This window comes from Salvelinus fontinalis, chromosome 26 (genome assembly GCF_029448725.1).
Source record: "Salvelinus fontinalis isolate EN_2023a chromosome 26, ASM2944872v1, whole genome shotgun sequence".
Classification (NCBI taxonomy): Eukaryota; Metazoa; Chordata; class Actinopteri; order Salmoniformes; family Salmonidae; genus Salvelinus; species Salvelinus fontinalis.
In genome coordinates, this window is record NC_074690.1 from 17,114,078 (window position 1) to 17,258,256 (window position 144,179).

The 144,179-nt window shown below is 42.4% G+C and overlaps 5 protein-coding genes across 8 annotated transcripts; 2 read left to right on the forward strand and 3 right to left on the reverse strand.

Moving 5' to 3' along the window:
• Positions 1-2,699: 2,699 nt before the first annotated feature.
• On the reverse strand, positions 2,700-10,499 carry pfn2a (profilin 2a). 2 transcript variants are annotated; one of them, XM_055882725.1, is made up of 3 exons: positions 10,169-10,499; positions 8,010-8,202; positions 2,700-4,646 (listed from the first exon to the last, which is right to left on the reverse strand). In XM_055882725.1, exons 1-3 carry the CDS (start codon positions 10,295-10,297, stop codon positions 4,549-4,551), a joined length of 420 nt encoding a protein of 139 aa, XP_055738700.1. In that variant the 5' UTR covers positions 10,298-10,499; the 3' UTR covers positions 2,700-4,548. The 2 variants fall into 2 exon arrangements, with proteins under 2 accessions (XP_055738700.1, XP_055738699.1); XM_055882724.1 differs by having other exon boundaries at positions 4,555-4,972; positions 10,169-10,498.
• Positions 10,500-24,055: 13,556 nt separating this feature from the next.
• On the forward strand, positions 24,056-48,076 carry LOC129823764 (TSC22 domain family protein 2-like). 2 transcript variants are annotated; one of them, XM_055882726.1, is made up of 4 exons: positions 24,056-26,515; positions 35,568-35,642; positions 46,684-46,735; positions 47,270-48,076. In XM_055882726.1, the coding sequence occupies exons 1-4, from the start codon at positions 24,741-24,743 to the stop codon at positions 47,789-47,791; spliced, it is 2,424 nt and encodes an 807-aa protein (XP_055738701.1). In that variant the 5' UTR covers positions 24,056-24,740; the 3' UTR covers positions 47,792-48,076. The 2 variants fall into 2 exon arrangements, with proteins under 2 accessions (XP_055738701.1, XP_055738702.1); XM_055882727.1 differs by lacking the exon at positions 35,568-35,642.
• Positions 48,077-52,716: 4,640 nt separating this feature from the next.
• LOC129823766 (UAP56-interacting factor) lies at positions 52,717-61,360 on the reverse strand. 2 transcript variants are annotated; one of them, XM_055882730.1, is made up of 9 exons: positions 60,999-61,360; positions 60,366-60,503; positions 59,605-59,777; positions 59,198-59,361; positions 58,365-58,434; positions 58,183-58,247; positions 57,919-57,993; positions 55,418-55,556; positions 52,717-53,824 (listed from the first exon to the last, which is right to left on the reverse strand). In XM_055882730.1, the coding sequence occupies exons 1-9, from the start codon at positions 61,069-61,071 to the stop codon at positions 53,720-53,722; spliced, it is 1,002 nt and encodes a 333-aa protein (XP_055738705.1). In that variant the 5' UTR covers positions 61,072-61,360; the 3' UTR covers positions 52,717-53,719. The 2 variants fall into 2 exon arrangements, with proteins under 2 accessions (XP_055738705.1, XP_055738704.1); XM_055882729.1 differs by lacking the exon at positions 52,717-53,824 and adding an exon at positions 54,358-54,944.
• Positions 61,361-61,445: 85 nt separating this feature from the next.
• Positions 61,446-79,433, forward strand: cpdp (CPD photolyase). Its single transcript, XM_055882728.1, has 10 exons — positions 61,446-61,602; positions 61,794-62,158; positions 62,650-62,801; positions 64,311-64,493; positions 64,952-65,110; positions 65,542-65,740; positions 66,271-66,423; positions 71,871-71,992; positions 76,273-76,432; positions 77,442-79,433. Exons 1-10 carry the CDS (start codon positions 61,592-61,594, stop codon positions 77,588-77,590), a joined length of 1,653 nt encoding a protein of 550 aa, XP_055738703.1. The 5' UTR covers positions 61,446-61,591; the 3' UTR covers positions 77,591-79,433.
• Positions 79,434-90,292: 10,859 nt separating this feature from the next.
• On the reverse strand, positions 90,293-92,906 carry nmur1b (neuromedin U receptor 1b). Its single transcript, XM_055884220.1, has 2 exons — positions 92,013-92,906; positions 90,293-91,659 (listed from the first exon to the last, which is right to left on the reverse strand). The coding sequence occupies exons 1-2, from the start codon at positions 92,887-92,889 to the stop codon at positions 91,250-91,252; spliced, it is 1,287 nt and encodes a 428-aa protein (XP_055740195.1). The 5' UTR covers positions 92,890-92,906; the 3' UTR covers positions 90,293-91,249.
• Positions 92,907-144,179: the final 51,273 nt, after the last annotated feature.

Below are 144,179 nucleotides of genomic sequence, written 5' to 3' on the forward strand. Positions count from 1 at the left end.
TTGATCAGTTTGGCCGGTTGGCCAGCTCTAAAAAGAGTCTTGGTTGTTCCAAACTTCTTCCATTTAAGAATGATGGAGGCCACTGTGTTCTTGGGGACCTTCAATTGCTGCAGAAAATATTTTGGTACCCTTCCCCAGATCTGTGCCTCGATACAATCCTGTCTCGGAGGTTTACAGACAATACCTTTGACATTCACTGTCAACTGTTGGACCTTATATAGACAGGTTTGTGCCTTTCCAAATCATGTCCAATCCATTGAATTTACCACAGGTGGACTCCAATAAAGTTGTAGAAACAGCTCAAGGATGATCAATGGACACAGGATGCACCTGAGCTCAATTTTGAGTCTCATAGCAAAGGGTCTGAATATTTATGTAAATAAGGTATTTCTTTTTAATATTTTTTTTAAACAAATTTGCCACAATTAAAAAAATCTAAATAAAAGTTTTTGCTTTGTCATTATGAGGCATTGTGTGCAGATTGATAAGGGAAGTGTTTTATTTAATCAATTTTAGAATAAGGCTGCAACTTAACAAAATGTGAAAAGTCAATGGGTCTGAATATTTTCTGAAGGCACTGTAAAAAACACTAAACAGAAAATGTATTTTCATTTGTTAAATGAATTAGACCAAGCTTATTTCTACAAAATAAAAAGTGAACAGAATATTTAGACAAGTTAGCTGGCTAACTCCATAATCCTGCCTTGTAGTATACCTCTGGCATTCATCAGCAATGTCTGGACAGAGAAACGCGCCCACTATATGCACTGAGATTGACAGGTGTAAGCAGCGGTCATGATCCCCTGCTCAAACGTTGCATGCATAAACCAATGGTTGCTGCCACGTTATCGACTGTGCCATCGGGCACCAGATTGCCCATATGGTGTATATTGTGCTTTCAAGACAACTGGGAACTCTGGGGGGGGAAAATCTCTCTCGGTTGATTCCACAGTTTTCTGAATTCCAAGTTGGATGACCGTTCAAAAGGATTTTTCCCAGTCGGAGATAGTTTGTTTCCAAGTTCCCAGTTGTCTTGAATGCGTCATTAGGTCAGGGGAGAACGACTGGCCCCTCTCATTGAGGACTTCAAGTTAAAGGCAAACCGAGGTACTGCAGGCAATGTTTTCAGAAAGCAGGATCTCCCATTATAGTCAATAGGTTGCTTTTTATATATATTTTGTTGTTACAATTAACTGCCGAAAATGCTGTTATCAAGGTAATTTCCTTAGGTGACGTTAGAGATCAGCATGTGGGAGAAGTCAGCGCTCAGGGATGAAAGACGAGTTTCCCACTAGTAATTACAAGTTGGAGGGGCATTCAAGTGGATTCTTCCCAGTCGTATGTGGTAAATACAACCTACCCACTTTTTAATGAACGCAGCATTATATGATAAAAACCTCCCACGCAGTGTTTACACAGGCAGCCCAATTATTGTCAAAAGAGCTGATCGGATTGGTCAAAACGACCAATAAGTGGTAAAATATCAGAATTTGACTGCCAATGTAAACGCAGCACCTAGTTTGGGAAACTGTGGTCTAGTGCACAGAAGGCTGAGGGGAGAACGCCTCATAATAATGGCCGGAACAGAGCTAATTTCCACAGCGCCAGAGTCCACTGGCGGTGAGCTTCACACCACTCCAGCAGACGCATGGCATTGCGCATGGTGGTCTTACGCTTGTGTGCGGCAGCTCGGCCACGGAAACCCATTTCAAGAAGCTCCCGACTAACAACTCTTGTGCTGAAGTTGCTTCCAGAGGCAGTTTGGAACTCGGTAGTGAGTGTTGCAACCGAGGATGATCCCGTTCTGTGAGCTTGTGTGGCCTACAACTTCGCAGCTGTTGCTCTTAGACGTTTCCACTTCATAATAACAGCACTTACAGTTGAGCGGGGCAGCTCTAGCAGAGCGGAAATTTAATGAACTGACTTGTTGGAAAGGTGCGTTACGGAGTCTAGTTGATAGGTAATCGACTAGCTGGACTGTTCCCCAGACTCCACGTGTAGGGATTTGTACAATGCTTAACAAGGCTGTTGAACTTGACATTGGTGTCTGTCTTTATTCCCTTATCCAACCTATCATACAGAAACAAGGTGGTGCCCTAGGACGGTGCCATGTTAAATCACTGAGTTTTTCAGGAAGGCCATTCTATTACCAATGTTGGTCTATGGAGATTGCATGGCTGTGTGATCAATTCTATACACCTGTCAGCAAAGGGTGTGGCTGAAATAGCTGAATAAACTACCTTGAAGGGCTGTCCACAAACTTTTGTATATAGTGTATGTGATTAGTTGTACGTAAAATACCTATCCAGGCATTGTAAGATCGGTAAGGCGTCAGCAAAGCCTGGGCAGAGGAACGCTCACATTATGTTCTAGCAATGTGGTGCTCGACCGCAGTCGATGACAAGGAACGCAACTATTGGTTGACGCATGCAACGTCTGAGCAGGAAAACACTAACTATGGCTGCATTTACACAGGCAGCCTAAATCTGATCTTTTGCCCAATTATTGGTAAATACCAATTAGTGGAGAAAGATCAGAATTGAGCTGTCTAAATATGGCATATATTGTAGGGTGTCTTGCACGTTTTTTCACATTTCCTACTCTAATGCTGCAGCATTTTTATCATAAAGATCAGTTTAATCAAATAACTCAACTACAGAATTGAAATCAGTTAATAAATCAAGAACACAGGGTTACAGTTCTGGTTGGAATAACTTTTATTTGATCCGTCTGTAAACAAAAGGTGATTTATCAATTTATACCATTTTCCCCAAATTTTGAAAATGCACATTTCATAATTTTGAATCCAAATGCATAAGAGGAAAATTTATTTTTTGGTCTGTACATAGTCCACAAAGCCTGGAGTGTATCGGTTGATGCCAAAATATCCCGGAGGAAATCGCCATTGAAGTTAGTCCTTGCTGGGGCAGCAGTTTAAAAAAAGAATAATCTAACTCAAAGTAGCAACAGACCAGATCTGTGTTATGGCACAGGATACACAGTTTTTCTTAGAAAGTTTTCACAAGACAACTTAGCGTTCTTATTCCAACCAACACCATTTTTCATAAATTTAGTGTACACACTATCACTATTTTCATATTTTTATTTATTTTGTAATTTACTGTTAAGTACCGTGCTATGACAGTTGCTGATACACATGATGATAAGTAGAGCACTAGGCAATAAATTCAAAGAGTTTGTTGCCCAGCAGAGCTTGGGTTTACAGTCAAACGCATTCAGTGAGAATACCACAGGTGTCAAATGAGACTGCAATTATCTGTTAACAAATTATCAGCAAATCAATTCGTGTTTTAAAGTCATCATAAGAAGCAGTGTTTTACAGTCATCTGAAGTATAGTCTAATGATTACAGACAACAACAATCATCCTTCACAATGATTTGAAGCAATTCTGAAAAGTCCCCTAACTGTGACATAACAATTGGTCCTATGGAAAATATAACTTGCCAACTTGACAAAACGTGGTTATGTAGGGAGTCGGGACGATACGCTGCACAATACATCGGCAACGTGAAATACAGGAGCTGGCAGATGGAATGTCCATGGAGACTTCAAGATGTAGTGATGGTTCATGGGAGGAATTTCTATCAACAAAAAACCTCAGCAATACTGATTTGATCTGCCATTACAATATTCCAACACCACAATGACGTTTAAGACCACATTCAAGTTACAACAGCAAAAGCATTTGATGGAAGACGATGCAAAATAACAAAAAGTGGTCTGACTCAGGGGTTTTAAGGTGTATGTATCGAGGATTATTCTGGATTTATGTAGTATCCAATGACAAAGCAAGAAATTCAGGGCTGACTGAAAATAACATTTTGCGGGAATATAAAAGTTTTGGGAAGGGCAAGGAGAGTTTAGCTCTGTATGGTTAAAGACAGGGTTAGGGTCAATTCCATTTCAATTCAGGAATTACACTGAAATTCCAATTCTCTTCCATTAGGAAAATGTGGAATTGGGTTAACTTTCTGAATTGTCTGGAAGTAAAATGGAATTAACCCCAAACCTGCTAAAAGATATGCATGCAACTTTCAAATCCTGACGTGGAAGCCACCCGGAGAAAAGGAAAACAATACCAGCCGGTTATCTCTTCAGTACGCTCATAAGGCATTGGCCCATCCAAAACTATCTGCACCATTGAATGACATTCACAGTGTGATTCCTCATCGTTTTCCAATTGCTAAGTATTTGTTTTTACAAGCCGAGTCCAAATTTGGTATACACTTTATTACATTATTCATTTCTTTGCACATGTGTTTTGGTAAATATATAAACTTCAACAATTTGTTATTGTAGTGTCAGAAATAGAGGGGAGTACATCCTGTAGTGTTAATACTATGAGAAAGAACAGGGAGATAGGAAAAAAAAACAAAAAAAAAAACATGAATTAACATGAAAATTAAATAAGGGAGTACATAAAAATGGAACTGGGAGAGAAATGCATCTGTTAACTAATCCTGGAAGTACTGTCAACACAATGAGGGGGAGCCAGAGGGAACTGCTAGGTGGGTAGACTGGCTGCCTTAAAATCCAGACTTCCTCAGGTACTCAGTCATAGTAAATGCTTTCTTGTTGAGTTGTCCGCCATGGACCCCTTCTTTTCCCATGACTAAAACCAATGCTGGAGCACAAAAGGAAACAAAAGGAAAAATGACAAATTGACAAGAAAGTATTTTTCCCCCGCTAAAAGTGGGGATAAAGGTGACATAGGACCTTACCGCCACCATTACTCTCCATTGCTATTAAAGTTTCCACGACATTTGACTGCTTGCAGGAGAAATCTTAACAGCAATATTTTATTTTCTCTTCTTTATGTCCCTCAATTTTAACTAAGCAAGCTTGGTGACAACTAGAACCCTGAATCCCTCAAGTATTTTGCCATTGAGTATGCCTTCTTATTCAATCCACCTCCATGGACCCCTTCTTTGCCCATTACAAGAACCAAGACTGAAAGAGAAGAAAGGAAAGGGGAAAGTTTAGAGCGATCAAAGGGAAAGACAGTCAAGTAAGGAAAAGAAGGTTAGTGAGCCTATGGAAGTGTTTCCCCTATATTCATTTAGCAGAGGTGGCCCAACGCTGAATTGTTGATACCTCTGCAAAAAATAAAAATTAATAAAAATATATATACATTTCTGCCAACACACTTTTAAATGGATAGTTGTTGGCTCAATGACTGGAAGTTATTGGGAACAGCTACCATTGCTGAAAAAAATAATAGGGGAAACACTGTACAGTTGGCATAACAGAAGTTAAAGTTATGGCTTGTGTGTGTTATAGATTTTATTTTTATCGATAGGTCCATATCGGGATATTTTTTTTATCGTATCGTTTTGACAACTTCACAATATTATTTTTGCACAAATTGGCTGTACCTGCATGAAAAAAACTATTTTTCCATCAGTTTGTTCTTCATCTTCTTTTGAAATATTTTTACGAGGATAACACTTTGCATATTGCTACGCTATCAATCATCAATGTCATTGCCTGGATTCAAGCATATGGACAATGTACAGAATTGTATACAGACCTGACCGTAACTTCAACAACACGGCTTGAGAATTTATTTTCTTTCTATAAACTGAAGCCTGACATTAAACCAAGTAGGGCCCTTTCTTCACAAGTCACCGGACTACTTGCAAACAAGTTCAATGCACAAATGTTTTGGATAAATGTTTCAAACAGATAAATAATGTAACTGAACAGAAGCTGTTCCAACTGTACAGAAACCAGGAATAAGCCAAATGACCTGTAAAAAAAAAGTACAGCAAAAAAATTAAAGAAGCTATCTATCCTTTAGGAGTGTATGCAATATGATGCTCAGGCACCTGCACGCATCTCTGGTTTAGTCCACCTTTTGCAGTGTAATAACCACTCTACAGAGCACTTCAATCGCTACATGCATATAGGACCTTCCCTCTGAGGTGTGGGGGTCCCGTGTGGCTCAGTTGGTAGCGCATGCCACTTGCAATGCCAGGGTTTTGGTTTCGATTCCCATGGGGGGGGGGGGGGGGGGGGCAGCACAAAAAAGTATGCACTGACTACTTACTGTAAGTCGCTCTGGATAAGCGCGTCTGTTAAATGACTAGAACGTCAAAAGAGTTGAATGTGGCCAACATAAGGTAATGTGGGTGGGGGATGTGTGTGGTATGTTTTTAAAGCCACTTCTACACTCAGGGTTATTACAGGGCTCTACAGTGCCGACCACTTTTCTTGCATATGCACCTACATACTTTGCTGTGCGACCTGGAATTGTAATTTAGGAGCACCAGTGTGCCAATACAAATGAAGAATTCTACCTTTATCACCTCCTTTTTCATTGTGCTCCTACATTTTCAAAATAGGCACATACGTGCTCATTGTAAAAATATGTCAGTGTAGAGCTCTGTATTAGTGATGGTAGGGGTAAAGTGGCACATGGAGACTGGACAGCCACCTACCATTTCTCTTCATAATACTTGGCGGTGTCTTGCCCAAAAACATTTGTGGCAGAATAACAAATGCAAGCAGCATATTAAAAATTTGACAATGCCTTGAAAATGGAAGTCCATGGACTGCTAGTTAATCAAAATGTAGGCTACAAGACCCGTTTTGCCTGCGCCAAAATGTAGAGAGACATTGTAGGCTACTTGTCCAGGGAGACGATATAGAGGGCTAGAAATGTTAAACAGACTACCTTAACAGCATGCATCTAAAATGTTAGTGAGGTTGACAACCACCCAATAGTTAAGAGGCAAGAAGAAGCCGAAAAAAGGTAAAGACCCTCAAAGTTGTTGATTAGACTCAAATGACAGATGTCAGTAAGGACCACAAAGGCAGATGGACTTAAGAGTAGGCAAACCTTGACTTCTTGTTTCTTTACTTCTGCCATTTCAATACACTAACTTGAATGAGACTGCTTGTGAATTAGGCTTAATTTTTCTCATACAAAGGATGGATCTTCATAAGTAACATCTATGTACTTTGCCTCAATGGACACATCTGGCCGACCGGTGATGAAATTCAACAAGTTCTCTTCGATTTCTATTTTATTTTTTAACCCCCCCCTCCCCCAATTTCCTGGTATCCAAATTGGTAGTTACAGTCTTGTCTCATCGCTGCAACTCTTGTACGGACTCGGGAGAGGCGAAGGTCGTGAGCCGTGCGTCCTCCAAAACACAACCCAACGAAGTCGCACTGATTCTTTACACAATGCACGCTTAACCCGGAAGCCACCCGCACCAATGTGTCAGAGGAAACACCGTATACCTGGCGACCTTGTCAGCGTGCACTGCGTCCGGCCCGCCACAGGAGTCGCTAGTGGGACAAGGACATCCCTGCCGGCCAAACCCTCCCCTAACCAGGACAATGCTGGGCCAATTGTGCGCCACCCCATGTGTCTCCCGGTCACGGCCGGCTGTGACAGAGCCTGGACTCAAAACCAGAATCTTTAGTGGCACAGCTAGTACTGCGTTGCAGCGCCTTAGACCACTGCACCACTCGGGAGGACAAAGTTCTCTTCGTTTTCTATCCCAAAGTCACAGCCATGTCCTAGCTTAAATTGTACCATTGACTATATTGATAAATCAAATTGCACATGTTCATATTTCCCTTTGTGTTCTGAGCATGTCAACTGCAGATATGTTGTGCTGTATTCTGTTTCATAGTAAAAAAGCTGCATGATGTACTAATATGAGAACAGAGCACTAGAACGAATCATCACCACCAATCCACAAGACGCTTGCATTGACTAGAAGGCAACACTTGAATATTTTAGGCTGCGTTAGAAAGGCAGCCCAATTCTGATCTTTTTCATTAATTGGTCTTTTGACCAATTAGATCAGCTCATCTGAAAAGATCCGATGTGATTGGTCAAAAGACCAAATAGTGGGAAAAATATCAGAATTCCGCTGCCTGTTCCAAAACGCAAACTTGTAGGATGGATCTGGGGCTATAACGTTGCAATCACTGAAATGTTTGTTTACCACTAAAAGTAGTCACCCGTTACCTTTTCCGGCTTTGCCTACAGTAACGTTGTATGTTGGCTCTCCTCCTTGACTCTTTGTCCTGATGTCCATTGTCCAGTCCCCTTCATTATGGAGGCTGTCTCTGATGACCGAGCACTTCTTCGAACCCAAGGTCATGCCGTTGGTGAAGAAGCTAGCTCTGTCCTTTCCAATGAGGACATCAATTTCTTGAGGCTGAAACACAGTTAAAGTGCACTCAAAGTTAATGCTGATTAAAGTGGACATGTAACATTTATAAATGGCAGCACTACTAAAAGCATCTAGAATGGGGTGCACATCTGGATTTAAGTCATATTTTGTAAAGAGGGTATGGCAAGAGGGATGGTATCTACCAAAAAGACGTCAACGAAAGTTCTTCGTAATGCATAGGTGCTATTTTATGATTTTTTTTAAAGCTGACATGTTTTAACGTCAATTTTTGTCGAAGATAGTTTTTTTTTTTTGGTGGGTGCGACTACCCTGACCTACTACCCTGACCTAATTTTTTTTTTTTTTTTTTTTTTTAAATACACTGAGAATAATGATTAAGTAGTACAGCACCTTGTGCTGGGACAATGAGGCCACTAAAATGTGCCATTTTTTCAAAACAGAATTCCACAGATTGAGGGGGCGTGCAATTGGCATTTTGACTGCAGGAATGTCCACCAGAGCTTTTGCTCAAGAATTGAACGTGACCAGATCCTGAGGCCCATTCATCCACCTCATGTTCAGCATGATAATGCATGGGCCCACGTCACGAGGATCTGTACAAAATTCCTGGAAGATGAAAATGTCCAAATTTATCCATGGTCTGCATACTCAGACATTGAGCATGTTTGGGATGCTCTTGATCGCGGTGTACGACAACGTGTTCCAGTTTCCGCCATATCCAGCAACTTTGTACAGCCATTGAAGAGCGGGAAAACATTCCACCGGCCACAATCAACAGCCTGATAAACTCTATACAAAGGAGATGTGTTGCGCTGCATGAGGCAAATGGTGGCCACACCAAATTCTGACTTGCCTTTTTTTTTTGCCACGCCCTTGCCTTCTTTTTTTTTTAAGGTGTCTGTGACCAACATACATACAGCATATGTATTCCCAGTCATGTGAAATTCATAGATTAGGGACTAATGGATTTATTTCAATTGACTGATGTCCTTATATGAACTGTAACTCAGTAAAATCTTAGAAATGGTTTAGTTTACATTTCTGCTCAGTATAGTTAGTAAGCTCACCCATTGTGGATGGCATGGGAGAGCCGCCATCTTGGGAAGCAACAAGGCAAGTTAGGTCCTGAGTTGCGCAAAACGCTTAAGAACTCTTTCTGCAACTAGTTAATATTAACTACTACCTTGCATATTTACTTCGTTAACTAGCTATAACATAACATGTCGAAATGTATCTATTGTCTCGGTTCTCCAAATGGAGACATTGGGTAACACGCCGTAATAACTAGCTAGCACACCCGTATAGAATAAACAGATTAGGCAGGCCGTTAGCTGACGCTTTGGCAAGTGTAGGTAGCTAGCTAGCCACATTAGCATGTTGGCTAACTTAACTATGGTATCTGACGTTAACTTTAGACCACGACACTCATTCATTGGATCTAACCTTACCGTACTCCCGAGTGGCGCAGCGGTCTAAGGCACGCGTCACTACAGACACCCTGGTTCGAATCCAGGCTGTATCACAACCGGCCGTGATTGGGAGTCCTATTGGGCGGCGCACAATTGGCCCAGTGTCGTCTGGGTTTGGCCGGTGTAGGCCGTCATTGTAAATAAGAATGTTCTTAACTGACTTGCCTAGTTAAATAAAAGGTGATATTATAAAAATAGGTTGTCTAGCAAGCATGCCAGCTAAGTAGGCTAATTCTGGACATCTAGCTAACATTGTTAGCAGCCAGGATAAATCCACAACAGTTTTAGCCTAATATTATTGGCCAAGTCTAATTGTACATATGACGTTAGGAATAGCAAACTAGCATGCTAACGTATCTAGTTTTAGCTAACGTTACTCGCTTGCTGGCCAAACGGAATAGACGGTGGAGCTAGCTAGCAAGCGAACTCGTTAGCTAAATTAGGTTCGGCGAGGTTGTGATCATCCCTGCCAGCATTCATTCTGATTCACATTTGTTATTGGTTTCCATTTCATTTCTTACCGTTATGTTGTTAAAAGTACCACCGGCATGTGCTGCCCAAACGTATTTGGCGTCCGTATACCCAACAATGGCGGAATCCTGACAGCTGCCATCCGCCATCAGGTTATCCACGTAGCTTTGCCAAGACATGTTGAAATATACAGCTCCCTATGAACTCCGAAGTGTAGTTTATGGGATAAGACAGTGACAGCCGATTTTGCGCTGCTTACGGATCAATTTAGTGTCTCTAATTGTACCCCCACTTCGACGTTCACACACGTCTTGGCTCGGGCAGTAAAGAAAGCCAATGTAATCAGGCAGCGCATGGGTGTAGTCTGCGTCAGATCACTCCGCACAATGGACTCACTGGCGCTTTAGCATAAGGGGCGGAAGAATAAAAAAGGACATGTCCTGCACTTCAGAGTTCTCTGGAGTGTCTTCAAGTTTTTGTACTGCATAATCAATTTTTCTCGAAACTTTATTGTTGTCAATTAAATTGAGAAATTCATAGACAGGGTGAGTGTCTATAGCATGTTGCTGTAGTAATGTAACAACACCCTTCCTGATTTGTGGACCTCTGTATATTATTTCAGACAATATTGTAATAGAGTACCACACTTTGACTCATAATACCCATAAAACCTAGCGGTCAAACAGGTAAATGGGTCCAATCAATTTTCCACCATTCATTTTTCCCATAGAGGATTTTAAAGCATGTGTTTCGTGTAGGCTAACCTTAGCTTACATGTCAAACTTGTCAATAATCAACTGACTGGCTTTCTTGATGTCTATACTATTCTCTCTGGTATGCAATCTGGTTTCTGCTCAGATTCTGGACGGGTCACTGCAACCTTAAAAGTCCTCAATGATGTCACCATTGCCCTTGATTCTAAGCAATGTTGTTTTGCTATTTTTATTGACTTTGCCAAAGCTTTTGATACAGTAGAGCATTCCATTCTTGTGGGCTGGCTAAGGGTATTGGTGTCTCTGAGGGGTCTTTGGCCTGGTTTGCTAACTACCTCTCAAAGAGTGTAGTGTTTAAAGTCAGAAAATCTGCTGTCTCAGCCACTGCCTGTCACCTAGGGAGTACCCCAAGGCTCGATCCTAGGCCCCACACTCTTCTCAATTTACATCAACAACATAGCTCAGGCTGTAGGAAGCTCTCTCGCCCATTTATATGCAGATGATAGTCTTATATCAGCTGGCCCCTCCCTGGACGTTGTGTTAAATACTCTACAACAAAGCTTTCTTAGTGTCCAACAAGCTTTCTTTACCCTTAACCTTGCTCTGAACATCTCCAAAACAAAGGTCATGTGGTTTGGTAAGAAGAATGACCCTTTCCCCACAGGTGTGATTACTACCTCTGAGGGTTTAGTAGTCACCTCATACAAGTACTTGGGAGTATGGCTAGAAGGTACATTGTCATTCTCTCAGCACATTTCATTTTATTTATTGATTTATCCGTTATTTTACCAGGTAAGTTGACTGAGAACACGTTCTCATTTACTGCAACAACCTGGGGAATAGTTACAGGGGAGAGGAGGGGGATGAAAGAGCCAATTGTAAACTGGGGATTATTAGGTGACCGTGATGGTTTGAGGGCCAGATTGGGAATTTAGCCAGGACACCGGGGTTAACACCCCTACTCTTACGATAAGTGCCATGGGATCTTTAATGATGTCAGAGAATCAGGACACCCGTTTAACGTCCCATCCGAAAGACGGCACCCTACACAGGGCAACGTCCCTAATCACTGCCATGGAGCATTGGGGTATATATTTTTTTGGACCAGAGGAAAGAGTGCCTCCTACTGGCCCTCCAACATCACTTCCAGCAGCATCTGGCATCTGGTCTCCCATCCAGGGACTGACCAGGACCAACATATCAAAGCTGCAGTCTAAAGTTAAATCTAGACTTGGTTTCCTCTATCGTAATCGCTCCTCTTTCACCCCAGCTGCCAAACTAACCCTGATTCAAATGACCATCCTACCCATGCTAGATTACGGAGACATAATTTATAGACCGGCAGGTAAGGGTGTTCTCGAGCGGCAAGATGTTCTTTACCATTCGGCCATCAGATTTGTCACCAATGCTCCTTATAGGACACATCACTGCACTCTATACTCCTCTGTAAACTGGTCATCTCTGTATACCTGTCGCAAGAGCCACTCGTTGATGCTTATTTATAAAAACCCTTTTAGGCCTCACTCCCCCCTATCTGAAATATCTACTGCAGCCTTCATCCTCCACACACAGTACAACACCTGTTCTGCCAGTCACATTCTGTTAAAGGTCCCCAAAGCACACACATCCCTGGGTCGCTTCTCTTTTCAGTTCGCTGCAGCTAGCAAACACTCAAATTGGACATTTTTTTCTCAATCTCTTCATTCAAAGACTCAATCATGGACACGCTTACTGAAAGTTGTGGCTGCTTTGCATGATGTATTGTTGTCTCTACCTTCTTGCCTTTGTGCTGTTGTCTGTGCCCAATAACATTTGTAGCATGTTTTGGGCTGCTACTATGTTGTGTTGCTATCAGGCTGTGTTATCATGTGTTGCTGCCTTGCTATGTTGTTGTCTTAGGTCTCTCTTTATGTAGTGTTGTGTTGTCTCTCTTGCCTTTTGCCTTTTGGTAGGCCGTCATTGTAAATAAGAATTGGTTCTTAACTGACTTGCCTAGTTAAATAAAGGTTAAATAAAAATAAAAACCTTGGCTTGAAGTTTTGATAAATGTAAATCTCTCTAGGACAAGGTATATTATATATTAATATATTTGCCTATATCATTCCCCCCATAAATGAAATGCAGCTAATATGGCTATCATAAAGAACTACAAATGCCATGATAATCTGGACAAGACTGCCAAGTCGCTGCAAAGGTTAGAATCTCTGGATTAACTATCTAATGTTAGCTAAATGTAGTAATGAATAAATTGGCTACATTTCTTTAAATTTACAATTCTGTGAACTGTCTTGTGTAAGTTTTAAATAGACACAATGCCTGTTAGCAAAAGTGTTCGCTAGAGATGACGTGCAGGAGCTTGCAGGGATTTGTAGTTTTGCATGATGTCTAGTTTGACGCTAATTAGCATTTTCGAATCTGAGAGTAAATAGAACAGAATATATTGATAAAAGTCACCTTGTCCGAGAGAGATTTACATGGTTATCAAAACTTAACGCCAGTGTAAGGATCCACGAAACACAGACCTTATTTTAATTGTTTCTAAAATTACCTATTGGGAAAAGGAATGGTGGAAAAACTATTAGGAACCATTTCCCTGTTTGACCGCTAGGTTTTATGGGTATTATGACACCTCCACTGTGGGGCTCAATGACCCTTAAATACCTATACAATAGGCTCATTATGATCTCCCTAACTGGAGCAGTGGGTAGCAAGTTGCCCAAAGGTTGGAAAGCCCAAGTTTGAAATCCTTATGGTGCATTGCACTGTCGCTGTTTGCTACACTGGTGTCACAAGTGGGAAGGCCTATGGAGAGGCGTTTACACGTCATGAGTGGTGTTAGCAGCAGGGTTTCCTATGGATTGGGGAGACTTGTATTCGAGACCCGTGACTGTGGTTTTATTTTAATTCCACCCATGTCATAGGCCTAAGCCTGATGGGCAATCGATGAAGGCTGAAGCTTCAATTGAGCAAGTATGCCAGATGTTCACTTTCAACTAAAATGTTTGAGCCGGTCAATTTCCATCTCTATTCCTCTACCAGTCTATTCCAATTTTGAGACTATTACTTGTATTTTAATACAACTCAGTGGACATAAGATGCCATTGCAGTGGATAGAGCAAGGATAGATCAGTTGATCTCATTTGTGGTCAACATATAGCAAAGTGTAATCATGTCTCTTGTTTTGGAGAGCATTAGAGGATTTAGTCATTTTAAATCATTTCTGACAATTGTATTTTTGTCTAGGTTGTGTATTATAATTATCGAGAGATATGTTTTTTTTTAAATTTTCCAGATTCTTCAAGAACTCTTCAAGAAAGAGTCATTTATATTTCCTGTTTCCATTTATTAATTTTATTATTTCTTATTAAATTAAAATGGTATTGGTCGCATACACATACTTTGCAGATGTTATCGGTGTTGCGAAATGCTTATGTTTCTAGCTCCAACAGTGCAATAATACCTAACAATACATGCAAATCCCAAAAATACAAATAAAGGAATTAAGAAATATTAAAGTCCGGAATATAAATATATATGTATATGATGGTGTGTTATTGTTGTTGCAATTTCAAGTAGGAACCTGTAATTAAGCATTTCGTTGGATAGTGTACAGTGCCTTCAGAAACTATTCATAACCCTTGATGATTTTTTCCACATCTTGTTGTTACAGCCTTAGTTTAAAATTGATTGAATTTAGATTTTCGGTCGCTGGCCTACACACAATAACCCATAATGTCAAAGTGGAATAATGTTTTTACGAATTTTTGCATTTTAATAAAAGATGGAAAGCTGAAATGTCTTGAGTCAATATACAGTTGAAGTCAGAAGTTTACATACACCTTAGCCAAATAGTTTAAACTGAGTTTTTCCCAATTCCTGACATTTAATCCTAGTAAAAATTCCCTGTTTTACGTCAGTTAGGATCACCACTTTATTTTAAGAATGTGAAATTTCAGAATAATAGTAGAGAGAATTATTTATTTCAGCTTTTATTGCTTTCATCACATTCCCAGTGGGCCAAAAGTTTACATACACTCAATTAGTATTTGGTAGCATTGCCTTTAAATTGTTTAACTTGGGTCAAACGTTTTGGGTAGCCTTCCACAAGCTTCCCACAATAAGTTGGGTGAATTTTGGCCCATTCCCCCTGACAGAGCTGGTGTAACTGAGTCAGGTTTGTAGGCCTCCTTGTTTGCACACAACTTTTCAGTTCTGCCCACAAAAGGTTTTATAGGATTGAGGTCAGGGCTTTGTGATGGCCATTCCAATACCTTGACTTTGTTGTCCTTAAGCCATTTTTCCACAACTTTGGAAGTATGCTTGGGGTCACTGTCCATTTGGAAGACCCATTTGCGACCAAGCTTTAACTTCCTGACTGATGTCTTGAGATGTTGCTTCAATATATCCACATAATTTTCCTACCTCATGATGCCATCTATTTTGTGAAGTGCACCAGTCCCTCCTGCAGCAAAGCACCCCCACAACATGATGCTGCCACCCCCGTGCTTCACGGTTGGGATGGTATTCTTCGGCTTGCAAGCCTCCCCCTTTTCCTCCAAACATAACGATGGTCATTATGGCCAAACAGTTCTATTTTTGTTACATTTCTCCAAAAAGTACGATCTTTGTCCCATTGTGCAGTTGCAAACCGTAGTCAGCCTTTTTTTATGCCGGTTTGGGAGCAGTGGCTTCTTCCTTGCTGAGCGGCCTTTCAGGTTATGTCAATATAGGACTCTTTTTACTGTGGATATAGATACTTTTGTACCTGTTTCCTCCAGGATCTTCACAAGGTCTTTTGCTGTTGTTCTGGAATTGATTTGCACTTTTCACACCAAAGTACGTTCATCTCTAGGAGACAGAACATTTCTCCTTCTTGAGCGGTATGACGGATGCGTGGTCCCATAGTGTTTATACTTGCGTACTATTGTTTGTACAGATGAACGTGGTACCTTCAGGCATTTGGTAATTGCTCCCAAGGATGAACCAGACTTGTGGAGGTCTACACATTTTTTTCTGAGGTCTTGGCTGAATTATTTTCATTTTCAAAGAGCAAAGAGGCACTGAGTTTGAAGGTAGGCCTTGAAATACATCCACAGCTACACCTCCAATTGACTCAAATGATGTCAATTAGCCTATCAGAAACTTCTAAAGCATGACATCATTTTCTGGAATTTCCCAAGCTGTTTAAAGGCACAGTCAACTTAGTGTATGTAAACTTCTGACCCACTGGAATTGTGATAGGGTGAATTATAAGTAAAATAATCTGTCTGTAAACAATTGTTGTGCACAAGGTAGATGTCTTAACCGACTTGCCAAAACTATAGTTTGTTAACAAGAAATTTGTGGAGTGGTTGAAACACAAGTTTTAATGACTCCAACCTAAATGTATGTAAACTTCCGACTTCAACTGTATAACTAATAAAACATACAACTTACAAATTGTATGTACAGCATACAATGTACAGCATACAACAAACTTCATGTCATCCACCACCACATCTACTTATTTGCACCCGACAACCATTCTGCACCAGAACGCTCCCCAGTGGCCACCAGAGTATGTGAGCAGAGTTTAGCGGTCGGAAATCGCGCTCATCGCGTGCACCGCTCTGGCCTCCACGTCCTTTCCAACTGTTCCACTAAAATACTCTCCTAGGGAAAAAAACTGCGGCTCCAAATTCGCTCCATTCATTAAAATCACAATTTAATCAACACCCATCAATTTTTGTGACTACCTGGACGTACCATTTGGTTTTGAAGTATTGAAACCAAACTATATGATTTGAATGAAAAGTATTATGATAAACATGAAAAGGTCAATTGAAGAAGCGCTCATCATTTCAAGTAGGCTGCATGTCATATTAAACAGCATATAAACACTCTTAAACGGTCAGGAGCCAGACATGGAGCCGAAGAAGGAACAAAATGAATTATTCAGGCTATATTATTTATATTATTTCAAGGCTATAGCCTACAAAGAAATACATTGTGAAGCATTTGCGAGTGCGACACACTAGGCTGGTAAGGAGTCAGGGACATTAAGCGCTCGGCATTTAAACAACATTTCGTTGTATTAAATCATTATAGTCTATAAATTGTGCACATAGGCTGTCACTTGCTTAGAATTAAATACAAATGAACAAAACATGCCTTATTTGACTCAGTATACAGTGCCTTTGAATTCATTTTTAGAAACACCAGTTTGGCCAATCAAGCTCATGCGGTGGCGCCTGAAGAGCAGACCAGCAGCGGAGAATATCCTGTCCGTGCTGGCAGAGACAATGGGAATGCTGAACACACGTTTGGCCACTCTTGCCAGACTGTTATTTATATAGGTAGTCCTAAAGGTTTTAGGCAAAATAACCCAATCAAAACAGAAAGCTCCTTGAAAGTTGGAATATGCCAGGCCTATTGGCACAAAATCAATTATGGCTTATTATATAGATAAGATAACAAAAATGAAGCAAACTTTTAAGATAACAGATTTTTTGTTCATAAATACTTTGCTACAATGACACACTTAATTAGCTACCCACCTCGTTCCTTTTAGCGTGTGCACATAGTAAGCACACAATCATGCTGTATTTTTTTCTTGGCGGGGCGGCAGGTAGCCGAGAGTTTTCGAGCGTTGGGCCAGTAACCGAAAGATAGCTGGATCGAATCGCCGAGCTGACAAGGTAAAAATCTGTCATTCTGCCCCTGAGCATGGCAGTTAACCCACTGTTCCCCGGTAGGCCGTCATTGTAAATCAAAATTTACTTGCCTAATTAATTAATTTACTGACTTGCCTAATTAAATAAAGGTAAAATAAAAAAAAATATTCCACAATGATTAGTTGTGGACATCACCGCACTCCCTCACTTGGTCTTCATCTTTGTACGTCCTTCTTGATTTTGCACCTGTGTGTTTTATCAGTTTTTATGAAAACATTTAGTGAGCTCTGTGTCAGTAGCTAAAGCAAGGGGCTATAGCCGTAGACTACAAATGCATGCTGGACCAGGCATGGCCTTAGCTGGTCAAGTGAGCGCTACTGGAGTGAAATTGGCGCGGGCGCCAAAGGCTGCCTTTGGGAATCTCGCTCAGTCAAATTGGGCCCGCTCTGCTCACATACTCTGGTCACCACACATCAGAATCATCACAGCTGATGGGTGAAGGCCTGAGGGGTAAATGTGATGTGATGGGTATCATTTAGAAACACCATAAGCATTGAGATGCAGTAGGAAATATTACAATTCATTTAAAAAAATGTTGCAACTGATTAAAAGCAAGACTAAAAACCTAGACACCATTTCGAAGCTAATGCAGATGTAACTTCTAAAACTTATACTTCAATATTATAAGTAAAACTCAAAGACATGGAGTTCATTGACCCTGAAGGACGAAAACCCTCAAAAATGTTTATGTTAGGTTCTCTATGGCTCAGTTTTCTAGAGCATGGCACTTGTAATGTCAGGGTTGTGGGTTCGATTCCTGGGTCCAGTCATATGTAAAGTGGATGCATGCAGGACTTTAAGTCATTTTGGATAAAACCATCTGCTAAATGGCATATAATATTATATATTATTATACATTTCCATTGGTTGCACACAGGCCAATTTGAAGATATTACCAAAGATACTTAAAATAAATATAATACTGTTAGCAGCACAAAGTGAATGTTGTTATAACATTTCCTTGAAATTCGGTTGTCAGGTTTCAGTTCATAGGGGCTTGCCCTTTTAAGGTGAAACTTTGCATATATTTAAACATATTACAGACAAACAGGTTTTCCAGTATATTCGTTTGCAGTCATTTTCACACAGTAATATCACAGACAGAAGGGGTTATCCTCTACAGGATCGGTGGGTCCCCCACGGGACGGTTGAGCTAACGTAGGCTAATGCGATTAGCATGAGGTTGTAAGTAACAAGACAATTTCCCAGGACATAGACATATCTGATATTGGCAGAAAGCTTAAATTCTTGTTAATCTAACTACACTGTCCAATTTACAGTAGCTATCACAGTGAAATAATACCATGCTATTGTTTGAGGAGAGTGCACATGTAACAGTTTTGCTTCCGTCCCTCCCCTCGGCCCTACCTGGGCTCGAACCTCTGCACACATCGACAACAGTCACCCTCGAAGCATCGTTACCTATAGCTCCACAAAAGCCGCGGCCCTTGCAGAGCAAGGGGAACAACTACTTCAAGGTCTCAGAGCGAGTGACGTCACCGATTGAAACGCTATTAGCATACACCCCGCTAACTAGCTAGCCATTTCACACTGGTTACACACAGTTATGAACTTGAAAAGTTATTAATAAACCAATTAGGCACATTTGGGCAGTCTTGATACAACATTTTGAACAGAATTGCAATGGTTCATTGGATCAGTCTAAAACTTTACACATACACTGCTGCCATCTAGTGGCCAAAATCTAAATTGCGCCTGGGCTAGAATAATACATTATGGCCTTTCTCTTGCGTTTCAAAATGATGGTACAAAAAAAGAAAAAAAAGACATGTTTTTTTCTTTGTATTGTCTTTTACCAGATCTAATGTGTTATATTCTCCTAAATTAATTTCACATTTCCACAAACTTCAAAGTGTTTCCTTTCAAATGGTATCAAGAATATGCATATCCTTGATTCAGGTCCTGAGCTACAGGCAGTTAGATTTGGGTATGTCATTTTAGGCGAAAATTGGAAAAAAAGGGGCGGATCCTTAAGAGTTATTTAAATATACATTTTCTAAAATGCATATTCCCATCGAAATGCAATGATTATGTTCTAAATATGTGTCAAAATATATATATACAGTACCAGTCAAAATTTTGAACACACCTACTCATTCCAGGGTTTCTCTTTATTTTTTTTAAATGTCTACATTGTAGAATAATAGTGACAACATCAAAACTATGAAATAACACATCATCACCAAAAGAATGTTAAACAAATCGAAATAGATTTTAGATTCTTCAAAGTAACCACCGTTTGCCTTGATGACAGCTTTGCACACTCTTGGCATTCTCTCAACCAGCTTCATGAGGTAGTCACCTGGAATGCATTTCAATTAACAGGTGTGCCTTGTTAAATGTTCATTTGTGGAATTTCTTTCCTTCTCAATGTGTTTGAGCCAGTCAGTTGTGTTGTGACAAGGTAAGGGTGGTATACAGAAGATAGCCCTATTTGTTAAAATACCAAGTCCATATTATGGCAAGAACAGCTCAAATAAGCAAAGAGAAACGACAGTCCATCATTACTTTAAGACATGAAGGTCAGTCAATCTGGAACATTTCAAGAACTTTGAAAGTTTCTTCAAGTGCAGTCACAAAAATCATCAAGTGCTAGGAGGAAACTAGCTCTCATGAGGACCGCCACAGGAAAGGAAGACCCAGAGTTACCTCTGCTGCAGAGGATAAGTTCATTAGAGTTAACTGCACCTCAGATCGCAGCCTAAATAAATGCTTAACAGAGTTCAAGTAACAGACACATCTCAACATCAACTGTTCAAAGGAGACTGCATGAATCAGGCCTTGATGGTCGAATTGCTACAAAGAAACCACTACTAAAGGACACCAATAAGAAGAGATTTGCTTGGGCCAAGAAACACAAGCAATGTACATTAGACCGGTGGAAATCTGTCCCTTGGTCTGATGAGTCCAAATTTGAGATTTTTGTGTCTTTGTGAGATGCAGAGTAGGTGAACGGATGATCTCCGCATGTGTGGTTCCAACCGTGAAGCATGGAGGAGGAGGTGTGATGGTGTGGGGGTGATTTGCTGGTGACACTGTCTGTGATTTATTTAGAATTCAGAATACAATGTAGAACATAGTAAAAATAAAGAAAAACCCTTGAATGAGTAGGTGTGTCAAAAATTTGGACTGGTACTGTATATATATATTTCCCGAGCTGTCTTAGATTTCCTAGATATAGGACAGACACTTCAAAACCTTATTCCTTATTATACAATTTTTGACTGTCTTATTTTTTCCCATGTATGAATCTTTTATTCAATGCATTTCTATAGGATTTGGTACTAAAGTCCAAATTCAATATTTTATCAAATATTTTTTTAATATATATTTTTTACACTTAAAGGATCCTAAAATTCTAAATCAAATAGCTAAATAATCCATGGTATGATCATCTTAAAACGATTCCATATGTCAGTTTATAACCCCCCTAACGTCTTAGACTATAGAGAATGAATCATGGGTTTTTCAGTGGAGGTTAGCTGTTCATAAAGTGCTTAAAATGCTTTGATACAACACTAAGATCAATTTGTAAAGGATATGAATATGACCAAGTCTGGTGATCAGAGAATCATCAGTCATAAGGCTTTGCATATTGCTGCCATGCCCCAAAGCAAGGCACCATGAGCTAACTCAGTAAATAAGCATCTAAAGAAATAAAATATTACAGTGCTATGCAGACATTGTTGTTGTCCAACATTTTCTCTGTAGGCTACAGTAGATGTGTCTCACGTGGTCCCACCTGGAAAACCAGGTCTCATGGGGACATGACAGCTGAAGTAAATGAAAAGAGACAACATTTTGAAGAAGCTGAGTAATATTATGAGCAATCCAATAATCTCAAACGAATAAAGCAAAAATCATCATGATATGCTTGGAATGTCCCTCTAGTTATACTGTGAACAAGGTCAGATCTAAATATATTTAGGCAGTGGTTCTAACTTGCCCAGTGGTGGAAAAAGTACTACTATTTTAGTAAAAGTCTAACAGTATTTTGTTTACTTAAAGTATCAAAAGTAAAAGGACAAATCATTTGAAATTCCTTATTAAGCAAACCAGATGGCGCCATTTTCTTGTATTTTCTTTTTACAGAAAGCCAGGGGCACACTCCAACACTCAGATATCATTTACAAACAAAGCATGTGTGTTTAGTGAGTCCGCCAGATCAGAGGCAGTAGGGATGACCAGGGTTGTTCTCCTGATAAGGCGTGAATTTGACCCTTTTCCTGTCCTGCTAAGCATTCAAAATGTATTGAGTACTATTGGGTGCCAGGGAAAATGTATGGAGTAAAAAGTAAATTATATTCTTTAGGAATGTAAAAGTTGTCAAAAATATAAATAATAAAGTAAAGTACAGATACCCCGTAAAACTACTTAAGTATTACTTTCAAATATTTTTTATTAAATACTTTATATCACTGAACTTGCCAGATCATAAGGAAAAATATTTAGCTAGGGATTCACACCTATGATCTATAATTCTATTGAACTTACTGAATATTTTAAGATTTGTATACATTGGTATGCAGAATCAGAAGCGTTCAAAACAAAGACCCCCAGGGGTCGATGGAGGGATTTTACTTTGAATTGTTGCTAGTCCCTTCAATAGTGTTAATCACACATCCATTGAGTGGAACAGATAGTAAGCGGTGGAGTTTATTACTAACTTTGCTTTTTTTACCCTTGTTTTACCAGGTAAGTTGACTGAGAACACATTCTCATTTACAGCAACGACCCGGGGAATAGTTACAGGGGAGAGGAGGGGGATGTCAGCCAAGTGAGTAATAAAAATGCCTAATTCAAATGATGCCTCAACAAATAACAATCAGGTTTAAAATACATTGAGAAATCTTGAGATACATACAAAATGTAGTCTGTAAATGCCTTTCAATTAAAACAAGTTGTTTAAAAGCTACTAACCTCAGCAAAAAAAGAAATGTCCCTTTTTCAGGACCCTGTCTTTCAAAGATAATTCATAAAAATGTAAATAACTTCACAGATCTTCATTGTAAAGAGTTTAAAAACTTTCCCATGCATTGAACCATAAACAATTAATGAACATGCACCTGTGGAACGGTCATTAAGACACTAACAGCTTACAGACGGTAGGCAAATAAGGTCACAGTTATGAAAACTTAGGACACTAAAGAGGCCTTTCTACTGACTCTGAAAAACACCAAAAGAAAGATGCTCAGTGTCCCTGCTCATCTGCGTGAACGTGCCTTAGTCATGCTGCAAGGAGGCATGAGGACTGCAGATGTGGCCAGGGCAATAAATTGCAATGTCCGTACTGTGAGACGTCTAAGACAGCGCTACAGGGAGACAGGACGGACAGCTGATTATCCTCGCAGGGGCAGACCACGTGTAACAACACCTGCACAGGATCAGTACATCCGAACATCACACCTGCGGGACCGGATGGCAACAACAACTGCCCGAGTTACACCAGGAACGCACAATCCCTCCATCAGTGCTCAGAATGTCCGCAATAGGCTGAAAGAGGCTGGACTGAGGGCTTGTATGCCTATTGTAAGGCAGGTCCTCACCAGACATCACTGGCAACAACGTCGCCTATGGGCACAAACCCACTGTTGCTGGACCAGACAGGACTGGCAAAAAGTGCTCTTCACTGACGAGTCACGGTTTTGTCTCACCAGGGGTGATGGTTGGATTCGTGTTTATTGTCGAAGGAATGAGCATTACACCGAAGCCTGTACTCTGGAGCGGGGTTGATTTGGAGGTGGAGGGTCTGTCATGGTCTGTGGCGGTGTGTCACGGCATCATCGGACTGCGCTTGTTGTCATTGCAGGCAATCTCAACACTGTGCGTTATAGGGAAGACATCCTCCTCTCTCATGTGGTGCCCTTCCTGCAGGCTCATCCTGATATGACCCTCCAGCATGACAATGCCACCAGCCATACTGCTCGTTCTGTGCGTGATTTTCTGCAAGACAGGAATATCAGTGTTCTGCCATGGCCAGCGAAGAGCCCCTTATCTCAATCCCATTGAGCACGTCTGGGACCTGTTGGATCGGAGGGTGAGGGCTAGGGCCATTCCCATCAGAAAAGTCTGGGAACTTGCAGGTGCCTTGGTGGAAGAGTGGGGTAACATCTCACAGCAAAAACTGGCAAATCTGGTGCAGTCCATGAGGAGGAGATGCACTGCAGTACTTAATGCAGCTGGTGGCCACACCAGATACTGACTGTTACTTTTGATTTTGACCCCCCCCTTTGTTCAGGGACACATTATTCCATTTCTGTTAGTCACATGTCTGTGGAACTTGTTCAGTTTATGTCTCAGTTGTTGAATCTTGTTATGTTCATAAAAATATTTACACATGTTAAGTTTGCTGAAAATAAACGCAGTTGACAGTGAGAGGACGTTTTTTTTTGTTACTGAGTTTATATCGACAGAGAGAGAGAGAGAGACGAGGGAAATGAAATTCTCAATAATCATGTACGTAAATATTGTTGCGTACGGTACCCACGATGCAGTGCGGTTGTACATAACTAGCCTGGGCTAGCTAGCCATCTTGACAAGAATGAGGGAGGTAGCCGCTGTTCGGATTTTCAGTTCCCTGAAGTGTGAAATAGAGACGATTTATTATTGGGAATGTGTTACATATACCTTTGAAACAAGTGTTAGTATTGAATCGTTTTAAGTTCCTAAGTCAAGAGGAGAGAGGAGACTTGTTCCGAGAGATGTCTTACATACTTGTCCCAACGTAAAGGAGTGTTGTTGTAGCCAGCTAGCTAGTTGAGTGGAGGTACGGGCCCGCTTCACAGTCGGACTAAAGTAGCTGCCGCAGCTGGGGAACTCTATCTGCGACAGCCGCCATCTGACAACTACGGGGTCCGGACATTACTTTACTTAACAGGCCGGTACGGACGGATCAAAGCTTTGGATCAGTTATCGAATTACTACTTCTATTGGCAAACGCTGCATTGCTGGACTTGGAAGGGTTGGTCTTCAATGTTATGAACTCGTAAAATGCAACAGGAGACGAGAGGAGGAAGGAACAAGGATGACTCATACTCCTCTTGATAATAGTTAAAAAAAACTTACATCGATGCAAATTCGCTGTTTCAGATAGCCAGTTGTCAGCTGATATTAGCTAACTCACTTGCTTTTAACGCGAGACATTTAGACGGGAGTTGTGAACGCAGGCTCTCAAAATGTCTAAAATGCCGGCTAAAAAGAAAAGCTGTTTTCAGATCACAAGTGTGACACAGGCTCAGGTGGCGGCCAGCAGTGCCACGGACGACACGGAGAGCCTGGACGACCCAGACGAATCACGGACTGAAGACGTGTCGTCTGAAATATTCGATGTGTCCCGGGCCGACTTGGAGCCGGAGGTATGTGATCGAAGTTCATCTGAGGAAACGCTAAACCATGTAGGGGAGCAAGAGGCACCTGGCGTTATGGCCCCACCGCGTAGTGTACCTAAAGTTGGGCAGATACCTGCAATGTCGGGGCCTCCAAATGAAGGTTTTGCTATTCGAAAGGCAGGAGTGGCAGGCTCGCCTCATGTTAGCCAGCAAACACTGGGAAGTGGTTCGTCAAGCGGCCTCCCTATTGCTCAGTCTGGGCCCATGCCACAGCCTGCCCCAGTGGTCAGTTGGGGGGCTACAACAGTGTCAGTGAGCACATCCCAGCCAGTAGTGACTAGTTTAACCCCTACTTCTGCTATGTCATCGACAGCAAGTTGCAGTTCACGTTTCAGGGTCATCAAACTTGACCATGGTACTGGAGAGCCCTTCAGAAAGGGCCGATGGACTTGCACAGAGTTCTATGAGAAAGACTCAGAAGGTAACACTGTGGTTAACAGGACTACGGATAACATTAGGCATGCCAATGCATTTGACCCCAGCGCTGACAGGGACAGCGGGCTGGGGTTGACGGGTGGTGCGGTGGTTGCACCGTCGACTCACTCCGGCCAGGGCCTAGACTCCATAGTGGACGCTGCTGCTCTTAACGCCTTGCACGTTCACCCAATGGACACAATGCAACAGCAGCAGCCCCACCACCAAAACTACAACATGGGGCAGCCTGGAACAGCCACACACCACACTTTCCCCACCAACAACCTCATGGCTGTCCCAGGTCAGCAGCCAACGCTGAGTACTATCCAACCTGCTGCCAACCAGAACCTCTTTCCTGTGGGGCTCAACGGTCTTCCTCAAAGTGGCATTCACATACAGAAATCCCCAAGCATGACCCCTGCAGCCCTGACCCAGACGCTGGCTTACCCTCCCCAGCAGCAGGCCATGCTACAGCAGCTTCCCCCGGGACAGCACATGCCCAACCAGCCCCCAGGCCTGCCCCAGAACCAGGCAGACTACTACCAACAGAACCAGCCTGGCATGCAGGCAGTGGCCTCAGTCGGCCAGACCCTCTATGTGGGACAGACTGTGGGTCAGGGCCCGTCACTGGTCATGACTCCCGCCACCGGGGTTCAGATGCTGGGGCAGGTAGGGGAGATGGCAGCAGTGGGGGGAGGAGGTTCTTTACCTGTCAGTCAGCCAGCTTCAGGCCTGATGAGTGGAGGTGTGGGAGGTGTTGGATCATCCATGGTACTGGGCGGAAGCTCTACTCTGCAACAGCTTGTAGGTCAGTATGGCCCCACGGGTATTCGTCAACCTGTCGGCCTCCACCCTTCGCCACCCTGCACCCAAAACGTGCCCATCATTGTGTCCAGTGCCTCCAGCGCCACCACATTAGCCCCCACCGCCATGCCAAACCTGACTGCCTCCTTGTTGCCCGCGCAACAGGCCCGCGATGGCAGGGGGGCGCAGGGCCTCCCGGCGGCTGGGTTCAGCCATGTGGAGGAGGGCCAGCCTCCCGCCTTCTCCGAGAAAAACCTGATGAAGATCCCTGAGAGCCTGCAGCTGGCCAACAACCCCTCTGTGAACAGCCTGTTTGGAATAGCCATAGACGGGGATGAGGACAGGTAAGCCACCACCTTTCACCCTGTCACAGTTCACCATTTATCATATGGAAGGGAATAAATAACCTGGCTAGAAAGTCAACAAAATGCGGTCGGGCGACATACTGGAGACTCTTAAGGGCAGGGCCATTCAGACACATGACTGAGGCCTAGCTAATAATAGCTTATGTGAAACAATAGCTCAATCTCATATGTTGAGGTTTAAACCATTTTGGCACTGTTTCTCTCTCTTAAGCAGTACAATTAAGGGCTTATAAGTAAGCATTTCTCTGTAAGGTCTACACTTGTTGTATTCGGAGCATTTGACAAATAAGGATTGATTTGAATTGGCAGGATTTTTATAGCATTGTGGAAAAACATTGCAGCTGTGGAGTGGTTTTATGAGGGGGGGGGGGGCATAAGCATGTGTGTGTTCACAAGGGGGAGGGTCTGTGTTTGAACTCATGGCTGCATATAGCATCCAGTCAGCCATCTCCCTGGACATGTAGATGGACTGGAGAAGAAGAGAGAGCAGCGGGTGCGTTCTGGAGATTTCTTTCCCCTTGTCACGATGACGTCTTGTAATCAGTGGTTTGGTTGGCGTGGCTGGACAGACAAACGGGGCTTTCTTCCAGGGCTCTGTTCAAAAGTAGAGCACTATGTAGGGACTAGGGTGTCATTTGGGATGTAGCATAACTATACATGGGAGTGGAGGGAGCAGAGGGGCACACAGGCAGGAAATATGTTTCTCAGTAGGCAGACTCTCGAAAGGGAGCTGGAGTGTAGCTCAAGTAAACCCCCCCCCTCCCAACTTAACACCTGGGTTAGATAGCAATGAGCATACATTATTATTAACTCCTTACTGGTGTACAGAAGTGTATGTACTCGTGTTGCTTTGATGTATTCTGTTGTCAGTTGTTAGTCTAAATACAATGTTGCTGACTTGACCCAGGCTAATCTCCAGCTATCCTAATTCTGTTGCCATCACACGTTAGAGGTTCAATGCAGATGTTTTTATGTCAATCACAGGAAAGTCACGTTTTTGACTGCACTCGGCCTTTAAGGATATTTCTAAGTTGATGGCCTCTGTAACAAACTTGCAAAATAAGCTTATAGCCAGCCACCTTCTACACTGGAGGCTAGATATTCATTTTGTCTTAGTCCTCCTGTGTGCTTGACCTTTATAAAAAAAAAAGTTAGCTCCTGACCTAGAAAAAGGCTTCCTCATTGAAGTATGGTGGAGGCTGGAGCTGGTGTTTTGCCACATTTCATGCTATCAGAATTTCCATTCACTTAGCTAGTAGACCCCACTTAGGAAAAGGTTCTGAGAGGATGGGCCAGGAGTTGGTGCAGTGCTGTCGGGTGTTTTTTGGGGGGGTAAGTCTAGCCACGTGGATTGCTCAAGGACTGTTGTTAGGCTGTATGATGTGTATACATTTGATACAGGAGTCAAGTTTTTTTTAATAGATAAGATAGGCCTACAAACAGATATATTGAAGGATTGACTACAGTCTGACATAGGAGCTTTACAGATGGTGACCTTTGACTGAAAATAGTAATTTTAGTGTATACAGTTTAGGAACTAGACTTCAAAGCAGATAATCACATCCTAAATTATCATACAGATTGGGTTGAGGGGGTTTTAGTTGAGGGGGTTTTAGTTGAGGGGGTTTTAGTTGAGGGGGTTTTAGTTGAGGGGGTTTTAGTTGAGGGGGTTTTAGTTGAGGGGGTTTGAGTTGAGGGGGTTTGAGTTGAGGGGGTAAGGGTTGTTACGGGTGAGAGGTGTCACTCACACTTCCTGTTCATATGCTAAAACTTTCAGTTCCTGAGTTGAGTGCTCGTCAGGGTCGGCAAGCGTTGGAGGAAACAGTAAAGTGCCTCAAATCTCTTGGTGGTTTCCATATACCTGTTTTATAGACTGAAATATAGCCTAGACTAGGCAGCATATATGCAGCAGCACAGGCATTTTTTTTTTTCGGTCACATGTCCTAGATACCTACAATCGTTTGACCTTTTTTGTTGATTTATGAGCCCAACTTGCCTTACTGGCTTTTTCAAAAAATAGTTTTGTGTGTTTTTGCAGCACATGTTTTAATTTATTTTGAAAGTTCTGGTTCTGCTCTTTGTTGATTCATGAGCTTAACTTTCCTTTTTAGCGTTTTGAAAAATAGATTTTAGTTGTGTGTGTGAACATGTAAGTTACCCAGTTTTGCCATTCCCAAGTTGCTGTGTTTAAAACGGCAATGCAGGACAAGAAATCACTACTAGTTGTCACGTTCTTCTGCCATACATACTTTTTTCTCTCTGTCTGAAACTGAATTGAAGCTCGTTGTTGTCAGTCACCCACCGTCCCTTGTCAGGAGCTGAATGGCGTAGGAAACTGCAATGCCTCAACCAAAACCACACTGTGGCCCTGGCTGGCGAGACCTGGCTGTAACTTTGCATCTGTTTTAGTGCTTCCAATGCCGTCATATAGCTGTGGCGCTGTGCCACGGCAAAATCATTTTCACCACGGCCCAAAAATATGTAACATGGAAAAAATATTTCTGCTGGGGCACGCGTTGAAGATGCTGTAACAATTCACATGTACTTTTCCTCTGCAAATGAAACGAGTTATAAAATAAGTAAATCTGACAACCCCATAGTAGAATAGTTGATCCTATTTACCTAGTCGGCTTGTTGTGTGCTCTATGCCAGATAAATATTCAAGTTACCTTGCGGAAACAATTACCTGACTCGAATATAGGCTGCAAAAAAAGGCCCCGTGACCTTTCAGGCTCCGTGCTTCACATTTTTTCAGAGGAAATGCTCTTCTGTGCATTATGTACCACTCCAGTGTCTTTTGTGCCAACGGGGAACATCCTCTGTTGCAGTGTCGTGTGCCAGGCCCCTTGACTGACGGACAGGCATAGAGAGGCAAGGCAAACTGGCAGTTGTTGCGCATCAGTTAAGTGTTGAATGACATTTCTGTTTAGAGGTGACTGAGGTATTCCCAAAACTCTAGGACGCCGGCGCAGAGTGAGTGGTGTTCCATGGAGTCCTATTCTATAATAATGTTTCCAGATTGGTGTGTAGGGTAGGCATGTGGGCTATCTCCCTTGTTTACATCAGGCTATAACATCTAGATCCAACTAACCAGTTGAAAGTTTGTTTCCCCATTCTCACAATAGAAATCAAATGCCATCAAAGATGTTGGTGATATTGGGTTTCTAATTGGTTGCTGTGACTGCAACTGTTACTGTTATTGTAATGAGACTAAGTCATGATCTGATCTGTGTTGCACATTCTGCCCACATGTTTTAGAATTTGTAATGGGACATGGGTCCCCTTCTCTCAGCATTAAACTGTTATTGTAATGGCAAGTTCGTGAATTTTTTTTTTTAAAGTCAACCGTTGCATCATTCCTAAGCCAGTATCCCCCCTGCCAGTTCTTCCTGCAAGTGATTACTGTAGAGCTTAGCTGTGTCTTGACTCCTATCTCACCCCCCCCCCCCCCCCAGCCATAGATAGCCTGAAGATGGATGATTTAAGCTGCTCTCCCCCCATTATCTACTTTTTATTTCAGATTGACAGGCTGACTACACCGCTCGCGTTGCAAAATACATTTAGAAATCTTTTATTCAATTATTGCACCCACACTGCTCACGCGCGTCAACGAGAGTCTGCGTTGCCAAGGGGTAATATAGGATTCAGTTCTATTTCTGATGCAGATTGCGCTGCAAGTCCTGCCTCTCCCATCTCCTCATTGGTTTATAGAAGCAGGTACCCACTTGCCATCTCTTCATTGGTTATACCCACGTGGGTGACAAAGACGAACGAGGTCAGTGGCGGTAATGCACCTAATTTATGAAAGTTGCCAATCGCAATATAAAGTCTAGAAGAAAAAGCCTGGAAGGAGGAGAGATGACTAGAAACGATTCGGTTGACTGTTTTGTGTGTAGATTAATTGGCGGAGTAGAGGACTTGTGCATTTCAGGTAAAATAACAACTCAATGTTTATATCCCAGGACAAACTAGCTAGCAACAGCAAGCTAACTAAAATGGACAAATTAGCTAGCAAGTGCAAGCTAGCTAGCTAAATTGCCATAAATGTTTAATGCTTTTCGACCTGTCCCCAAATTAATATAATTGGTTGAGTTTGGTTTGATATTTTAACCTGTGTGTCGTGAACGCGTTTAGTGTGGGGAGACAAAATACATTTATGCACGATGGCGCACGCGCGCAGCCGGTTTGGGTTCCGTGTTAGAGACGTTTAATGTTTGCCTGATGGTCGAAAAATTTGTTGCAGAACATTTTGCAGCTTTATGCGGTGTTGTCGGAGTAACAGACATTTTAGGGGAAGATGTTTAACGAGATATATTTGTATAATGAACTGGGGCTATTTGCGTACAGCAACAAAGTTTAACAACAATTGTAGCCTAATTGACCTTATGGTGTCAGTCAGTCTCTGTAAATCACCTAGTGGATGGAATGTGTTATAAGTCTATGTTAGCTGAGCTGTGCATCTTGACTCAGCAGCCCACTAGGAGACAAGGAGGGATTGACACTGTGAAATGAGCCAGTGTGGACAAGGAGGGATTGACACTGTGAAATGAATCAGTGTGTGGACAAGGAGGGTTTGACACTGAAATGAGCCAGTGTGGACAAGGAGGGTGTCGGGAGGGGAGGTTGACAAGGAGGTGAGTCTGGATGGAGGGGTGTGTGTGTGGACAAGAAGGTGTGTCTGGGGGAGGGGGGGTGGACAAAAGTGTCTGGAGGGGGGGGGGTGGACAAGGTGAGTCTGGGGGGAGGGGTGTGTGTGGACAAGGAGGTTTGTGGTTTGAGTGTGCATGTGGGTAGAGGATGGGGGGTTGGGATGAACTTTAAAAGTTTTGAGTACAATAGTCTGCTAGGGGAAGTATATGTATTTCATGTCAGGGTGTGTGTGACAACGAGTGGCACTTGGCTTTTAACCCCAGGGTGTCTGGTTGTATCCTGAGGGGCCTGGGCCACCACTGATCACTGTGTCCTGACTCGCCTGCAGCCCCTGCTACTCATTTACAATGTACCTAAAGACATTAGCCTGCATCCAACTCTATGTTCTTCACATTCATACCATTCAGCAGGCCCTTTCTGGCTAAAATGGCTGAACAGAATTAGCCTACCAATGTTAACCTTTGCACTCATCAGCCTCTCAAATCCCGCCTGCTTTTTTTTTTATTGCTATTCTAAAAAAAGGTGCATTGTTCTCTGCGGAGCCACTCTGCCGGTCTCTCCATTGTCCTATTTAGGTTCTCTTCTCAGTCATCACCTCTGCTCCAGGTACAGATTCCCGCCAATGTTTACAGAGAAAGGCACGTCAGCCATGGCTTCAGAAAGAAAGGCGCTTCAGAAAGAAATGCTCCTCAGCCCCCGATTGAATAGATTTACTGTACGTCACAAAGGGCTAAAGCAGAGATGTTATTTATGCACGGTATTTAGGTGAGTTGTGTTTTAAGTGATGTGTGTTTGAATAGTCGAGGCCTTTCCTTTGCTCCACTTTCTTATCTGTGTAACTCTGAAAGCGCTGATAGGTTGTCCAGGTAGGTTAAAGCAATGTCACAAACTTCATATCTGTTACTTTTCTGCCTAGCCTATCCACATCCTTACAAGAGTATGGGAAAACACGACATGGCCTATAGGACATACAGTGAGTCCAAGAAACCACAGTTCCACGAAAGTCAGTTCCCTCGACTCTCTCCATAGTTTTGTTTTCCATCACCCCTGCTTCCTGATTTAGGGGCCAACAGTACAGGGGAACATTCCCAGAAGTGTGGCCATATTTATGAATTTACAGAGTGGGCATTGAGTCCCGTTCTCTTACTCCCCAACACCCCACTGAATTAAACCTGTGCCGCAGGGGGACTCCAACAGAGCACTGGAATCTAAATAGTCTTGACCTAGTTCTGCCCAGGCTCTGATGGATGGGACAGATGGCCTCATGAACACCAGGAGAGATTGCTTCTTTCTAGGGCTGGGAATTGCTAGGGACCTCGCGATACGATTTCGCCATACTTAGGTGCCGATACGATATGTACTGCAATTGTCACAATTCTATATGTTTTAAGATTCAGTGTTCCTAACATATTGCTCACCATGTCTGCTGCAGAGGAGCAAGAGATCTGACTACGTTTTGATCAGTCATGGAAATAAATTGCAAAAAATATCTTGGCTCACCATTTTCAAAATTGGACGGAGAACAAGCTATAGATGGAGAAATACTGGAGTTTTGGTGGCAGTACAGCCGACTAGTGCAAAAATATTGCGATATTGTCAAAATATCCCGATTTATGTAACTGAATTGATTCCCTCCCTCCCCTTCACAAAGTCCCTATGGCTTTTCACATGCTCAGTAAGGTTGCTCCGAGGTCCAACACCCTGCAAGCAAACCAACCAGCCACCAGGCTCACTCAAGGCGGTTCTGTGTGTGCAGGGGTGAACGCAGCCAACGTTTGACCCAGATAGAAATGGTTGACATCAATGGAAAAGAATGGCTGAAAAGGTTACTTCTGTTGAACCGGTTGTTCTGGGTCATTAGTTTTGCTTGAGGGCGGTATTGAGTTAGGTTAGACACCTTTCAACTATCAGTCATGTTGGAGCAAAGTTTTCTAGTAGTTTTTCAACTAATTCAGGCCTAGGAATGAACAGCTTACCTTGGGATATGGCTGCTATCTAGGCTACCTCAGTCATGGGCTGATGGGCGTGTTGCTTCATGGGTTGAGGTCTGTTAGTTTAGGAGAAGGTTACAACCAGTCATAATTGGGCTAGGTGTCCTTCCAGAGTCGGGAGATTTACAACTTGAAAACAGGATAGGATAATCACTTCAGTTCATCTGTTACATTGACGATGGTGTTCTAGAATCATGTGATCTAGGCTTGGGTGGTATACTGGGATAGTTTGAAATACCGACGGTGTGATTTTCAATATTGTCAACAACAACAAAAAAAGCCTTGCAGAGTTGCGTGCTTTTACCAGGTAAGTTGACAACATATTCTCATTTACAGCAACGACCTGGGGAATAGTTACAGGGGAGAGGAGGGGGATGAATGAGCCAATTGTAAACTGGGGATGATTAGGTGATCTTGATGGTATGTTGGCCAGATTGGGAATTTAGCCAGGACACCAGGGTTAACACCCCTACTCTTATGACAAGTGCCATGCGATTTTTAGTGACCACAGAGAGTCAGGACACCCGTTTAACATCCCATCCGAAAGACGGCACCCTACACAGGGCAACGTCCCTGTTAACTTAAGCAGTGGCATAGCATTTGCTAACTATCTAAGATGTGCCAAATAAATTGTCTTCAGCTCAGGACTCCAGCTATGCATTTGGTTTGCAAACTTGCTAGCTATGTGGCTAATGCAAGATCAATCTTCTTGGTTAACGGCAGAGACAATCAATCCCCTCCTGGATCAAGATCCTTGCTGCCTAAATGTGTTTTGTGTGTACAGGAACAATATGAAGGTATGCCAGTCTGGATATTGCCCAACACTAATGTAAGCCCAGCCGAGCCCACAAACTACCTGCAGCAACTCTCTCTCCTAAGCTTGACCGGTGATGTAATGTCCTCTTTTACATGAGTGTGTGTAAACAGCTAATTGACTGGCATCGGTAAATTATTTTAATGACATTTTTCTTTTTTTGTGAGCTCAATGAGACATTGCGCAGTTTTCTCTAGAGATAAATCTGATCAAGCTGAACTGTTGTAGTTTCCAACAGGCCAATATTCTACATAGTTTAGTGCAGAAAACGTGGTAATAAATGACAATGACCATAATCCATTGCTCACCTACTTGTCCGGTCTGGGTGTTTTCTTGTCCGCCTGCTGTTTTAGGTTAATGTGTGGCAGACACGCAGGGGGAAAAGAGACAGAAGAATGCTTTGTGGAAAGGGATAGAGAGCAGTTGCTTCGCGGTATCTCTACCTGAAAATACATGAGACAAGTTTATGAATAGTTGCTATTCAGCAGTCATAAAATAACGACTTATTTACTTTGAAGAACTACTAAAATAGTGTGTTTTTTGTTGTCAGATTGCATAGGCAGCAGCTCTATAGAGATGAGATGACTTGGAATGAAATAAAAGTCATCAAATAAAACTGAAATATTCTATTAAAGTCATGTTAAATGATGAGCAGTAATGGACAGACACTACCAACATGAGATTTGTAATCATTGTTTTATTATGTTACAGCATTGAACCTTCGTAGTGCCTTTTAATGTGTAACACTTTTTTATTTTACCAAAAAATCATTTTACCAAAAAATAAATAAAATTGAACCGAACAGACCTCAAAAAGCACTAATTGCTCAACACTATTAGTACTGCATGAGTTTGTATGTATGTATGTATGTTGGGTTTTGAATGAAGTGAGACAACGTGAAGGTGGAGCTCAAAGTGTTTTGTGACAAAGGGAGTTTGTGCCAAATATTTCTAGGAAAAGAGCCTTGGCTCAATGTTCAGATATTCACTCACATGCTGTACGGCGGGGGGGTGCACATGTGTAGTTCAGTTTATGGACACGGGGCTTTGGGTGGGGGGGGGGGGGGCATTTCTCTGTCCTCATGGAACATGGTGTGCTTGTGGCCTCCAGGGCCCCATAGTCAGGACATGGGAGGGAATGGTAACCATCTGAGCTCGCCCCCTTTCAACACAGTGGTTGGCAAAATAACTCCTTCTCTGCAGAACTCAACACTTAAGCGATTTTACAGTTTTTGCCTCAGTTGCCTGTGCTGCATTATACATATTTTTAAGAGTGCGGGGTTAGATGTACATGTATTGTTTTCTCAACAGGCACTTGAAACCCCCCCCAGCAAATTTTATTTGAATATTTGTGAATTACGTACTGTGTGCTCATTTTGAACATGTGACGGTCAAATTACTGAAACCCCTTCAGGCACAGCCTCTGTCCTCCTATCTAGTTAACCATGCACACAGGGTGTTCTTCTGATTTTAAGACATTTTAATAATACGAGACGGTTTTCTCGTTTTCTCCTGTCTTCTCTGATTCATCCCCTCTCCTTTTCTCTCCTGTTTTCTTTTGACTTTGGTTGACACAGGACCCCCTCCATGGTGTTCTACCGGGCCTTCCAGTCTGGCAGCAGGCTGCAGGACTCTAAGGCCCACAGTGATAGGTACTGGACTGGACTGGATGGGACAGGCCTGCCTGTGTGTGTTTATGGTGCAGTGCATAGCGGCTCAGTAACAGTGAGCTTTCCTTTGTGGATGTGCATGGATGGAAACCGCATGGCAGTGGGAATGTTGGCCAGCCAAACCTCTCACACTCAGCCAATGGGACTGCATCAGTACATTTACATTTTAGTCATTTAGCAGACACTCTTATCCAGAGCGACTTACAGGAGCAATTAGGGTAAAGTGCCTTGCTCAAGGCCAAATCAATAGATATTTCACCTAGTCGGCCCAGGGATTCGAACCAGCGACCTTTTGAGTTACTGGCCCAACGCTCTTAAGCGCCAGGCAACCTGCCTCCTCGGTAACACTAAGGCCTACTAAAGCGCATAAACAAACAGTTGTTCCCTGAACCTCCCCTCAACTGACTTACAGTCGTGGCCAAAAGTTTTGACACATTAATTTTCACAAAGTCTACTGCCTCAGTTTGTATGATTGCAATTTGCATATACTCCAGAATGTTATGAAGAGTGATCAGATGAATTGCAATTAATTGCAAAGTCTCTCTTTGCCATGCAAATGAACTGAATCCCCCAAAAAACATTTCCACTGCATTTCAGCCCTGCCACAAAAGGACCAGCTGGCATAATGTCAGTGATTCTCTCGTTAACACAGGTGTGAGTGTTGACGAGGACAAGGCTGATTGAGTTTGAATAACAGACTGGAAGCTTCAAAAGGAGGGTGGTGCTTGGAATCATTGTTCTTCCTCTGTCAAGCATGGTTACCTGCAAGGAAACACGTGCCGTCATCATTGCTTTGCACAAAAAGGGCTTCACAGGCAAGGATATTGCTGCCAGTAAGATTGCACCTAAATCAACCATTTATCGGATCATCAAGAACTTCAAGGAGAGCGGTTCAATTGTTGTGAAGAAGGCTTCAGGGCACCCAAGAAAGTCCAGCAAGCGCCAGGACCGTCTCCTAAAGTTGATTCAGCTGCGGGATCGGGGCACCACCAGTACAGAGCTTGCTCAGGAATGGCAGCAGACAGGTGTGAGTGCATCTGCACGCACAGTGAGGCGAAGACTTTTGGAGGATGGCCTGGTGTCAAGAAGGGCAGCAAAGAAGCCACTTCTCTCCAGGAAAAACATCAGGGACCGACTGATATTCTGCAAAAGGTAGGATGTGGCCCAGAAGTTAATTGACGGCATGCCAGGGCGGATTGCGGAGGTCTTGAAAAAGAAGGGTCAACACTGCAAATATTGACTCTTTGCATCAACTTTATGTAATTGTCAATAAAAGCCTTTGACACTTATGAAACACTTCAGTATTCCATAGTAACATCTGACAATTATCTAAAGACACTGAAGCAGCAAACTTTGTGGAAATTAATATTTGTGTCATTCTCTCAACTTTTGGCCACGACTGTACACTGGTCAGTATGACACTGAACCGAGTGGTGCTAGAAAGGAAACTACTTTTCAGTCATAATATGAAGTCCTCTATTTAATCATCTGATTATTCCTATTGAACATGACGCATCCAATACCTTTCCCTATCACGCCTACGTACAGAACAGATGATTTGCCAGTATATTATGACCTCCCCTACCTCAGACAGCTAGACGGAGGGTGCATTCAGGGGGGACAGGACGTTCTTGAGGAGTGTCTATGAAAAGGGAACCACACAGTGCCCTCAAAGTATTCACACCCCTTTTTCCACATTTTGTTGTCTTACAAAGTAGGATTAAAATGGATTAAATTGTCTTTTTGTTTGTCTGTCAATGAGCTACACAAAATACTGTCTGTCAAAGTGTTAAAACATTCATATAACAATTATGAAAAAGAACAATCTTGATACGTATTTAACCCCCTGAGTCAATACACATTGAATCCCCTTTGGCAGTGATTACAGCTGTGAGTCTTTCTGGGTAAGTCTCTAAGTTAAATAAAAATAGCTTTCCACACCTGGATTGTGCAACATTTGCCCATTTAATAAAATACATTTAAAAAAAAAATATATATATATGTTTTTATTATTCTTTCCACATCCTTTCTAAACAACCATTTTCAGGTTTTTGCCATAGATTTTCAAGCAGATTTAGGTCAACTGTAACTGTGCCACATCCACTGACTTCTTGGTAAACAGTAGATTTGGCATTGTGTTTTAGGTTATTGTCCTGCTGAAAGATGAATTCATCTCCCAGTGTCTGGTGGGAAGCAGACTGGACCAGGGGTTCCTCTAAGATTTTGCCTGTGCCAAGCTCGCGTCAGTTTATTTTTATCCTAAAAAATTCCCTAGTCCTTAATGATTACATACCCATAACATGCTGCAGCTACCACTATGCTTGAAAATATGGTGAGTGGTACTCAGTAATGTATTGAATTTGCCCCAAATATAACACTTTGTATTCAGGACCAAAATTTAATTGTTTTGCCAACATTTTTCCAGTATTACTTTAGTGCCTTGTTGAAAACAGGATGTGTATTTTTATTCTGTACATGTGTCCCTTTTCACTCTGTCAAGTAGGTTAGTTTTGTGCAGTAACTACAATGTTGATACAGACTTTTCTCATATCACAGTCATTAAACTCTGTTTCCTCTGGCAACTGAGTTGGGAAGGACACCTGTATCTTGGTAGTGACTGGGTGTATTGATACACCATCCAAAGTGTAATGAAGAACTTCATCATGCTCAAAGGGATATCAATGTGATATTCAATGTCTTCTTTTTTTTTACCCATCAACCAATAGGTGCCTTTTGTGAGTCATTGGTAAACCTCCCTGGTCTTTGTGGTTGAATCTGTGTTTGAAATTCACTGCTCGACTGAGGGACATTATAGATATTGTATGTGTGGGGGAAAACACAGTCCATGCAACTTATTATGTGACTTTTTAAGCAAATTATTACTCCTGGTCTTATTTAGGCTTGCCATAACAAAGGGGTTACAAACTTGTTGACTCAAGACATTTCAGGTTTTTGTGGTTTTATTAATTAGTAAAAATGTTGAAAAACATGAATCCCTCTGATATTATGGGGTATTGTGTGTGTGTAGATCAGTGACAAAATATATTTAATCAATTTTTAAATTCAGGCTGAAACGGAACAAAATGTGGAAAAAGTCAAAGGGTGTGAATCGTTTCTGAAGGCTCTGTACATGAAACCATATCTGAGGAGAGAGCAGCACCAGATTGGAAATGAATGCACAAAACAACGCTCAGCTGACACCACTGAGGAGAACTGCACACATACATATGCAGTCATTTCAAACACCCGACCAACCCACAATGCTGTGTGCCTGAGCCACGCTAGTACTAAAGCATTGATTGGCTGAGTGCTTTTTAACCGGGACGCTGCAGTAATATCATGTACTTCTTCCGCCTGGAAGAGTACATGCGGATTTCAGTTGTGCTGTGATTGTTTGGAGACTTTACTGTTACTGCAATCACCTGGAATGTCTATCTCTAGTTGGTTTCCATCACCACCAGCAGCACCACAGAATGGCGAGGGAGGAGGGATGGCATCGGTGCCTTCGGCCCAACTTTCTGGTTTAACTTCCTGTTTCTAGAGGTGCTGTATGTAGGGTGCTCCGTAGGCACACACCCATGAGTGTCGGTTTCCATGGCAGAAGCGCAAACGGGCCAGGCTCAGATCATCTGTAGATCTCAATGGTTCCCTTGGCGCGCTGAGTCGGCATTTAATGTCAAAGTTCCCCCTCAGGAGGCTGAAAAGATTACTCTGGGTAATATTTGGTTAACTATCTGCATTGACCCTTTTTTGCACTAACTCTTCTGACTCTTCACATACGCTGCTGCTACTGTTTATCTGTGACTTTATTCCTAGTTATCTGTTCTGTACATAACTACCTCGTACCTCTGCACATTAACTCTGTACTGGTACTCCTTGTATATAGCCATGTTATCGTTACACTGTACTGGTACTCCTTGTATATAGCCATGTTATCGTTACTCTGTACTGGTACTCCTTGTATATAGCCATGTTATCGTTACACTGTACTGGTACTCCTTGTATATAGCCATGTTATCATTACTCTGTACTGGTACTCCTTGTATATAGCCATGTTATCAATACTCTGTACTGGTACTCCTTGTAAATAGCCATGTTATCATTACTCTGTACTGGTACTCCTTGTATATAGCCATGTTATTGTTACTCATTGTGTATCTATTACTTTTACTACGTGTTTTACTTTTCTATTATTTCATTTATTTTCTTTTCTTTGCATTGTTGGGAAGGGCCCATAAGCGTTTAGCTGTTATTTCACACCTGTTTTACAAAACGTGACAAATATTATTTGAAAGATGTAAGTTATTCAACCTAATTTTGAAACAGATTGTGCCCTGACAACATGATTCCATAGAGATTGTTCCGATGTCTCTCAACATCATGCTTCACCGTTTCCTCCTAATGTTTACTATGGATGGATGCCCCATTGCAAATTCTCCAGACTGGTTCCTGTGTATCTGTTCATTTTTTTTCTAGTTATGAAAGGAATGTGCTTCCAGTCACACATGGTTTTGTAAAGCCTTTCATGCTAGTAGCAGGTATGTACTCTCAAAGGTGTCAAGGTAGTCAAGTCAACCTGCAGGTACTGAACATGTGGACTGGTCTTGCCTTTTGAGCTTCGTGCTGGTTTTATCATAAGCTAAGCTGAGCCAAAGGCCCCAACTGGGCTTCTCTCCCTCACTGAAGCGCCAAAGTTACTGATCCTAGTGACACTGAGGCAACAGTGGCCAGGGGCAAGGTATGACAACTATTCCAGGTTCCCACTCAGTCTTCGTCAATGTCAGAGCTCTTCATCACTGTCCACTCTTCGGTGGGTAATACGTCTTAGATTCACCTTCTCTTGAACCCTTGAGGTTTGAGCCGTCTCGGTCGTTGTGCTTGGAACACCAAACCCCTATTTGAGCTCCATTTAAGCTCTGTCCGGTGCTTGAACAAGGTCAACTTTACAGAGTTGCGTAAGATGGGAGATAAAAATCCCCCCCCCCCCCCCCGCAACGGCTTTTTGTTTGATCACAGCCCAACCCTTGCCCCTATGGGCTCTGACGAACAGAGGTGAATTGACACCTTTACCCACGCAGAGCCGCAGAAGTAGCTTTATGCCACCAACGGTACATGTTCGAAGTCAGTGTCTCGAACAAAGAGGGAGGCCTACGTGGCTTAACTAGAAACTATTGGCTTAAACTATGTCAGAACAGGTTTCGGCGAACTTGTAACATCACCTGGCCACATTTGTTTTTCCTTACAACAAGAATTTCACCACAAGTGTAATTTTGCTTCTTGCTTCTTTTTTTCTTTCCTTTCAGACACTCAAAGCTGCCATGGGCTTTGTTAACTAGTTATGTTATTTTTCTTGGCCTATGTAGCAGTGTGTAACCAACCCTTCATGACTCAACACCAGCTTAATTAAAACCAGCTGACTTTGTTAATGCAGTTGATTGTCCAAATCATTGGACGTACGAGATGCTTTTGAAGGAAGCTGTGACTGTTCCACAGCAACCATAAACGGCTGCTAGCGTCACAAAAATATTGTTGTTAGTTTCACAATAGATACTCTATGTACCTTCTCAGATTATACCAGGGGTGTCAAACTCATTTTGCCGCTGGGGCCAAATTCAACACCTTCAGACCTTCACTGGGTTTCGGGTGGTCGCACTGCAAGAATTATGCCAATGGAAGGAGTTTAGTTTTTTCTATATAGATGCATAGGCCCACCAGAATGTCAAAAACGGTACATGGTAGGTACCGTATTAAAGTAGCTTCATTTGAATGGGCACTGCCCAGACTGATCTATGGTCCGCTAGTTTGTGGCAGCTCTGATCGGTGCTGAATACCACCATGGGCGCTAATCCAGCACTAGCTATCTTTGGCAATCCCTCAGTCCTTTACACTGAATAGCAGTGTCTTCTATTCACTGTGTCTAATGGTCAGAACAGACTGTCCTCGTCGTGGTCACATTGACCTCTGCCACAGTCGCATAGTAAGACTCTACCACCCCCCTAAATATGTTGGGGGGGGGGGTGTCCACCACACCCCACCCCTGCCAGTGTCCACCAGTGGCTGGTTTTATCCAGGCTCATCTTGAGCAAACCTGGAAGAACCACACTACTATACTCTTATTTTATCCTGTAACCCGGGCCTGTGCTATGTCATGTTTGTTTATTCATTTGCTCAGAAAAGACAAACTGCCCTTCAGTCTTTCCCAGCATCTAAATCCGTAATGCTGGTATTTAACCGTTTACGCCCAGTTAGGCAGTGTACATACTGTACACTCGCTAGCTAGAGAGCCCAATGTTTACATTAGTCATTTGGCAGATGCTTTTATCCAGAGCGACTTACAGGAGCAATTAGGGTTAAGTGCTTTGCTCAAGGCCACATCGACAGAACTTTTGTTTTTTTCAACTACTCAACTCGGGGATTCGAACCAGTGAACTTTTGGTTACTGGCCAAAGCGCTCTTAACTGCTAAGCTGACATGTTTGATGTGTAAGATTTTATTAAAGTGCCAAAGGACCAGTGACATCATGGCGACAACAGTGTTTGGTTTAGGCCTACGTCACATGATTAGGCCACATGTTTAGGCCAGTCCATGATAGCATTCATGCATTTGATTTAAGAATTTCAACTGATTTTAGTTTTTGGTCTCTCACTGGCGTGGGACCAGTCTGGAGATATTTGGACTTGGGGCCCACGGCGAGGTCTGTGCTTTTACAGAGCAAGAGATCCGTCTGGTCAGACCTTTTTGAAAACTTATAGAAGGCCTGTGTGCACACCTGGAACTAAACAATTTAAACACACATTAAAGTTTGTGTTTTGCCTGCTTTCTTCCAAGGTTTTTTTGGCCTACGTAACAACCCTGACAGTGGGGACCTGCCTGGCTTCGCATGTGTTTGCTTTAGCTTGCCTGGTGGACCAGGTGGCAGGGACAAATACTTTCAATACGTTTCTATTAGTTCCATTGCAACAGGCAAGCACAGATGGAGTTTTAAGTGTATTATTTTAAAATTGTGTTTTTAGAGGTTTTGGGGGAGTGTGCCCACTGCCTCCACGCATGTGACATGTTTGTCTTATTCTGTCTTCATTACCCATCAACCTCTTGTCGACGAGCTCAAGGAGGAGATTTAGTGGTACAAATGATGTCACTGGACTGGCTGCAGAGCTAGGAGGGCATTCCTCTGTGGAGAAGCCTGCTGATGTTAATCTGCTTGTACTTCCGCCCTTAGACAACTAAATTGGATGGTGAAAGAACAGAATGTCTTGTGTGGTGCTCCAGGGCCATCCAACACTCATTTTGAGGGAAGCTCTAAGTGTGTGTGTGTGTGTGTGTGTGTGTGTGCTCATTAGAGCCTGAGACATCAAAAAAGCAGCAGCTGTCTTACTGGGTTCCAAGCCTTCTAAAGTATGGATCACAACAATGTGATGACCGTTGTAGAATGGCACCGAATATCAACCCATTCAATCAGTCACGTATCTGGTGGTGAATACTGCATACACACACACACACACGCACTGCGGGCAGTTTTAGGTACACCACCCGGTTCACGAAAATGCTTAAATCCTACAGACAGTGAGTCATGTGGCCGTGGCTTGCTATATAAAGCAGGCAGACGGGCATCGAGGCATTCAGTTACTGTTTGTTTGAAAGTTAGAGGGCAAAACGAGTGACCTAAACGACTTTGAGCGTGGTATGATCGTCGGTACCAGGCGCGCCGGTTCCAGTATCTTAGAAACGGCCTCCTGGGGTTAACACGCACAGCGGTGTCTAGGGTTCACAGAGAATGGTGAAACAAACAAAAAACATCCAGTCAGCGGCAGTCCTGTGGGTGAAAACAGCTCGTTGATGAGAGGTGGAAGAATGGCAAGAATCGTGCAAGCTAACAGGCGGGCCACAAACAGGGAAATAACGGCTCAGTACAACAGTGGTGTGCAGAACGACATTTCAAAACGCACAACTCGTCGGTCCTTGCCACGGATGGACTAGTGCAGCATACTACCACACCAGGTGCCACTCCTATCAGCTAGAAACAAGAAGTGGGTCCAGTGAAATCACCCACACTGGACAATTGAGTGGAAAAACAAATCCCGGTTCCTGTTGCGTCATGCTGATGGCAGAGTCAGGATTTAGCGTAAGCAGCGTGAGTCCATGGCCGATCCTGCCTGGTGTCAATGTTACAGGCTGGTGGTGTAATGGTGTGGGGAATGTTTTCCTGTCACATTTTAGGTCCCTCAATACCAATTGAGCAATGGTTCCATTCCCTGACTAATTCAGGCTGTTCTGGAGGCAAAGGGGGGTCCGATCCGGTACTAGATATGGGTGTATCTAGTAAACTGGCCACTGAGTGTATTCTGCGCATTTAATCAGGAAAATATCTTGCATGTCTTTCAGATGATTTAATTGGCTAAGATAATAAAGGAGATGTTATAGTTAGTCTTTCAAAGGCATTCATGTATATATTAAGCATGACTCGTCATGTGAACAGCTTTGAAAGTAATGCTGTTTGTCAAATGTTGGCTGTATGGTTCATATGATATAGTATCAATGTCTTATTTCAAGAAACCACACAAATCCTTTTTTGGGTGTGGCCCTTTTACTAAACTTAATTTGAACCTGCATTCTCGTGCCTAACCTACTCCAAAAATGCATGCGAGCTATAGGCATTTATGTTACGGGTTTTCAAAAGCAAGGTGATAATTGCGGATCCATTCCATTTTACTACTTCCACAGTTTTGTGGAGTCATTCCCACTTGGATACATGCCGTTGGCCTGAGTCGTAAACCGCCATTTGATTTATGATTAGTGGCGTAGTAACACTCTCGTTTTTTAAAACTTGTTTCTATTTCATTGACGTGATTTATAAATAACTGGATACATTTACCATTCTCTCCCTGCATGTGCACCAAGGTGAAGGTGACTGCGGGAGCAGTGAAATGTATCCCCGCCGCATACTTGTCAACCCATGTTTTCTTGTCGTGTGCGGGTTCTTGTTACATTTTTCCCGATGAAGCCTAGTGATATTTACGCCATCCAGTGTTTTTGTAGTGTCCTTTCGCTCAATCACGTTCAATGAAAGCGTACTCTCTCAACCATGCGCTACACACTATCCTACGAACGACCGTGCTATCCCGGTTCTCGTAGTTATTCCGGATCATTGGTCCATTACAGGGAACGAGGCGGGGAACTATTGCTCAATACTTTAGTTTCACCGTCGCCCGTTTTCGATAGTGGAGCGTTGGTTTTAAGTGTCGTTGATGTTTTTGATTTTATATTTTCTAAATTAGGTTGGAAATGTGGTTTCAGTCTGATGTTTGGAATAAGTTTTGTGAACACGTTGGATAAATGTAGACTACATTTCCAAAAAGGTCACGGTGCAGAATTCACACCTGTCGTTGAATTAATGCATGTTAGTGTAGTTTATGTAAAAAAAAATAATGCATATAGATTTGCCTCAGCCATGAGAGTACAACAATACACACACACACACACACACACACACAATTATCGAGGCACAAAAAAACAGTCGAGACTTATTTTCATTCTGGTTCTCATAACTGCTGGACAGGTGTCACAAGATGTGTTGTGTAGTTTTGTCAAACTTTTACGTTGCACGTTCATCTCGTGATATTTTGATCGCACAGTATAGGAATGTGAGTCATGTCTCCATTTTTAAAGATGCACTATTAAGAAATCGCTCCGCCATTTCCTGGTTGTTAAAATTCGAATTGTTAGCCTAATTTCAGTTTGTGACAAAACAAGTGTAGTGTAGACAATTATTGTTTCAAGCTGGTGTACAAAACCAAAAGGAAAAGATGCAAAAACTTAAAAATGGGAAGCGTAGAAATAGCGCATAGGCAACTCTATCGATTCTAAGACTTGCTTTCAATGAGAATATATAACTTGCATTTCTATGCGAATTTTGTCCTGTCGTCTAAAAAGTTACATTGCAGTGTTAATGCGGCCATATGGCTGGCCTTTCTCCTATAGGCTTTGCTGTGACCTACATTGAACTGTTGTCTAGGTCACTGCTAGTAGCTTAGCATGCTACCAGTACTAGTAGCGTTGCATTCATATCTTAATAGGCTACCTTTTAATATCATAATTGTCACTGATGCTTTACTTAATTTACTGCATTTGAAGCACTTATGATGTATGATAGAGTTAGGATATTTGAGGAATAATATGGAAAAAAGTTCATGACTAATCAACCTGGTCTCAGAGCATTTCGTATTATTCTGTACTTAAATGGGCTGCAGGGTAGCCTAGGGCGGCAGGGTAGCCTAGTGGTTAGTGTTGGGCTAGTAACCGAAAGGTTGGAAGTTCGAATCCCCGAGCTGACGAGGTACAAATCTGAATTTGTTCTTAACTGACTTGCCTAGTTAAATAAAGGTAAAATAAAAAATCTGAGACACTACATGTGTTATGTTTCATATGGTATGTATTAATTTGTGGATTTCCATCACCCATATGATATGTTACGAATTTACAATTCATATTGTGTGTTACGAATTCTAGCTAGCCGGCTAACGTTAGCTAGGCTAGGGGTTTGGGTTAAGTTTAGGAGTTAGGTTAAAGGGTTAGGGGAAGGGTTAGTTAACATGCTAAGTAGTTGAATGTAGCTAAAACGTTGAAAAGTTTCTAAAATGCTGAAGTTGTCCGTGATGCGTCGAACTCACAATCTTTGGGTTGCTAGACATTTGCGTTATACATCCTCCCTAATTTTAGTTTCTGCTTTAAGTAACCGTCTGTCTTTATGTAACATATCATACTAATTTCACTGTCCCGGATTTACATTTACTATGTTACGTTTAGTCTATGAGATCAGGCTGGGCTACTAGGCTACTTTTCACTTTACTTTCATGATCAACTGGCCCATGGTATCTCTCAGGGTTAGGGGAAGGGTTTCTTTAATTTTTAACATTTAACAAATGTTCAAAGTTAAAGAAACCTTTTTTAAAGTGTATGAAAAGTAATCAATAATTAGTTCAATAACCCTATGATTGTCTAATATTCTTCTCTATTCCTTTTACAGTGCCTCTGGAGCCGGTGTTGTTGCCATTGATAATAAAATCGAACAGGCGATGGTAAGTGTCTTTTATTTAATCATATTCATTTTATGGTATCATTTTCTCTTGTTGAAATCTCATTGTTGAAATGGAACTACTGTATTGCAAGAAACAAATCTCAACTCATGTCATGTTTTAGGTTCCTGGTTTAGGTCCCTCCTTGGTACTTAACTGAAACTAAAGTAATTAAAATAATTTACCATCTAGAGACTCCCTGGTCTGAGCCAGTTGCTGACAAGGACGAATACAAGCATAAATTGTGGTCTGACTTATGGCTGACTTCATTGCCCTTCCGGGCCATTTTTGTTTGCGAAATCATCATGTGCCTACAGGGTTTGCTTTGTTCAGTTAATGTACATAGAGCAGAAAACAACTAGCCTGTCTTCTCGCATTGGCTGTTAGCGAGCTAAAGACCTCATAGCTTATGTCCTTTTCCTCCCACTGAGGATGTTAGTGAGCTAAATGCTAATAACTTGTTCTGCTCTGTCCTCCCACAGAGGATGTTAGTGAGCTAAATACTAATAGCATGTCCCCTGTTTTCTCTCCCTTTAGGACTTAGTGAAAAGCCATCTGATGTATGCAGTGCGTGAGGAGGTGGAGGTGCTGAAGGAGCAGATCAAGGAGCTGTTTGAGAGGAACTCTATGCTGGAACAGGAGAACGCCGTGCTGAAATCCCTGGCCAACAGTGATCAGCTGTCTGAGCTCTCCGTCTGGCCGGCCGCCACAAACTCCTCCTGCAGCACGCCTCCCCAGCAAGGGGTGGGCCAAGGCCAGCCACAGCTCCAGGCCCAGCCTCAAACGCTGCCACAGCTCCAGGCCCAGCCTCAAACGCTGCCACAGCTCCAGGCCCAGCCTCAAACGCTGCCACAGCTCCAGGCCCAGCCTCAAACGCAGCCTCAGCTCCAGGCCCAGCCTCAAACGCAGCCTCAGCTCCAGGCCCAGCCTCAAACGCAGCCCCAGCTCCAGCCTCAGCTCCAGGCCCAGCAACTCCAGCCTCAGCAACTCCAGCCCCAACTCCAGCTTGACGCCAGCCAGCCTTTGCTGCAACCGCAGCCCAACGGCAGCTCCGCTTGAAGTGCATCCTCCCCAGCAGGAGAAAAAAAAGCAGAAAAGCACCCTCCAATTATTCTAAATTAGCATACGAAACAACAAAACAATTATATTGTCTTGTTCTCCACCAGCTTGGCCACCACAACCAAGAGCAGTGCTTCTGTACCTGTTCGGCTTTCCCAGTGTTAATGCAATCATTGCGCGAGAGAGACGGGGGCTTTTCTTATGGGGCGCCATACTGGAGCCTGGACTGGTTGAGTGCTATGTCAGAGCCTGTGGACCAGATCCCCCCCCCCCCCCCCCCCCCCCCCCCCCCCCTCCCGGCCACAAAGGAGCTGTGCAGCTCACATGAGAGGATGAATCAGAGCGTCCCAGAGATTTTTTTTTTTTGTAAGAGATGTATTTTTAGCCTTGCTGTTTCATGTTGTAAGTAAGAAGTGGGGGAGAGATCTATTTTCGGAGCCGCGCTGCCATTTCTTCTTCGACATGAGTCCAATCCATGCGTCAGTCTAAAGTTCTACGGTTAATGTTTATTTATTACGGGGCTGCTATTTTCATGAAAGGAACAATCTCACAAAAAACTTTTTAAGAAAGAGCCTTTTTTTTGTCATCAGTGTTTAAAATAATAGTCTGTACACACAATGGGCAGTGTTACATTAACCAGTTGAATATGTAGGCAATAATAAAGAAACTCTGACATGCGTCTAACACTAAACAGGCAGTTTTACAATGGAATTGTTTATCCGCACCAGTCAAGATCCAGTTTGAATGTACATTTTTGTATAGTGTAAAGTATTAAGAACATAGCAAAGTTTGTACAGGTGAACACCAAGTCTTCTGACAGGAAATCTGAAAGTGAATCTGCGGTAGACTATTTTTAACAAACTTCCAATCCAATTGCTAGTTTCTTTGTCTCCAAAATGGAACGTTTGTCATACACTCGTGTCTTCTTGAACATGTGTTTTTGGGGTGGGGGGAAAAAAGCTGTGAAATCGTTCATACCTACTTTGTAACCAAAGATGCAAAGCTGTAATTCCATTTATTTTGTTATGTGCACTTATGTATTTTTTTCTTCTCACTTTCACAACAAAATGTTTTTGTTGCTGTTTAGCATGTTCTGCATGATCTGTAATCTTCAAACCACTTTCTTACCTCATATTTTTATTCAGCACTCTTATTGTAAGATAGTAGTCTGTGAACAATGTAAATGGGGGAAAAAGACATGGAGACAAAGAGCTAGGGTTTTGGGTAGAGCGATACAAACAAGTGTTACGTACACTAGCTACAGAAAATGAAGTGAGCCATGTTTTGTTCATTTAAATGGTGTTTGAATTTCATATGCCAATAGTTTTGTTACATTGCAAATTTAATGTATTTAAATAAATGCAATATTCAGATTCCATTTTTTTCTGTGAAATTACTACCCATTAGAAACTACTGAGATGTAATTTAAGTTTTCACAATTGTATGTGTAATTAGTTTCGCTACATATATATATATAAAATGTAGTATTCTATTTGTTAGCTTCTAGCAAGCCTCAACTTGACCATTGAGGAGTAATTTCCTTCCAACAAGACTGGCTTGTTAACCTGGTAGTTTTCATTTTTGAGATTAGTTCCATCAAACATAGTCCCAGGCCGTTGATGAACTATTGTAATAGTAGTGTTTGTCAGAGACTGCCATTAAACAGTGCCACTCTGAAAGTGGCCTGAGTGAGAGGTGGAACATATACATTTTTTTTTTAAACTTGCTGCATGATCTGTACTGAAGAGAGGGAGTTGTACAGTTCTGTGTGGACTCTTTGGTCTTATGAATGGATTTCCTACAGCCACAGTCAATGTTTTAAGCTTTTCTTGTAGGATTCAAGTTGAGCTCCTTACTAAGGGTTTGTTTTATCCTAAAGATGAAGGAATCCTCCTGAGTGTCCACCATTTATTCTGAACAAAAATATCAATGATTTTACTATGTTACAGTTCATATAAGGAAATCAGTCAATTTAATAAATCCATTAGGCCCTAATTTATGGATTTCACATGACTGGGCAGGGGCATAGGCCCACACTTGGGAGCCAAGCCAATCCGAATTAGTTTTTTTTCTCACAAAAGGGCTTTATTAGACAGAAATACTCCTTGGTTTCATCAGCTGTCGGGGTGGCTGGTCTCAGACGATCCTGCAGGTGAAGAAGCTGGATGTGAAGGTCCTGGGCTGACGTGGTTACACGTGGTCTGCCATTGTGAGGCCGGTTGGACATACTGACAAATTCTCCAAAAGACATTGGAGACAGTTTATGGGGGAGAAATTAACATTAAATTATCTGGCAACAGCTCTCGTGGACATTCCTGGATTCAGCATGTCAATTGCACACTCCCTCAACTTGAGACGTGTTGTGTAACAAAACAGCACATTTTAGAGTGTCCTTTTGTCCCCAGCACAAGGTGCACCTGTGTAATGATCATGCTGTTGAATCAGCTTCTTGATATGCCACACCTGTCAAGTGGATTAACTATCTTGGCAAAGGAGGAATGCTGACTAACAAGGATTTAAACAAATTTGTGCCGTTTTTTTGAGCGTATAGAACATCTGGGATTTTTTATTTTAGCTCATGAAACCAACACTTTGCATGTTGCGTCTGGGCGCGGAGTATTGTTGATCCAAACTTTCTGACCTCACAATTGCAGTAGAGCACCCAAGCTAACTGTCTAAAGTTAGCTAGCCAGCTACTTCCAAACATAAATGAGAGAACACCTCACTGACCATTTTACTTGCCCTAGCAGAGCTGGTTAGGCTGTTTTCATGTTATCCAGAGCGTTGATGGCAACAAGTTTTTTTTTGCCGATGTTTACTGACAATAGGAATAATCAGATGATTAAATAGAGGACTTCATATTATGACTGAAAAGTAGTTTCCTTTCTAGCACCACTCGGTTCAGTGTCTTACTGACCAGTGTACAGTCGTGGCCAAAATTTGAGCGAATGACACAAATATTAATTTCCACAAAGTTTGCTGCTTCAGTGTCTTTAGATATTTTTGTCAGATGTTACTATGGAATACTGAAGTATAATTACAAGCATTTCATATGTGTCAAAGGCTTTTATTGACAATTACATGAAGTTGATGCAAAGAGTCAATATTTGCATTGTTGCCCCTTCTTTTTCAAGACTTCTGCAATCCGCCCTGGCATGCTGTCAATTAACTTCTGGGCCATATCCTGACTGATGGCAGCCCATTCTTGCATAATCAATGCTTGGTTTGTCAGAATTTGTGGGTTTTTGTTTGTCCACCCGCCTCTTGAGGATTGACCACAAGTTCTCAATGGGATTAAGGTCTGAGGAGTTTCCTGGCCATGGACCCAACATATCGATGTTTTGTTCCCCGAGCAACTTAGTTATCACTTTTGCCTTATGGCAAGGTGCTCCATCATGCTGGAAAAGGCATTGTTCGTCACAACTGTTCCTGGATGGTTGGGAGAAGTTGCTCTCGGAGGATGTGTTGGTACCATTCTTTATTCATGGCTGTGTTCTTAGGCAAAATTGTGAGTGAGCCCACTCCCTTAGCTGAAAAGCAACCCCACACATGAATGATCTCAGGATGCTTTACTGTTGGCATGACACAGGACTGATGGTAGCGCTCACCTTGTCTTCTCCAGACAAGCTTTTTTCCAGATGCCCCAAACAATCGGAAAGTGGATTCATCAGAGAAAATTGACTTAATCCCAGTCCTCAGCAGTCCAATCCCTGTACCTTTTTCAGAATATCAGTCTGTCCCTGGTGTTTTTCCTGGAGAGAAGTGTCTTCTTTGCTGCCCTTCTTGACACCAGACCATCTTCCAAATGTCTTTGCCTCACTGTGCGTGCAGATGCACTCACACCTGCCTGCTGCCATTCCTGAGCAAGCTCTGTACTGGTGGTGCCCCGATCCCGCAGCTGAATCAACTTTAGGAGACGGTCCTGGCGCTTGCTGGACTTTCTTGGGCGCCCTGAAGCCTTCACAACAATTGAACCGCTCTCCTTGAAGTTGTTGATGATCCGATAAATGGTTGATTTAGGTGCAATATCCTTGCCTGTGAAGCCCTTTTTGTGCAAAGCATTGATGACGGCACGTGTTTCCTTGCAGATAACCAGGGTTCAATTCCCACGGGGGGACCATGATGAATATGTATGAACTGTCCAATTTGTAAGTCGCTCTGGATAAGAGCGTCTGCTAAATGACGTAAATGTAAATGACGTAAATGTTGACAGAGGAAAAACAATGATTCCAAGCACCCTCCTTTTGAAGCTTTCAGTCTGTTATTTGAACTCAATCAGCATGACAAAGTGATCTCCAGCCATGTCCTCGTCAACACTCACACCTGTGTTAACGAGAGAATCACTGACATGATGCCAGCTGGTCCTTTTGTGGCAGGGCTGAAATGCAGTGGAAATGTTTTTTTGGGGGATTCAGTTCATTTGCATGGCAAAGAGGGACTTTGCAATTAATTGCAATTCATCTGATCACTCTTCATAACATTCTGGAGTATATGCAAATTGCCATCATACAAACTGAGGCAGCAGACTTTGTGAAAATTAATATTTGTGTCATTCTCAACTTTTGGCCACGACTGTACATCCCAAATGTCAAAAGTAGTGCACAATGTAGGGGGTAGGGTGCCATTTGGGGCAGTGACAGTCTATTTTTGTCATTTCTGATGCAAGCAAAGTCGAAGAACAATAATATGGCTGGGAGCCTACCAATTCCCCGCTCTCTCTTTGATACCTACCAAACTTTTGCAGGCTTAGGCTACTGCGCTCCTAAAATAATACATTGGGTAGCAAACATCAGGTGACTATCCTAGAGCAACTGCATCTGTGCAGGTACGGACAAGGTAGATCTCTTTTCTATATTTAACACTGGATATGCTCTGCAGGCCTACCGTGATTATGCAGAAATAATTATAAAAAAGCCTTTTCGTATGTTAAATAGGGCTTTATTCAACAAAATTACTTTGTAGTTAGTATAAAAACATTTAAAAGTATAACATTTCCTATAGAACAGTAGCCCATATCTATACATATAAAAAACATTCTACCATATTTCTTTTACATCAAAAAGGCTTGCCTACTGTTTAATAAAAATGAATGCACATAAGCAACAAATATCAGCATACTAGCATCCTACTGAGAATGCGTAATTGCGTTGATTCCCGCAATTTGTTAATTTTGGTACAGCGAGTCCCATCAGCTGTTGTCAAACGGGAAACACTTTTCATGCAACTTCGATGCCGAAGTTGGAGGAGCTATAGGAGGCTGATAGGACGAGCTATGGGAGTACGGGCTCATTGTAATGCTATTAATGTGGTTTCCATATGTTTGATAAGTTCCATTTATTCCATTCCATTCCAGCCATTACCCTGTCCTCCTATAGCTCCTACTACCAGCCTCCTCTGGTGTATAGGTGTAGTGAACTGTGGTTAAGGCTTGTTGGAAACAATGTGCCACATTTCTTTGAAACATTGTAAAAACAAAACAGAATTTTTAAAAAGTACACTAAACAAAACCCTTCGTTACTGGCACAAAGCAACCTCCCTCTTGAAAAACAATCTTCCAAATCAACTCCCGCAGCAGCACTCTTTTGAGAAAACTATTGTACTTTTTGTCCTGACAAATGTTGAAGCTCCTGAACACCAACATCTGAGTACAATATTACAGATAATGCTATAGGGTTCCATCATGGTAAAAAAAACTAAGATTGTTCATCTTCCACGATAATTGCACCCGTATAGTTTTCATATTTACACTTTGTTTCTCTTTCTACCCCAAGTCTGCTCCATAAAAAAAGTCACTCTGGAGGATCAGCTTACGATCAGCTCAGGGTCCTTTTAAAATGGTTCTATATCATCAGATAGGTGGGGATCCGTGCGTGTGTCTGTCTGGGACACAAAGGTTTTGGGGATCCCCCTTCTCTTTTTTCCTTCGTGTCATTGTCTTAACCCAGTGACGAATCGGCTGCCTTTGCTGGTCTGCGCAGTGGCGACGCGCTCGTCTTTCAGGATGCGGAATCGTTCATTCAAAGTCATCGCAGTCTGATGTGACAACAGTTGGGAGAGAAAGCTTGTCAGAAAAACATTAAATTCGCTTCACATCAAATCAAAATGTATTCGTCGTGTACACGGACGTTATTGCAGGTGCAGCGAAATGCTTGGGTTTCTAGCTTCAGCAGGGCAGTAATACCTAGAAATAATAATTAAAAAAAAACAGAATTTTTTAAATATAACTAGCAATGTCAGAGACCAGAATATAAATATATCAAATGTTATTTGTCACATGCGCCGAATAATTTCAGGTGTAGACCTTCCAGTGAAATGCTTACTTCCAAGCCCTTATCCAACAATGCCGTTTTAAGAAAATACCAAAAAAATGCAAATAGTCTGGGTAGCCATTTGATGAGCTTTTCAGGAGTCTTATGGCTTGGGGGTAGAAGCTGTTTAGAAGCCTCTTGGACCTAGACTTGGCGCTCCGGTACCACTTGCCGTGTGGTAGCAGAGAGAGGTTTGACTTGTGTACATATAATACATTTGCATATAATGGTGTGTACATACAGTATAACTGGGTCCAGTTCACTAGAAACTAAATTTTTATTTTATTTATTTATTTCACCTTTATTTAACCAGGTAGGCAAATTGAGAACACGTTCTCATTTACAATTGCGACCTGGCCAAGATAAAGCAAAGCAGTTCGACACATACAACAACACATAGTTACACATGGAGTAGAACAAACATACAGTCAATAATACAGTGAAATGGAGACAAACTGACCGAATCAGGGAGACACTATCTGAACTTCAATAAGTTTGTTAACATTGCACGTTTTTAAACCTTTTTGCTTCAGCGTGCACTAATGAACGACACCATTCACCAATTCTCAGGGGGAAACTTAGATCTTGAACCACTAGGGGGAGTTAGACTATTTACATCAAACAACCATTCATAACATTTAAAACGGAGGAACACCTTCCTAATATTGAGTTGCACCCCCTTTAGTCCTCAGAACAGCCTCAATTTGTCAGGGCATGGACTCCACAAGGTGTCGAAAGCATTCCACAGGGATGCTGGCCCATATTGACTCCAATGCTTCCCACAGTTGTATCAAGTTGGCTAGGTGTCCTTTGGTTGGCGGTTCATTCTTGATACACACGGGAAACTGTTGAGCATGGAAAAACCCAGCAATGTTGCAATTCTTGACACACTCAAACCGGTGTGCCTGGCACCTACTACCATACGGTTCAAAAGGCACTTCAATCTTCCCCATTCACCCTCTTAATGGCACAAATACACAATCCATGTCTCAATCGTCTCAAGGCCTAATCCTTCTTTAACCTGTCTTCTTTCTCCCCTTCATCTATACTGATTGAAGTGGATTCAACAGGTGGGACCATAGCTTTCACCTGGTCAGTCTGTCATGGAAAGAGCAGCTATTCCTAATGTTTTGTAAATTGAGGCTCACGAGGACATGATCTGAAACAACTTGGGGTGTGTTTACACAAGCAGCCTAATTCTGATATTTTACCCAATCAGATTAGATCTTTTGCCAAAAATGTGCCAAAACATCAGAATTGGGCTGCCTTTGTAAATATAGCCTTTGTGTATGATTGCCCAATTCTATCTTATTCTCACCGGTTTCCCCACACTGTTGATGTCAAACTGCAAGGGGACTCCTTTAGGTGGTTCTGTTTTCTTCTCCTCTTCCACCTTCATCTTGACTGGGGCAGAGCTGGTGGGGGCCGGGGGGTGCAGGGACCAAGCACAGGGAGGCCTGGGAGAACAGAGAATAAAATATGGGGAGTGGTTATGGACAGTTGCTGAAAATATAATGGCACCCATGCACTTTTCTTAAATAATTCCTTATTTATTCTAAAACTACATTGCAGAAACAATTTTATTTTTGTAAATGTAAGTTTAGAATTGTGAAAATAAAAGATGAATGGACACAATTATTGCCACCCCGGAGCTAGTACTTGGTGGCACAGGCTTTGGACAAGAACTGCAGACATACACTTCTTGTAGCCATTAATGAGCTTGTAACATCCTTCTACTGGCAATTTGGCTAACTTTAAAGCAGCAAACTGCTCTAATTCTTCAATTGTTTGAGAAGTGCCCTCCACCAACAGCAGTTGTCAGCTCTTGCCATAGGTTATGGATGTGATTCTGATTGGAACTCTTCACTGGCCACTCCAGAACAGTCCAGCATTTCTTCTTGAACCATTCCAGGGTGCTTTTGATGTGTGTTTGGGGTTGTTGTCCTGCTGGAAGTTCCACAACCTTCAGACAGACACAGTTTTGGACAGTGGGTTGAATATTGCACTCCAAAACACCTTGATAATCTGCTGATTTCATGATGTCTTGCGCACATTCAAGGCCCCAAGTACCAGAAGCAGCAAAGCAATCTGCTTAATTTGGTTGTTGGTAAACATAGGAAGATTCCAGGATCTATCACAACCGGCTGTGATTGGGAGTCCCATAGGTCTGTGCACAATTGGCCCAGCATCGTCCGGGTTTGGCCGGTGTAGGCAGTCATTGAAAATAAGAATGTGTTCTTAACTGACTTGCCTAGTTAAATAAAGATAACATTTAAATATATGCATTGGGGCAGGTAGTGTTCTCCTGGCATCCGCCAAACCCAGATTTGGTGAAGCGTGATTCATCACACAGGAGAATGCATTTCCACTGCTCCAGAGTCCAATGGCGGCAGCTTTACATCACTCCAGCCGTTGCTTGGCATTGCGCATGGTGATCTTAGGCTTGTGTGCGGCTGCTCGGCCATGGAAACCCATTTCATGAAGCTCCCGACAAACAATTATTGTGCTGACGTTGCTTCCAGAGGCAGTTTGGAACTCGGTATGACAATTTTTACGCGCTTCAGCACTCGGCGGTCCCGTTCTGTGAGCTACCACTTTGCGCCTGAGCCGTTGTTGCTCCACTTCAAGGATTTCGCTACACCTACAGTTACCGCTGTCAATCACGTGTATGTGATGAAAAAATGTTGATTTGACAACAGCACTTACAGTTGACCGGGGCAGCACTAGCAGGCAGAAATTTGCCGAACTGACTTATTATTTTAGAAGAAGTAACAAATGATGTAAGAAAAGTCCAAGGGTGCCAATATATTTGGTCGCCACTGTATATATAGGGCCAGGACTATTTAATTTTTTTTGTCATGTAGCAGATGCTCTTACCCGTTGCGACTTTCAGGAGCAATTAGGGTTAAGGGCAATACTCAAGGGCACAGACAGATTCTTCACCTAGCCAGCATGGGGATTCGAACCAGCAACCTTTCGGTTAATGGCCCAAAGCTCTTAACTACCTGTCGCCCTCATACCACTTGAACGGACTAGGAAAAACTACTGGCCCTTAGTTAATGATCAGGTTCTTTGGTATGGTAACTACTGGCCCTTAGTTATGATCAGGTTCTTTGGTATGGTAACTACTGGCCCTTAGTTAATGATCAGGTTCTTTGGTATGGTAACTACTGGCCCTTAGTTATGATCAGGTTCTTTGGTATGGTAACTACTGGCCCTTAGTTAATGATCAGGTTCTTTGGTATGGTAACTACTGGCCCTTAGTTAATGATCAGGTTCTTTGGTATGGTAACTACTGGCCCTTAGTTAATGATCAGGTTCTTTGGTATGGTAACTACTGGCCCTTAGTTATGATCAGGTTCTTTGGTATAGTAACTACTGGCCCTTAGTTATGATCAGGTTCTTTGGTATGGTAACTACTGGCCCCTAGTTAATGATCAGGTTATTTGGTATGGTAACTACTGGCCCTTAGTTATGATCAGGTTCTTTGGTATGGTAACTACTGGCCCTTAGTTAATGATCAGGTTCTTTGGTATGGTAACTACTGGACCTTAGTTAATGATCAGGTTCTTTGGTATGGTAACTACTGGACCTTAGTTAATGATCAGGTTCTTTGGTATGGTAACTACTGGCCCTTAGTTATGATCAGGTTCTTTGGTATGGTAACTACTGGCCCTTAGTTAATGATCAGGTTCTTTGGTATGGTAACTACTGGCCCTTAGTTATGATCAGGTTCTTTGGTATGGTAACTACTGGCCCTATGTATTTAGTCAGCCTCTGCTCATATAGTGGTATGTGTGGCTTCATAATGTGACTCACTCAGACTGTGTAATGGCAGTGGGGTTGTCGATGGAAACGGTCAGGATCCCACTGCTGTTTGTTGACGTGCGCCACCTGGTGGACAGACAGACATACGGTTAGACGACTTGTGGATAATGATGAACAAAGGTTTGATGTGTAGTCTTCAAGAATGATGAGGGTGCACTATATTATAGAGTGGAATACCGTCTGTCAAGAGGCGACAGTCAGAATGTGTTAGCAGTCTCACACCCATCCACACACACACACACGTCAAATACTCACCGGCGAGTTCTAACTGGGGCAGGGGGTATAGAGGTTAACGCTGGCTTCGGCACCTGGGTGTGAACCTGCAGTATGGAAGAATGTACAGGCGAGACAAAGACAGGACTTTCATTGCACTGTGTCCAATTAAAAAAGAAAAGTCTACATAGGGTCAGAGACACCTACGGGCCAATAGAGTGTACCTTGAGGCCCCTGCGGAAGAGAAATGTGGCCTGGCGGGCTTCTCTCTGGGTTTGGACAGGGGGCAAGGGCCTACAAGGAGAAGACAAAATGGATGGTTGGTCTAGGAATGGAGATGGAAATGTTCTATGATGTCCTTCGTTTGTGCAATGTCATTGGAGAGCACTTGGAACAACGCTGCAGTGATTCTCAGCGTTAGACAGAGCCAGTGCCAATTTGTTGCCTACCCCTTTGCTTTGATGTTAACCCTTCGATATTTTCAGATGTTATAGGCCTATATAGGTAAAAGCAGTGTAAATGGCGCTTCCCCCACATTACTTAAAGAGGAAATCTACAGTTGCTACATCCCTTTTTGGACTTGTAAATGAATTATATGTACTCATTGATTCTTGAATATAACTTAAAGGCCTCATGAGCTTAGTTCAACAGTCGTACCCCATCAGAACCCAAAATATAAGCTTGTTTTATTCCAATGTTAGTAAACAAAGTAAATGTAAACAAACACCATATAGCTTCAACACATGGTTAAAACTATACTTTTGATATAATGGATGGTCAGTCCTTGCATCCATAGCTGTATGCATTTTAGAATGGTTACATTTCTTCACTCCAAATCCCTCAGCTGTTTACTAATAACAGTAGCAGGGAGAACACTTTGTTATTGTTTCAACAGCTGATTGGCCCTTTAATACATACAGATCTGCAAGTATTGAAGGGTTAGGGCTAAAGGGAAGAAGGGGTAGATAGCGGTCTAGGACCGGCTGATAGTGTGACGAAGTGATATTCCATGGAGGGGAGTCATCCAGGAGTAATGCTACAAATGTTATTTCCTCACCGTCTCCGCGGCTGAAAGGGTCTCGTTGAGTTGAGGCCTCTCTGTACGTCTGTCTGTCTGTACGGCCTCCTTTGGCCTTGCATCTGTCTGTATAGGGCTGGTTGGGTAAAAGGCCGTGATTGGTTGTTGAAGGGTCGCGATCGGTTGTTGAAGGACTGTAACTTCTGGGAGAGAAAATGTAAATAGAGATGGTGAACAGAGGAGCAAGGACTTCTTTGGAAACTAACTATCTCTTCTTCGATCCCAACAAGGGTCATGTTAACTAGGCATGAAACAGAAGAAAACAGTTCGAAACAGCGAGGTATTATCTTAACTTGTCCAATAAGGGATGCTCGTTTTGGTTCTGATGCACGTTTTGCTACAGTGTGCCCTAATGAAAATGTCCCAGATGTATGAGCCCTTAGTACCCGGTTGATAGCAGGTCGGTTGAGCGGACTGATGCCTTGCTGCAGTGCTGCAGTCTTCCGGGCTGCCAGTCCAGTGATAATCCCTTGACCCCGGCGTCGACCAACCGGAGGGGGAATCTTTCGGCCTCTTCCAACACCCGCTCTGGTTATCGCACCTCTTGGTACACCACCTCCTGGAAATGACACGGCTTCTTTTTCATTTGGAGAATCCAATTGATGTGATGTATTGGAAGGTCTAACTAGTTCACTGGCATTTCAAATATCCCAGGCATGATTATTTGAAGTTATTTTAGCAATATTAAAAAAAATATATATTAAACCTTTATTTAACTAGGCAAGTCAATTAAGAACAAATTCTTATTTACAATGACGTCCTAGGAACACTGGGTTAACTGCCTTGTTCAGGGGTATAACGACAGATTTTTTACCTTGCCAGCTCGGGGATTCGATCTAGCAACCTTTCGGTTACTGGCCCAACTCTCTAACCACTAGGCTACCTGCCGCCCAAGGGGGTGTGGTATATGGTCAATGTACCATGGCTAAGGGCTCTTCTTATGCAAGATGCAAAGCGGAGTGCCTGGATACAGCCCTTAGTAATTAGAGCAGTAAAAATACATATTTTGTCATACCTGTGGTATATGGTCTGAAATACCACGGCTGTCAGCCAAATCAGCATTCAGGGCTCGAACCACCTAGTTTATAGTCAACAATGGAGAAATAGCTGCAGTGATGAGCACCACAAACAAAACTACTGTACACACGTCTTTGGGTCCGTCCCCTGGCCCTCGCTCCAACTGGCTTCCCTTGGACAAATACCGTCCCCTGCTGTAGTGGCCTGCGGTTCCCCGGGCCCGGCCTCCTTGCTTGTTGCTCTTTCTTGTTCAAACGAATTATATCATCTAGGATAGTCAGATGAACAAAACAATAAGTTTACTTGTCAGTGAGCTCTTTCAGTCAATGTAACGTTATGTATTCCATGCTTATGAATTAAAATGTGTCTGGCTCTTGGAAGTCTTGGTGGAATTTGTACATTCTAGTTAACTAACTACATTAACCATTCTCGCTGACATTTGGATGGGCCAATAGATCTGCATAACAACAACTAACGTTAGCTGGCTGTTCGTTAACTGACTAGTAGTGGCAAATTGACTTGGTCGCATTGAATGAACGCAGCTAACTAGCGGTTAGCAAACAAAGTTGCCAAGAGTAGTAGATAAGTAGTTTGAAATAGACAGTGTAATGCATCTAAAATAAATGCATGTAATTAGCTATATAACGATGCATTTTATGATCCCTCATATGCGAACATTTAGCAAAATAGCAAGCTAGCTACAACAACCAAGCTCGAGCTGCTGGTGACCCACCCACATCAACGGTGTCGCGAGCGGCCTTACCTAAAGACATGTCGACCTTATCAGGTACACCCGAGGTGATCCCCCGTGTAGCCGAAAAACCAACGTTACTCATACTGTGGAAATCTGTAGCTACACACAGTAAAATATTCTGGATAAAATTCCCTAAAATTAGCACGCTATCTAGCTACGTCAAATATCCCCCCCGTCTAAACGGTAGTCACTAGATACAACAGCCACAAAGACGAAATTTGCTATTTCGTTACAAAAAGTGCTATTTGGTCTTAATTTAGGGTTAGGCATAAGGTTAGTAGTGTGGTTAAGGTTAGGTTTAAAATCACATTTTAAGAAGATCAATTGTAGACATGGGGGAGCTTTATGACTTTGTGGCTGTGGTAACTAGTGACGACTGCAAAACGTCTTAACGCACGAAAACTAGAGACACGAATGGCATTTTGGGATGTGTAGTTGTCATAGTACCCCCCCCCCCAAAAAAAGATCTGCTCTTACAAAACAAAAAGAACACGACACGCATATAGGTGTGTACGTATCTGCTGTTGTTTGAATACATACATATCAAGAATCCTCAGTTTAACATCTGAAAAGGACTGCGATACACGTTTACAATCATCTGCATGCATCGCAGGTAAGGCATTTCTTGCCAAACATTTCAGTGCGATTGTCATTTAATTATTCCCTGGCTTACTTCAAATGGTGCCTTGGTCTGCACGACAACATCCTGTTTTATCATGGTTGCTTGCATTATTAGAAAATGTATTGAAGATGAAAAAGTGGTATTTCTTTAGTAATTATCCTCCAATGCTTCCCTCTATCCAGTTTGTTGCTCATTCCAGCATCCAAGCACATTTGGAAGTTTGTGACACTCGAGAGCCAAAGACACTGCTCCTTTACCAAATTAGTAGGCCCAAGCAGCATTAATAATCGAACCACCATGCCAGCAGAAAAACGCAAGGCAACATTTGCCAAAATGGACAGCACCAAACAGCAGAAGCTGCAGGCTGTAAAAGAGGGGAAGGGGGAGAGAGAAGAGGGCTGGCTGCAGGGTGTGGTGGCAAAGCAACAGAAGGACAATGACTTGAAATTCAACAAGAAGCGCCTCCGTTTTCTGTCTCAAACCCAGAAGATAAAGCAAGGTTCAGAGGGAGTAGTCTACTGGATGAACAGGGATCACAGGGTCCAAGGTGAGAATCTCCAGTATCTCCACTACCAATATACAGTGGGCTCCCAAGTGGCGCAGTGGTCTAAGACACTGCATCTCGGTGCAAGAGGCGTCACTACAGTTCGATTCCAGGCTGTATCAGATCCGGCCGTGATTGGGAGTCCCATAGGGCGGTGCACAATTGGCTCAGAGTCGTCCGGGTTTGGCCGGAATAGGCAGTCATTGTAAATAAGAATTTGTTCTTAACTGACTTGCCAAGTTAAACAAACAAACATAAAACAAGATGTCTGATAGAAAGTGATTTGAATGTAGCCTTTCCACACTGCTGAGCTGTGTTTTGGCCTGGTTATGCATCCACCATGCTCGAAATTACAATGGGAAAATAAACTATTCAAGCCAGTATAATTTGGGTTGGCATTGTAGTGGGACATTTTTCTGTGGATTCATTTCAGTATTTGCAGCCATATTCACCAGTAACAGAATGTTTGCTTCTCTCTTTGACTCTTACTGTAGATAACTGGGCATTAATCTATGCCCAGCAGCTTGCCCTAGAAGAGAAGCTGCCCCTGCATATCTGTTTCTGTTTGGTGATACCACAAAACTCAGAGTCGGCCACCATCCGCCATTTTGGCTTCATGCTGAGGGGACTGGAGGAAGTTGCTAAGGTAGAGAAACCCGCCATTGTTGTCTGGGGTGAAAATGACTTGTGTGTTCTCTTCCCTGTTCTTTCTATCTAGGGAGCAGGTTGACTTTTATTGTCATGAGGGTTTCCCTGGAGGCAGAACTGAGCACATTTTTTATTTAAAAAAATCCCCCCCTTAGATAGACCAGCTGCAAAGTCAATATTGACTATATTGTAAAAATTCATATAAACAAACATCATTTTTAGTTTTATTTTAAGGTTAGGCATTAGGGTTAGCAGTGTGGTTAAGGTTAGGTTTAAAATCAGATTTTATGATTTTGGCGCAGAGATTCCTCCAGAACAAGATTCATGATGGATAAAAAGACTACCTGCATCTAGGGACTGGCTCAAATTGTTTTCCCAATTGAGAAAATAACAGCTGCTGGGAGACTTTGAGATGGAGATGGCCCAACCAGTGCAAGAACTGATTGGGCCAATCAGTGCCAAAACAACTAGTATCCTAAAATAACTGTAAAAGCCACACACTAGAAAAGACAGACCACCAACCTTGACTTAAGTTCTGTTCATTTGACATTTTCAGTGAATCAACGAACACAAACCTGAAGAATCTGTATGCGAATCTGTTTGTTGATTCACAGCAAATTAAAAATGAATTGAACCAAAGTCGAGGTTGAGTGCTTGTCTTTTCTAATGTGCGGTTTTTGTCTTGTTATCCGGCCTGGTGGCCGCCCCCCTACGATCGTTATGCGCTGTGTCATGAGTTCATGAGGCCTTTGAGAATTATGTGTCCTGTGTGATCCTAATGCAAGTGGACTTTGATACTTCAGACCTTTTTAACTTAGCAATTAAGCAGGTTACTCATGTTATGATTGTAAACAAATAAATGTGAGGATATGACATCTGGGTCGTCGTCTTGACATCCGGCCCGGCTCCCCTCCAAGTTCTTACACTTGTTTATAGCCCAATCAGTCGCCCAAGGGAGATTCTCAATTGGCAAAAAGTCTGTCCTCTCCAACTCTGTCCTCCTCTCTTCTGTGACTCAGAAACCTATACGTGGCTGCCATATGTAGGAGAGTGTCAGTTTAATGGGTGAAGGGAGGAGTTTGCTCCTCTCCTTGGTTGCTGCCTCCGGTGTAGGATGCTCAGGTGTATCCTACCCTGGAAAAGTTTTGAAATGCGCCCTCGAAGAGCAGCTGTTATATTCTCAGATGAGAAAAGCATTCACACATTTAAAAACTATACGCTACTTATCTTTTTATCTATAAAATGTCTAGCACAACTGGCAACATTCAATTATTTTTACCACTTTAAACATAAGTATTTTGAGATTCCATCTCTGTAAATGTAATTTGCCTGATGGAGTGATAGAGGAGGACAGCCTAATTTCTTACATGCGCATTTCTTTCCACGTTTCCTCCTCCTCATCGAGTGGATGCTAGGGGGCGAGAGGAATCGAGATATTCCAATTGAGATTCTCCTCTATACCTGCTTCCTTCTTGTCCCATGCATGTATCTGTCCCCCCTTTCACAGGACTGCAGTGCCCTGGATATTCAGTTCCACCTGCTCCAGGGCTCCGCTGGAGAATTGCTGCCAGGGTTTGTGGCGGACTGGAGTTTTGGGGCAGTAGTGACTGACTTCTCCCCTCTAAGGACACCGCTGCAGTGGGTGGAGGAGGTCAAAAAGGGGCTTCCATCGGATATCCCCTTCATACAAGTATGCAGATCAGTCCCTTCAGGATTACTAGAGTTTTTTTTTTATGTGATAGTTGCGAGCAAAAGTGCTTTATTTTGCTGCAGCAATTCTGATATTTTGTATTGCAATTTGCAAAGATTTTTGTCCAATGTAAAACAAAAATGCACAGATGGTGTGTTGTGGCTTGATTTAACATTATGGGGTAAAAGTCAGATGAAAGTCGCACCCAGACCCAGATGCATTTATTTTTCTGGTTCAGTGTTATTGAGCGCCGGTGCTTCTTGAGTATCATTGTGCAAAAGATTTGTGTTAGAAGGTTTGTGTCCCGTGTTGGGTAAACAGGGATGGAACTCACTCTGTTATACCAACACTGAACACCTATTGAATTCCTGTATAGCTTTCGTCCTTCAATTTCTCAGGCTATGTTAACAAAGGATTTCCAGCCTGTCAACTATCACGTCTTCCCGTTACTACCGCAGGTCGATGCCCATAACGTGGTGCCCTGCTGGGTGGCATCAGACAAACTGGAGTATTCTGCCAGGACGATCCGTAACAAGATCACCAAGCTTCTGAAGGAGTTCCTCACAGAGATACCTTTAGTGGACAAACACCCACACACTGCTCTCCGAACCGCCAAAGTAAGAGGTTGCTTATAGAATGTGGGCCTCATAAAGATGAGGAATTCCTTAATGGTATTTGTATAGACACAATCCACTAAACTGGGTTGGTTAATGGGTTGGTTAAATTCTTGCCTGATCAGAAAACAACCCATTGCCCCCCACCGTCACCCTTCCACTGTATTAGCAGAATGCACAGGATAGGTGTAAGCAATAAGGTGATGACTTTGCAAAGCCTTCCAATGGAGCTTCTGCTGTATTGCTCACACCTATAAAGTCCCTCCATACCTGCAAACACCAAAGTGGAATTAAGTTTGATGTTGTTTTTAGAGAAGACCTAAGTTCTTCCTCATATCTTTTCCATCGTCTTTCCTCCTCTGTTGGTATAGGCCACTCCATAGATATTTAACTTTTCACAACCTTAAATAAAAGAATCTCTTCTCTCCTTCCAGCCAGTAGACTGGGCAGAGGCATTGTCCTCTCTGGATGTGGACAGGACGGTAAAGGAGGTGGATTGGGCCAAGTCTGGCACTGCAGCAGGCATAGCCATGTTGGAATCTTTCATCGACCTGCGCCTCAAGAACTTTGCCACTCAGAGGAACAACCCCAATTCTTCTGCCGTTAGTCAACTCTCGCCGTGGATCCGCTTCGGTCAGTTGAGGAAGTCGCTTACTGGAGTTTGTGCCAACACAAACTCTAGTGTTATTTCAGCCTATAATCACACACCCACCATGACCCTGCAATACATACCTGTGTCAGCTCTCCCCTTTCTAAATGTTGAATTAAATTCAACATGCCGACTCAAAACAGTGTTCACCTGATACCAGCCTACAAACACACACACCTCTTATGACCTTATACACCTAGCGCCCACCCGGTGTGAAGCCCCACTCCCACCCACCCCGTGTGAAGCCACACACCACCAAAAGAAACACAGGCGCTGCAGGCCTGCTCGTATCCAATGTTATTTGTATACAAATGTTTTTCAAACTTATTTCTGAAGCTCAAGGTGGAATCCACTGACTGTCCCTCCTTCTCTTCCTCCCGCTCTCTATCCCTCCTTCTCTTCCTCCCGCTCTCTATCCCTCCTTCTCTTCCTCCCGCTCTCTATCCCTCCATCCCTTTCCTTCTCCCCTTTCTACCCTCTCTCCATCCCTACCTCTCTCTCTCCCTATCTCCAGGTCACTTGTCTGCCCAGCGTGTGGTGCTGCAGGTAAAGTGCTGTGGGAAGAGTGCCGGCGAATCCGTTTCCTCCTTCACAGAAGAACTGGTGGTGCGCAGAGAGTTGACCGATAACTTCTGTTTCTACAACCCCAGCTATGACAGCGTAAAGGGTGAGTGAGGAGGACCGAGTTCTCTTGAGTTAAGACATGAACTGCAACCCAAATGGCACCCTATTCTCTATGTAGTGCACTACTTTTGACCAGAGTCCCAAGCAAATACCTGATTAGAATGGCGCTGCGATGGATAGCTGCCGTTCTACAGGCTCATGACCAGTTCTGCTGTTTTGTTTTTTTGAGCTGATCATAGTTTACTATTACCGAAAAGAGCTTCTGGACACCAGAACAGCAATCACTAACCTCGATTTGGATTAAGATTTCTACTTCAACGAATCTACGTAACAGGGCATACTGCTCACCCTGGACCAGGCCCTAATCCCAGTGACTCGGAAAAGGAAGAGACGGCATAAGGGAGGCCGACATGCGAGCACCCTGACGAATAAATAGTCCGCCTTTACCCTCTGTTCTTTGGCGAACGTACAATCACCCGAGAACAAACTGGATGACTCCGTTCGAGACTATCCTAACCCATCGGGACCAGAAGAACTATAATATCCTATGTTTCTCAGAGTCCGTCGTGGCTGAACAAGGAAATGGATAATATATGTCTAGCTGGGTTTTCTATGCATCTGCAGGATCAAACGGAAGCCCCAGGTAAGCTGAAGTGAGGGGTGCGTTTCTCTTTGTTAACAACAGCTGGTGCCTGAGCTAGAATACCTCATGATAAGCTGTAGACCATACTATTTACGAAGAGAGAGTTAATCTAAACTCAGCAAAAAAAGAAACGTCCTCTCACTGTTAACTGCGTTTATTTTCAGCAAACTTAAGATGTGTAAATATTTTTATGAACATAACAAGATTCAACAACTGAGACATAAACTGAACAAGTTCCACAGACATGTGACTAACAGAAATGGAATAATGTGTCCCTGAACAAAGGGGGGGGGGGGGGGGGTCAAAATCAAAAGTAACAGTCAGTTTCTGGTGTGGCCACCAGGTGCATTAAGTACCACAGTGCATCTCCTCATGGACTGCACCAGATTTACCAGTTCTTGCTGTGAGATGTTACCCCACTCTTCCACCAAGGCACCTGCAAGTTCCCGGACATTTCTGGGGGGAATGCCCTAGCCCTCACCCTCCGATCCAACAGGTCCCAGATGTGCTCACATGGGATTGAGATCCGGGCTCTTCACTGGCCATGGCAGAACACTGACATTCCTGTCTTGCAGGAAATCACGCACAGAACAAGCAGTGGGGCTGGTTACATTGTCATGCTGGAGGGTCAGGTCAGGGTGAGCCTGAGGGAAGGGTACCACATGAGGGAGGAGGATGTCTTCCCTGTAACGCACAGTGTTGAGATTGCCTGCAATGACAACAAGCTCAGTCCGATGATGCTGTGACACACCGCTCCGGACCATGACGGACCCTCCACCTCCAAATCGATCCCGCTCAGAGTACAGGCCTCGGTGTAACGCTCATTCCTTCGATGATAAACGCGAATCCGATCATCTACCCTGGTGAGACAAAACCGCGACTCGTTAGCGAAGAGCACTTTTTGCCAATCTTTTCTGTTCCAGCAGCGGTGGGTTTGTGCCCATAGGCGACGTTTTGCCAGTGATGTCTGGTGAGGACCTGCCTTACAACAGGCCTACAAGCCCTCAGTCCAGACTCTCTCAGCCTATTGCGGACAGTATGAGCACTGATGAAAGGATTGTGCGTTCCTGGTGTAACTCGGGCAGTTGTTGTTGCCATCCTGTACCTGTACCGCAGGTGTGATGTTCGGATGTACTGATCCTGTGCAGGTGTTGTTACACGTGGTCTGCCACTGCAAGGACAATCAGCTGTCCGTCCTGTCTCCCTGTAGCGCTGTCTTAAGCGTCTCACAGTACCAACATTGCAATTTATTGCCCTGGCCACATCTGCAGTCCTCATGCCTCCTTGCAGCATGCCTAAGGCATGATCACGCAGATGAGCAGGAACCCTGGGCATCTTTCTTTTGGTGTTTTTTAGAGTCAGTAGAAAGGCCTCTGTAGTGTCCTAAGTTTTCAAAACTGTGACCTTAATTGCCTACCGTCTGTAAGCTGTTAGTGTCTTAATGAACATGCACCTTTGGAACGGTCATTAATTGTTTATGGTTCATTGAACAAGCATGGGTGTTTAAACCCTTTACAATGAAGATCTGTGAAGTTATTTTAATTTTTACTAATTATCTTTGAAAGACAGGGTCCTGAAAAAGGGATGTTTATTTTTTTGCCGGTTTTTATATTTTTCATAGCTGTCTATTTATCACCACAAATCAATGCTGGCTCTAAGACTACATTCAACAAGCTGTGTAGGGCCATAAGCAAACAAGAAAATGCTCATCCAGAGGCGGTGCTCCTAATGACCGGTGATTTTAATGGGAAACCGATGCGTTCTACCTAATTTCTACCAGCATGTAATCTGTGCAACCAGAGAAGGTGGTCAGATGAAGCAGATGCTAAACTACAGGACTGTTTTGCTAGCACAGACTGAAATATGTTCTAGGGTTCATCCAATGACATTGAGGAGTTTACCACATCAGTCACTGGCTTTGTAAACAAGTGCATCGATGACGTCGCCCCCACAGTGACTGTATGGACATATCCCAACCAGAAGCCATGGATTACAGGCAACATTCGGGCTGAGCTGAAGGCCAGAACTGCTGCTATTTTTTTCCCCCTTTTTTTGCACCTGGAATGCTTTTCTAGCCGTCTTGAAGGAATATGCTGAGCACTTGTTGGCTGCTTTTCCTTCACTCTGCGGTCCAACTCATCCCAAACCATCTCAATTGAGTTGAGGTCAGGTGATTGTGGACGCCAGGTCATCTGATGCAGCACTCCATCACTCTCCTTCTTGGTCAAATAGCCCTTATACAGCCTGCAGGTGTGTTGGGTCATTGTCCTGTTGGAAAAACAAATCATAGTCCCACGTATCGCTACAGAATGCTGTGGTAGCCATGCTGGTTAAGTGTAACTTCCAAAATAAATCCCAGACATTGTCACCAGCAAAGCACCATCACACCAACTCTTCCATGCTTCACGGTGGGAACTACACATGCGGAGATCATCCGTTCACCTACTCTGTGTCTCACAACGACACGGCGGTTGGAAACAAAAATCTCAAATTTGGACTTGGACTCACATTTGGACTCATATTTGGACAGATTTCCACCGGTCTAATGTCCATTGCTTGTGTTTCTTGGCCCAAGTGAGCATCTTCTTCTTCTTGGTGTCCTTTAGTAGTAGTTTCTTTGCAGCAATTTGACCATGAAGGCCTGATTCACGCAGTCTCCTCTGAACTGTTGATGCTGAGATGTGTCTTACTTGAACTCTGAAGCATTTATTTGGGCTGCATTTTCTGAGGCTGGCAACTCTAATGAACGTATCCACTGCAGCAGAGGTAACTCTGGGTCTTCCTTTCCTGTGGCGGTCCTCATGAGAGCCAGTTTCATCATAGCGCTTGATGGTTTTTGCGACTGCACTTGAAGAAACTTTCAAAGTTCTTGAAATGTTCTGTATTGACTGACCTTCATGTCTTAAAGTAATGATGGACTGTCATTTCTCTCTGCTTGTTTGAGCTGTTCTTCCCATAATATATTTTTATTTATTTAACCAGGTAGGCCAGTTGAGAACAAGTTCTCATTTACAATTGCGACCTGGCCAAGATGAAGCAAAGCAGTGGTACAAAAATAATAACACAGAGTTACACATAAACAAACATACATTCAATAACACAATAGAAAAGAAAAATTGAAAAATCTATGTACAGTGTGTGCAAATGTAGGGAGGTAGGCAATAAATAGGCAAAAATAATTACAATTTAGCCTTAATACTGGAGTGATAGATGTGCAGATGATGATGTGCAAGTGGAGATACTGAGGTGCAAGAGTAAGTAATAATATGGGGATGAGGTAGTTGGGTGTGCTATTTACAGATTGGCTGTGTATAGGTAAGCTGCTCTGACAGCTGATGCTTAAAGTTAGAGAGGGAGATATAAGACTCCAGCTTCAGAGATTTTTGTAATTCGTTCCAGTCATTGGCAGTAGAGAACTGTAACGAAAGGCAGCCAAAGTAGGTGTTGGCTTTGGGGATGACCAGTGCAATATACCTGCTGGAGTGTGTGCTACGGGTGGGTGTTGCTATGGTGACCAGTGAGCTAAGGCGGGGCTTTACCTAGCAAAGACTTATAGATGTCCTGGAGCCAGTGGGTTTGGCAACGAATATGTAGTGAAGGCCAGCCAACGAGAGCATACAGGTTGCAGTGGTGGGTATTATATGGGGCTTTGGTGATAAAACGGATGGCACTGTGATAGACTACATCCTGTTTGCTGAGTAGAGCGTTGGGGGTTATTTTGTAAATGACATCGCCGAAGTCAAGGATCGGTAGGATGGTCAGTTTTACGAGGGTATGTTTGGCAGCATGAGTGAAGGAGGCTTTGTTTTGAAATAGGAAGCCGATTCTAGATTTAATTTTGGATTGGAGATGCTTAATGTGAGTCTGGAAGGAGAGTTTACAGTCTAACCAGACACCTAGGTATTTGTAGTTGTCCACATATTCTAGGTCAGAACCGTCCAGAGTAGTGATGCTAGACGGGGGGGAGGGTGCGGGCAACAATCGGTTGAAGAGCAGCATTTAAAAGCAGTTTGAGGCCACTGAAGGAGTGTTGTATGGCGTTGAAGCTCGTTTGGAGGTTTGTTTAAAAAGTGTCCAAAGAAGGGCCAGATGTATACAGAATGGTGTCGTCTGCGTAGAGGTGGATCAGAGAATCACCAGCAGCAAGTGCGACATCATTGATATATACAGAGAAAAGAGTCGGCCTGAGAATAGAGACTGCCAGATATGGACATGGTCTTTTACCAAATAGGGTTATCTTCTGTATACCACCCCTACAATGTCACAACACAACTGATTGGCTCAAACGCATTAAGAAGGTTAAGAAATTCCACTAATTTACTTTTAACAAGGCACACCTGTTAATTGAAATGCATTCCAGGTGACTACCCCGTGAATCTGGTTGAGAGAATGACAATAGTGTGGAAAAAATTTGGTTGCTACTTTTTAGAATCTCAAATATAAAAAATATTTTGATTTGTTTAACACTTTTTGGTTCCTTCATGATTCCATGTGTTATTTCATAGTTTTGATGTCCTCACTATTATTCCAGAGTGTAGAAAATAGTAAAAATAAAGAAAAACCCTGCATTGAGTAGGTGTGTCCAAACTTTTTACTTGTACTGTCTATGTTCATATCTACCTCAATTACCTCGTAACCTGCACAGCGACTCGGCACTGGTACCCTGTGTATAAAGCCAAGTTATCCTTACTCATGGAGTTTTTATTATTACGTGTTATTACTTTTCTTTCTCTATTTTCTTTCTCTCTTTGTTGGGAAGGGCCCGTAGTCCATTGTGACATTTTTAAAGGGGAAGTGATGTTTCTGTTTTGTTAAGTTAACATTAATGATCTTTGTGTTTGATCTAGGTGCAAATGACTGGGCCCAGAAAACGTTGAAAGATCACGCCAAAGACCCCAGGCCATACGTCTATACCCGCGAGCAGCTGGAGAAAGCCCAGACCCACGACAAGCTCTGGAACGCAGCCCAGGTATCATGTACAGTACTGACCCCCCATAGACTATCAACATGCAAACCAGCCAATTCAGCAGTTCTCAGAACAACAACAAGACTTGTATTTATTTCTTAACATAAATCATGTAATAAAATCTGCAGTTTACACTTTTATCCTAAGCAACTTATAATATCGTGAGTGTATGAAAAGCACTCCAATCACTTTGACACATATGAATGCACTCAAGTAAGTTGCGAAGGATAAAAGGGAATTTTCGACTTTCCTCTGGTGTCGTTTCCTGCTAACCGTTTGGCTGTTTAGCAATGCCCAGAAACAACTACACCTTAGGGAAGTCAAAAAGAAGCTCAGTCTTCAATAAAGTCAACTCACTGCCGGGCTGACCCCATTTACAATTGTTTCATCGATAAGCTCTTGGTCGACTGAAGAAATCAACAAAAATAATCATAGTGTACAAGACACCTGTCTCAGTGGACTAATCCATTGTGGAGGCCGTGGGGATGGCAAAGTCCATCACGCTAAGACGTGCACTACTGAACTTGTACATGATTATATTACATAAGAACAATGGCGCAACACTAATAAACATATAATTTTTTAACAAATGCGTTTTCTTCCGTGTTGGATAGCGGTCGCTGGCCGCGGTTCTGAAACAAACGCGCTGTTAAATTGGCACGTTTTCCTAGACCATGTTGCTATGTGCATAGTAGCAAAGTTACCCAGCATATTGGTGTTGAGAACAATGCGGTGGAGGCAGCAGTGAAGTTGAGAAGAAAACAGACCTTGCCTTAATTGTCTAAGAAAAGTGAGGAGAGAGAGAACCCCAACTTTAATTAGGTCTATAATCAAAAGCCTAACTGTTAAATGTGCCTGGCTTTATAAATCATCCATATACACATGGCCAAAAGTATGTGGACACCTGCTTGTCGAGCATGACATTCCAATATCATGGGCATTAATATGGAGTTGGTCCCCACTTTGCTGCTTTAACAGCCTCCACTCTTCTGGGAAGGCTTTCCACTAGATGTTGGAACATTTCTGCAGGGACTTGCTTCCCTTCAGCCACGAGCATTAGTGAGGTCGGGCACTGATGTTGGGCGATTAGGCCTGGCTCGCAGTCTGCATTCCAATTCATCCCAAGGGTGTTAGATGGGGTTGAGGTCAGGGCTCTGTGCAGGACAGTCACGTTCTTCTACACCGATCAACAAGCCACTTCTGTATGGACCTCGCTTTGTGCACGGGGGCATTGTCAAGCTGAAACAGGAAAGGGCCTTCCCCAAAGTTGGAAGCGTAGAATCGTCTAGAATGTCATTGTATACTGTAAGATTTCCCTTCACTGGAACTAAGGAGCCCGATCCATGAAAAACAGCCCCAGACCATTATTCCTCCTCCACCAAACTATACAGTTGGCACTATGCATTGGGGCAGGTAGTATTCTCCTGGCATCCGCCAAACCCAGATTCGTCCGTTGGACTTCCAGATAGTGAAGCGTGAGTCATCACTCCAGAGAACGTATTTCCACTGCTCCAGAGTCTAATGACGGTGAGCTTTACACCACTCCAACTGACGATTGGCATTGCGAATGGTGATCTTAGGCTTGTGTGTGGCTGCTCAGCCATGGAAACACATTTCATGAAGCTCCCGACAAACAGTTTTTGTGCTGACGTTGCTTCCAGAGGCAGTTTGGAACTCTGTAGGGAGTGTTGCAACCGAGGACAGACTATTTTTACGTGCTTCAGCACTCAGTGGTCCCATTCTGTGAGCTTGTGGCTGATCCGTTGTTGCTCCTAGATGTTTCTACTTCACAATAACAGCACTTACAGTTGACCGGGGCAGCTCTAGCAAGGCAGAAATTTGACGAACTGACTTGTTGGAAATGTGGCATCCTATGACGGTGCCGCGTTGAAAGTCACTGAGCTCTTCAGTTAGGCCATTCTACTGCCAATGTTTGTCTATGGAGAGTGCATCCCTGTGTGCTTTTTTTAATACATCTGTCATCAACGGAAAAAGCCGAATCCACATATTTGACCACATACTTTTGTATATATAATTTATATCTACAGAAATAAGACACATCCTGCTTCTGTTGCCAGTTTGAGTGTGTTTAATAGCCTACTGATTCCATGAGCACGAAGCCTCACACAACCACATGTCGCATAAACTATTTCACATTCTGCTATTTTCAATCTTTGCTATGCTGTAATAAAGGCTTTGCACTTTTCTTTCTCTCAATAGAACAGCCTCTCTCTCTTATTTATTTAGTGTTTACACTGTTCCAAAATGTCAGAAAAATATTTATAATAATAGCCCAACTTTTTCTTGATGTTATTATTATGATCAGCATAATAAGTGATGTCATTATTATTAGTAGTGTTAGTATAGCAGCCTTGTATAACCACCATCAAGCTGTAGACCTAACAGCACATCATGTTTAGTCTTAATACCGTAACTTACTGAGGCCTATATTTCAATACTTATATAGGCTTCTGTGTCAGTCATTCATTGGTTATTGTCATCACACAGCATACGAGTCATTCGTGATTTTAAATGCAATCAAGTCAAATGTTTGTCATAATTATTTCATAAAACAGTTCAGTTAAAGCATCAGACAAGCTCAGTGCATATAATTGATTTGTTACTTTACAGCCTTACTCTAACATTGATAAAAAAGTAAAAAACATCAATTTACACACAATACCCCATAATGACAAAACAAGTTTTTAGAAATGTTTGCAAATGTGTTCAAAATAAACAGAAATACCTTATTTACATAAGTATTCAGACCGTTTGATATTAGACTCAAAATTTAGCTCAGATGCATCCTGGTTCCATTGATCATCCTTGATGTTTCTACAATTTGATTGGAGTCCACCTGTGGTAAATTCAATTGATTGGACATGATTTGGAAAGACACCTGTCTATATAAGGTTCCACAGTTGACAGTGCATGTCAGAGCAAAAACCAAGACATGAGGTCGAAGGAAGTGTCCGTAGAGCTCCGACACAGGATTGTATTGAAGCATAAATCTGGAGAAGGGTACCAAAACCATTCTGCAGTATTGAAGGTCCCCAAGAACACAGTAGCCTCCATCATTCTTTAATGGAAGACATTTGGAACCACCAAGACTCTTCATAGAGCTGGCCGCCCGGCCAAACTGAGCAATCGGAGGAGAAGAGCCTTGGTCAGGAAGATCACCAAGATACCAATGGTCACTCTGACAGAGCTCCAGAGTTCCTCTGTGGAGATGGGAGAATCTTCCAGAAGGAGAACCATCTCTGCAGAACTCAACCAATCAGGCCTTTATGGTAGAGTGGCCAGACAAAAGCCACTCATCAGTAAAAGGCACATGACAGCCCGCTTGGAGTTTGCCAAAAGGCACCTAAAGGACTCTGACGATGAGAAACAAGATTCTCTGGTCAGATGAAACCAAGATTGAAGTCTTTGTCCTGAATGCCAAGCGTCACGTCTGGAGGAAACCTGGCACCATCCCTACGGTGAAGTATGGTGATGACAGCATCATGCTGTGGGGATGTGTTTCAGCGGCAGGGACTGGGAGACTAATCAGGATTGAGGGAAAGATGAACGGCGCAAAGTACAGAGAGATCCTTGATTAAAAACCTGCTCAGGAACTCAGACTGGGGCGACGGTTCACCCTCCATCAGCCAAGACAACACAGGAGTGGCTTCGGGACAAATCTCAATGTCCTTGAGTAGCACAGCCAGAGCCCGTACTTGAACCCGATCGAACATCTCTGGAGAGACCTGAAGATAGCTGCACAGCGACGCTCCCCATCCAACCTGACGGAGCTTGAGAGGATCTGCAGAGAAGAATGTGAGAAACTCTCCAAATACAGGTGTGCCAAGCTTGTAGCGTCATACCCAATAAGACTTGAGGCTGTAATCGCTGCTAAAGGCGCTTCAACAAAGGACTGAGTAAAGGGTCTGAGTACTTATGTAAATGTAATATTTCAGTTTTTTTATATTTTTTTATAAATTCGCTAAGATTTCGAAAAACTTGTTTTTGCTTGGTCGTTATGGGCTATTGTATGTAGATTGAGGGGGGAAAAAAACAATTAAATCCATTTTAGAATAAGTCTGTAACATAACAAAATTTGGAAAGTCAAGGTCTGAATACTTTCCGAATTCACTGTATATGAAAAAATACAAGTTTTTACATTTAGACTAATCGATTGGTTGAAAGAACAGACGACTCTCGGTCAACAAAGTAATTTTTTTTTGACCGGGACAGCCCTATATCACTGTAAATAAGTTCTCCATCTTGTATCCTTCCTCCTGTAGTACCAGATGGTGATTGAGGGTAAGATGCATGGCTTCCTAAGGATGTACTGGGCCAAGAAGATCCTGGAGTGGACCTCCTCACCAGAGGGAGCGCTCTCCATCGCCATCTACCTCAACGACCGATATGAGTTGGACGGGCAGGACCCTAACGGATTCGTAGGTAAGTGACTCACTGGTGGTTGGTTCAATTCTTACCCAAAGCACCTATTATTTTGGTGTATGGCCAGGTTCCATTTCTGCACCTAGCCCCTTCCTACACCCCTTCAATGTTCCTAGATCTGATAGAACTGGGTAGGTGAACGCAAGGTTAATTGATAGGTGTACGGGCAGACCTAACTAACACGTCATCCCATTGAATTTGCCTTGACCTGGTGGAGGTGCAGCTTTTTACTTATAATAAGTCTAATTTGTCATTTCTCCACGAGACCTTTTGACCGGATAGAAATGGAGCTAGCAAGGTAGCATATAGATAGATAGATGGATCTGGGAGGTCATAAATAATAATACCCCTGCCTGCAAACCCAAATGTCCCCCTGGGGATCGTAAAGTTTGATAATGCTGAGACGTCTACTTGTCTAACAGTCTTATAAGGTAATGTTGACGCATCTATGTCAATACATCTTACAAGGTAATGTTTTGTCAACTCCAAATACCTGATGTATACTTAGAATGCACGTTTGTTCTGTGCCAAATAGGAAGATCTGTTCTCTCCACTAATGCGCACTGTATCCCGCCAATTCATATGCATTCATTGTGTCAGTTGTTTGTCAATTCCTTGTTAAATATACAGTATCTAAAATGACCGTTAATGCCAGTAATCTAGAATATTTGGACACGGTAAGTTATGTTAATACATTCATACCATTCTCATTCCAGGTGCGCCTGGAACCTATTACCATACCTAGTTCAAAGGCACTTAAAATCTTTTGTATTGCCCATTCACCTTTAAAATAATAAAAAAATATATATATATTTTTTACCTTTATTTAAATATATTTACTTGTACATTTATCACCGTCATCACCAGCGCTGTGTAAATTAAACCAACATCCATTTGCACCTCTACCTGCTTGCCTCGTGCTGAATCTTTGTTCTTACGACTGCTACCATGTCTGTTTTACACTGCAACGTTTCCCCCCCCCCCCCCAACCCTCTCTATCTCTCTGTAGGTTGTATGTGGTCCATATGTGGGGTCCATGACCAGGGCTGGGCCGAGAGACCCATCTTCGGAAAGATACGGTACATGAACTACAAAGGCTGCACCCGCAAGTTTGACGTGGCACAGTTTGAGAGGAAGTACTGCCCCAAAGACCTGTAATGAGGATGGGAGCAGAGGCAAGTTGGGTGAAGAGTGTATAGACTCTGGGAGCCATAATATCCCATACCTGGGTCATATTTGTAAGATCAAAACGTATCAAAATGTTGTTCAATGCAATAAGGAAAATAATCCTTTCTTATTACACATTCAGGTGGTCCCTCCGTTTCATTCTGTTGTGTTTGTTTTGGTGCCTAGTGAATACTACCCTGTTCTCGAGCCTACTCCAGACTTTAAGATGGGGTCAAGTTCGGTACAGCACATTTATTTTTATCTGTGTTCTTATTGTTCAGGGCCCGTATCCACAAAGCATCTCAGAAAAGGTCCTAGGAATCCTGTTCACTTGTTTAAAAAAATAAAAAAAAAATACTCTTCATTCTTGCCTAATATGCTGGCATGCATCATTTATTATATATATATATATTTTTTTTTACAAATTCTGATATTTTTCATGTGAAAGGCATTGCACGGAATCATACAGTATGATGGTTGTTAAAAGCTGAATTTTGATTATAATATTACTGTTATATCAACACACTCATCTCTCCCCTTCAACGACTCTGAATCTCTTTTAGCACAGTAGGCATCAAGTCACTTGCCGATAATGTTGCCTAAAACATTTTGAAAGGCCTATCACCAAACACATCTCTGTCAATTGCCAAACTTATAGGCATGCCCAATTTAGGGATATTGCACTCCAAAGGGACATCTTGATATAACATGTAGGTTAATGAAATAGTCAAAACTAAAAATGTGATTTAGTGGTTATAAGTATTTAGGCATATCATCATGTGAATTAGGCCTCGTGTAAAATCATTGTCAAACGCGCAAGAGATACCTACTGTTGCATGAAGGTCTAGATTATTTATGGGTTGATCGTATAGAAATATCAAACCATTCTTTCAACTCCAGATGAATTGCTTGTCTATGGCGCAGGAACCACTGACTCACTGCTCTTTACTGTTATCAAGACACCCGCTGGTAACTCTCTGGTAACTGGTTAGGACAGCTCACGAGGTCTCCTAAATATCTGCCGACTAGGTGGGACTCTTATGGCTAAAGGGGCTTCACGCATAGCTTTTATTTTTACCCATGAGAGTAGGAGAAAAATGTCTCCATTCTCAGCACTTGCGACCAATGTTCTACTCTGAGACGCTTTGTGGATACGGGCCCAGGTAGTACCTCCCCGTTTCACTCTGTTTCAAAATGTTTTCCCCCTACTGAGCACAGCTGGGGGTTTTCAGCCACAGCATGCTGCTATTTCAGGTTTATATAAATACATGGACTGCAGAAGCAATGTATACACACACACAACTGTAAGTCGCTTTGGTTAAAATAATCTGTTAAATGGAACATACTGTAGCTATATCAATGTGTGGTTGGTTGGGAAGCAGATCAAACATGTCAAATAGGATGTCAAACACTCTTCTGAGGTCAAAGGTAATAATACTCAATTTTATTTGTATCTGGTATCTAAGTGACTATGCAAATTATGCTAGTGTATGTACATGTATTATGGTTTTGCGTGATTGATTTTCTTTGGCTTGTCAAGAACATCACTGATGTTTTATTTCACGTGTATTTCCTAGTGTTATTTTGGTAACACTTTCCTTGACACCCAGCGTGGTAACACTTATGTATGTGTCATAACCAGCCTTAAAGTAACGCAATATGTCACAACACGTGTAAATATATTGGTCATGACAGTGTTATGACGGTGTCATAACATGTTATGGCGCTTGGTGTTAAGTAAAGTGTTAGCATAATTTTTTTGAGTCACAGTTGTCTAAAGAAAGAGATTAGCATTATGCTTTGTATTTTTGAATAAAGTTGTCATTTGTTTTTAGTAGTGTTGTGTCCAATAAATGATTATTCTATATTGTTAACCCAACATCAGCTCTTATATAAGATTTGTAAAACTTCAAAACCTGATGAGTTCACAGCAGAAAGATTTTCTCTACAATAATTGTCATATCCCAAAGCCAGTCTCATTTCAGAGCTAAACATAGTATAATCAGCTGTAACCAAGGTGATCAGCGATCTTCAGGATGCACAAAAAACCATTACGTATCACTTTTTATTGACTAACTGAAAGTTTTCGACGTTGTTGAGCATGCCCTACTGTTGCATAGACAACAAAAAATAAGTTTATAGATAGTCAGTCAGCGATGCACAAAGTAAACAGCAATATTGGGTCGATTTCCACAACAACTAAGAGCATTTCCAGACTGAACTTCTCCGCAGTTTCCGGTCCCGCAGCCATCGTGTAGCTATTGAAGGGAACCTGTGCACATGCGCAGATACTTTGTGATAATCCTTGAGTGTATCATCTTGTATTGCGCTCATCTGTAACATCTGTGGTGCTGCTTGTGGCAACGTCATATCACTGAGTAAAATAAAGATGATCTATGTAAGGACAAGATGCAGGACTCAATGCTCTAACAATACTAATGTCTGCAAACCGGGTGGAGGTGGGAGCAGGCGGGAACATTCGCATGTGAACAACGGGCACAACTATGATAACATTGGTTTTCTCAAAGTTGCCGGGATGCCACGTGCCTGATTTTGATTAATACATTTGTAACAACCTAACCATTTAGAAACTTCGATCAAATATGACTTACATTTTATATGTAACTTCATTCTATTGACCAATTTTGACACTCCCATTGACCTCCATTAGTGCCAGAGATGAAGAGGCAAAGCGAGAGTGTTCATTCCACGCTAAATCTGTCCACGTTAAGCAGATAATTCATTATTAAGCAAGTGAAGAGTGTTTGTATGTGGGGTAATGAGAGTTGAATTTAGTCAAGATAACAATTCATTTGTATTTTGATACGTGAGGCTTATTTGAGCTAATAGAAGTTTCATAAAGGTTGTTTTCAGAACAGCCTTAATTCGTTTGGGGCATGGACTGTACAAGGTGTCGAAAGCGTTCCACAGGGATGCTGGCCCATGGTGGACTCCAATGCGTCCCACAGTTGTGCCAAGTTGGCTGGATGTCCTTTGGGTGGTGGACCATTTTTGATACACACAGGAAACTGTTGTGCGTGAAACCCCCCAGCAGTGTTGCAGTTCTTGACTCAAACTGGTGCCTGGCACCTACTATCATACCCCGTTCAAAGGCACTTACACTTTGGGGTTTTGCCGATTCACCATCTGAATGGCGCACACAAACAATCCATGTCTCAAGGCTTAAAATTCCTTCTTTAACCCCTTCATCTACACTGATTTGTAGGGGATTTAACAGGTGACATCAATAAGGGATCATAGCTTTCACCTGGTCAGTCTGTCATGGAAAGAGCAGGTGTTCCTAATATTTTGTACACTGTAGATGAGGCCTTGAGTTTGACATGTGTTGTGTGGCCATCTAGTGGAGGTGAGTCATTAGCACTGGCCTAAGTATACTTTGCAAAGTGTCCCACAGAGAGAAATATTTTGAAATATGCAATCCTCTTACTTTTCTGTACATCAGGACAGTTATTTTTATATTTTCCCAGAAATGTACAGGTACGGCCATTTGTAAATCAAAACACTGCCACATTTAGGCTACACATCAACACAAAGATTTTATGTATTTACATGGGATCAATTTCCTATGCTAGGCAATCTATCCTACTGTATTTAGACTGCTGGCTGTTGGCAATAATGTATTTACTTGTTCAGTAATTAAAGTGGGAAATTCAAACATTGCAGATTGTAAAATAGATTTTCGATGCAACAGCATACTAATCAGTAACTTATTATTATTTAAAAAATACAACTGTCCTGTAGGCCTATAGCCTGCCACTGGGAAATAGGCTAATTAGATGCATCGCAACTATATTGTTTGTCTGCCTCACCTACTACCCAAGTAGATTGGATATCACAAACACTTCACATGCTACACATTGACATTTAAAAGGAGGGTTACTGTCAAAATGATTTATTTAAAATGTAGGCAGGTGTGAGATGGGGGGCTGCAGGGGTTTCCACTATGGCAGTGATGGTACCCCCTAATCCTAAACACAGACAGAATCTATAATACTCGGTTGTGAGTTTTTATTTTTTAGGTCTGCCCCTTTCTGTACAGAATCAGGTAATTTCTGGGTAATATTTATGTCCATTTACAGGGACCCCTGTTGGCTTTGAGGAATAAGTTTAGTATAACCTCTTAAATGTTGGAATGACCTTCAACTTCCTTCAAACTGCACACAGACACACAAAAATTGTAGGAAATCATAGGAAATTACCCAAAATCCCCAAATAATTATTCACTGGATCAGTCTGAAACTTTACACACACACTGCTGCCATCTGGTGGCAAAATCTAAATTACACCTCTACTCCTATCTGAAAGTATGGCCTTTCTCTTGCATTTCAAAGATGATGGAAGAAAAAAAACGCATGTTTTTTGGTTTGTATTATCTTTTACCAGATTTGTGTTATTCTCCTACATTCATTTCACATTTCCACGAACTTCAGTGTTTTCTTTCAAATGGTATCAAGAATATGCATATCCTTGCTTCAGGTCCTGAGCTACAGGCAGTTAGATTTGGGTGTAATTTTAGGCAAAAATGGGAGAGAAAGGGTACAACCCTTTTAAACAACACTTTCCATACATGTTTACCCATGGAAGAAGTGGTCAGAAATTGATTTTTTTGGACCTGAATGCCAAAACATTAAGGAGATAGAGGTGCTCAAAGTTGGCTATTTTGCATACCATACCATAAGACATCCATGTCTTCATCACTGGAAAATATAAATGGTGGAGTTTGATATCATTTTTTTAACTTACAAACAGGGTTGTCAAATTATTTTAATTAAAACAAATTTTTGGGAACAAGTTTATTTTTTAACATTTTAACATTAATTATTTAAAAACATGTGAACTCAAGATTTGTTTCATATTTGCATATGTTGTCGCTTAGACCCTACTTTACATCAACTGAGGATTTCGTGTTGTGCCCGCTCTTGAATACAGGGTGGGTGTCATTTAAATCGTTGAAATATAATTCAAAGAATGGACTTATCCCTTCAGACCACTGAAATTTAGCTGGTAAACCATTTTAAATTTAATTGAAATGTTCATTTCTCATGACTACCACAAAGATGGCCACCGGTCCACCCACCATCGAATGTCAACTTAAATGGTCATGTCTATTCTATTGTCTATATTTCTACGATAACAATAGGTTTCATATGAAGGATTGACAGTATTATCTTAAACAACAGATATTGCCATTCAAGTCAACATTCTCTGGAGTGGTCCTCCAATCAGCTTTAAGCTTTAGCATTTGAAAGTCAAAATGTCAATTTTTATTCCCATTTTAGTACATTTATAAGCCAAACCATAACACCCACCCTGTATTAAAGAGCATGTCTCAACCGATAGCAGGCACAAGACAACCTCAGATTATGTCATGTAGGGTCTAAGCTACAACATATGCAAATATGAAAAACAGAGTTTTACACGGTTTTAGATCATTGATGTTTTAAGGTAAAAAAAAAAAAGTTTTCAAAAATTAAAGAAATGATGAACACCTTTGACAACCCTCTTTGTAATCTTTTAAATGATCTCAATCTGAAGGAAAAGGAAACCGCACACTGCTCTTGATAGTATCACCGATATTTAATAAGCTTACGTATCGGCCACACGGCCTTCGTCAGAGCTTTTGGGATTTTTTTGAAAGTTGCACCCTTATGTAGACCTGGCTCCACCCACATCCGTTCTACACATCGAAGGGGGTTGGAAGCAAAGGAAAATAAATAAGTGCTACCAAATATAACAATGTGCATTTCATAAATCTTACAAAAGTGTATAAATAAGGCGTATTGAACACTTCTGTATAATCTCAATGAGGACATAGCAAGTTCATTAGTCATTGGGTACATCATATGAAAAACGTCAGAATAATCTACAATCTACGGAGCTACAGCGGGATGCGGTAATTAACCTCTCCAAAAAAGACCTTACTGACGCTCAAGTCTCAGTCTTATCTAAGGGCCTCTCTTTTGTACCTACATGTACAGATAAACCATTCGATACGAAAGTAGATCTGTTTAAATTCTTTCGCAAGATTAAACTTAAGCATGTGTTTTCACACAACACTGATTCGGGCCTAGTAACACATCAAGGAACTGGCACCCATTTTAAGCCCAAAAGCAAATTCTGTCCTATGGTTAACAACTCCTCGATTAATACCTATTGTAGGTTAGTCGAACAAGAAGCCATGTCAGTATATACAAGACAAACAAAACATATTCAGAAGAATCTCACGAGAACAGAAGAACTGGCACTCAAAGAATTAATGAAAGATTCATCTTTGGTTATAAAACCTGCAGACAAGGGTGGTGCTGTGGTTGTTTTAGACTATGACAAATATAAAGAAGAAATTCAGAGACAACTCAGCAATGAACGTTTCTATAGAAAACTGAGTGCTGATCCCACACAGGTGTTCCAAAGGGATATTTGCTCTAATTTGGAGCAAGCCCTATTAAACAACCTTATCTCAAAACCTGAATATGAATATCTTTGTTGCAAATGTGCCATACGTCCATGCTTATACATTTTACCGAAATTACACAAACCTAAAACACAACAAGGCAACTATCCAGGCAGACCAGTGGTTGCAGGAATAGGCTCAATGCTAGAGCCATTGTCAAACTTTGTAGACTCTTTTATTAAATCTCATGTGCAATCATTGCCATCAAATGTAAAGGACTCTATAGACTTCATAAACAAGATCTCACCAATAACGGGTTTAAAAGAAGACTGTATTTTGGTCACATTAGACGTCGAGAGTCTTTATACCAGCATTCCCCATGTGGGAGGGCTGGCAGCACTAGCACACTATTTGGGAGACAGAGATACTAATGAATATCCACCAACAAACTTCCTTCTAGAGCTGGCTGAATATGTTTTGACATATAACTATTTCAGGTTTGATGATGAATACTACCTCCAAACGAATGGAACATCGATGGGCTCTACATTTGCTCCGAGCTATGCTAACCTCTATATGGGTCTTTTTGAAGAACGTTTTGTTAATAATGAAAACGAGAATCCATTTTTGAATAAAGTCCTTAAGTGGTATCGATATATTGATGACATTTTTTGTATATGGGTAGGAACCGAAGAAGAACTGTCAGAGTTTATGGCACTACTCAATGACATTGACCCTAATCTCAAATTCACTATTGAACGTGACACTAAACGTGTTCATTATCTCGATATGTGGATTGAGAAATCAAATGGAACCTTGTTTACAAGTCTATATAGAAAAGAAACGGACAGAAATACTCTATTACAGGGTGACAGCTTCCACCCTGAGCCATTAAAAAGAGGACTTCCAAGAAGCCAATTTTTTAGACTGGGCCGTATATGCCACTCCACAGATGATTATCTAGAAAAAGCAGCGGAGATGCGCATGAGGTTTCTAAAAAGAGGCTATTCGTCACAATGTGTGGATGAAGCTCATAACTTGGCATTGGAAAAAACACGAGATGAACTGCTACAAAAAAGACCCGCTAAAGCTACAGAACACTCCGTAATGTTCACAACTACATATACTTTGAATTCGCGAAAAGTGGGAGAGGTGGTCAAGAAACACTGGCATATTTTATCATCGGACCCAGCTTTGCCGGCTGAATTTAAATATCCACCACGTATTGTGTATAGGAGAGGTCGCAATTTACGCGATAAATTGGTTCATGCCAACTGCCAGCCACTTAAGAAAATTAGCCAAGCACTTTTACGCCCTCTACCAAATGGTAGCTATAAATGCAGAGGATGCGCACAGTGCAACAACATGATGAAGTGTCAATATTTCTGTCACCCACACACAGGAAAACGGTTCCAAATAAATGACATTATAACGTGTTCCACCACCCATGTTATTTACATTATTAAATGTCCATGTGGGCTCTGTTATGTCGGTAAAACCACCCGCTCTCTTAAACAGAGAATTAGTGAACATAAAAGTTCAATCAGGAGAAACGACAGGGAGTATCCAGTCGCTGTACATTTCAATGACATGAAGCATGACATTTCCACCTTTAGATTTTGTGGCATAGAGAAAGTTAAGATATCAGACAGGGGAGGTGATATTAATAATACTCTGAGTAAAAGAGAATGTTTTTGGATTTTCACCCTCCAGACATTGTTTCCAAAAGGACTTAATGATGAAATGCCTTTGTATGTTATGCTGTGAATTGGAACATGAAATGTGTGTTTCTTGTAGATTATTCTGACGTTTTTCATATGATGTACCCAATGACTAATGAACTTGCTATGTCCTCATTGAGATTATACAGAAGTGTTCAATACGCCTTATTTATACACTTTTGTAAGATTTATGAAATGCACATTGTTATATTTGGTAGCACTTATTTATTTTCCTTTGCTTCCAACCCCCTTCGATGTGTAGAACGGATGTGGGTGGAGCCAGGTCTACATAAGGGTGCAACTTTCAAAAAAATCCCAAAAGCTCTGACGAAGGCCGTGTGGCCGATACGTAAGCTTATTAAATATCGGTGATACTATCAAGAGCAGTGTGCGGTTTCCTTTTCCTTCATCTTGTTCAATTGATGCCATGCACCTGCAAATAAGATTGCTCAGATGTGCGAGTGCCTTTTTGTAAATGATCTCAATCTCAAACTGTATGGTATGGTGGGGTATGCAAAATATGTCAACTTTGAGCACCTTTATTTCTTTAATATTTTGGCTTTTGGGTCCAAAACGTCCTTTTCTGAGATCTTCTACAATGTATTGAAGATTTGGTTCAAATCTAAAAGGGTGCTTTCAAAAAGTGATTGAATTCATATGGATTTACTCATTTTCCTCAAGTTTGTACTAAATAGGAAAAACCAATCATGTGGTGCAGTTTGGGTCCACAACATCATAATGTGATGTACCGGTCTTCACTGGAACCCATGTCCTCATGAAAAATACATGACTCCCCAGTAAAGCAACAAATAAACTTTTGCTACATTTACCATGAGGTGTGCATCAACAATTTTGCCACCTCAAACCCATCTGAACTATCTCCAACTGCTAGAACTGTGTCGTGTATTCATGGATTCCAAGGGAAGACAGGCTTCCCCAAATATATTTTACCAATAAAAATAAATCAAATGTATCTTTCTGTGTTTTCATAACTTTCCTTAAATTTGCAAGTCTCCAAGCAAACAAAACAGCACCCCTCTGTCTCAGTATGTGTAGCCAATCTATCTGATGCTGTCTGGAACAAATTAATTGACATTGCGGCAGTAGCATTTGATTGATTGATGCCAGCATTTGGCCTCTCTTGATGATGATAATACTTTTTTTTCTTTGCCAATCATCGCTGAGCTCAACTGTGGGTTGTCCTGGTGCAGCAAAATGCCCCCCGAGGGAGGCCAGTTTGGATTTGTCTTCACACCAATCAAATCACTTCCTAAACTAAATGCCATTTTCAGTGTCTGTTTCTGGTCTGCTTGTGTTCTGCAGTAGCTAGCATGCTAAATCCGCCCTTTCCTAAGCCATGGATGCAGTGGCAATTTTAGCATGTAAATCTTAGTGGGGCAAACCCAAAAAATTATTGGGGATGCCAGAAAAGCCACTACACAACACTAAACAATGCGGAAATAAGGTGGTGATCCTAACTGACTTAAAACAGGGAATTTTTACTAGGATTAAATGTCAGGAATTGTGGAAAAACTGAGTTTAAATGTATTTGGCTAAGGTGTATGTAAAATTCCGACTTCAACTGTATGTACATTATATATATATATATATATATATATATATATATATATATATATATATATATATATATATATATATACATATATATATATATATATATATATAGTTTGTAATTAAAAGTCTGGCTACATTTTCAGGCGCCTCTCATGTTAGCATCAGTTTTGACATGACCGACTATAGCCAATACACACAGACTATCACCTACACTTAATTATTTATGTACATTTACATGCCTTCTTAACAGAATAGCTAGTGTTTTTTTTTTTCAGTTTCAAATACATTTAATTTGATATTTTGGCTAATTGCCGCGGTGCCCTACTAGATGGTTTTGGCGCCCTGGCAGATTGGGCACATCTTAAAAGCAGAATGGCCTTACCCCTAAAATTACGAAATTCCAGGCCTGGTTTCTATTCGACTGCATGACACGCTTGCTTGTATTATGTCTGCGTTAAACTACTCATAAGTTATAATAACCCCAGATTCTTCCTTTGGAGGTGTGTCTTAGAGTTGTGAAGGATGACCATATATGGACGTCTTAACTCAGAGGCATGCTGACTTGAATAGATCGTTTTATTTCATGTATTGAGGTGTTATATTAAAGCGCAGGTTTACACACAGAGTGGATGTGATGTCAAAGGGGTTAGAAGCCACACATATAATCTATTTTCATTGTCACGTGCCTTAAATTGGTGGTGTGCTTTACAATTCTTTAAGGTGTTGTTTGTTTCATAGAGCGCACAGGGTTCTGGTAGAACGTTTTATGAATACATTTTTCCAGCCATCCGGGGCTGAGAATAGCCCTGTTGGCACTAATAATGTAAACGGAGAAGCTCAAAGAAAATCTTCATCCCCTCTCTTATACCCTTCTCACATCCTTTTACAATGCCAAACTGTACTGTACAGTGCTGGCTCGGATGTTTTCCTCTTTTTGTCTTTTCCAGCATTGTTTCAGCAACTATGTTGGATGTCTGACCAGGCCACACAATACAGTTGGGCACAGCTCAGTAGTGTGAAAGGGTAGCTGATGGCTCTTTCTTGTGGGCACAAAGCAAGTTGATTTTAAAAGATTTTAGAACCCTTCCATGTATAGCGATTTGAAGATAAAAATCGAATTTGAAGAAAGTTCTCTCTTTGGCACTGAGAAAATTATTTCCTCACCACAGAAGTTTTGATGAGTGTAAGATTATAGACAGTACAATGACAGCAGAATCTTGATGGTGCCAAGGGATTCAACTGTCCCTGGTGAATCCTAAAGTTTGCCCTCCGCAATGTCTAAAATAAACCTGCTTAAATATATGAACGAGATACCTGATATTCTCCCTATAAGAGTATTATTTTCTTCTTACTTATAAAAAAAGTTTCTCATAACATGTTTTTTTGAGAACTCCACAAGTGTGTTATTTACACTCAGATGATATTCGGACTCTCAGAGAGTGTACTTATGAATCTTGTAAACAGGCCTTTCGGTGATAAAGGAGGTTACAGCTTCTGGAGTTGTAAGTACATTCATAACAGTGACGTTCAGCCAATCACATTTAGACGAAAGTGATCAACTTCAGCCAGTTCATTGTGTGATTGGTTATTGCTATCTCACTGTGATGGTATTGCCTCTGGCCCATGAGTCTCGTAGATAGGACATAACTTTAACTTTCAACTTAAAACCTTCTGGAGTTGGTACCTGTCAATCAATAAAACTGGCATTCAATGTGTGCAGTCATTATCTCAGCCGAAGATGAGCAACTTTAACCAGTTGATGACAGAGACAGAGAGAATATCGCCTCTGGAACTTACATTTCCAATTTCCTGAACTCTTAACAATGTGTAGTACACAGACTATACTTTTGTGCAATGTCCTGCTGTTTTACTTCATTGATGTGTTTTTGTTCTTGCTGCTGTCTGTATTTGATATCAGGTCATCATTGTCAATGAGAGTTTGTTTTCAACTTACCTGGGAAAAGAAATGTTAAAATTATTATGAAACAAATAAATCTAATTAATCATGGTATCTCCATGGACATTACATGACTATAATAATTATGATAAACTACTAATAGATTGTGATCATTTTCTAAACCAGGTTACACTTCTCTTTGTCGAACCACTGACGGAGCATGCTATCACCAGACAAAAACTACCATACTTCCAGAGCAATACCTGCACTGTGTTTCAATGCCATTGGTTTTGGCTTCATTGTTATATTTGTTATTAAATTCCTAGGTCACCTCAACTTGTGCCAGCCGCACATTTTTATCATTCTCCGTTACTTGTTCCGGACTCCTATTGTATTTCCCCAGGGACTGTGTGGGTTTCTGAAGTTCGCTCCACACACACGTCTGAGTGGTAAGTATTCTGCCCCAGAGCACAGTCAGTGGAGTCAGTGTAAAAAGTAATAATCCTGGGAACTTTGGGACATTTATATTGTGTCCTCGGTCATTCAACCAGACGGACTGTGAATCTGAGATGCTACGATCGGTGTTGTCGTTAGCTAGAAAGCGAATAAAAAGTGTTGATTAGGAGAGTAGAAAGCCAGCAGAGCCGTCACTAGACTCATTATCCGGATGGATCAGGGTCAAATGTAATAATGGGGAAGTGTGAGAGATTCATGCTGTACTGTTCACTCAGAGCTGTCATTCAACCAGAGAGATTGTGAATATTATTAGCTATTCCTATATTAAATGAAATGTTCTCAATGGCACACAGAGAAAGTTCAAGAGAAGTCTTATTCGTATTGAAGAAATGTGTTCCTATTAGATTGGCTTCATAATATCCCCACAAGTCTTTTACCTATAAAATGTAAATTATACTGTTGCAATTGAAACCGATTTTTCATGTAGATTTGTCATGCAGCTCGTCAGTAAAACCATTGTGTTTTCCTAAATAATGTTCATATTTTACAGTAGGCTACTTAAAAGCAACATAACACATGAATTAGTAATCTATAATCAATCAAGTCCTTACTAAACCCACATGACAACATGACAGCATTTCCATTTCTTTAAGGATGTCATACGTACATCGCACATCACATTTTCCATTTCTGTGTCAGGACATTTCTACCTCCCATATACTTTCAATATTGCCTGTGATATACATTCATAGTGAGTGGGATTTTGATAGTGTACCTAGTACAATAACGCATGGAAAAAGACAGTTACAATTTAATCGTGTCTCCTGAAACATATGAACAGAATAAGATCAGTATTATATTAATAAGCTATTTTACAAAGCTGGGTATCTTTTCTTTTTCAAAGTTTGATTATTAGATAAGCTTATATAAATAATGTGTTCAATCTGAATATTAATATCCGGTTGAAGAACACTTTCATCTGCACAGAATAAACATTTGAATAACCCACATATAACTAATTGTATGTGTGTGGGAAAACCATTTTAAATTCAAAGTCGAAGGACTAGACTTTATTACATTCTCTCTATCCACTCTGGTTGTACACAGTCGCAGGTTGACCTTTATTGAGATGTCGTGTTCTGGAGGCAGAGCTGTGCGATTTCCACTAGATGGGTCAGCTGCAAAGTCAAAATTGGCTATATGTTAGGGTTAGGCATAAGGTTATCAGGGTGGTTAGGGTTAGGTTTAAAATCGGATTTTATGACTTTGTGGCTGTGCCAACTAGTGTCCACTCTACAAAGCTGCCTTCAGTACATGAGTCATCCCAATAAATGCCTACCTGCTACACATTCAATCAGGGATTGATTTAATAATCTTGTTACATTTTGGTACCTCATCCTGGTTAATTTTGGTATCGCCCACTGAGAATTCAACTTTAAATCCAAAGTCAAGGGCAAAACTTCAACTTCAACTCTGTTGCTTTCCGTCCAAACTCTCGCTGTACGCATTCAATCAGCTACACATTTTCAAATTTTGGTACCCAATCTTAGTTAATGTTTATACATTGTTTTGGTACCCTCACCCCATATCTAATCAGGGCTTGTATTTCCATTTACATGCTGGCCGTTGGGGTTTACGTACACATTCTGCTCCTCTCTGTCTGGGGTGATTCTCTCTGGGGTCCCATTATGTTGCGGCTTCTCATAGACGATACTACGTAGGGTATTTTGGGTGCTACGGGTGTTCAGCAGGCGCACGTCGCCGCCACAGAGGCCGGAGCGACACGTGATCTGCTGGAACATCTCCCGGAAGCGGGTGGACATGAGGTTGTAGAGGATGGGGTTGACCGCCGAGCTGAGGTAGAAGAAGACCCCGGAGACGATGTGGACGTACTCGAAGACCAGGTGGTGGTGGCCAGTCCAGGAGTTTATGAAGCTCCACATGAGACGGTCAATGTGGAAGGGAGCCCAGCAGATGCCAAAAACAATCACCAGTACGCCTGCGTAGACAGTTGGACAGACAAGACAAGACATTTGCAGACTTTGAGTGCAAGAGCAATGTTTAAGTGACAATTAACATATTTAGAAACTAATCTTTTGGTTTGTACTTTAGCACAGAATTTTAAGTCCCAATTCAAAATTCGGTCTATAATTTGTCGCATTTCCAGAACATCTTATCTTGTGAGAGCAAGAGCAATGGTTAAGTAACAACAGACATGTTTAGGAACGGTTGTACTTCAGCAAATCATTTTAAATCCCTATTCAATAGAGAGATCGGTCTGTAATCTGTAATTTTCTGGACATCTCCTCTCTACCCTTCAGGCACGATAGAGAAAGTGGATGAGGAACTCACAAAGCATCTTGGTGACTTGTCGGTGGCGCGCCCTCTGCTGGTGTCTGCAGTGGCGATCAGGACCAAAACCCTGCCCGGTCCCGACCCCCTGCATGCCCCTCTCCATCCTGAGCTGCAGGCCGATGCGCAGGTACAGCACAGTGATGGTGAGCATAGGCATCAGGAAGAAGACCAGCGTGGTCACTTGAATAATCAGGTTGTACATCCACATGGGCTTGACCATCATGCAGATGGCCGACTCTGGGAATTGGTGGCCAAATCGGGGCCTCAACACGGCCACACCGTGGAGGCTGGTGTTTGGCATGGCGCACACCATGGATATGACCCACAGCATCAGGATGACACGCTTGGCATGGGCGTGCGTGGCCACGTGCTTGACTTTCAGCGGGTGTAACACAGCGATGTAGCGCTCCACGCTCAGTGCCGTTACATTGAGAATGGAGGCAAAGCAGACCGTTTCAAACAGGAAGGTCTTGAAGTAACAGCCGCCGGCACCGAACAGGAACGGGTAGTTGCTCCACATCTCGTAGAGTTCCAACGGCATACCCAGCAGTAGGACTAATAAGTCGGACACGGCCAGACTGAACAGGTAGTAATTAGTTGGCGTCCGCATCACCTTGTAGTGCACGATGACGGCGCAGGTGAGCACGTTCCCTAACACTCCCACAGCGAAGATGATGAGGAAGGTAATGCAAACCGGCAGGAAAACAGGCGACCGCTGGAAGCCTAGAAACTTCTCCAGGTACTGACTCCGATTCAGGCACATGTTCTCTATGTCATCAGCACTGACGTTGCCCAGGGCCCAGGACACGTTCCAACCAAGCTGGTCAGGAGTGGTGGCAGGCAGACCCAGAGAGGAACAGTTATACTGAGCCATTGGTTTATGGGGACACAACACCTGAGGGGGAGAATGGAAATAATAGGAATGGAATGTTTTGCTTGGTTCAGTGTAGGTGACAGTTTAGCTGCAGTCTGAACAAACAACATTTGGCAGTTGGTGATTATGACATGCTCATATGTCAGTCATATGTCACAATGAGGGTGTCTTGTCTCGCTTCTGAATTCATCCCAGTCATCGGCAAATGAGCATCGGGGTAGGTACTGTATGTCTAATATCAATGTGTGTGCAATTACAATGCTAATTCCAGGAAATGTTATCTAACATAGCCTACTACAAGTTTGATGTAATTGAATGGTTTGCCTTGTGTGGTAGGTTTTTGTGGGTTTTGACACTTATGTAGGTGTCATAACCAGGTTATAAAATATCACAATATACTGTATGGCACAACATTAACATGTACATTTTATTCAACAAAACGTCTATGTGTGAAAACAGTGTTACAATGTTATTTACAACAGGCTATGACAGCTGTTATGACCTGGTTATGAGGTGTTATAAAGTGTTATGACACAGCCTGGTCTCAAAAACTAGACGAAACATAGTAAATGTAAACCTGGGACATTCAAATTAGTATGAAATGTAAGGTTTGGCATGGTTATATAAGACTGAAGGTTACTTAATTAAGGCAAAAATGAAAGGATGGTGGTTGATTGGGATGGGTGGGCGTGTAACGCTAAGGTTGAGTATTCGAATCTCATCATTTTAGCTAATTAGCAACTTTTCAACTACTTACTACTTTTTAGCTACTTTGCAACTACTTAGCATGTTAGCTAACCCTTTCCCTAACCCTTTAACCTAACTCCTAACCTTAACCCCATAGCCTAGCTAACGTTGGCGTTAGCCACCTAGTCACCTAGCTAACGTTAGCCACAACAAATTGGAACTCGTAACATGTCATACTTTTTTCTAAATTCGTAAGATATTGTACGAATTGCAATTCGAAAGAAATATCATAGGAATTGTAATTCGGAACATATTATACAAAATGTGTGATGGACATCCACAAATAAATACATACCATATGAAACTTGACATATCATACTAAATGGATTTACACTACCGTTCAAAAGTTTGGGGTCACTTAGAAACATCCTTGTTTTCCATGAAACAGACATGAAATGAGTTGCAAAATGAAGAGGAAATGTAGTCAAGACGTTGACAAGGTTATAAAAAATTATTTTAATTGAAATAATAATTGTGTCCTTCAAACCTTGCTTTCGTCAAATAATCCTCCATTTGCAGCGATTACAGCCTTGCAGACCTTTGGCATTCTAGTTGTCAATTTGTTGAGGTAATCTGAAGAGATTTCATCCCATGCTTCCTGAAGCCTCTCCCACAAGTTAGATTGGCTTGATGGGCACTTTGATGGGCACTTCTACCGTACCATACGGTCAAGCCGCTCCAACAAAAGGTCAATAGGGTTGAGATCCAGTGACTGTGCTGGCCACTCCATTATAGACAGAATACCAGCTGACTGCTTCTTCCCTAAATAGTTCTTGCATAGTTTGGAGCTGTGCTTTGAGTTATTGTCCTGTTGTAGGAGGCAATTGGCTCCAATTAAGCGCCGAGTTATACCCTTTCTTCTTCAAGATCCCTTTCACCCTGTACAAATCTCCCACTTTACCACCACCAAAGCACCCCCAGACCATCACATTGCCTCCACCATGCTTGACAGATGGTGTCGAGAACTCCTCCAGCATCTTTTCATTTTCTCTACATCTCACGAATGTTCTTTGTGATCCGAACACCTCAAACTTAGATTCGTCTGTCCATACCACTTTTTTCCAATCTTCCTCTGTCCAGTGTTTGTGTTATTTTGCCCGTCTTAATCTTTTCTTTTTATTGGGCAGTTTGAGATATGGCTTTTTATTTGCAATTCTGCCTAGAAGGCCAGCATCCCGGAGTTGCCTCTTCACTGTTGATGTTGAGACTGGTGTTTTGCGGGTACTATTTAATGAAGCTTCCAGTTGAGGACTTGTGAGGCGTCTGTTTCTCAAACTAGACATTCGAATGTACTTGTCCTCGTGCTCAGTTGTGCACCGGGGCCTTCCACTCCTCTTTTTATTCTGGTTAGAGACAGTTTGCGTTGTTCTGTGAAGGGAGTACTACACAGCGTTGTACGAGATTTCTCTTATGGAATAGCCTTCATTTCTCAGAATAAGAACGTACTGACAGTTTTCAGAAGAAAGGTCTTTGTTTCTGGCCATTTTGAGACTGTAATCAAATCCACAAATGCTGATGCTCCAAATACTCAACTAGTCTAAAGAAGGCCAGTTTTATTGTTTCTTTAATCAGCACAACAGTTTTCAGCTGTGCTAACATAAAATAGTTTTCTAATGATCAATTAGCCTTTTAAAATGATCAACTTGGGTTAGCTAACACAACGTGCCATTGGAACACAAGTGATGGTTGCTGATAATGGGCCTCTGTACGCCTATGTAGATATTCCATTAAACATCTGTCGTTTCCAGCTACAATAGTCATTTACAACATTAACAATGTCTACAATGTATTTCTGATCAATTTGATGTTATTTTAATGGACCAAAAATGTGCTTTTCTTTAAAAAACAAGGACATTTCTAAGTGACCACAAACTTTTGAACGGGAGTGTACCTACAGAATAATACGTAGCTAAGTGTAAAGCACGTCGTCGGGAGAAGGAGAAGAGGACCTAGGTGCAGTGTTCATACTATTTAATAAAATACTCAACACTTGACAAAACAACAAGCATGGCAAACGAACAGTCCTGAAAGGTGAAACAAACACTAAACAGGAAACAACCACCCACAAACACAGGTGGGAACAGGCTACCTAAGTATGATTCTCAATCAGAGACAACGATAGACAGCTGCCTCTGATTGAGAACCATACCAGGCCAAACACATAGAAATACAAAACAAGGACAACATAGAACACCAGACATAGAATGCCCACCCAAACTCACGCCCTGACCAACCAAAATAGAGACATAAAAAGGATCTCTACGGTCAGGGTGTGACACTAAGCTTCAAATAAAGTGTTACCGATTTTTTAAATTTTATGATTTCTCCATATTTCATTGTTGCCCATAATACAGGTTGAAACTGATTTAATATCCGAAGATTACAAACGTGTTACCCTCAGGGGTTTTGCATGTTACAATTTTTTTCATGAACAACAGAACACGGTATGATTGAATCAAGTGGCACAATATATACATTTTGGAGGAGCCTTTAACTTGTGATTGCATACCTCTTCTGTAATGTGATGCCTTGCTATGCCCTCATCCATTTAGAAAACCTTTCATGCACCAACCAATGTACTGAATGGATCAAAAAAATGATACTTTTTTACTGACAGAAAAGGAACAGAATTGTTTATTTACTTTCCCATTTAAAATGTCTTTTTTTAAATGAGTTATGCTACATTTCATACTGAATGAATATAGCAAAATGTGGGCGCTGGTGTTGTATTTTCCTCTTCCAAGTGAGATTGATTGATTTCAGAAGATCTTCAGAATCTTTCATGAATGTAACGGTTTTCTTCCAGGGGTGAAGGAGAGGACCAAAGTGCAGCGCGTTTAGTGTTAAACATGTTTAATAAAGAACAAGTGAAACACTACAAACAACAATACAAAATAACAAATGTGCAAAAACCGACACAGACCTATCTGGTGCAGACAATCACAGAGACAGGAAACAAACACCCACAAAATCCCAACCCAAAACAAGCCTCCTATATATGATTCTCAATCAGAGACAACGATTACCATCTGCCTCTGATTGAGAACCCACACTAGGCTGACATAGAAACAGACAAACTAGACACACAACATAGAATTCCCACCCAGCTCACGTCCTGACCAACTAAACACATACAAAACAACAGAAAACAGGTCAGGAACGTGACAATGAAGGGGTGAATACATCTTGTCTCTCTAATAGCGCTTTGCTAACACACATTGCAAAATGTAACACAGGTGGTTCAGTGAACCAAGCTCGCATGATGGTTCATTCTTGCATGAGAAGTTGTTGGCTCACAGGAGACCTCGGTTATATTGGTGGCGTGACCTGGTTCTCCTGGCAGTGTTAGCCTTCTGTGCTAAAGCCAATGTCCCAGACAAGGTTACTCGTCACATGAACTTGGTTCACCAGACTGAACAAAAATATAAACGCAACATGTAAAGTGTTGTTCCCATGTTTCATGAGCTGAAATAAAAGATCCCAAAAATGTTCCATATGCACAAAAGGCTTATTTGGCACACCTGCGCCCGCTCCCCCTCCCTGGCGCTCGAAAGCGGCAGGTTCCTCAGCATTACGCAATCCTGCCACCATCATTACGCACACCTTCCTTCCCCCGTTACGCGCATCAGCAATTATTGGACTCACCTTGACTCAATCACCTGTGTCATTACCTCACCTATATATGTCTGTTCCCAAGCTCTGTTTCCAAGCTCTGTTCCCAGCTTCAGGATTAATTGTAGTATGTCGTTGTGTTACCCGTGTGCTGACACTGTTCCTGTCTTGTTCAATGTCTGTTCCTTATTTAAATGTTGACTCCCCGTACCTGCTTCTCTACTACAGCATCGGTCCTTACAGAATCCGGAAGCCATCAAATGAAGCATCGGGGAGTGCTGGCTTTCCGGTTGGTGGTGACGTTGGGTCTGGGGGGCGCCGCCGATGGAACCGGGGGTGCTTACCAGTCGGGCATCCACGCCCTAGCTGGCTCAAGAGGTTTTCTTGTCCCGGTTGGCTCTGCAGGCGCCCATCCCACGTAAGGCCTCAGCCGGATCACCAGCGTTTTACACCCCAGCCGACTCGCCAGGCGTCTACGCGTTAGCCGGCTCGTCAGGCTCCCATGTTCCAGCAGGATCATCAGGCTGTCATGCCTCAACTGGTTAGTCTGGCTTTTACGCCCCAACCAGCTGGTCCAGGCCTTCGCCTGGCCCGTCAGGCTCGCCCAGGTGGGACGCCAGGTGGTGCACCTAGAGGGTGGGATACTGTCACACCTGCTCCCTCTCCCCCTCCCTGGCGCTCGAAGGTGCCAGGCTTCCCAGCATTACGCACTCCTGCACCATCATTACGCACACCTGCCTTCCCCCGTCACGCGCATCAGCAATTATTGGACTCACCTTGACTCAATCACCTGTGTCATTACCAAGCTCTGTTCCCCGCTTCATGATTAATTGTTGTATGTCGTTGTGTTACTCGTGTGCTGACGCTGTTCCTGTCTTGTTCTATATCTGTTTCTTATTTAAATGTTGACTCCGTACCTGCTTCTCTACTCCAGCGTTGGTTCTTACATTATTACTCTCAAATGTGGTGTACACATTTGTTTACATGCCTGTTAGTGAGCATTTCTCCTTTGCCAAGATAATCCATCCACCTGACAAGTGTGGCATATCAAGAAGCTGATTAAACAGCATGATCATTACACAGGAGAGCCTTGTGCTGGGGACAACAAAAGGCCATTCTAAAATGTGTAGATTTGTCACACAACACAATGCCACAGATGTCTCCAGATTTGAGGGAGTGTGCAATTGGCATACTGACTGCAGGAATGTCCACCAGTGCCGTTGCCAGAGAATGTAATGTTAATTTCTCTACCATAAGCCGCCTCCATCATTTTAGAGAGTTTGGTACGTACAAACGGGCTCACAACCGCAGACCACGTGTATGGCGTCGTGTGGGCGAGCGGTTTGCTGATGTCAACGTTGTGAACAAAGTGCCCCATGTTGGAGGTGGAGTTATGATATGGGCAGGCATAAGCTAAAGACGATGAACACAATTACACTTTATCAATGGCAATTTGAATGCACAGAGATACTGTGACGAGATCCTGAGGCCCATTGTCGTGCCTTTCATCCGCCACCATCACCTCATGTTTCAGCATGAAAATGCACAGCCCCATGTCGCAAGGATCTGTACACAATTCCTGGAAGTTGAAAATATCCCAGTTCTTCCATGGCCTGCATACTCACCAGACATGTCACCCATTGAGTATGTTTGGGATGCTTTGGATCGAAGTGTACATCGGCGTGATCCAGTTCTCACCAATATCCAGCAACATCGTACAGCTATTGAAGAGGAGTGGGACAACATTCCACAGGCCACAATCAACAGCCTGATGAACTATATGCGAAGCCCATACCTTAAAAAATAAGTATCTGTGACCAACCTGTCATAAATCATCATTACATTTTTCTAAACAAAGCTAAAAGATCCAAATGGATTAGTCACTCCAAATAACAAATATAAACTATTATAATCATAACAATAACAATTCAGTTAAAATATTTGGCTCCAAACCAGCCACGGATCCAACTGCATAAACACAGGCTGGTCAAAGTCATGATTCATTCAAAACAACCACCTACTGCTCTCTCCCATCCAAATTTATATCAAGTTCAAGATAATTAGCTATGAGAGGTATTAAAATACATACATGAAAATGGATATAAAAATATGACTATTCCTATATTATTTATACTGTATAGATGTAGAAAGTATACGGGTCATTTTGACATTCTTTTAGCAATATAGGTAATATAAACAGTGTTGAACCCATAGCTGTATATGTTTGTATAATTTGGGAAAGTACAGAGGGCCTGTTTCTTGTCTTTGTCTAACAAGAACCACTAATGGACACTAATGCACCTTTTTTTTATGGACATTTGTTTATAATAAGCATTCATGGTAGTCATTGCAGAATGTTCTTCCATAGTCATGTGCCATGGATAGAAAGATGGAAAACTTACCTTGTCCTTTTTAAATGTCCTCTTCTTATTTCTCTTCAGACACGGATGTATGTAAAGGAGAGGGAAAAAGGTCGCAAATTGATGTTTGTCATTTGTCCTCCACTGCTTGGATTTCAACTTTGCAACGATTACGTCTTCCTATACTTTACCGGTTTGGTTTAAAATCTCCTGAACTGCCGGAGTGAAGACAAAGAGCGCTGCTCGCTCCTCTCAGTCTTCATGAATTGGAGAGCATAGCACCAAAAATATCATCTCTCTCTCCCCAATTCTTTTTCTCTGGGAGAGTAAATGATGCTCAGCTCTCTGTTCTCCTCCTCCCTCTGGTCTCATCCCCTATGTACATTTCCTAACTGCACCACACACCTTGTAAGATTGAGTCCTTGACTTGCAGTGAACCAATGACTGTGCCAATTGACATCTGATGTAGTGATGTCTGATAGAGCTTTTGTTCACAGTGGCAACCAATTTAAAAAAGGTTCCACTTTTATTACCCCACTACACACACACACACACACACACACACACACACACAAACACACACACACACAGAGCCCGGCCCCAGTTAAAAGGGCAGTGATGTCACTCACAAAAATAGAGTTTACCTAGACAAGATGGCCTCTATTATTTTACCTCTTCAACACGTTGTCCAGGGTGAAAGCTAATGCTCCGACTAAATACTCACACAATGACCGCTTCTATACAACAACAGCCAAATAAATAAACAAGAGAAGAAGACGTGAACTGTAAAACATCAATCGTGAAAATGCTTAGAAAAAAGTTGTCTCTGTACTGCAAGCCCAATGTTCCGTTTTAAATATCACTTAAGTGTTTTAAATGAGTGTTTAAGTCCACCGTATGCTGAGGTGATGTGGACATAATGTACCTGATACCTTAATATTACTAATATTTGGTGCAGCAGGTAGCCTAGTGGTTAGAGCATTGGGCCAGTAACTGAAAAGTTGCTGGATCAAATCCCAGAGCTGACAAGGTAAAAATATGTTGTTCTGCCCGTGAAAAAGGCAGCTAACCTACTGTTCCCGGTAGGCCGTCTTTGTAAATAAGAATTTGTTCTTAACTGACTTGCCTAGTTAAATAAAGGTTAAAAAAGTAACAACATGTGGATAAAGTCAAGCTGTGTGAATACTTTCTGAAGGCACTGTATCTATTTACTCCTGCAGAAAAGTGAATCATTTTTTGGGAGTGAACGAGGATGGACAGATACTGAAGGTTTCCTGAAAAGAACCCACTGAGATAGTTTGTGAGACATCTTAGATCACCGGATAACAATGACACCAGTGATGTAGTGGTAAAAAAAAAAATGGTGCTTAATTTAAAGTAAAAATCCCCTATAATTTCAATTAATTTTTTCACGATCGGTGGGAAAGCGATCACACAAAAGGCATTTACGTGCGTTTACCCTCCACTACACAATAGAATGACACCTATTTATTTCACAACAATGACATAGTTTGTGGGAGACATGTCCAACAAATTACATTTCTCTCACCACATCCTCAGTGCATGGGGTCTGATGTACAATGTTAGTCCTATTCCAACCATCACATAAAGGGATAGTTCGGATACCATGTTTATGTACTTGAATGCAGATTGAAGGAAGTTGCTAACTAGCATTAGCGCAATTGCTAGAGCTGTTCCTCTAGACTTCCAGTCATTGCGCTAATGCTAGTTAGCTTAGGTTCTAAAAAACTACCTCTTAACTTCCTTCATATCAAATCAAATAAAACATTTATTTGTCACATGCGCCGAATACAACAGGTGTAGACCTTCCAGTGAAATGCTTACTTACAAGCCCTTAACCAACAATGCAGTTTTAAGAAAAAAAAACAAAAAGTAAGAGATAAGAAAAACAAATCATGAAGGAGCAGCAGCAAATAATAATAGCGGGGCTTTATACAGGGGGTACCGGTACATAGTCAATGTGTCAAGGTGCGGGGGCACCGGTGTCGAGGTAATATTGAGGTAATTATGTACATGCAGGTAGGGTTCTTAAAGTGGCTATGCATAGATAATAACAGAGAGTATAAGTAGCGGGGGGGGGGGGGTGCAAATTGTCTAGGTAGCCATTTGATTAGCTTTTCAGGAGTGTAATGGTTTGGCAGTGGAACCTGTTTAGAAGCTTCTTGAAGCTAGACTTGGCGCTCCGGTGCCGTGGCAGAGAGAACAGTCTATGACTAGGGTGGCTGGAGTCTTTGACAATTTTTAGGGCCAACCTCTGACACTGCCTGGTATAGAGGTCCTGGATGGCAGGAAGCTTGGCCCCAGTGATGTGTTGGGCCGTACGCACTACCCTCTGTAGTGCCTTGCGGGCGGAGGCTGAGCAGTTGCCATACCAGGTAGCGATGCAACCCGTCAGGATGCTCTCGGTGATGCAGCTGTAAAACCTTTTGAGGATCTGAGGACCCATGCCAAGTCTTTTCAGTCTCCTGAGGGGGAATAGGTTTTGTTGTGCTCTCTTCACGACTGTCTTGGTGTGTTTGGACCATTCTAGTTTGTTGTTGATGTGGACACCAAGGAACTTGAAGCTCTCAACCTGCTCCACTACATCCCCGTCAATGAGAATAGGGGCATCCTCGGTCCTCCTGTTCCTTTGTCTTCATCACGTTGAGGGAGAGGTTGTTGTCTTTGCACCACACGGTCAGGTCTCTGACCTCTTCCCTATATGCTGTCTCATCGTTGTCGGTGATCAGGCCTACCACTGTTTGTTGTGTCATCAGCAAACTTAATGATGGTGTTGGAGTTGTGCCTAGCCGTGCAGTCATGAGTGAACAGGGAGTACAGGAGGGGACTGAGTACGTACCCCTGAGGGGCCCCTGTGTTGAGGATCAGCGTGGTGGATGTGTTGTTACCTACCCTTACCACCTGGGGGCAGCCCGTCAGGAAGTCTATAATCCAGTTGCTGAGGGAGGAGTTTAGTCCCAGGGTCCTTAGCTTAGTGATGGTGTTGAACGCTGAGCCGTAGTCAATGAATAGCATTCTCACATAGGTGTTCCTTTTGTCAAGGTGGGAAAGGGCAGTGTGGAGTGCAATAGAGATTGCATAATCTGTGTATCTGTTGGAGCGGTATGCACATTGGAGTGGGTCTATGGTTTCTGAGATAATGGTGTTGATGTGAGCCATGACCAGCCTTTCAAAGTATGGCTACAGACTGTAAGCATGGCTACAGACGTGAGTGCTACGGGTCGGTAGTCATTTAGGCAGGTTACCTTAGTGTTCTTGGGCACAGGGACTATGCTGGTCTGCTTGAAACATGTTGGTATTACAGACTCGGACAGGGAGAGGTTGAAAATGTCAGTGAAGACACTTTCCAATTGGTCAGCGCATGCTCGCAGTACATGTCCTGGTAATCTGTCTGGCTCAGCGGCCTTGTGAATGTTGACCTGTTTAAAGGTCTTACTCACATCAGTTGCGGACAGCGTGATCACACAGTCATCCGGACCAGCTGATGCTCTCATGCATGTTTAAGTGTTACTTGCCTCGAAGCGAGCATAGAAGTTATTTAGCTCATCTGGTAGGCTTGTGTCACTGGACGCAGATACATAAAAATGGTATCCATGAGGTAATCTGAATAGGTAAAGGGCCTCATTGCCTAAATCAGTATGGCACATAGCCTGGCAGTTATACCAGACTGAACGCTACGTTCACCACTGGTCTGGTTTAACCAGGCTAAGTATAACGTATCACGACGTAGAAATTCCATAACTTATGCAAGAACCCCCTATCAAGTCTTGAGCTTCTAAGAAATTATCCTATGTTTCTCTCTTCCTGTTTTCCTGTTGTCTCAAGTGCCGGCGGAAGCCACTTAATGGCCAGGCCGTCATTGTAAATATAAGTTCATTAACTTGCCTGGATAAATAAATGTTGACTCGACTGCATAAATAAAATGTTACATAAATAAATAAAATGAACATACCAAAAAACAAGGGTCTCAGCCGGCACCCTAATTGTGGCTAAATGACGAGACAGCCAGTCGTAGTCTGGCGCTGCAGCACAGGATTAAGACCTAGTGAATACACGTAACTATGTACAGAACTGAGGGTGAGTGGAGATAACGAGACTTGTGTTTGTAGGCACCCATGGTCCTACTGGGCAGAATGAAATCACACACGGATATGCAGAGAGGTTTATTTTTTGTAAGGGGTTTAGTTTTTTAAATCAAATTGTATTGATTCTGGTTTATCCATTTCCATGGCTGCCATGTAACTATGCAGGTCTGGCCTTTTTGGAACTCCTGAATGGGATGGTCCCCAGCAAACACACAACCACCATGCAATGTTTTATCAACGTTGACTCTGAGTTTAAGACCTCAGGCAGTCTCCGCCCCGTAACTCGGAATGAACTAGGAATGAACTAGACACTACTCTAGACCCGGTTCAATATTGTATACGTGCCAACTTCTCTATCATTGTCATGCCACACATTTTTTATTTATTTAACCTTTATTTAACTAGGCAAGTCAGTTAAGAACAAATTCTTAGGCTTGGCACCTAAAACCCTCACAAACTTTTACAGATGCACAATTGAGAGCGTCCTGTAGGGCTGTATCACCGCCTGGTACGGCAACTGTACCGCCCGCAACCGCAGGGCTCTCCAGGGCGTGGTGTGGTATGCCCAACACATCACCAGGGACAAACTACCTCGTGGTAGGCAGCATCGCCATGCTGTCAGCAGTACCAACACACTGGCCCAGGGGTTTCTCCAAATAGTAAATCTCAAGTGTCACGGCTCCTCCTCTGCAGTGCAAGGGGCGGTTCCTCCTGCAGGCAGAGGAGGGTCGTTAAGTGATTGGAGCCACCTGGGCTCAGGGTATAAAACTGCTTACTAATCACCTCTCTCGCTCTCTTGCTCTCGCTCTCGCTCTCTGCTCCTCCAGGTATGCTCATGATTTGTTTGTTCCTTTGTAGTTTTGCATAGTTTTCACTCAGTCATGTTCACACACACTTATTCATGCATCCATGCACTTTACATACACCTTACATTATAATACTTCCACACCTCATTCCTTTTTCTTAGTTTTAAGTTAATAGTTTTGTTTATAATAAAGAACACTTTTAAATTGGCCTATACCTGTTGTTCGTGTCCCCTCATTTTTGTCACAGGCTATGAGCCGGCTTGTGACAAGTGGGGGCTCGTCCAGGATAGTAGTTAACTTGGGTTAGTTTAGTTCAGATTGCCACATTTTTTTTGTTTGAGGGGATGTTTTGGTTGGGCCAATTTTGTTTAAGAGAGAGTTGAGAGCCATGTGTTCTTTTGGTTCATTTAGCTTGGTAGCTAAGCAATTCACTCTGTGTTTTTCTGGGTTTTGTTCAGGTGGGAGTCCTCTCCTGTTCAGGCATATCAGCAAGTGTCAATAGGAGGCTTGTGGTGTTTTTGTTTTAGGTGGCAGTGAACGTGGGTAGAGCATCCCTTTCCCTTTTCCCCTACATCGGCTCGGGAGCACCTCCGTGGTTATCGGGGGGCCGCCAGTTTCTGGTTGTCTTTTCCACTCCACTGGTTTTGTGTGCATAAAACCCCACCACATGTGACTGCACGAAGACCAGGGCCAGTTAGGTAGTAGTTTTGGAGGATAGTGGGGTGTGGCTCCTGTCCTTGAACCCAGACTGACAGCAGGTGAGTTGTGTTTTTTTTGGAGCATTTTTAATAGTTGTATTGGTTAAGGAAAATGTCTTCCATTTTGTGTAGTTTTGTTCAAGCTCCTTCAGAGGTAGCCTTAGAGTTGTGTACTAAGGAGCAGTTAATTGAAATTGCTGAACATTATCAGATTGAGATTGTTGATAAAAAAATTAAAGACTGTTAAAACTAGCTTAAAGCAGGGTCTTAGGGAAATGGGTGTTTTTGGCGGTCAGTCTGCTAGTAGTGAGAGTGCAAGTTTTCAGTCTAGCCCTTCATTCACTTTTGAGCAGCAGAGGGAACTGTTGCAAATGCAATTAGAGATAGAGCGATTGAGAAATGCTAATAGACCGGAAAGACTACCACAGTTGGATGTTTCACAGAATCTTCGTTTGTTGCCTAAATTTGATGAGTCAGATCCAGACACATACTTTACTTTATTTGAGCGTATTGCGGAAGCTAGAGCTTGGTCAGATTTGGACATGACTATGTTGTTGCAATGTGTACTTACAGGTAAAGCACGTGAGGCTTTTGCAGCACTGAGTGTAGCTGACAGTAAAGTTTATGCTAAAGTTAAATCAGCAGTTCTGAAGGTCTACGAGCTTGTGCCAGAGGCATATCGTCAACGTTTTCGTTACAGGAAAAAGTTAGATTCACAAACCTATTCTGAGTTTGTTTGTGACTTGACTTCTGCATTTAATCGTTGGTGTACAGCTTCTGAAGTTAGTACTTTTGAGGGTCTGTCTAATTTGATTGTGTTAGAACAGTTCAAAAATTCTGTGTCTGACCAGGTTGCTACATACATGAATGAACGTAAAGTTAAGTCTCCAAGTGATGCAGCAATCCTTGCAGATGAGTACAGGTTAACACATAAAAGCCATTTTGAGTCAAACAGTGACATGTACCATGAAAATAACTTTACTCCTAGGAATAGGAGGTCACCTTTTTTTGGAGATTTTTTCAAAAGGCCTCAGCAGAAGTTTGGGTCTGGAGGATTTAAAGCACCGGTTAATGCTAATACCTGTCGCTACTGTTTAGTTGAAGGACATTGGAAGAAAGATTGTCCTCGGCTTCATTCAAAGCAGTCAGGTCAAGTTAAACCTGCTATGATGGCACTTCCTGTTACAGCCTCTGACCACCAGGGTGAGCTGTTTCAGCCACTAGTTGAGTTTGATTCTCAGTTTTCCCGTGGTGATTTTTCAGCCTTTATTTCAGATGGTGTAGTGTCCCTGGTAGATGGCAACCAAAATGTTAAAATCAAGATCCTAAGAGACACTGGAGCTTTAGATTCTTTTATTCTGGAATCTGTTTTGCCGTTCTCTAAAGAGTCTGATACTGGCCGTTGTGTAATGGTATGTGGTATGGGTTTAGTTCCATTCTCTTGTCCTTTACATGAAGTTACCCTAAAGTGTGGTCTAGTAGAGGGTGATGTAGATGTTGGGGTTAGACCCCAGTTGCCAGTAGAGGGAGTCCACATGATTTTGGGGAATGACTTGGCAGGTAGTAAGGTGTGGGCAGATGGCAAACTAAACATCTATAAGAAGCAACCTTCAGTGTCCCCTGCAAGGGAATCTCCGGATCAGAACTGTGTGTCTCCTGAGGTATTTCCAGTTTGTGCGGTTACCCGCGCAGCCTCTCGTAAGGAGATTGAGAGTAAGCCAGAAAGTCTTGAGTTGCCAGTCAAACTCCAGACAGAACAGTTGACTAGTTCTAGAGATTCATTGATGGCTGAGCAAAAGGCTGATACTAATTTGGCTGATCTGTTTGATAAAGTGGTTCCTGATTCAGTGGTGAGGAATAGTGCTCAGTGTTATTTTCTTCTTGATGGGCTGTTGGTCAGGAAATGGGTTCCACACTATGATCAGGGTTTAGGAGAACCAGTCTTTCAAATAGTTGTACCTACTACTACTAAATAGTAAATCTCAAGGCTAACCACTGGGTCACGATAAGTAACCTCCGCTGCCAGGTAGGTACTGTTAAGGTGTATGACTCCAGTGGTCATGACAGTACCCTGGAGTTTCTCTCACAACTCATCTCTCTCATCTTTTCTTGGGACCATCCCTTACCTCCCTCATCAACCCCACTGACATAACAAATTTGACAGGTGAAAATGTAGATTTCCACGTAAATAGACATACACCAATGTAACTGCTATTCATGTATAATCACATGATTCTGACATGCAAAAACTTGGTATATTTGGAAAGAGGACATCATTGAAATGATCAGAAGGTAGATATGAGTTACATAGTTCTGAATACACAAGATCAATGATGATTCGAGCTGGAAACACATCAAATGGCCTCCACAACATGTGAACAATATCAGAAGAAAAATGGGATTGATAGACGTAACTAGAAATGGTGAGATATTTTAGTAAGTGGTATCAAGTGTGGTCACGGGACTTTTCTAAGTGTCCCTAAACTTTTGAAAAGTGGCATATGTCTGTAAATTAGATAATTCCAGTGCTATTACATATTTGCAATCCCTAAATGCTATTTGTTCAGTATAAAAACAACATTTTTACCATAGCAACTTCACTCAAACATTGTGGTGGTGGTGTTATGGGGTATGCAGGGTACACAAGTGTCCTTTCAACCTCTCCAAAGTGTCCGAATGTGGTAATTGCAGTTTTTCAACACTGGATGTGCCTAAAAGTCATTGTTCACTATAAAAACCTCTCTGAAACATTGTGCTGGTGTCAGGGGACATACAGGGGATATGGATGTCTACGGCACATAAGCAGGCAACATCATAGTTTTGATGCACAGATATATTCAATGTTGCCATTAAGTCATACATCATCAGATAACATTGGTAATAGGCTAGATTTGTTCCTACCAACCCAATGATTCATTTCATACCCTCCCATGTAGCTAGAACTCAAACACAGACGAAAATGGAAGCTTACCTTGTAAGATGTTTGGTGAAAACGTGTAAAATAAACATTTTGACTCTCGGGGAAGGTGATCAATAATGGTAAGTCACAGGCAGACAAAACAGATATCCTCATGATCTGTGGAGTCCTGGCTTTCGGTGTGTATCAATGTATGCTTATATATGGTAGTAAGTCATACCAAAGATTTGAAGGCACCGATCAATAGCCAAGATACTTGGCTTTCCACAGACACCCTGCTTTTGCAGATAGGGGCTACCATTCTCTCTATTGAATAAAAACATAAAATAGGGTCCCCAAATATGTGGACTACATTTAAGAGGTTGAGGTGTATGACTCCAGTGATCATGACACCACCCCTAGTTTCTCTCACAACTCCCCGCTCTCATCTTTTCCTGGGACCATACTTTACCTCCCTCATCAACCCAACTGACATTGAACATAAGACAGGTATTCTTTCTTTTCTGTCTGCCATTAACATTATTGTATGTCTAATCAAACATTTACATTAAATCATTCACAGCTGTATTTTTACATACCTGATCAACCTGTAACCTGTGTTTGCTTGTTTACGTCTCTGTCTCCTACACTGTTCCCTTCACTCTGTTCCTGCTCTCCAGGACCTAGGGCAGGGGTACTCAGCTACTATTTGAGAAGGTCCAGTGACAAATTTCCTAGGTGGCAAAGGTCCGGATGGATATTGTTCTTTATCGGCGCTGTGGTACAGCTTAGTAACAGTCGTCAAGAAAAAATTTAAATCTGCCTGTTGAGAGCAAGTGACTGGCAAAACCTCTCACCCACACAGAACCCACCTCTCTATTCCAGACACCAGAATTCAGTATTTCAGTCCATGATTGCCATGTGAGTGTACATCAAATCTGTGAAAGTAAATTGACCTACCTGTACCAAATAAATATCAAAGTTTATACAGTGCATTTGGAAAGAATTCAGAACTATTGACTTTTTCCACGTTTTATTTTAGCCTTATTCTAAAATTGATAACATTTTTGTTTTTCATCAATCTACACACACTACCCCATAATGAAAAAGCAAAAACAGGTTTTTTGAATTTTTTTCAAACCCCCCCTATTGAGTAGCTTGGATGAATAAGGTGCCCAGAGTAAAAGGCCTGCTACTCAGTCCCAGTTGCTAATATATGGATAGTATTAGTATATTTGGATAGAAAACACTCTGAAGTTTCTAAAACTGTTTGAATGATGTCTGTGAGTATAACAGAACTCATATGGCAGGCAAAAACCTGAGAAAAAATCCAACCAGGAAGTGGGAAATCTGAGGTTGGTCGTTTTTCAACTCATTCCCTATTGAAGATACAGTGGGATATGGGTCATGTTGCACTTCCTAAGGCTTCCACTAGATGTCAACAATCTATAGAACCTTGTTTGATGCTTCTACTCTGACGTGGGGCCGAGTGAGAGGGGAATGAGTCAGAGGTCTGACAGAATGCTTTGAGCTCGTGACGCTCGTTCACGTGAGAGGGAGCTCTGTTCCATTTGCTTTTCTGAAGACAAAGGAATTCTCCGGTTGGAACATTATTGAAGATTTATGTTAAAAACATCCTGAAGATTGATTCTATACATCGTTTGACATGTTTCTACGGACTGTAACGGAACTTTTTGACATTTCGTCTGCTCCTAGTGTAAGCGCTTCGTGACTTTGGATTTGTTTACAAAACGCGCTAACAAAAGTAGCTATTTGGACGTAAATGATGGACATTATCGAACAAAACAAACATTTATTGTGGAACTGGGATTCCTGGGAGTGCATTCTGATGAAGATCATCAAAGGTAAGTGAATATTTATCATGTTATTTCTGACTTCTGTTGACTGCACAATATGGTGGATATATTTTTGACTGGTTTGGGCTCTGAGCTCCGTACTCAGATTACTGCATGGTTTGCTTTTTCCGTAAAGCTTTTTTGAAATCTGACACAGCGGTTGCATTAAGGAGAAGGGGATCTAAAATTCCATGTATAACACTTGTATCTTTGATCAACGTTTATTATGAGTATTTCTGGAAATTGATGTGGCTCTCTGTAAAAAATCACCGGATATTGATATAAATATGAACTTTACCGAACAAAACATTACCGAACAAAACATACATGTATTGTGTAACATGAAGTCCTATGAGTGTCATCTGATGAAGATCATCAAAGGTTAGTGATTAATTTTATCTCTATTTCTGCTTTTTGTGACTCCTGTCTTTGGCTGGAAAAATGGCTGTGTTTTTCTGTGACTTGGCGGTGACCTAACATAATCGTTTGTGGTTCTTTCGCTGTAAAGCCTTTTTGAAATTGAACACTGTGGTGGGATTAATAACAAGATTACCTTTAAAATGGTATAAGATACTTGTATGTTTTGAGGAATTTTAATTATGAGATTTCTATTGTTTGAATTTGGCGCCCTGCACTTTCACTGGCTGTTGACATATCGATCCCGTTAACGGGATCTCAGCCATAAGAAGTTTTAAGTATTCAGACCCTTTACTCAGGACTTTGTTGAAGTACTTTTGGCAGCGATTACAGCCTTGAGTCTTCTTGGGTATGACACTACAAGCTTGCAGATCCTCTCAAACTCTGTCAGGTTGGATGGGGAGCATTATCAGGTCTCTCCAGAGATGTTCAAATAGGCTCAAGTCTGGGCTCTGGTTGGGCCACTCAAGGATATTCAGAGACTTGTCCCGAAGTCAATCCTGCATTGTCTTGGCTGTGTACTTAGGGTTGTTGTCCTGTTGGAAGGTGAACATTTGCTCCAGTCTGAGGTTCTGAGCTCTCTGGAGCAGGTTTTCATCAAGGATCTCTCTGTACATTGCTTCATTCTTCTAGGCCTATGTCCTCACATACCCCCTCAATTCAAGCCCTGCTTTTAACCATAAGACAACTCCACAGAAATGTATAGCCTAAGGATTGCATGGTGACTGTGATTGTGTCTGTTAAACCGGTAAACTGGAAACTCTGGGGGGGGAATAGGTCTTATCATGACATCAGTGATTTTCAGATCAGAAAGTCAGAGAAAGGTGTTTCTGAATTGGAATTCGGAGTTGGATGACTGTTACAAAAAAAAATCCCAGTCTAAGCAAATTTTTTCCCCTGAGTTCACAGTTGTCTTAAATACACTGAAGTCAGATTGCCGAGTTCCGAGTTGTTTTGAATGCTCCACTAGAGACCTAGGCTACCTCTTATCTCTGAATAGGGCTACCTCCAACAAAGAACCCCTTGTATCTGTATTGATGTGAGAAAGAGGCATATCTACACAGTAATGGTGTCTGGCTGCAAATCAACTAGCCTAATCATTTTTGTATTGAGGTGATATGTCTATTTTAGCTAAATCGACAAATTAAATTGATTAGATTACTTTGGCAAAGATTTTTTACAAAATAATGTACATGTAGATTTCAAGACGTTCATGGTAAGATCTTTAATAATAAACTAAACCATCACTTACACATGACTAACACATGATGCGTAAGTGTCGCTTGTACACAAAGTGAAAGCATGATGTAGATGTTATGTAGACGTTTAAGGCATTCATGGTGAGATCTTTCATAATAAACTTACACGCAACTGACGTGTGACATGTCACGTGCCACTACGTGTCACGTGACATGAACGTGACACGAACGCTTCGGCAGTTTGACGCCTTAGGAAAAAAACTTGTCTCCATTGACAGTCCATGCTAATTCATGGCGGTATCTTATGGAGCTAGGAAGACATTAGCTGACTTGGTGAGGTATCAGTAGCTTCACTAGGCTTCATTTTGGCCTAAATCACCCCCCATACACACAACCCTCTGGCCCTCCCCACCACTCACTCAGCAACAGCTGCCTAACAGCAGGTCACAGTCAAATATATATATTTTTATGAGAAATGCCATAGCGGCCACGGTGCAACTTAGAAATAGCCCTGAACTGCAACTCACGACCAATACATTTTCACCCGTGACATCGTTTTCAATGTAGCCCAATTTGCTCGAAAACCTCAAACATGGCAACACTGTCCATCACAGACAAGCAAGTGCCCAAGTTACCATGGTAACAGCCAGCAGCTGAACATTTGTCCCACCTACTGATAGTGCTTGAGTAAGCATGGATTAACCACGAAAAATGTTATTTCAGTTTTAGTTAACATACTCAAATACTTGAATTGTTCACCTAGACTTATTAGTGTACTTCTATATTTCTACTTATGATCACATCATGTACTCCTTATAAAGATGTCAGTGTAGAGCCCTGAACTCTAATAATAAATAAGGCGTATCACTCAGCCTTTTGTGGCAGAGTAGGCACTTTGTTGCTTCTTGATGTTCAGTTGTAGAACTGTATCTGTTTACTATTGTATCTAAATGATTTAATTGAACATACAATGATTAAAAGATCACAAAAATGAAGCAATAATACCACATGACTTCTTACTAGTATTACAATTCCTGTTTTTAGAAACATTAGAAAGCAGACTCATCTGTTTGTTTTGTGTGGGGGGAGGGGGATAACAAATCTGAGTGGCTGGTAGATTTTTTTTATCTACAGTACAAGTCAAAAGTTTGGACACCTACTTATTCAAGGGTTTTCCCTTTATTTTTACTATTTTCTACATTGTGGAATAATAGTGAAGACATCAAAACTATGAAATAACACATATGGAATCATGTAGTAACCAAAAAAAAGTGTTAAACAAATCAAAATATATTTTGTATTTCAGATTCTTTAAGTAGCTACCATTTGCCTTGATGACAGCTTTGCATACTCTTGGTATTCTCTCAACCAGCAGAACCCAGAATGCTTTTCCAACAGTCTTGAAGGAGTTCCCACATATGCTGAGCACTTCTTGGCTGCTTTTCCTTCACTCTGCAGTCCAACTCATCCCAAACTATCTCAATTGGGTTAAGGTCGGGTGATTGGAGGCCAGGTCATCTGATGCAGCACTCCGTCACTCTCTTTCTTGGTCAAATATCCCTTACACAGACTGGAGGTGTGATGGGTCATTGTCTTGAAAAAAAAACGATAGTCCCACTAAGCGCAAACCAGATAGGATGGCGTATAGCTGCAGAATGCTGTGATAGCCATGCTGGTTAAGTGTTCATTGAATTTTAAATAAATCACGACAGGCGGCCTGGAACACACAAATGGAATAGGATAAATGGCATGTGATTAACAACGTTAGCTGTCACACTAATGAAGGAATATGAAAAGTTCATCCCTGTTTACGTGAGTAGCTAGTGAAGGGTTGTCTTTCTCAAAACAGAAGGTGCAGCAGTGGAGGCAGCGTTGCTTTGGGCGTCACGAGACTGGAATACACACGAGGATCTCAGATAAGTGGCATGTGAACAGAAACGGTACATGACAGTCACGCCAATGCGGAAGTATGGAGATAATATGTCCCTCTTTACAGGGCTTCCTCCTGGGAGGCGTCCTGCCATTGTCTCTGTTGCCTCCATTCTTATCGCAGATACGATACCAGCCAATTACAGGCCACCAGGTGAGTAGGGCTGCCGATGCATCCGAGTCAGGTCACCTGAATACAATGAAAGCTACCAACACACAGCACATCCAATGGCACACAATAACATTAACACTGGAGCAGTATGCATAGTTCATAGTTCAATTCACACTCAATTTCCAATAACTACTCACTCTGTCATGTTGAATAGTTATGTTGCAGCTGTGACAGTCACACCTGCAGAAGGGAGAGGGAAAGGGCACACCCACAGGTGATTATGTGAGCATTTTAAAGAAATTATAAATGAATGGCCTATCTTGGTTTGAACCTCAGTCACTGCGTCAAGGTACCGACAATGAGTGGGTTTTCAGCAGACAAAGACGATATTAGTTAAGAACATAAATGCGGTAAAGAAACCAATGGAACGCAGGATGCCGTCATTGGTGCACATTCAACAAATCTAAATGTAACAAAGTGAAAATTTGTTTTTTCCTTCTACAATTTTAACTTATTTCTAAATGTTTACAGTTTGTCTCCTACTGGCCTCAAGTTACGCTTCAGTGTTCTGGGTAATTCCATCACATTGTAGTTGTGTTCAGGAACACAACTGGGTTCCCGAACGGCATAACCACGATCAATAGTCTGACACCACATTTTCCTCACATACATCCACCGTCACAGATATATCATTGTGATGTAACCATACATCTGACACAAAAGTAATATCGTCATGCATACCCAGTATCACAATGATATCGCTGTGATCAATGTCTGCTTCATCATTATCAGCTACCTCATCAAGATCCTCAACCTCAGCACAGTAAATGTATTTGTATTTATTAAGGATCCCCATTAGCTGCTGCCTTGCAGTAGGGAGGTAAGGCAATAAATAGGCCATAGAGGCTATTATTTGTTGCATACCTGTTTCAATTTATACTAAACATTTCGCAAAGAAAGGCCAGACAGTGAAATGGTTATCAGTAGAAGTACACAGTGTATCAACACAAAATGATGACAAGATTCTTCTAGTGTAAAAGGTCCTTAATTGACACAAAGGTTGTAGCCTATTCTAGAAGAAGAAAAACACCACGTCATTTGCAACCAAGTTTTCATCTGATTTGTGTCAAACAACTTTTCTGTCAATTAATTTAATGGAGACACAATGACCAATGTAGCTAACTACACCCGGTCAAATTGTAGTTAATATTAACGAGCTAGCTAGATAGCAAGGTATTAATTGTATTTACCTAGCCAGCTAGCTAAGTGATTGTGAAAGCTAACGATATTCAGGTAATGCAAATTTGAAGCAAGCTAACTACCCTCATTGACATTGATTGTGGGCTAAACAAGTTAGCTACCTATAGCAAATCACAAGGCAAACTGACAAGATTGCTCAAATCTACTTTATTTTCCAGATGAAGTAGCTAACTAGTTACTTATTATACAAAATCATAACTACAAATCGATCACCAATTTACCTAAACTGTTAATGTGATGATATTATTTGGATCCATTCACTCACCTTCCATCTCCGGAATTCAGCACCTTAAATGAGCAGGTCCCGGACGAAAGCATGTGAGTAATTTTCATTGTTTTTCCTTCTGCATGTGCATGTGACACAAGCGCATCAATGTAACGGCATGAATATAAAACGGCTGTGAGTGATAGAAAATAAATAGACCTCAACGACAATTAATGGATAAATTCAATGGATATTTTTGGCACAAAGGTGATAACGAAAGTGTCTTTTAGGATTTTTTTTATTGACTTCTCTATGGGGGCATCTATTGGAATTACCTTTCTGGGCTCAGCGTTAGTTAAACTGCAGTACCACCAGTCTCCTTTGGGTACATAGGATGGCATACTTCCTAACCGGAACCCTGGCCCCTTGGTCGATTCGCGCCCATCCTCCACTCATTTCAGTGATCTGCTCAGCAGCCAAGCCAGCATTTGCGTTGCAGTCAGGCCGGACTCATTCCATTTCAGATACACATGTACTGTATCTTCCGGAATGGAATGCCCCCCACTGGTGTGATGCCCCTCCCATCGTTGAAAGAAAAGCTGTTTGCGAACAAACACGTATTCTAGTAACTACCTATTTTCACAATTTGACTCCAGCGAGCAACAAGCACGTAGCAAACACAGAGTTTAGAGTCAGAAGGTAAAATGAGGTTAAGGTAGATAATCAATGTATGATTTCTTGTTGTAAAGAAGCTAAAGTTTGTTTTAGTGACCAATGACCATGCATTGCATTAAAATGTCCCAACAAAACAATCTAGTTCAAGTAGATTATTTCCCCATGAGATAGCTATGATAATTTGCACTGCAGAATCTCTCAATGCTGTATGCAACTGCACACCCTTATAATGGTGCACTGTGCAATGTGTGCATAATCGAAAAAGCACAGTTGCAATCATTGCAATTATTGAAATTTAACTCACTTGACTGTTGTAAAAAAAAGTGTAAACAAAAGTTAGTCTTAACACATTATGCTGGCTTAAGTTAGGCTTAACGCATTGCATTATGCTGGCTGAAGTTAGTCTTAACGCATTGCATTATGCTGGCTGAAGTTAGTCTTAACGCATTGCATTATGCTGGCTGAAGTTAGTCTTAACGCATTGCATTATGCTGGCTGAAGTTAGTTTTTAACGCATTGCATTATGCTGGCTGAAGTTAGTTTTTAACGCATTGCATTATGCTGGCTGAAGTTAGTCTTAACGCATTGCATTATGCTGGCTGAAGTTAGTCTTAACGCATTGCATTATGCTTGCTGAAGTTAGTCTTAACGCATTGCATTATGCTGGCTGAAGTTAGTCTTAACGCATTGCATTATGCTGGCTGAAGTTAGTCTTAACGCATTGCATTATGCTGGCTGAAGTTAGTCTTAACGCATTGCATTATGCTGGCTGAAGTTAGTCTTAACGCATTGCATTATGCTGGCTGAAGTTAGTCTTAACGCATTGCATTATGCTGGCTGAAGTTAGTCTTAACGCATTATGCTGGCTGAAGTTAGTCTTAACGCATTATGCTGGCTGAAGTTAGTCTTAACGCATTATGCTGGCTGAAGTTAGTCTTAACGCATTGCGTTATGCTGGCTGAAGTTAGTCTTAACGCATTGCGTTATGCTGGCTGAAGTTAGTCTTAACGCATTGCGTTATGCTGGCTGAACAAAACAAGCAAATTGAATAGATTATTTTTCCTAAATAAATAGGATTTTCTGCAGAATCTCTCAGAAGCTACAGTACACGCAGCAGTGCATATGCACACTCTATATTCATTGGTGTGCACAACTACCTCTGTCTCAGGTCAGAATGAATGTTCATCAATATTTCTCAAACATCAAATTTCGAAGTTGTTGCAAATGTCAAATTTCTAGGTGCTTAAGGTTAAGTTAATACCTTAACTACGAATGTTTAAGGTTGGGGTTAAGTTTAGGCATTAACTCTGAATGGTTAAGGTTTGGGAGAGGTTTAAAACAAAAATCTCCAAAAATGACTTTCTGTTGCTGGATTTGGACTTGCAAGCTTTGGAATTAGATGCAAATGCTTCGACACATCCACCATCCGCATGTCATCTGGAGCAGTCCTCAGACATGGATGGACGTCAAATACTGACTTGTATCGCGGGTGACCTGGTTGCAATGTGTGCATTAGTGAAAGCAGAGTAGCTTGCATTGCAATTGAACCACAACTCACCACTTTTGTTTATTATTTCTTAGATGGAAATACAGGTAAAGTTTTGTTGTGGTGGTGTGGTCTAATCTATGCATTCATTAAATGTATAACGCCTGGGGACAAGGTTACGTGCTACTTGCATAATCATCCATGTTTCTCCCATTTTTATTCTCGTTACACTCAGTGTCAGTGAGTAGTCTCAGCCTAGTCTGTCTATACATGCCTCCGCCAGGTCATTGTAACAGAAAAAGCAGAAACAAGGGATACAAACAGTGTTTGAGCGATATGTACAAAGAATTACAGATGGCCAGAGAAGCTTTGAAAAACCTTCCTTCCAAATGATTGTAACAGAAAAATATGTTCAGACGCTCTGGTTGTTGAAATCACGATTGAGGTAAATAAAGGAGAGACAGAAAAAATGTCAAATAAAGAGTCCAGATATATGCCTTTTCTATGGACATCATGCCACTGAGCTGGAACTTCTGTCGCACTGCACCGAGCTGGAACTTCTGTCGCACTGCACCGAGCTGGAACTTCTGTCGCACTGCACCGAGCTGGAACTTCTGTCGCACTGCACCGAGCTGGAACTTCTGTCGCACTGCACCGAGCTGGAACTTCTGTCGCACTGCACCGAGCTGGAACTTCTGTCGCACTGCACCGAGCTGGAACTTCTGTCGCACTGCACCGAGCTGGAACTTCTGTCGCACTGCACCGAGCTGGAACTTCTGTCGCACTGCACCGAGCTGGAACTTCTGTCGCACTGCACCGAGCTGGAACTTCTGTCGCACTGCACCGAGCTGGAACTTCTGTCGCACTGCACCGAGCTGGAACTTCTGTCGCACTGCACCGAGCTGGAACTTCTGTCGCACTGCACCGAGCTGGAACTTCTGTCGCACTGCACCGAGCTGGAACTTCTGTCGCACTGCACCGAGCTGGAACTTCTGTCGCACTGCACCGAGCTGGAACTTCTGTCGCACTGCACCGAGCTGGAACTTCTGTCGCACTGCACCGAGCTGGAACTTCTGTCCCACTGCACTTGAAAGAATCATGGAGTCCTAGTTAAATGTGATTGCTGAACTGTCCAGTCTACTCTCGCTCCCCCTCTCTGGCGCTCGTTGTCGCCAGTTCTCATTATTACGCACACCTGCCACCATCGTTACACGTACCTGCGCCTCATGAGTCTCACCTGGACTCCATCACCTTCCTGATTACCTCCCCTATATCTGTCACTCCCTTTGATTCTTTCTCCAGGTGTTATTGACTCTGTTTCTGTTTCATATCTGTACGCTACTCGTGTTTCTTGTTTTGTTCCATGCTTGTTTTATTTATTAAATTCGCTCCCTGTACTTGCTTCCTGACTCTTAGCGTACATGAACAACTCACAATAAATGTCACATTTTGAAGTAAACTTTATCCAGTGACACAGGACATTATTCACTGTCTGTCTGGCTCACTGTATAGATCCATGTCTGCTCTTATAGGGTGCTGGAGAAGCAAGTGACAGTGAGGAGAGAGTCAGTGCAGGCAGGGGCAGCAGCAGTGTTGATCTACAGGTGAGTGAGATTACTTAACCCCTAAGGTGAAAATAAACAGTCACAAAACTGTATGGTCCCTGTCAAGGTATATATTTTACTGAAGTTGATAGTGGCTAGTGCTGATCGATTAACTGAAATGTGGTTTTTAACATGGTATTTAACTACAATGACCATAATCCATTCCGTACCTGCTTAAACTTGTCTGGCCTGTGCGGAGCAGACACGGAGACTGACGCCTCATGTCCACCAGATGCATCACTCTCTTTGTGTTCTGGTGGAAGTCATACATTTTCAATGGAGCAGTCTGCTAAGCTATGTTGGTGTGCAGCACTGGGCTGCGGTGCTTTCTGTGTGCCGCATAAGTTAAATATTTAAACTTATGTGTTGCTTTACCGTGCGCCGGTACTAAAGGAAGTAGACTCTAACTAGCTAGTTTTTAGCAAGTTGAAAAGCGCAGCACATGTGCATCAAGTATTGAAAATGTGGGATCGACATCCAGAAAAACAAAACATAAGAGAAGAGAGAACAGGATGGAAGGAGTTGCTTCGCCGACCTGAAAATATATGTTCTAAGTGATTGATAGTTGATATTCAGTAGTCATAAAAGTTTGCCTTATTTACTTTGAATAACTACTAAAATAGTGATGTTTGTCAGACAGAATGCGCAGCAGCTCTATAAAGATTATCTGTAATTAAACAAATATTTTATTAAAGTAAATTATTGTTAATTAAGCAATAACGCACGAGGGGGTGTGGTAAATGGCTAATATAACATGGCTAAGGGCTGTTCTTATGCACGAGTCCCTGAAAACAGTCCTTAGCCGTGGTATATTGGCCATATACCACAAACCCGAGGTGCCTTTTTGCTATAATAAACTGGTTATCAACGTAATTAGATCAGTAAAAAAAAAGTTTTGTCATAGCCGTGGTATATGGTCTCATACACCACGGGTTTGAGCCAATCAGTGTTCAGGGTTCGAACCATCCAGTTTATATTAAGTGATACGCAGTAATTGGCAGTCACTACCGTCATGGGACTTGTATTAATTTTATTCTGTGTTATAGCATTCAACCCACATAATGCATAGTGCATTTAATACCTAAACAATATTTGAAATCGAAAACCGTGATATTTGTTCATAATCAACCAAAACCGAACCGACCTCAAAAAGCACTAATCGCTCAGCACTAATAATGGCAACAAAACATTTGCCTTCCTTTGGAAACCAGTCATGTACAGACACATGACATAATACTCTGCCCTCTCTTCCTTCAGCAATCATCAAATATTCTCATCTCTTTCTTTACCCAGGTTAAAGTTGATGAGATGGAACCAGGCCCTACATTTACAATGTGGATAGCTTGAAGGACTACACACCATGTAGTCCTGGTCAAATGGGATTGTTGACACAGCAACTCACTTTAAATGTTTCCTTTTTAAAGTAAACTTAATATGTTATCCAGTTACACAGGTTATTGTTCACTGTCTCTGTCTGGTTCACTGTACACGGAGTGTACGAAACATTAGGAACACCTGCTCATTCCATGACAAAGACTGACCAGGTGAAAGCTATGATCGCTTCTTGATGTCACTTGTTAAATCTCCTTCAATCAGTGTAGATGACGGGGAAGAGATGGGATAAAAAATTATATTTAAACCTTGAGACAGTTGAGACAAGGACTGTGTATATGTGCCATTCAGATGGTGAATGGGCAAGACAAAAGATAAGTGCCTTTGAACGTTGTATGGTAGCAGTTGGCAGGCGAACCGGTTTGAGTGTGTCAAGAAATGCAATGCTGCTAGGTTTTTCATGCTCAACAGTTCCCCTTGTGTATCAAGAATGGTCCACCACCCAAAGGACATTCAACCAACTTGACACAACTGTGGGAAGCATTGGAGTCAACATGTGCCATGCGCCGACGAATTGAGGCTGTTCTGAGGGCAAAAGGGGGTGCAACTGAATATATTAGGAAGGATTTCCGTAGTTTTGTACACTCAGTGTAAATGTTCATGTTTGCTGTGATGGAGGCAAGCAACTGTAAGGAGACAGGTGTCAGTGCAGACAGGGTTGGTGTAGATGTGAGTGAGGAGACTTGTTCTCAAAAAGTGATAACAAAAAGTTGTCTAACTACTAGAATCTCTTTCAAGGTCTATAAACTCCCCAAATACAGTTGTGCCAAGCTTGTAGCAACATACCCAAGAAGACTCGAGGCTGTAATCAAAGGTGCTTCAACAAAGTCTGAATACTTATGTTAATGTGATATTTCAGCTTTTTTATTTCATAAATTTGCCATAAAATCTAAAAACCTGTTTTTGTTTTGTCATTATGGGGTATTGTGTGTAGATTGAGGGGAAAGATTTTTTAAAATCAATTTTAGAATAAGGCTGTAACATAACAAGGTTATTGCACTGATGTTTAAAGGTGGAAATACAGTACCAGTCAAAAGTTCGGACACCTGCTCATTCCAGGGTTTTTCTTTGTTTGTTTTTTTACATGAAACTATGAAATAATACATATGGAATCATGTAGTAACCAAAAAAGTTGTTTAAAAAATATTCTTCAAAGTAGCCACCCTTTGTCTTGATGACAGCTTTGAACACTCTTGACATTCTCTCAACCAGCTTCATGAGGTTGTCTCCTGGAATGCATTTCAATTAACAGGTGTGCCTTGTTAAAAGTTCATTTGTGGAATTTAGCCAATCAGTTGTGTTGTGACAAGGTAGGGATGGTATACAGAAGAAGATATTTACCATATTTGGTAAAAGACCAAGTTCATATTATGGCAAGAACAGCTCAAATAAGAAAAGAGAAACGACAGTCCATCATTACTTTAAGAGATGAAGGTCTTCAAGTGCGGTCGCAAAAACCATCAAGCGCTAGGAGGAAACTAACTCTCATGAGGACCGCCACAGGAAAGGAAGACCCAGAGTTACCTCTGCTGCAGAGGATTAGTTCATTAGAGTTAACTGCACCTCCGATTGCAGCCCAAAATAAATGCTTCACAGAGTTCAAGTAACAGACACATCTCAACATCAACTGTTCAGAGGAGACTGCGTGAATCAGGACTTCGTGGTCGAATTGCTGCAAAATAAAACACTACTAAAGGACACCAATAAGAAGAGACTTGCCTGGGCCAAGAAACACGAGCAATAGACATTAGACCAGAGGAAATCTGTCCTTTGAGATTTCTGGTTCCAACCGCCGTGTCTTGTGAGACTCAGAGTAGGTGAATGGATAATCTCCACGTGTGGTTCCCACCGTGAAGCATGGAGGAAGAGGTGTGATGGTATGGGGGTGTTTTGCTGGGACACAGTCTGTGATTTATTTAAAATTCAAGGCACACTTAACCAGCATGGCTACCACAGCATTTTGCTGGAATACGGCATCCCATCCGGTTTGTGGGACTATAATTTGTTTTTCAACAGGACAATGACCCAAAACACACCTCCAGGCTGTATAAGGGCTATTTGACCCAGAATGAGTGTGATGGAGTGCTGCATCACATGACCTGGCCTCCACAATCACCCGGCCTCAACCCAATTGATATGGTTTGGAATGAGTTGGACCACAGAGTGAAGGAAAAGCAGCCAACAAGTGCTCAGCATATGTGGGAACTCCTTCAAGACTGTTGGAAAAGCATTCCTCTTGAAGCTGGTTGAGAGAATGAGTGTGTAAAGCTGTCATCAAGGCAAAGGGTGGCCACTTAGAAGAATCTAAAATAAAAAATGTATTTTGATTTGTTTAACACTTTTTTGCTTACTACATGTTTCCATATCAAATCATCAAATCAAATCAAGTTTATTTTATATAGCCCTTCGTACATCAGCTAATATCTCGAAGTGCTGTACAGAAACCCAGCCTAAAACCCCCAACAGCAAGCAATGCAGGTGTAGAAGCACGGTGGCTAGGAAAAACTCCCTAAACATATGTGTTATTTCATAGTGTTGATGTCTTCACTATTATTCTACAATGTAGGAAATAGTCAAAATAAAGAAAAACCCTTGAATGAGTAGGTGTGTCCAAACTTTTGACTGGTACTGTATGTGATGCTCAACCTTTCCATTACATAAATCACACATCTACAAACCATGTTTTTTTTTTCCCACCCTCATTATAAATCATCAGATGGAACAGACCCTACTTTTTCAAGTACTAGGCAAATGTGATTGTTGACAGAGCACCTCACTCTAAATGTGTCCTTTAAAGTAAACTTCACTGGTTATCCAGTAACACAGGACATTGTTCACTGCCTCTGTCTGGCTCACTGTATTGGTCCATGTCTGCTGTGACAGAGTGTTAGAGAAGCAACTGATAAGAATATTAGCTAGGCTAATTAACTTGTTATTATTATTATTTGTTATTATTAATGTATTTGAGTTTACTCAAACGCTTTAATTAACTAGTATAGGCCTGCTATGTATTTATTTAATCTCATACTTTTATAACCTACTGGACTCATAGAGAGCTACTCTCTCAAATTATTTTGTTGGGGTAAGTGACTTTTTGAACTTACAATGGCTAGCCCCAAGTCGTTATATTGTCTCATGACTCCTGAGTGCTTTGTTGACTATGAACTTGCCTGTTTACACAACCGTGGGATAGAATATGTTTGTTCCCACACTCGGGACTCGGACTCTATATTGGTTACACGGACTCCTGGCCTCCCATCCTATTCTAACCACCTCTCACCGGCTTTGCATTCATGTTATCTAATGAAATTGCTATACAATATGATCTTGTTGCCATCTGATGCACGTTCAAATGTCATAAAAAATCAACACTGCAGATCTCTCCCTGGCCTCTGCCGTGCCCTGATTGTATTACTTCTGATGACATCTGGAAATGTGCATGTTCAGTTGTGGCCAAAAGTTTTGAGAATGACACAAATATTAATTTTCACAAAGTCTGCTGCCTCAGTTTGTATGACGGCAATTTGCATATACTCCAGAATGTTATGAAGAGTGATCAGATGATTTGCAATTAATTTCAAAGTCCCCCTTTGCCATGCAAATGAACTGAATCACCCAAAAACATTTCCACTGCTTTTCAGCCCTGACACAAAAGGACCAGCTGACATCATGTCAGTGATTCTCTCGTTAACACAGGTGTGAGTGTTGACGAGAACAAAGGCTGGAGATCACTCTGTCATGCTGATTGAGTTCGAATAACAGACTGGAAGCTTCAAAAGGAGGGTGGTGCTTGGAATCATTGTTCTTCCTCTGTCAACCATGCTTCCTACAAGGAAACACGTGCCGTCATCATTGCTTTGCACAAAAAGGGCTTCACAGGCAAGGATATTGTTGCCAGTAAGATTGCACCTAAATCAACCATTTATCGGATCATCAAGAACTTCAAGGAGAGCGTTTCAATTGTTGTGAAGAAGGCTTCAGGGCGTCCAAGAAAGTCCAGCAAGCGCCAGGACCGTCTCCTAAAGTTGATTCAGCTGCGGGATCGGGGCACCACCAGTACAGAGCTTGCTTAGGAATGGCAGCAGGCAGGTGTGAGTGCATCTGCACGCACAGTGAGGCGAAGACTTTTGGAGGATGGCCTGGTGTCAAGAAGGGGAGCAAAGAAGCCACTTCTCTCCAGGAAAAACATCATGGACAGACTAATATTCTGCAAAGGGTATGAATCCCCTTTCCGATTGTTTGGGGCATCTGGAAAAAAGCTTGAGAAGACAAGGTGAGCGCTAACATCAGTCCTGTGTCATGCCAAGGGACTGGGCTCACTCACAATTTTGCCTAAGAACACAGCCATGAATAAATAATGGTACCAACACATCCTCCGAGAGCAACTTCTCCCAACCATCCAGGAACAGTTTGGTGACGAACAATGCCTTTTCCAGCATGATGGAGAACCTTGCCATAAGGCAAAAGTGATAACTAAGTGGCTCGGGGAACAAAACATTGATATTTTGGGTCCATGGGAAACTCCCCAGACCCTAATCCCATTGAGAACTTGTGGTCAATCCTCAAGAGGCAGATGGACAAACAAAAACCCACAAATTCTGACAAACTCCAAGCATTGATTATGCAAGAATGGGCTGCCATCAGTCAGGATGTGGCCCAGAAGTTAATTGACAGGATGCCAGGGTGGATTGCAGAGGTCTTAAAGAAGGGTTAACACTGCAAATATTGACTCTTTGCATCAACTTCATGTAATTGTCAATAAAGGCCTTTGACCCTTATGAAATGCTTGTAATTATACTTCAGTATTCCATAGTAACATCTGACAAAAATATCTAAAGACACTGAGGCAGCAAACTTTGTGGAAATTAATATTTGTGTCATTCTCAAAACTTTTGGCCATGACTGTACACGCTGTCCCATCTACTGCTAGCCCCAATTCTGACTTGTGCTCTAATATCTGTTCCACTGATTTCTGCTCCCGTAAACGCCTGTGTTTTCTGCACATTAACACTAGAAGCTTATAACCTAAATGTTTCAATTGAAAGTGTTGGTTCCCAGCTCCAATCCAGATGAGTTGGTCATTACTAAGACGTGGTTAAGAAAGAGTGTTTCGAACACTGATGTGAACCTTTCTGGTTATAATCTTTTTCGGAAAGACAGATCTTCCAGAAGATGGCGGACTGACCACAGCTATGTAGACCACCTCAAGATAATAACGTAATATTCTACATCGGTAAGTTAGACTAAATATTAGCACTACACAATCTGGTGGGTAATAACATTCAATCTGGATAACACAAAACAAATCATAAGACTAGAGAAATGTATCAACAAATATTACGAAGACAAGCAACACCCAAACATGACGCAGAGTAAGACAGGGGAACCTATTTCAAAACGAAAAACGGGACTCTTCTACAGACACAGACAATTTAATATTTTCACCACCGGGAATGGTAAAGGTTGAAACCCATCTGTTAAAACCAATAAATGACAAACTGGGTATACTTGAACTAGTCAGGAAGGATATAAAAGAGTTAAAGGCTAGCCTCGAGATGAGTGACGAAAAAGCTGCGACATTGGAGAAAGACACAAACAAGCTAAAAGGGACAGTTAATAAGATTGAAACTGAAGTTAATGAACTTAAAAAGGAGAACGTCGTTCTGAGAGAAGCCTTACTTGACATACAGACTAGATCCATCAGAGAGAATCTGGTACTTACAGGTATCCAAGAGAAAGAAGGAAAAGTTCCTGAATCTGTAGTTAGAGTTCCTCCTTACAACTCTTCAGATCCCACGCGAAGCTATCACAAAATCCAACTCGATTGTGTACACCGCTTTGGACAGAGAGGGGAGAGGTATGAACGCCCAATCCTTGCCAAATTTGCTTTCTTTAAAGATAAATAATGGTTAAAAGCCGAGGTAAAAGACTAGCTAGCACAAAAATATGCATGAATGACCAGTTCCCGAAGGAAATTGCAGAACGGCGTAAAGTTCTGTATCCAATTTTCAAGGAAGATAGATTGAAAGGGAAACGCGTAGCTCTCGTGGTCGATAAACTGTAAATTGATAACCAGTTGTTCAGAGACACAGACTACTCCATGGCTATTTTAAAAATCGCTAAGTTGTCATAGAGGAGGCATATAATGAAACACACAATTCTAGCCCTGTTATGGATTGTAATAATACAACAACAAAAAGATAGATAGAAAAGCTATCTTCAAATATAACTAATTGCAACACAAAAGCACTAATTCAACATGGTGGAGAAAAAAACACAGTAAACAGAAGCCACAGTTTGTGTGGATTTTTTATTTGTATTTATTTTTATTTCACGTTTATTTAACCAATAGGCCAGTTGAGAACAAGTTCTCATTTACAACTGCGACCTGGCCAAGATAAAGCAAAGCAGTGCGACACAACACAGACTTACACATAGGATAAACAAACATACAGTCAATAACACAATAGAAAAATCTATATACAGTGTGTGCAAATGTAGTAAGATTGGGGAGGTAAGGCAATAAATAGGCCATAGTGGCGAAATAATTACAATTTAGCAATTAACACTGGCGTGATAGGTGTGCAGAAGATGAATGTGCAAGTAGATATACTGGGGTGCAAAGGAGAAAAAAAATAACAATATGGGGATGAGGTAGTTGGGTGGGCTATTTACAGATGGGCTGTGTACAGGTGCAATGATTGGTAAGCTGCGCTGACAGCTGATGCTTAAAGCTAGTGAGGGAGATATGAGTCTCCAGCTTCAGTGATTTTTGCAATTCGTTCCAGTCATTGGCAGCAGAGAACTGTAAGGAAAGGCGGCCAAAGAGGAGTTGGCTTTGGGGATGACCAGTGAAATATACCTGCTGGAGCTTGTGCTACGGGTGGGTGCTGCTATGGTGACCAGTGAGCTGTGACAAGGCGGGGCTTTACCTAGCAAAGACTTATAGATGACTTGGAGCCAGTGGGTTTGGCGATGAATATGAAGCGAGGGCCAGCCAACGAGAGCATACAGGTCGCAGTGGTGGGTAGTATATGGGGCTTTGGTGACCAAACGGTTGGCACTGTGACAGACTGCATCCAATTTGCTGAGTAGAGTGTTGGAGGCTATTTTGTAAATGACATCGCCAAAGTCAAGATCGGTACGATGGTCAGTTTTACGAGGGTATGTTTGGCAGCATGAGTGAAGGATGCTTTGCTTTGTGAAATAAGTAAGCAGATTCTAGATTATGTTTGGATTGGAGATGCTTAATGTGATTCTGGAAGGAGAATTTACAGTCTAATCAGACACCTAGGTATTTGTAGTTGTCCACATATTCTTAGTCAGAACCGTCCAGAGTAGTGATGCTAGATACGAGGGCGGGTGCAAGCAGCGATCGGTTGAAGAGCATGCATTTCGTTTTACTTGCATTTAAGAGAAGTCGGAGGCCACGGAAGGAGTGTTGTATGGCATTGAAGCTCGTCTGGAGGTTTGTTAGCACAGTGTCCAATGAAGGGCCAGATGTATACAGAATGGTGTTGTCTGCGTAGAGGTGGATCAGAGAAGCACCAGCAGCAAGAGCGACATCATTGATATATACAGAGAAAAGAGTTTGCTCGAGAATTGAACCCTGTGGCACCCCCATAGAGACTGCCAGAGGTCCGGACAACATTCCCTCCGATTTGACACACTGAACTCTATCTGAGAAGTAGTTGGTGAACCAGGCGAGGCAGTCATTTGAGAAACCAAGGCTGTTGAGTCTGCCGATAAGAATGCGGTGATTGACAGAGTCGAAAGCCTTGGCCAGGTCGATGAAGATGGCTGCACAGTATTGTCTTTTATCGATAGCGGTTATGATATCGTTTAGAACCTTGAGTGTGGCTGAGGTGCACCCATGACCAGCTCGGAAACCATTTTGCATAGCGGAGAAGGTACGGTGGGATTCGAAATGGTCGGTGATCTGTTTGTTAACTTGGCTTTCGAAGACTTTAGAATGGCAGGGTAGGATAGATATAGGTCTGTAACAGTTTGGGTCTAGATCTTAGTTCTACATTTTTTGAATGGGCATGCTTATTTAAGATGGTGAGGAAAGCACTTTTAAAGAATAACCAGGCATCCTCTACTGACGGAATGAGGTCAATATCCTTCCAGGATACGATGAGAAAGGCCTGCTCGGGCCTCCCGGGTGGCGCAGTGGTCTAGGGCACTGCATCGCAGTGCGCCACCAGAGTCTCTGGGTTCGCGCCCAGGCTCTGTCGCAGCCGGCCGCGACCGGAAGGTCCGTGGGGCGACGCACAATTGGGCTAGCGTCGTCCGGGTTAGGGAGGGTTTGGCCGGTAGGGATATCCTTGTCTCATCGCGCTCCAGCGACTCCTGTGGCGGGCCGGGCGCAGTGCGCGCTAACCAAAGGGGCCAGGTGCACGGTGTTTCCTCCGACACATTGGTCTGGCTGGCTTCCGGGTTGGAGGCGCGCTGTGTTAAGAAGCAGTGCGGCTTGGTTGGGTTGTGCTTCGGAGGACGCGTGGCTTTCGACCTTCGTCTCTCCCGAGCCCGTACGGGAGTTGTAGCGATGAGACAAGATAGTAATTACTAGCGATTGGATACCATGAAAATTGGGGAGAAAAGGGGCTAAAATTTAAATAAAAGATTTTAAAAAGAAAGGCCTGCTCACTGAAGTGTTTTAGGGAGCGTTTGACAGTGATGGGGGTGGTCATTTTGACCGCGGACCCATTACAGACGCAGGCAATGAGGCAGTGATCGCTGAGATCCTGGTTGAAGACAGCAGAGGTTTATTTAGAGGGCAGGTTGGTCAGGATGATATCTATGAGGGTGCCCGTGTTTACGGATTTAGGTTTGTGTAACGGTCCTGACCTGTTTTATGTTGTTTTTTGTATGTGTTTAGGTCAGGGCATGTGTTTTGGGTGGGCAGTCTATGTTATCTGTTTCTATGTTGGTTTTGGTTGCCTGGTATGGCTCTTAATTAGAGGCAGGTGTTTTGCGTTCTCCTCTAATTAAGAGTCATATTTAGGTAGGGTGTTTGTTTGTGGGTGATTGTCTCCTGTGTCGTCGAATGTATGTACCATACGGGACTGTTTGGCTGTTCGTTTATTTTGATGTCGTCTGTTTCCTGTCCGTGAGTTTACGTTTAGTTATGTAAGTTTATGTTCAGGTTTCGTCAACGTCGTTTTCTTGTTTTGTATTTTTGAAAGGTTTTTGTTTTTTCATGTTGCCATCATAGTTTTTTTTTCAAATAAAGAGATGGCCTATTTCCCTAAAGCTGCATTTTGGTCTGATGATCCTTCTCTCCTCTCCTCTCCTCGTCCGAGGATGAGGAGAGAGACAGCCCTTACAGAACTACTCACCAATACAGGACCAAGCGGCATGTAAAGCGGCAACAGGACCCACCTACACAGGATTCGTGGACATGGGAGGAGATACTAGATGGTAAGGGGCCGTGGGCACAACCGGGAGAATATCGCCTTCCTCGTGAAGAGCTGGAGGCAGCTAAAGCCGAGAGGAGGCGATATGAGGAGGCAGCACGGAGACAAGGCTGGAAGCCCGTGAGTTCAACCCAAAAATTTCTTGGGGGGGGCCTTAAAGGGAGTGTGGCGAAGTCAGGTAGGAAACCTGCGCCTACTCCCTGTACTTACCGTGGAGAGCAAGAGTACGGGCAGACACCGTGTTACGCAGTAGAGCGCACGGTGTCTCCTGTACGCGTGCATAGCCCGGTTCGGTACATTCCAGCTCCACGTATCGGCCGGGCTAGACTGAGCGTTGAGCCGTATGTCATGAAGCCGGCCCAACGCATCTGGTCACCAGTGAGTCTCCTCGGGCCGGCGTACATGGCACCAGCCTTACGCATGGTGTCCCCGGTTCGCCTACATAGGCCGGTGCGGGTTTTTCCACCTCCCCGCACTGGTCAGGCGACGGGGAGCATACAACCAGGTAGGGTTGGGCAGGCTCGGCGCTCAAGGGAGCCAGTATGCCTGCACGGTCCGGTATTTCCGGCGCCACCTCCCCGCCCCAACCCAGTACCACCAGTGCCTCCTCCACGCACTAGCCATATGGTGCGTGTCTCCAGCCCTTTACCACCAGTGCCTAAACCACGCACCAAGCCTCCTGTGTGTCCCCAGAGTCCTGTGCATCCTGTTGCTGCTCCCCGCACTAGCCCTGAGATGCGTGTCCCCAGCCCGGTACCACCAGTCCCGGCACCACGCACCAGGCCTACAGTGTGCCTCAGCCGGCAGGAGTCTGCCGTCTGCACAGCGATGCCTGAACTGCCAGTCTCCCCAGCGCCATCTGAGCCATCCGTCTCCCCAGCGCCATCTGAGCCATCCGTCTCCCCAGCGCCATCTGAGCCATCCGTCTGCCATGAGCCTGCAAAGCCGCCCGTCTGCCATGAGCCTGCAAAGCCGCCCGTCTGCCATGAGCCTGCTGAGCCGCCCGTCTGCCATGAACCTACTGAGCCGCCCGTCTGCCATGAGCCTACTGAGCCGCCCGTCTGCCATGAGCCTACTGAGCCGCCCGTCTGCCATGAGCCTACTGAGCCGCCCGTCTGCCAGGAGCCTACTGAGCCGCCCGCCAGACAGGAGCCGCTAGAGCCGCCCGCCAGACAGGAGCCGCTAGAGCCGCCCGCCAGACAGGAGCCGCTAGAGCCGCCCGCCAGACAGGAGCCGCTAGAGCCGCCCGCCAGACAGGAGCCGCTAGAGCCGCCCGCCAGACAGGAGCCGCTAGAGCCGCCCGCCAGACAGGAGCCGCTAGAGCCGCCCGCCAGACAGGAGCCGCTAGAGCCGCCCGCCAGACAGGAGCCGCTAGAGCCGCCCGCCAGACAGGAGCCGCTAGAGCCGCCCGCCAGACAGGAGCCGCTAGAGCCGCCCGCCAGACAGGAGCCGCTAGAGCCGCCCGCCAGACAGGAGCCGCTAGAGCCGCCCGCCAGACAGGAGCCGCTAGAGCCGCCCGCCAGACAGGAGCCGCTAGAGCCGCCCGCCAGACAGGAGCCGCTAGAGCCGCCCGCCAGACAGGAGCCGCTAGAGCCGCCCGCCAGACAGGAGCCGCTAGAGCCGCCCGCCAGACAGGAGCCGCTAGAGCCGCCCGCCAGACAGGAGCCGCTAGAGCCGCCCGCCAGACAGGAGCCGCTAGAGCCGCCCGCCAGACAGGAGCCGCTAGAGCCGCCCGCCAGACAGGAGCCGCTAGAGCCGCCCGCCAGACAGGAGCCGCTAGAGCCGCCCGCCAGACAGGAGCCGCTAGAGCCGCCCGCCAGACAGGAGCCGCTAGAGCCGCCCGCCAGACAGGAGCCGCTAGAGCCGCCCGCCAGACAGGAGCCGCTAGAGCCGCCCGCCAGACAGGAGCCGCTAGAGCCGCCCGCCAGACAGGAGCCGCCAGAGCCGCCCGCCAGACAGGAGCCGCCAGAGCCGCCCGCCAGACAGGAGCCGCCAGAGCCGCCCGCCAGACAGGAGCCGCCAGAGCCGCCCGCCAGACAGGAGCCGCCAGAGCCGCCCGCCAGACAGGAGCCGCCAGAGCCGCCCGCCAGACAGGAGCCGCCAGAGCCGCCCGCCAGACAGGAGCCGCCAGAGCCGCCCGCCAGACAGGAGCCGCCAGAGCCGCCCGCCAGACAGGAGCCGCCAGATCCGTCAGCCAGCCATGTGCCGTTCCTCAGTCCGGAGCCGCCCCTTAGTCCGGAGCCGCCCCTTAGTCCGGAGCCGCCCCTTAGTCCGGAGCCGCCCCTTAGTCCGGAGCCGCCCCTTAGTCCGGAGCCGCCCCTTAGTCCGGAGCCGCCCCTTAGTCCGGAACCGCCCCTTAGTCCGGAACCGCCCCTTAGTCCGGAACTGCCCCTTAATGCAGTGGGGTTAATGTGGAGGGGGGTCATTTGGAGGAAGCTAAGGAGGCGGTTAGGGACTGTGGTGACGTGGGGACCACGACCAGTGCCGGAGCCGCCACCGTGGATGGAAGCCCACCCAGACCCTCCCCTAGACTGTGTAATGGTGCGCCCGGAGTTCGCACCTTAAGGGGGGGGTTATGTCACGCCCTGGCCTTAGTATTCTTTGTTTTCTTTATTATTTTAGTTAGGTCAGGGTGTGACATGGGGAATGTTTGTGTTTTGTTGGTTTTGGGTGATTCTATGGTAAAGGGGGTGTTGGGTGTAGTATATGGGTTTGTGTTGAGTACATGTGTCTAGCGTTGTCTATGTATGTTTAGTTGTCTAGGAGAGTTTATGGTTGCCTGAATGAGTTCCCAATTAGAGACAGCTGATTTCTGTTGTCTCTGATTGGGAGCCATATTTAGGGTAGCCATAGGCTTTCATTTGATGTGAGTAGTTGTCTATGTTAAACGTTTGTAGCCTGTGTGTGCACATCGTTTATTTAGCTTCACGATCGTTTATTGTTTTGGTTAGTTCGTAAGTGTGTTTGTTTCGTTTTGCCTTCTTCATCAATAAAAGGAGATGGCTTATTTTCCTAATGCTGCATTTTGGTCCGTCAATCCTCCACACGATCGTGACAGTTTGTACCTGGTAGGTTTCTTGATAATTTGCGTGAGATTGAGGGCATCTAGTTTAGATTGTAGGATGGCCAGGGTTTAGCTCACCTAACAGTACAAACTCTGAAGATAAATGAGGGGCAATGAATTCACATATGGTGTTCAGGGCACAGCTGGGGGCTGAGGGGGGTCTATTACAAGCGGCAACAGTGAGAGACTTATTTATGGAAAGGTGGATTTTTAAAAGTAGAAGCTCAAACTGTTTGGGCACAGATCTGGATAGCATGACAAAACTCTGCAGACTATCATTGCTGTAGATTGCAACTCCACCCCCTTTGGCAGTTCTATCTTGGCAGAAAACGTTGAAGTTGGGGATTTTTTGGTGGCCATCCTAAGCCAGAATTCAGACACGGCTAGGACATCAGGGTTGGCGGAGTGTGCTAAAGCAGTGAATAAAACAAACTTATGGAGGAGGCTTCTGATGTTAACATGCACGAAACCAAGGCTTTCACAGTTACAGAAGTCAACAAATGATAGCTCTTGGGGAATAGGAGTGGAACTGGGGGCTACATGGCCTGGGTTAACTTCTACATCACCAGAGGAACAGAGGAGGAGTAGGATAAGGGTATGGCTAAAGGCTTTAAGAACTGGTCGTCTAGTGCATTGGGGACAGAGAATAAAAGGAGACGATTTCTGGGCATGGTAGAATAGATTCAGAGCATAATGTACAGATAATGGTATGGTAGGATGTGAGTACAGTGGTAGTAAGCTTAGGCGTTGAGTGACGATGAGAGAGGTTTCGTCTCTGGAGGCACCAGTTAAGCCAGGTGAGGTCTCTGCCTGTGTGTGGGGTGAGACAAAAGAGCTATCTAAGGCATGTTGAGCGGGACTGAGGGCTCTACAGTGAAATAAAACAACAAGAACTAGCCAAGACAGCAGTAGACAAGGCATATTAACATTAGAGAGTAGCATAAAGCAATCACAGGTGTTGATCAGGAGAGCGAAGTCAACAACGGGTAAATGGCGATGAATGGGCAGAGCGGGTCAATTAGGTACATACAGGACCTGAGTTCGAGGCTGGGACCGAACAGGTAAACAAAATGAGGTACCGTGTTATTGAAACAGTCCAGGGAGCATCAGCTGTGTAGCCGAGTGATCATAGGGCAAAAGAGCAACAATAGGTGAGTCAGGGTGCCGTTCGGTAGTCACTACTATACTAGGCGAGCAGGGGATGGATGGTGTGGTGTGAGTTTTTTGGTGTTTGGGAAAGTGTGGCATTGAGTGAGAAAGGAAATGGTTGAATATCCCAGAACCAATGTATTTCTGTGAGCAGGGGTTGTGAGAGAGCTTTCAATGTTGTGCAGATGAGGGATATAAATTTTATAATGAATTATACATCTTATTTATTTATGTATTGTCCTATCATGGTGGAACAGCGTTTTAAAATAAATTACACATCTCATTTATTTCTTGTCCTATCATGGGGAACTACATTTAAAAATAAATTATACATCTAATTTATTTATTTATGTGTCTATATTGATGGAACGGTCCACAACCTTATACCCTAGAAACCCACCTGTACGACCCAGATACTAAGGAGAAGTCCCTATCTGTTTCATGGGCCTGCTGTAAGTGGCCTGTATGAAGCCAAAATGAGGTCAGAGACCAAGAGCAGCACTGCCCCCTCAAGATTCTGAGCCTGTCTGGCAGGGTTGGTCCTGCAAAGCCAGAGCCCCCTGAAGGGAGAGCATAATATACAAGGAAATTCTCAAAGCTGCTAATGAGAACCTTGACAACCTTGTACCTAGCCGGTTGGGATTCCGGTGGGGTGTCCCCACCCAGGCAGTGGCAGTGCTGGTTAATCTAATCTCCCCATTTCTGCCCATTTTTTTGCACAGTCTTGCAGGCCTTCTCATACAGCTGCAACTGTTTATGCATTTGTAAATCAAGACATTTCTTGAGTTGGGCTCTGGGATGGTGCAACTGTTGAGAATGTGAGCCTATGGTTGTTGTGGGGGAAAAGGGTTGAGTGTGTATGAGTGTGTGTGGGTATGTGGTGTATCCCACAACTGTTGCGATAGAGTTAAAGATGTTAGGGACAATATAGGATGATTCACAATATTTGTTTGCTATAATAATTGCTTGCCATAATGTAATTTTGGTAATGGCGAGACTGGTGAGAGGTAAAAATCCTTTGCATAAATTGCCTACATTACTACAAATATTGATAGCTAATTATGGAAAATAAGATAAACACGATTTTTTAAATATATATTTTTGGATGGCTATATATAATACAAATCGAGGTGAGGGCGATGGAAATGCATTTGGCGGTAGATCTACTTCTGTTCTGTAAATGGCACTGTGTGCTCTTTTCGAAGGAGGGGTCCCAGTGTCTCCGGGGCTATGGGATCCGGGGGGGTCGGGGGTGGTCTGCCGGGCATTGGGATGACAACCTCGGGATGAGGAGGGCTTTTAGAGGGTGGAATTGTGGGGACCAATTGGAGGTTTACTTAGTAGCAATGCAAATATTATGGTACTGCTATATAGACACTCAATTATCATGTTACTTTTTAATGGTACATTTACAAACATCTATTTTGATAAATATAATATAATAATAGAGGTATTTATATAATAAAATTATAATATAATTTACAGGAAACTCATTCAACAATTTTAGATTAAGTTTTGTGGAAAATGAACTGGGGGGGGGCGAAATATATTTCTCCCATGGGCAAAGAAATTGAAACGGGTGATGATATTAATTAACAGTAATTTTGATCCAAATGTGCAAATTGTCCAAACAGATCATCAAGGTAGATGGATTATTTTAAATATGTTATTGGACAATAAACATATATGGCTTATTAACCTATGTGGTCAAAATAATGATGATCCAAGCTTCTTTGAAAATATATATAAGAATTTATCAACTCTAGAAGTAACACTAGACTCTATTATTATGGTGGGAGATTTTAATGTGGTTTTAAATACCTCTATGGACCGTAAAGGAAATCACACTACCAGCTATCACCCTCAGGCACTTAAGGAAATCAGGAATCTCATGGATATATTGGAATTAGTGGATATATGGAGACTTAAATACCCTGACCTAGTGAGATATACATGGCAAGCTAGTCGTCTTGACTACTTTCTTATGTCATTCTCTCTGGCACCAAAACTTTAAAAAGTGTTGATAGGGGACAGAATGTAGTCGGATCATCACATAATTGGCATATATATTACTCTTTTTCCACGTGGGCGAGGATATTGGAAATCTAATCAAAGCCTACTGGATGATAACTTCTTTGTAACTAGGACAGAATAATTTATAACTGACTTTTTCAGACATAAAATAGGTACAGCAGATCCCCTTATTGTATGGGACACTTTTAAGTGTGCCTTTAGAGGCCATGCAATTCAGTACAAATCTATAAAGCAGAAACAATGTAGATCAAAAGAGTCCATATTAACAAAGGAAATTGAAGAACTAACAGTACAGACAGATAGCAATAAAAACTGTACCATAGAGGCACAGAATAAGTTAGAGAAAAAACTAAAAGAAATGGAGGAACTTATTCAAGAAAGATCCAGTGTAATATATTATAAAAAATAAAGCAAACTGGATGGAACATGAGGAAAAATTCAGATGACCATCCTACCTATGCTAGATTACGGAGACTTAATTTATAGATTGGCAGGTAAGGGTGCTCTCGAGCGGCTAGATGTTCTTTACCATTCAGCCATCAGATTTGCCACCAATGCTCCTTTGTAAACTGGTCATCTCTGTATACCCATCGCAAGACCCAGTGGTCGATGCCTATTTATAAAACTCTCTTAGGCCTCACTCCCCCCTATCTGAGTTATCTACTGCAGCCCTCATCCTCCACATACAACACCGTTCTGCTAGTCACATGCTGTTAAAGTTCCCCAAACCACACACAATCCTGGGTCGATTCACATTTCAGTTCGCTGCAGCTAGCGACTGGAACGAGCTGCAAAAAACGTTCAAATTGGACAGTTTTATCTCTCTCTTCATTCAAAGACTGGACATTCTTACTGACAGTTGTGGCTGCTTGACGTGATTTCTTGTTGTCTCACCTTCTTGCCCTTTGTGCTGTTGACTGTGCCCAATAATGTTTGTACCATGTTTTGTGCTGCTGCCATGTTGTGTTGCTACCATGTTGTTGTTATGTGGTGTTGCTACCATGCTGTGTTGTCATGTGTTCCTGCCATGCTATATTGTTGTCTTTATTTTTAAACCCAGCCCCCGTCCCCCTATGTCACGACTTCTTCCGAAGTCGGTTCCTCTCCTTGTTCGGGCGGTGTTCGGCGGTCGACGTCACCGGTCTTCTAGCCATCATCGATCTATTTTTCATGTTCCATTTGTTTTGTCTGGTTGTCACACTCACCTGGTTTCAATCCCCTAATTACATGTTGTATATGTTCCCTCTGTTTCCCCCATATCCTTGTCGGGAATTGTTTATTGTAAGTATGTGTGCTTTATGTGACTGGTGGAATATGGGTTTTGTTGCCCATGTGTTTTGTTACTTTTGTATGCCGGTAGTTATGTCCATTAAACGGCTCCGGCTATTTACCAAATTCTGCTCTCCTGCGTTTGACTTCCATGCCACCAGTTACGCACCCTTGACACCTTAGGAGGCCTTTTGCCTTTTGGTAGGCCGTCATTGTAAATAAGATTTTGTTCTTAACTGAGAAGCCTAGTTAAATAAAGGTAAAACAAATAAAGTGACAGTGAGGAGAGTGAAGTCAGTGCAGGCATGAGCAGCAGCAGTGTTAATCTACAGGTGAGTGAGTGATTGTGATGACTTATCCTCTAAAGTGAAAATAAACAGTCATGTCCATGATACTACAGAATGCAGTAGTTCAACATCTTAGATACTACAAGTCTACAATTTTCAGACCGTTGTAACCAGGAGGGTGGGGGGGGGGGGAGTGGGGCTCCACACACTCAAACAGTTGTAGAAGGTGTTTATTTCTGGTTTTCAACCAGTTCCCAGAGTTGGAGCCCAGGGTGTTGCAGCTGCAGCTGGACATGCTAGAGTCTAGCTACACATACAGCACCTGCTGTATTTGGTCGATATCATTAAGAACATTGTACCAGAGGTGAGAAGTCTCTTCAAGCAAGTAGAAACCTGGGTGAGACTTCTACTTGTTCCTGCTGAGGTTGAAAGAAGCTTCAGTGCACTGAGAAGACTGCTAATATGGCTCAGAACATCAATGACACAGAAGAGATGTGGCTGTTTGCCATGCTCACCAGAAAAGGTTGGACAAGATAGACCGGAAAACATTTATTTGACTCCAGTCCAGTCTCTGGCAGACACCTTCAGAGCCCAGCCAATGTCTGCCTTCCAAGTTTAATCCAGTCTCTGTCAGACATCTTCAATGTTCAGTTGATGTCTGCCTCCTAGAAAGGTCAAGTCCAGTCTCTGTTAGCCACCGTCAGAACCCAGCCAATGTCTGCCTTCTTCCAAGTTTAGTCCAGTCTCTGTCAACCATCTTCAACGTCCAGCTACTGTCTGCCTGCTAGAAAACTCCAGTCCAGTCTGTCAGCTGCATTGAGGCCTGCCAATGTCTGCCTCCATCAAAGTCTAGTCCAGCCTCTGTCAGCTGCTTTCAGATTACATCAACCCTCAAGCTTTAGTACCAGCAAGTGAAATATTCCTCCTGGACTAATTTACATCTTCAATGGTGTTTTCTTAGTTTTCTTTCTTTTTAACTTATTTCTCTGAAGAGATGCATAATAAGTCATGTCAAACTGTGTAGAATTGCAGGAAATGCATTTGAAAAAGTAAAAAAAAAACATGTAGGGGGTAGGTAGAACACCCGGACCCCCAATATCTACACCCGAATTTCAACCTTGGAAGGCCCTAACTACGACACAGTCTGTGACAACATAATACGAAATCATGAGACAGGGACAAGTATCACCTGGCTTGCCACAATGCCATGAAACATGAAGAACAGAATCCCACTCCTTCCAAGACGTAAAGCTTCAAATACAGTCCAAACATCTGGCCTTTTATAAATGCATTTCATGCAATGCAAACTGAGATCAATAAAAATGACCTTGTATTGAATGCAACCAGTAGCCTATGAAAAAAGAGGAGACACACACATTGTACAGTATGACGCCCATCTAGACTGAAGGAAGAAGTTATTGTACCTATTTTATCTGCTGGTCACTGACAGCCCCAACTCAACAATCAGCTGTTCATAACAATCCTACAATAATACCAAACTATCCCATTATACTACAGGACACATCCCTTTAATCAATAGTTCTGTTTTTCATTTTGTGTTGCCAAGCAGATGCGCTTTAGCCTGGCTGATTAAATTAACTGCTTTTATTTACGCTGATTGAAAATGTACCTAGTGACCCTTTTATCTTGTTTACGCAGAACCGCCCACCCAAATGTACCTGGATTGCTAAAGTGCCTCCCTCTCAGTCCTTGATGTTTTCTCCAGTTTCCAGTAAGTGCTTTCAGAACTGGACGCTTTGGGGACTAACGTTGCATAACTGACCTTTTTCCCCCCCAAACCAAATAATAGAAAGACTGTGACATCACTAAGCGATGTCCAAGAGTGCTGCAGTGGTCTAAGGCACTGCATCTCAGTGTAGGAGGCATCATTACAGTCCCTGGTTCGAATCCAGGCTGTATCACATCCGGCCGAGATTGGGAGTCCCATAGGGCGGCAAACAATTGGCCCAGCGTCGTCCAGGTTTTATCCGGGTTAGGCCGTCATCGTAACTAAGAATTTGTTCTTAAAACTGACTTGGCTAGTTAAATAAGGGTTAAAAAAAATATAGAAAAAATAAGTGCTATTAAAACGACCGTTTAGAGTGAGTGCCTTGTTATCATCTATAGAAACACCTGGATTGCTAGAATAATAATAAATAAGTGCATTTTAATTATCAACATGATTTTCCTAAATGTTTTTAGAGATGATAACAAGGCACTCACTCTAAAGAGTCGTGTTAATACCATAAGGCATTAAGATTGAGTCCATGTAACAATTAAAGCTCTTGTACTGCGTGTGTATTATTGGGCAGTGTCCGCACACGTATTGCAGTATAGTTCATGTGGGTGAAATAGGAGTGCAATGTCTTGCGTAAACATGTAGACCACAGGTTAGATTATTTGGCGTTTGCCCATGTAATGCAGTATAGTTCATGTGTGTATAGTAGGAACCGTGTATAGTACTGATTTTTGAGCTGCCACAAACATGTGACAGGTTTTCCATGTTTTTTTAATGTGCATTTCTTTACACATTTTTTAAAAATATACTGTTTACTTTTTCAGGCTGACCCAGTGGATGGCAGCGTACCAGTAATCACAATTAGAAGTATAATGAGGCAGACAATGGTTATTGGAGGTGATATGACCATCAGGGTAAGTACTAATCATCTCTGATGGGTCTTAATGTTTCCCTTGATGCTTAACTGTCTAACAATGAGAGACAAAATAACATTATTCTCATTATTTTACTAGGGACAAGCCACTATCACTACCACCATTATCACTATGGTAACCAAGAGGATGTTGACCTAAAGAGCTCTGGGGGGCTTTGCCTAAACAAAGCTACACAACTGATGGAGATCATGCAGACCCTCTTGGAACAGATTCAGAACATTCTACAGGTATATGACATTCACGTCACAGGAAGTAGAGGTATGTGATGAAGAAAATAAATCAGCGTCAAAACGCATCAGGATGGTGTCGCAGGTTACAATTTGCTTTTTCAAAGTCCTGCATTGAGAAAACTTGATTGCTGACATGCCAAACATTTTGGGTCTGTATCAACATTGGCCAGTTCCTGTACTGTCCATGAGAGGGAACACGATGGGGAAGAAGAATAAGGATATCAAAACAGTTTAGTGTTGAGAGTTCATCAACAAGCTCACCGCGATATCTGATGTTCATCCTACGGCTGCCAGACAGCCAGCAGGTGATCTACACAAGCACACCGACGTTCGTTATAGTGGGTCCAGTCCTTTATACATGCACACGGCCGACGTTTGTTATAGTGGGTCCAGTCCTTTATACATGCACACGGCCGACGTTTGTTATAGTGGGTCCAGTCCTTTATACATGCACACGGCCGACGTTCGTTATAGTGCGTCTGGTCCTTTATACATGCACACGGTTGATGTTCGTTATAGTGGGTCCAGTCCTTTATACATGCACACGGCCGACGTTCGTTATAGTGTGTGTCGTATCTGTCACGTCCTGACCATAGTGCTTATGTGTTTTGCTTGTTTTAGTGTTGGTCAGGACGTGAGCTGGGTGGGCATTCTATGTTGTGTGTCTAGTTCGTCTGTTTCTGTGTTCAACCTAATATGGTTCTCAATCAGAGGCAGCTGTCAATCGTTGTCCCTGATTGAGAATCGTATATAGGTGGCTTGTTTTGTGTTGGGGATTATGGGGGGTTGTCTTCTGTCTTTGTGTTCTGCACCAGATAGGACTGTTTTCGGTTTTCACATTTCTTGTTTTGTTGTTTGTAGTGTTCTCATATATTCTTTATTAAATCATGTTGAACACTTGCCGCGCTGCATTTTGGTCCTCTCCTTCATCCCAGGAGGAAAACCGTTACAGTATCCTTTATACAGTTGAGTGTGGCTGATGATAATGTTATGCTTGTGTACCTCCATATGGCATACTTGATGCTTATCCTAGTTGTTGTTCCTTTGCCTGGAGGCCATTTGATTTGGATAACAATGCTGTACAAATGGAAAGCCTCTATTATAAAAGCTTCATTCCATCACGTTTCCTAAGAAGAAGAACTCACGCATGTTTCTTTCTACTTTGCTGATAACTACTTTATTGAGGTATTTATTTAAAATGTATTTACTTTGAATGTGATATGTGGTTGCTTCGCCTAGCTGTCTTAAGATGAATGCACTAACTGTAATAAAACTGGATAAGAGTGTCTGCTAAATGACAAAAAATGGCAAATGTAAAGATGTTTCCCAGAGAAAGGTATATTACCATTGTTTTCTTGCAGGCTGTTTAATTCACAAACAGTCTCTTAGGAGAATATGTTATTTGTATTGGTTTTAGTGGATGAGGAGATGGTTGGGGTTCAATGTCCTTCAGTGTCTGTTTCTCCACTTCTAACCTCCTTGTTGTTCTGGGTAAAATACGTAATTTCAGGCATCATGTCTCTGTGTCCAAGACGTCATATCTCAATCATGTTTAGGTACTCAACACGCACAGAGAGATGGAATGCACAATAAATGCACCACACACACGTAACTAGTTCGAATCCCTGAGCCGACAAGGGGAAACATTTGGCGATGTGCCCTTGATCAAGGCACTTAACCCTAATTACTCCATGGGCACTGGACAATGGTGACCCTGGCCATGACCCCACCCTCAGGAGGAGTTGGGATATGCAAAAAAAAACACATTTCCAATTCACACGTGTATTGAGACACACTTGTACATGTGTGAAATAGGACAAATATAAGCACCCACCAAATTATTATTGCATTATTATTACACACATACGCACCAGACTTCAACAATTTTATAAAATGAATGACCCTTGGAATATTCATGTACATTTTCACATTTGATTGACTTCATGTCCAGTAGTTGAAGCTGCCTTCAGCTTCAGTCAAATATATTCTCATTATAAACACACTTTGATAAAAGGCATAATTAGGAGACTAATGGACAGTCTGTGGATATAATTTATCAACTCTAAGTGAGAGGATTTACTTGCTTCCAACAGGGAAGATAATTGAACAAATCTTAAATGTAAAAAGTTAGTTGAACATCTTCTTAACAACTCCAAACCATCTACAGATGTAGGATCTTCATTTGACCAGTATTGTCGCAACAACAGGATTTGAATGTCTTGTCCATAATGTTTCTTGATCGGTGGTTAGGCTATTATTAGCTGGCCAAAATTAGGTTACATGAAAAGTGCAATACTGTTAATATAACCATGTCTTAGTGCAGGTTTTTAGTTAATTGATGTCAGTCATGAAGCTCATCTGCATTCCTTGCAGTGCATTAAAATTCTTAGCGACAAAAGAGTGATCAAATTGTGTATTTGGAGCTAAAACTAAAACGAGCTGAAAGATAACTGCATTCACCCACTTTTCCTTTACAACCGAATGGTTGCCAGAGGTAAGACTAACGGACAAAACGTACTTGGATCAGAACATGGTATATTTTGTTATTGTAAGCATTGTACTATGATGTCCATTGAACTTCCTCCCACTCTGTTTCTAGTGTTTACATGGTCCAGTATTTTTCCAAGAAACCAATAGGTCATGTTATGTTCCCATGGAGAGTTAGTGGTAAAACAACAGAACAAGACAGTAAATGGGAAAAGCAGCAGACTTGGAATAAACAACATTCTCTACACAATTCAGAAGAGACAAAGAGGAACCAGATACTATTCAATATCCCCCAGAATTCTTTGCACCACTTGACTCTCAGATCCGTAGACTTGGATAGGTGACCATCAGAGATGGGCAGTATTTCTGAAACTTGTATATGAAATACGTATTTAATTACTATTGAATACATTTTTTGTATTTTGTCATTTGCGTTACACTTGCCTGAAATAAAATTTGTATTTTCATTATTTTTTCATGCAGTTCACAATTTTGTGGCCACCTTTCACCCTGCATTGGTATCAGAAGTCTGATGGCACTACCGTGCGATGAGAGCGTCAGCTAAATGACCAAAATGTACATGTAAAAACACCTGCAAAGCACGCTGGGTATTATTATAATGAGCTCTGCCCCTGAAACAAGGCCAATGCTAATACATAGTGTCCTTTGCAATTGTACATTTTTAGATTTACATTTAGATGTTGGTCATTAGTAGATGCTTTTATCTAGAGTGACGTACAGCCAGTGCGTTCCACTAAGGTAGATTACACAGGTAGATCAATCAAAGCAAGTAAAAAGTATTTTCTTACTGAGAATGTTGTTGTAGTTAAGGCATGTACATACAAATGTATTTTGTATTTTGAAAATACAAACAATCTAAAATACCAGTATTTTATCTAGATACAATACTGTGCAAAGTGTCTTGTATTTTATTTTAATACATCGGCCTGTCGGGTATATTGTATTTGTAATCAGATCAGCGGTGGTCAATCATTTTGGTTCGAGGGCTTCATCAGTATTTCAAAATTCAGCGGAGGGCCGCAGAGATTTTTTTCTAGACCGATTTAATTGTCAAAAGCATTTTGCGGGCCAGGAAATCGGCAGTTATTTGAAAATACACAATGTACAAAACATTAAGGACACCTGCTCTTTCCATGGCAAAGACTGATAAGGTGAATCCAGGTGAAAGCTATGATCCCTTATTGATGTCACTTGTTAAATCCACTTCAATCAGTGTAGATGAAGAGGAAGGGACATGTTAATTAAGTATTTTTAAGCCTTGAGACAACTGAGACATGGATTGTGTATGTGTGCCATT

What these genes read in the sequence shown, in the direction of transcription:
- pfn2a (XM_055882725.1), bottom strand. Translation starts at nt 10,297, where the DNA reads ATGTCTTGGCAAAGCTACGTGGATAACCTGATGGCGGATGGCAGCTGT. An exon ending in GTACTTTTAACAACATAACG is followed by an intron (nt 8,203 to 10,168) that starts GTAAGAAATGAA and finishes ACTGTGTTTCAG; the next exon opens with CCTCAAGAAATTGATGTCCT. An exon ending in TGTAGGCAAAGCCGGAAAAG is followed by an intron (nt 4,647 to 8,009) that starts GTAACGGGTGAC and finishes TTTGTGCTCCAG; the next exon opens with CATTGGTTTTAGTCATGGGA.
- LOC129823764 (XM_055882726.1), top strand. Translation starts at nt 24,741, where the DNA reads ATGTCTAAAATGCCGGCTAAAAAGAAAAGCTGTTTTCAGATCACAAGT. An exon ending in ATAGACGGGGATGAGGACAG is followed by an intron (nt 26,516 to 35,567) that starts GTAAGCCACCAC and finishes TGGTTGACACAG; the next exon opens with GACCCCCTCCATGGTGTTCT. An exon ending in TCTAAGGCCCACAGTGATAG is followed by an intron (nt 35,643 to 46,683) that starts GTACTGGACTGG and finishes TTCCTTTTACAG; the next exon opens with TGCCTCTGGAGCCGGTGTTG.
- LOC129823766 (XM_055882729.1), bottom strand. Translation starts at nt 61,071, where the DNA reads ATGAGTAACGTTGGTTTTTCGGCTACACGGGGGATCACCTCGGGTGTA. An exon ending in GCCCCAGTTAGAACTCGCCG is followed by an intron (nt 57,994 to 58,182) that starts GTGAGTATTTGA and finishes TCTGTCCACCAG; the next exon opens with GTGGCGCACGTCAACAAACA. An exon ending in TCAACAGTGTGGGGAAACCG is followed by an intron (nt 54,945 to 55,417) that starts GTGAGAATAAGA and finishes CATGCTCAACAG; the next exon opens with TTTCCCGTGTGTATCAAGAA.
- cpdp (XM_055882728.1), top strand. An exon ending in CAGGGATCACAGGGTCCAAG is followed by an intron (nt 62,159 to 62,649) that starts GTGAGAATCTCC and finishes CTCTTACTGTAG; the next exon opens with ATAACTGGGCATTAATCTAT. An exon ending in CAGCTATGACAGCGTAAAGG is followed by an intron (nt 66,424 to 71,870) that starts GTGAGTGAGGAG and finishes TGTTTGATCTAG; the next exon opens with GTGCAAATGACTGGGCCCAG.
- nmur1b (XM_055884220.1), bottom strand. Translation starts at nt 92,889, where the DNA reads ATGGCTCAGTATAACTGTTCCTCTCTGGGTCTGCCTGCCACCACTCCT. An exon ending in ACAAGTCACCAAGATGCTTT is followed by an intron (nt 91,660 to 92,012) that starts GTGAGTTCCTCA and finishes CTGTCTACGCAG; the next exon opens with GCGTACTGGTGATTGTTTTT.